The sequence below is a fragment of the Aedes albopictus genome, chromosome 2, assembly GCF_035046485.1.
Source record: "Aedes albopictus strain Foshan chromosome 2, AalbF5, whole genome shotgun sequence".
NCBI lineage: Eukaryota > Metazoa > Arthropoda > Insecta > Diptera > Culicidae > Aedes > Aedes albopictus.
In genome coordinates this window covers 277,054,480-277,168,653 of record NC_085137.1, presented here as the reverse complement: position 1 = coordinate 277,168,653, position 114,174 = coordinate 277,054,480, and the positions used below count along the sequence as shown (strand labels likewise).

General features: G+C 42.4%; 1 protein-coding gene and 1 long non-coding RNA gene across 2 annotated transcripts; one reads left to right on the top strand and one right to left on the bottom strand.

The window, feature by feature from the left end:
* Window positions 1-43,160: 43,160 nt before the first annotated feature.
* LOC109398137 (copia protein) lies at window positions 43,161-93,395 on the top strand. Its single transcript, XR_009996905.1, has 10 exons — window positions 43,161-43,725; window positions 44,881-50,743; window positions 56,689-57,023; window positions 65,033-65,367; window positions 67,445-67,557; window positions 89,027-89,491; window positions 89,548-89,619; window positions 89,674-89,759; window positions 89,817-89,915; window positions 89,973-93,395. It is a non-coding gene; the product is annotated as a copia protein (long non-coding RNA).
* Window positions 80,787-82,343, bottom strand: LOC134286580 (uncharacterized). Its single transcript, XM_062848214.1, has one exon. It carries the CDS (start codon window positions 82,341-82,343, stop codon window positions 80,787-80,789), a length of 1,557 nt encoding a protein of 518 aa, XP_062704198.1.
* Window positions 93,396-114,174: the final 20,779 nt, after the last annotated feature.

Below are 114,174 nucleotides of genomic sequence, written 5' to 3'. Positions count from 1 at the left end.
TTTCAATTTTAGGATTTTTAAATCTAGGATTTTCAATTTTTTTTCAGCGTGCAAGACCGCTTTTTGCAAATCTAGGTAGTTCTTTTTAAATTTTCAAATTTCAAATTTTTGCTGAAACGTAGCAATGGAGTTGGCAACACTACAGTCGCAGTACTATGCGATGAACGCCGCCCATCTGGCCGATGACGAACTTGACCATGAACTGCAGATCCGTGACGTGAACATGATCGGTGAAACGCGTAGCAAACAGGAGCAAACCTTGCGTAGTCTGTTGAAGGCTGAAAAAGAGAGAAAAACGGTTAGTTTCAAACCGTACTGGATAAATTTGGTAGACGAACTGAAATGGTGCGATGAAAAGCTTGTAGAAGTGAGAAAAACGTTTGAAGAGAGAAAATCGCGAAAGGCACCGGATCAGATTCATAAAACTAAGCTTCTTCACATTTTCTTTAGAATGGAACGGTTGAAGGCACATGCAAAAGAAGAAGAAGACTTGAACAGCATTGCGATTATAGCAGGAGTTTGTTCCGCGTTATTGAAAACGTTTTTCTCAATCACCTCGCCGCTTGCAGAAGTGAGAGAAGCGGAGGTCGCGATAATTAATGAAAGTTTACGACAGATGCGTGAGGAAGCACAAGAGAATAGAGAACATTTAGTTAGAGACGTAGCCGATCATGACGAGATCGAAAACGCAGGAGTTGGTATAGGAGAAACAGACGCGGTTGAGGATAGGAGAGAATCTACTGCTTCCGATAACGGTGAGCATAGGGTTCGTGAGCAGCATGCAAAAGACGATGATCATGATGAGGAAAACGGTAGAGAGAATGTAGTGGAAAAGCTTTCTGATGAGAATGGACGTTTGAAGGTAACCGTGAATCTGTTGCTTCGACGGATACAGTTACTCGAAACTGCGAATGCGACAAAACAGAAAGAAATCGAGCAAATCAAACAGAGTACTCCGGTAGACGATAGATCGCGACAGAATGTAGATGAGCAAGAGCAGGGTCACGGACAGGAAAACTTTTATGAATGGATGAAAGCTAGATGCGGTTCGTTAGAAAGTTTAGTGAATTTGAACAAAGTCGTTCCATCGTCAAATAAAGAAAAAACGAGTGTTAGGCAGGAAATTGAGATCGACAGACCGAAAGGTAGTCGGTTACCGATACACAAATGGTCAGTGAGATACGACGGAACAGACAATGGTAGGAAGCTAAACGAATTTTTAAAAGAAGTAGAGTTTAATGCGAGATAGGAGGGATTTACAGAGGCAGAATTGTTCGTGTCTGCACACCACCTCTTTACGCGGAAAGCAAGATCGTGGTTTATGGAAGTCAATGGGAACAATGAATTAGGAACGTGGCAAAATCTAGTCAGGGAGCTTAAAAATGAGTTTTTACCTGCGGACATTGACTACCAGTATGAACGGTTGGCTAATTCGCGAAGGCAAGGTCCAAGAGAGAAATTTCAAGATTTCTACTTGGACATGGTGGGAATTTTCCGGAGTATGTCCAGGCAATGGGATGATGCCAGAAAATTCGACGTGTTGTTCCGTAACACCAGGGCGGATTGCAGAACGGCGATGTTAGCTTCCAATGTAACGTTCATTCCTAAAATGAGAGAATTTGGTAAACGATTTGATTCGATCAACTGGCAGATGTATGCTAAGAGGGAGAACAGATTTAGTAGACCGAATTCTCAAGTCGAGGAAATTAGTCAGCAAAAACAGAATTGGAGAGGTAGCGAATCGAATATTAGAGGTCAATCTAGAGGTCAATCAGAGGGAGTTACCAGGGGCGGAATTTTAACCCGAACTATAACCCCGCGAATAAGCAAAGTCCTCCAGTTAAGTCTGGATACCAGGGGGGCAATTCTGAACAGAGATTTCCCCAAAAACCCAAACCGCGACCCGAGAACAGCCAAAAACAAAATCGTTTGCAGGACGAACCAAAACCTTCTTCGTCTGGTACAAGCGCGCTACAGAGGATTGTGAAAGCCTACATTCCAATCAAACGTGGTGTGAGTTTTAATTGCCATGAAGAAGGACACAATTCAAAGGACTGTGCGCAGGAAAAACATGTCTTTTGTGAAAACTGTGGTTTTCCCGGCTTTCACACAAATAATTGCCCTTTCTGCCAATCAAAAAACGCCAAAAAGACTGCTCAGTGAGGCAGAGCAGTCCGATCGGTTCCTTAAGTCCTCAGCCTGAATCTTCGGGAAATCCAGAAACCGTTCTTCAACAGTTAGGGTATTCGAAAGTGGTCAATCGGTCCAATAAGCGGGACGAAATCGCAACCTTGCTCGTCAAGCTTAGTGGAGACGCACGGCCGTTTACGAAGATTGAACTGATGGGAATTGGGTTGATTGGACTTCTCGATCTTAAAAATTTAGATGCTTCCAAAGGTGCTGGACCCGACGGTCTTCCTCCAGTATTTTTGAAGAATCTAGCTATAAAGCTCACCACGCCACTATTTTGGCTATTTAAAAAATCTCTCGAAACAGGTATCTTCCCCAAATCATGGAAAAGCTCTTTTTTGGTACCTATTTTCAAATCTGGCAAAAAATCTGACATACGTAATTACCGTGGAATTGCCATTATCTCGTGCATTCCTAAATTATTCGAAGCAATAATCAATAAAAATATATTTGCTCAAATTAAGAATAGAATAACGCACATGCAACATGGATTCTATAAAGGGCGCTCAACCGCTACAAATTTATTGGAATTCATTAACTTTTCATTGACTGCAATGGATAATGGCAATCACGTAGAAGCTCTTTACACTGACTTTAGCAAGGCATTCGACCGCATTGATATTCCAATGCTACTCTTCAAATTGCAAAAAATGGGTATAGAACCCCGACTTCTTAAATGGCTTGAATCGTACCTTACAAACCGCCAACAAATAATAAAAGTCAAAGGAAAAACATCACATCCCATTCAAGTCACTTCAGGAGTGCCTCAAGGTTCCCATCTGGGCCCTCTTTTATTTATTCTTTACATTAACGACATTTCCTTCATCCTGAAGAAAACAAAAGTGTTTATTTATGCCGACGATATGAAACTATATATGGAAATAAGGAATCAAGAAGACATCAACATATTTCAGAATGAAATTCGCATATTCCACACATGGTGTTCGAAAAACCTACTACAATTAAACATAAAAAAGTGTAATTTAATATCATTCAGCAGAAAACGAAACACACCAAACATATCAATTTCCTTAGGAGATCAGTATGTGGAAAAAATTTAGTAGAGTTAGGGATTTAGGAGTAATCTTAGATTCTAAACTTAATTTCAATGACCACTACAATACCATTATACATAGGGCAAATAACATGCTTGGCTTCATAAAACGCTTTAGCTTTAATTTTGATGACCCCTACACAATAAAAACATTATATGTTGCCTATGTTAGGTCAATTCTGGAATATTGTAACATTGTCTGGTCCCCATTTCAAAGTAAGCATATCGATCGAATAGAATCAGTACAAAAGCAATTTCTATTATATGCTCTTCGAAAATTAGGTTGGACCACATTTCCTCTTCCATCTTATGAAGCGCGCTGTAGGCTTATCAATATTCAAACACTGAAACAGCGTCGTGAAACTGCAATGGTTTTATTTGTTAACGACATCGTTTCGCAGCGAATTGATTCAACTGAAATCTTATCAAAATTAAACTTTTACATACCCTCACGGCAATTGCGAAATCGACACTTGTTTAAAACTACCCATAGTCGCACAAACTATGCCAAAAATGAACCTTTGAATCAAATCATGAACATTTATAATCAACACTGTGAAACTATTGACTTAACTATGTCGCGGCATAATTTAAAGAAATATTTTAACACTATAAGAAATAACATCAGTAGTAGTACTTAAAATATTTAAAAAGCACAAATTATACACACATCCACCAGCATACACTATTTATATATTTTCTTATATGTATTATATTAACAACATGTACTAAAGCTTTAAGAAATGAAACAAAACTGTATGTATATGTACTAGTCTACGTTGTTTGACGAATCTGAATAAATAAATAAATAGATAGTGGTGCTGCACGGACGGTTTTAGGAATCGGAGCGAGGAGAATTATCAAACAACTGAACTTGAATGTCACACCAGCATCAGTTACCTTGACAACTGCTGCTGGAGAAGATTTAGAAGTCCTTGGATGTGCGGACATTCCGATCACATTCAACGGAACAACTTAAATTTTACCCGTGCTCATCGCTCCGAAACTTAACCGGCGATGTGTACTAGGGTATGATTTTTGGCTAAAATTTGGAATTACGCCAGCCATACGTAGTCAACCGATTGAGCTTTTAGACGATGGTGTTAGTGAGGACTTAGAAAAAGAAGAAGAGTTAACGGATGAACAGAAAGAGAGATTGGAGAGAGTAAAACAGCTATTTTTAGTCGCAGAGCCAGGAAAGCTAGGAATGACGGATTTGATTGTCCATAAAATTGAGATGAAGGAAGAGTTTAGAGACGCTGACCCGGTGAGGAGAAATCCTTATCCGTGGAGTCCGGAAATTCAGCGTAAGATTCATGGAGCAGTCGACAACATGATCCAGGAGGGAGTAATTGAACAGTCTGATTCAGACTGGGCTTTGCCGGTAGTCCCAGTAGCAAAACGAGATAGTCAGGAAGTTAGGCTTTGCTTAGACGCCAGGAAACTTAATGAAAGGACAAAAAGGGATGCCTATCCGTTGCCGCACCAAAACCGTATTTTGAGTCATTTGGGACAGGTGAAATACCTGACAACCATTGACTTATCTCAGGCGTTTCTCCAGATTCCATTAAGCCCTGAATCGCGAAAATATACAGCCTTTTCCATACCCTGTTCCAATTCACGCGCCTTCCGTTTGGGTTGGTGAACAGTCCTGCTACATTGAGCAAGTTAATGGACCGCGTACTCAGCCATGGAGCTTTAGAACCGGCAATATTCGTTTATTTAGACGATATTGTTATCGCTAGCCAAACTTTTGAAGAGCATCTTCAAAAGCTTGAAGACCTCGCAAAGCGTTTGAAGGAAGCAAACCTTTGCATAAACTTGACCAAATCCAAGTTCTGCTGTCAAGAATTGCCGTATCTTGGATATATTCTATCACAAGATGGATTGCGGCCTAATCCAGATCGCGTCAAAGCGATCTTAGGATATCAGGTTCCGAAATCGGTGAGACAGTTAAGGCGATTCCCCGGTATGATTAATTACTACCGCAGGTTTATCGCAAATTATAGTGAGATTACAGCACCTCTCACTGACTTATTGAAAAATAAGCCAAAGAGGGTGCAACGGAACTCGGCAGCAGACACGGCATTTGAGGTCATTAACCTTCCAGGACGCGCGCCATCAAGCAGCTGAAACTGCACCGCGCTCCCGCTGTATACAACAAGCGAGGTTTTTTGGTAGTGTTGTACTTTTTACAACAGCGCGCGAGCTGAAGGGTTAAAGAAAAGCTAATTTCAGCCCCTGTGATAGCTAATCCAAACTTTTTGCTTCCTTTCACGGTCCAAACGGACGCAAGCGACAACGCGATTGCAGGTGTTTTAACGCAGGTTCAAAACGGAGAGGAGAAAGTTATTGCCTACCATTCTGAAAAACTCAAAGGTGCAGAGCTACACTACCACGCTGCTGAGAAAGAAGGACTTGCCGCTCTTCGCTGCATCGAAAAATTTAGAGGATATATCGAGGGTACTAAGTTCACTTTGGTGACCGATTCCTCGGCCCTAACTTTTATAATGCGAGCGAAATGGCGGTCCTCATCTCGTCTCAGTCGCTGGAGTATAGAACTGCAACAGTTTGATATGGACATTCGGCATCGGAAGGGTAAGGAGAATGTTGTACCCGATGCGCTCTCCCGATCCATCGAGACTCTCGATGAAGAGCCCGAGGACGGTTGGTACAAAAAGCTTTTCAAAGCCGTTGAGGACGACCCTGAAAAGTACGTTGATTTCAAAATCGACAACGGAATTCTTTACAAGTTCGTCGCAGCTAAATCTGATTTATTAGATTACCAGTTTGAGTGGAAACAGTGCGTTCCCACTACAAACCGCAACCGCATACTAAAGCAGGAACACGACGATAGTCTGCACATTGGTTTCTCCAAATATGTGGAAAAAGTAAAGCAACGCTTCTACTGGCCTCGCATGAGCGCCGATATAAAGAAGTACATTGGACAATGCGAATCCTGTAAAGAGAACAAACACTCTACTGTATCAACCGCGCCTGAAATGGGTAAACAGAGAGTCGCAACCCGGCCGTTCCAAATTATTTGCATGGATTACATCCAATCTCTGCCCAGAAGCAAGCAGGGAAACACTCACTTATTAGTGGTCATGGACCTGTTCTCTAAGTATTGCCTGCTTGCTCCTGTGAAAAAGATTTCGGCGGTCTCCCTCTGTAAAATTTTGGAAGAGCAGTGGTTAAGACGGCTCTCCGTACCACAAATCGTCATCTCCGACAATGCTACAACCTTTTTATCGAGATAATTTCAAAATCTGCTCGATAAATATGAGGTTTAGCATTGGGCAAACGCGAGGCATAGAAGCCAAGCAAATCCGACTGAACGTCTCAACCGAACCATCAATTCAATGATTCGCTCCTATGTGAAGGAGAACCAAAAGCTGTGGGAATTAAAAATTTTGGAGATTGAATTCGTATTGAACAATACGATTCATTCGACTACCAAATTTAGTCCTCATTGTGTAATCTACGGTCACGAGATCATACGTAAAGGTCCGGAGCATAAGCAAGACCGCAAAGATGAGATGAGTGACGAACAGCGGGTGGAGAGATTGAGAGGAGTTCACCAGAAAACCGGAGAATTGGTGAGAGAGCATCTCCAAAAAGCTCATGAGGATACGAAGAAGCGGTATGACCTTCGTCATAAGCAATACTCACCAACGTTTGATGTAGGTCAACGCGTATACAAACGGAGTTTCCGTCAGTCGTCAGCCGGAGACCAGTTTAACGCCAAACTGGGTCCGCAGTACACGCCCTGTACCATCCTTAGGAAAGTTGGAACTAGCTCGTACGAGGTGTCCGACCAACAGGAAAAATCGCTCGGCATATTTTCAGCCGCTGATTTAAAGGAATGATGCATCTAAAAACAAAATTGATATTAAAGCTAGCATTTTTTTTTACTATGAGTCGGTGTTAGAGAGTGAATTAGGAAATAGTCAAATTAAAAGTAATGTTTGAATACTTAACGTCTCCTGTCTAATCGTGCCGATGAATGAATTGTCCCGGGAAATTATTGCGTGGGTGTCACGTAGATGTGCGTCCAAACTCATCGTAGATTTTGTAAATAGAAATGGCCGTATAGTCAATAAGTTGCATGTTTACCTAAAAGTTTAGAAGTAGTTTTGTATTTTTTTTAAATTTGTTTCTTTTAATTTGTTTTGTATGATGAATCGTGGTTGAAAAAGCATAAATATGTCGTGTGTCAAGCAAATCTTGTAAGCAAGGTTGCAAACAAGTTTTAACGTTGTGGTAGTCAAGTCGAAAGCAGTCCATCGAAAGTTATAGGGAGTAGATAGAATGTCGAGTGTATTTGCCAAGTTCAAGGTTAAAGGTCGTCATAGTCACAATTTTAATCAATTATCCAGATAATTCAGGTCAATATCAATCACTACACGTAGAATCCACATTATTTTTCACTATGCATAGCAGTCATATCTGCTGTATCCATACTTACGCCCTGAGAGCAAGGACTAATCAGTCCAAGCATATTAAATGAGCTTTTAGAAAGGAATTCCCAGATGGAAAAATACGAAAACACGAAACTATTAAAAAGATCGAATGGCCATTAAATAATCCGCGGATTTAAAACACGATAATTAAAATTTTCGTAGAGCTCACTTTCCAGAAATTCCTTTTAAAAACCGCATTTGTTAAAAACCCACATGTGATCACCAATTCTGCAGCATCACTATTGACAGACAGTTGACAGTTTTATCCGATCTTAACCGAATCCACACATACTGATGAAATGCTGATAACGTTATCGTAAATGAAGTACTAGAATATAACTCCGACAAATTGCGAGAAATATTTCATGCACAATTTGCATGACTTGGTTATTGTACATATGCTCCAAATTTTATTTTATTTCAAATTTTAAATTACTTTTATTTTAATTTGTTTTGCATGTTTTAGACCGTTTGCAATGCTGTTTTATTTTGTATGGCGAGTTTTAAAATTTTTAAAACTCGCCATACAAAATAAATCAGCATTGCGAACGGCCTTAGTCAAATATAATAAAAAAATAATCTTGAATTATTTTAAATGTCTTTTTAAACAATCGGTGAAATAAAATGCTAATTGTTTCGAGGTTACCAGGTAAAAGTCCTGAGTATTTGATCGCTGGAGACCGGAGTCAGAAGACGGTGATGGTCAGTACTGACAAAATGTCACTAAATAGTGAGGAGTTGATAAAGATCGACGATGAAAACCTATGACCCCGATACTCGATTACAATGATAGTCAATTTCACATACTTTTTACTGTTTGTTGGGTCTTTCTCAATCTAGTACGTGACAGGTGAAAGGTTTCGTGAACTACCGTCAGTGAATGTGATTTTGTCCAGTTGTGTATATTGAAATGTGAAGTGCAGGTTCAGAGGTACGTGCAATCAGTGTATTCCAATGTGAATTGTAGACAAAAAAAATATTTACTTTGTAAATATTTTTTACCCGAGCTGGGGGAGAGTGTAAGTGTTTGGTTTGTTAATTGGTTGTGTCGAAGTGATTTTGTGTTTAATTATGCGAAAAAGGATATAGGACAGGTAGATTTTGCTCTAGTGCAGGTTTTTCCCTAGCAGACCCATGGGTGGTCCAGGGTGCCCGGCCTTTAAGAAAGCCGCAGTGAACAACAAATCACAGTGCAGGTAACGCAGATGAACCTGAACCACTGTGATGCGGCTCAGCAACTGCTTTGTCAGGCGGTTTCTGAGTGGGAGACGGATATCGCCATCATTTCGGACCCATACCGAGTACCCGCCGGCAACGGCAACTGGGCCTCGGATGGGACCAGGAAAATGGCGGCGATATGGACGACGGGTAAATACCCCGTGCAGGAGTTGGTGTCTACTACATATGAGGGCTTCGTGGTCGCCAAAGTAAACGAAATCTTCTTCTGTAGCTGTTATGCGCCTCCGCGGTGGCCGATCGAGCGGTTCACGCAAATGCTGGACCGCTTAACGACCGTCTAACAGGGCGAAGGACGGTGGTAATAGCGGGTGACTTTAATGCCTGGGCTGTGGAATGGGGAAGCCGTTTCACGAACCAGCGGGGTCAGATCCTGCTAGAAACACTGGCCATCTTAGATGTCGACTTGGCTAACGTCGGTACCAAGAGTACCTATAGTCGAAATGGAGCGGAGTCAATTATTGACGTGACCTTTTGTAGTCCTGGCCTAACAAGTAGTCCGAACTGGAGAGTAGATGATGGCTACACTCACAGCGACCACCTGGCGGTTCGCTACAGTATCGACTACAACAACAGCAGACAGCGGATAGAAGAAGAGGCGGCTAGGCCAAGGCCAAGCCCTCGTAGGTGGAAGACATCATACTTCGACGAAGAGGTATTTAGGGAAGCGCTCCGCCGTGAGCGAAACTTACTCGGTTTAGACGGCGACGAGCTGGTAGCGGTGCTCTCACGTGCGTCTGATGCGACCATGCCTAGGCGAGTCCACCCTAGAAATGGGAGGCCACCGGCTTACTGGTGGACCGACGCGATTGCGGACCTGCGCCGCGCTTGCCTACGGGCTAGGCGGCGGATGCAGCGAGCACGATCAGAGGAAGAGCGAAACGAACGGCGGGTGGTGTTCGCCGCTGCAAAAGCCGCGCTCAAGACCGAGATAAGAGCAAGCAAAAAGGCCTGCTTTGAGGGTCTCTGTCAGAGTGCCAATACGAACCCGTGGGGTGATGCCTACAGGATCGTTATGGCCAAGACGAGAGGTGTGATGGCTCCTACAGAGCAATCTCCGGAGATGTTGGAGGGTATCAGGTATCAGAAGGCCGGCTCCAGAGGCACGTTATCCTCCATTTGGGACATTTGTGCCATCGCCAAAATAACAGCCTATTTCATCATCTACCTGAGGGAAAAGGAAGGAAAAAGGATTTGGATGGGGATAGGGACAGGTAGGGAAATAGGAAAAATACCCTGGAAGAGGGTACTAACGCACAAGCGTACCACAATGGGTTAAAACAGCGCCCTGAAAAGGGCACTGTAATAACGCATAAAGCGAAAGAGAGCCTATAGCTCTTTACCACAGCGGGTTAAGAACAACATAATATCCTGAAGATTCAGGTTTCTGAAGTCAGTTTCACTTAATAAGTGTTTACCGAATACTCGGAAACGCAGTTGCGCGAAAACTGGACAGTTACATATCAAATGATACGAAGTTCCATAATCGGATTCACAGCTATCACAGGCAAATGAATCAGCTTGCTGAATATTCGCCATGTGATAGCTGAGTCGGCAGTGGCCAGTCAATGCTTTGACCAACATGCTGCAATTCTGCTTAGACAGATTAGTTAGATACTTCGCCACCCGTAGAGATGGCTCAGCACTATACAATTTGGTTTGACGACATGACTCCAAACTATTCCAATATTGTCTGTGTTGAATGACAGCCCAGGTATGAATCTGAAGCTTAATCCAACACTTCGATATCGGAATAGCTGGCTCAGGGCCAATGAAGTCATGTGATGCTCCAGAGCGAGCTAACTCATCAGCCAATTCATTTCCAGCGATGGAAGAATGACCAGGTACCCATAGAAGGTGAACAGCGTTTGCTGAATTCAGCTCCTCGATTTGAGTTCGACAAGCGATAACTATCTTCGACCTGGAGTTGGCCGAAGCAAGTGCTTTAATAGCAGCCTGGCTATCTGAACAGAACTATATTACTTTGCCCATTACGTGCTGCTGAAGTGCTGATTGCACTCCGCACATCCCGGTCAACCATATCTTTAAAAATCTTTACATTTCTTTATTACGATCTTTAAAGACGTTCATATATAAAATCGATAGCGATCGTCATCGTTTCTTAAAGAAATTTAAATAAGAGCAAAGTCACATCGTTAACGATAGATAAATATTTTTGAAGATAAATCGATATTGAAAATAGCGGGTTCTGTTTTATCGATCTGTCAAAATCATCAAAAAACTAAAAATAACAACTACCTCACCACCCACCCTTCCTGATCATATATGTATTGTGATTTTTTTGTAATCATTTCCTAAATTGGGAATTGAACTTATATTCATAGGAACTTGAAGGTATTATGTTGATGCTTACTTACTGAGTCACACACTATTTCTAAGATTATGGCTGGCCAAAGGCATATATTCCTTCATCGCAACATAGAACCAATTACCAATTAGTAATTTACGATAATTCCCAAAGATGCAACAGCGCTAAGGTTTATCAAGCATTTAGGAACTGAATCTTAGTTGGGAAATCTCAATTTTTCAAATCAAATAAGATCCACATAATTTCATAAAGATTCCCGCCCGGTCAACCTTTAGCGCAGGAGTAAGTTTTCCTGGAGCACGGGAATCATCGGAGGGGTAATCATCCAACCAACACGACGGTGCGGCGCAGTGGCTTCCTACTGCGAATGAAATTTCATATGTACCTACCGACAGCATAAACTCCTGTCCTGGATTGCTGTCCCGGGGAGCAATCCGGTGAAATCCGGCCTTATCCGGACCTAAGAAACATTTTTCCGCTGGGAGAAACCGTCTTTTCACTTTGGTTTCTTTTTTTTCTAACTCGGGCAAAACCAAAACATTCATCCTGTCATCCAAAGTATCAGAATACCCAGAATACCTTTGCTCAGCTTCATCAAACGGTACCGAGCAGAACGATAAAGGAGCATCGTGATTGATATTTGTGTTTCGATACCAATATGCAAAGTTACGTTGATATCGGAAAATGAATATTTTCCGATAAATATTCATAAAGGAAACCGAAGTTCCAGCGACAACATGGAATTCAACGAAATAAATTTACATTTCGGTAAAGGTTTTTATCTTATGACCGATAAAGGATATTTTTCAAGTTTCGTTATCGATCGATGAAGATGTTTGAATTTTTGTAACGAACTAACTAGTAAAGAATAGTCGACATTAATCTTTACATTTTGGTAAAGAACTTTAACGAAGTTTGTGAAATGGTTGACCGGGATAAGAGCAAAGATTTCGGCCTGAAAAACGGTGCAGTGTCTACCAAGTGAGTAAGACTGATACAGCCTTAGCTCACGAGAATAAACACCAGCACCTGCTCGACCTTCGAGAAGGGAGCCATCAGTGTAACATACGATGCCGTCTGAAATACTTCTTTCCAGATAACCAGATGTCCACTCTTCCCGGGAAGGGAATTTCGTGGAAAATGTCCTATATGGAAAATTACAAGCAATTGTAAGATCACTTGGAGCAAGGACAATTTTGTCCCAATTCACTAAAAGTGGAAACAACGAGGTGTGTGTTGATGTGCGGTTCACAGGAGTTTCCTCTAGTAGACCGAGTACCCGTAACCGGTAAGTGCAAGAAAGGGCTTCTTGTTTGAGATGAATGTGTAATGGGGCAACGTCAAAGAGAACTTCGAGCGCTGCCGTAGGAGTTGAAGAGAACGCTCCAGACATCGCCATTAAGCACATCCTTTGGAGATGACCTAATTTTGATTGGACCGTTCTCACTTCACCCTTTTGCCACCACACAAGACACCCATAAGCCAATATTGGCCGAACCACAGTTGTGTAAATCCATTTGATATACAGTGGCGTTTCGGTTTTATCACTAGTCGTTTTAATCACTACTCGCCCAAATTCACGCTTTTCTGTTCGATTATATCACGATTTTCATTTCGTTTTTATCACACTTGTTTTAAAACATTCCAAAATCAATATAAAATCAATACAACATTGTCCAGTCCACCAAAACAGTGAAAACATATAAGCTACGACTTATATATTTTGCAGCGAAACGATTTTGGATAAAAAATTTACATTTATTTCTCATTTCGCTAAATTCACGGTTTCGTTTATATCACGGTAAAATTTTTTTTGACCGTGATAAAACCGAAAAACCACTGTACTTGGGTTTTAGACCCCAAGTTGTACCAAAAGTACGCCGGCATTGCCCGAAGGCCATACAAGCTTTTTTGATTCTGAACTCAATGTGAGGTGTCCAGGAAAGCTTGGAATCAAGAATGACTCCAACGTACTTAACCTGTTCAGTCACATCGATTTCAGAATCAAAGAGACGCAAAGGTCGAACGCCATTACGGTTTCGCCTTTCCGTGAAAAGAACAATAGATGTTTTACTCGGATTAACCGAAAGGCCATATTGGCGACACCAACCCTCAACTACCTGAAGGGCGTTTTGCATCAGGTCGAAAAGGGTGCTGATGCACATACCAACTAACAATGTTAGGTAGTCGTCGGCAAAACCATAAGTAGGAAAACCGCTATTATTGAGTTGCCTCAATAGCGTATCTGCTACGAGATTCCACAAAAGCAGTGATAAGACTCCCTCTTGGGGGCATCCACAAACACTCAATTTCCTAACCCCTGCTAGACGCAATGTCGAGAAGAGATATCGGTTTTTGAGCATTTGGTGAATCCAATTGGAAATCATTGGAGATATACCATGACTCCGTGCGGCTTCCAATATGGCATCGAAAGGCACGTTGTCAAAGGCACCCTCGATATCTAAGAAAACACCCAAACAAGTTTGTTTTTGAGCGAATGCTTTCTCGATATCGTAAACAACCTTGTGTAAAAGAGTCACAGTGGACTTACCAGATTAGTAGGCATGTTGGTTCACATGAAGAGGCACGTTGGCCAGATGAACATCACGGATGTGATGATCCACAATGCGTTCTAAGCATTTCAGAAGAAAAGAGGTCAAACTGATAGGTCTGAAACTCTTTGCTTCTTCATACGACGCACGACCCACTTTCGGAATAAACTTTACAGTAATATCCCTCCAGGATTTGGGAATATACCCTGTAGCAAAACTGCAAACAAGTAGTTTTTTCAAAACATGTTTGAAATAATCAAATCCCTTCTGAAGCAAAATAGGATAAATCCCATCTGCCCCAGGAGATTTGAAAGGAGCCCACTCAATCGATTCTATAGTTACAATACTCCGAGCCGAAGCTAAAGAATCATAACTACAAGAAAAGACATCAGGATCATCCGAAGATGTAATATCCACACATCCAGGGAAGTGTGTGCTGAATAAGCATTCCAGAACTTCCTCATCAGAAGAAGTCAGATCGCCATTTGGCAAACGAAGTTCGTTCACCCGGAAATCCTTAGATTTCGCAAGGATTTTGTTTAACCGACTGACTTCACTCAAGCTGGAAACATTTGTACAAAGGTTTTTCCAGCCGGATCGTTCAGCAGACCGGAGAGCTTTCCTGTAGGCATTGCGAGCCGACCTGAAAGCCTCCGAACCAGCCGAACGTCGTCTGTTCCAACTCTTTCTACATTGTTTCCTGAGTTTCGCCAGATCAGAGTTCCACCAAGGGGTTCCTCTTGTGATCTTCACAGACCGTAGAGGGCATGCTTCTTCAAAAGCTTCCATGATGAAGGTCGTTGTAGTATCAACGGCATCATCTAAATCACTTGGAGTGTCAATGGATGGCGAATATCCATGAAATTTGGCTGCAACCAAATCAGTATAGAGATCCCAGTTTGTTGACCGAGGATTCCTGAAACGCAATGTTTGCGAAGTAACATTTAAATGTTCAAAAAAGATGTAGCGTTGGTCAGATAAAGATTCTTCATCTGACACATGCCAATTGGTCAGCTCGTGACTAATTCTGCTAGAGCAAAGCGTTATATCTAACACTTCCTCTCTAGCAGATACCATGAAGGTTGGGCGGTTGCCTATGTTAAGTAATGCAAGATCTGTACTACTTAAGTACTCCATCAAACTGGAGCCTCTCAAGTTAATGTCTGAGCTGCCCCAGATGATATGGTGAGCATTAGCATCACTGCCAATAATTAGCGGAAGGCCTTTTGAAGTGCAGTATGCGATGACTTGTTTGAAAGCATCCGTAGGGGATGGTTCATCATGCGGTAAATACACAGAACAATAGACGTATTTCCTGTTGAGGTTTCCAACAGATACATCAATTGTGATAGCACATACATCTCTGGTGGTTAGTTCAGAGATGAGTGTAGCAGCTATTGCGTTGTTGACAAGCACACAGGCTCGAGGCATGACACGCGAGTTTGCCATTTCATGTTTACTGAAAGTGGCAAACACCGGGTTCACAAGGTTTCCTAGATAGAAATTTCCCTTACGAAAGTAAGGTTCTTGTACCAAGGCCACTTGGGCTGTACCATTTTGCATAAGTCTGCAAAGATTGATTGTTGATGTTCTTTTATGCTGAAGATTGATCTGAGCTATCTTAACCGTAGCCACTACCCAAACTAGGTAAGATTAAACTCTTCGCAACAACAGCACAACAAAGAACAGCAGCAATAAAACCAAATCGGTATCGATTGGAAAACGCCAAAGGCGAGGATACACAGAATACACTGTGTAAATCGCATAATGCGAAACCATATAGGTGAAAATTTAAACTAATTAACAACATCTTCATAATCCCGCCCTTATTTAGCCTCAAGTGAGACTAAAGAAGGGCAGCTGATTGTCTCGGAGAAACACAAGGTCCACTGCACCATTGCTCCGGTTAGCGCAGTAAGGGCTACATACTGTGGAGGGCGCCCTGGTACTCCACAGGCTCCGTTAGCGGTTAGGTTTTTATTAGACCCCCCTAGCCATTCATTCCTAGGCACGGTAAGCATAAAGCCGCATCACACCATGAATTAGGGGTCACCTGTTGGTGGATTCTTACCACCGGAACAGGCGGTCCGTAGTGTTATTCTTAGCCAATTGAGACAATCGCTACCGACACTACTCAGCTATCTAGGCTGATCGAGAAAAGAAGTTAATATTGATGATCAACTTCATACGGACCCGAACAGCCGCAAAAGGGGGATCATTGGAGGACTTTTTCCGCGTCATGATCCTAGTCCTTGGCTTCTTTCGTAGGACAGCCGGGGACTGGGGCTGGCGATGAGGAAAGGGTCACCGATGTGGAACTTGCGGGGATAGCTAAGTCCCTTAGCGTAGGTAAGGCCCCAGGTCCGGACGGAGTTCCGAACCTGGCCTTAAAAGTAGCTATTGCAGAAGCTCCCGAGATGTTCAGGTCTGCTATGCAGAAATGCCTGGACGAGGGAGTTTTCCCAGAAGCTTGGAAGAGGCAGAGCCTGGTACTATTGCCAAAGGCGGGGAAACCACCCGGAGACCCGTCGGCATATAGACCAATATGCTTGATTGACACGGCGGGGAAGGTGCTCGAAAAGATCATCCTCAATAGAATGTTGCGGTTCACCGAGGGCGCAAATGGTCTCTCGAGCAACCAGTATGGCTTCCGGAAGGGGTGGTCCACCGTAGACGCTATCTTTTCGGTTACAAAAACCGCCGAGAAAGCACTCGAGCCTAAGAGGAGGGGAATTCGCTTCTGCGGGGTAGTGACTCTGGATGTAAGGAATGCATTTAATAGCGCCAGTTGGGCTGCTATTGCCGATGCGCTCCTGCGTCTGGGGATACCGGAGTACTTGTACAAGATTCTCGGAAGCTACTTCCAGAATCGCGTACTAGTTTACGACACAGAGGTGGGTCGGAAGTGCTTTCACATAACCTCAGGAGTCCCGCAAGGTTCCATCCTGGGTCCGGTGTTATGGAATGCCATGTACGACGAGGTGTTGAGGTTAGAGTACCCAGTGGGAGTGGTGATTGTTGGATTTGCCGACGATATTACGCTCGAAGTCTACGGTGAAACGATCGAGGAGGTGAAGTTGACTACCGACCACTCGATCAAGGTTGTGGAGGCGTGGATGCGGTCCAGAAAACTGGAGCTGGCTCACCACAAGACAGAGGTGACGGTTGTTAACAACATGCAGTCGGCGCAGCAGACGGAGATCAGTGTAGGAGAGTGCACTATCCTGTCGAAGCGCTCTGTCAAGCACTTGGGCGTGATGATCGACGACAAGCTTACCTTCGGTAGCCACGTCGATTATGCCTGTAAAAGAGCCTCCACAGCTATTGCGGCACTGTCCCGGATGATGTCCAATAGCTCAGCGGTGTACGCCAGTAAGCGCAAGCTTCTGGCTAGTGTTGCTACGTCCATACTTAGGTATGGCGGCCCGGCGTGGGGTACCGCGCTAAGTACTGAATGCTACCGACGGAAGCTGGAAAGTACTTACAGGCTTATGTGTCTGAGGGTTGCAAGCGCGTACCGTACCGTGTCACACGACGCTCTCTGTGTCATTACTGGTATGGTGCCCATCAGCATTCTTATCAGTGAGGACATGGAGTGCTCCGAAATGCGCGGCACAAGAGGCATGCGCAAGACTGTCAGGATGGCCTCTATGGTCAAATGGCAGCGCGCGTGGGACAGTTCCACCAAAGGAAGGTGGACCCATAGGTTGATACCGAGGGTAGATAGTTGGATTAATAGGCGCCATGGGGAAGTTACATTCCACCTGACACAGGTCCTTACAGATCATGGTTGCTTCCGACAGTATCTACACCGTTTCGGGCGTGCGGATTCTCCCGAATGCCCAGTGTGCAATGGTTTAGAGGAAACGGCGGAACACGTTTTGTTCGTGTGTCCGCGTTTTCGCACAATGCGTGACCGCATGCTTGCCACATGCGGGGAGGACACAACTCCGGACAACTTGGTCCAGAGAATGTGTAGGGATGAGATTAGCTGGAATGCCGTTTCAACGGCTATCACCCATATCGTCTGGGAGCTACAGAGGAGATGGCGCGTGGACTCGGAGAATGGCTAGTCCAGATGCAGTACAAGAGGTGGTCCAGGGGTTCGAAGTCGGCTTCGTAGGTCATACCGGTGCCCTGCGGTCGAGATCGACCCTTACAGCGATTAAGTGGCCGCGGAGAGGAAGTCCCGGTAGCGGTGCTGTCGTGGCGTCGGTCTACTGGGTTGGATCTGAGCCCGCGGTTGGATAGGGGTCCCCGGCAAGGGTCGGGGTAGGTGAGATCCTGCTGTCTGCAACCTACGAGTGCATCTGATAGGGCCTGAAGGGTAGTGATACCCTTCTTTACGGGCAGGTCAGATCGGGTTGCACGTGGGCATCAGTTCTTGATGTCCGCTCAGCAGTAGAGCGCGGGCGGGGTTGACCCTGCCCGCCTTCCGAGGACAAAGGGAGTGGCGAGGACCACTCGGGAAACTGGCTAAGCGCCAGCATGCTATCGTGATGGACTCTCCAGAGCGAGTCATCGATGTTCGTTGCTGCTAGGCTACGGCAGCTAACCTTGAGGGTGCGATATGCACTAGCCCCTCTCTGCAGCAATACCTTCTTGGTGGTTCCGGAGAGACGTAGGGTTTGGCGACCATAGGAATGTGTTTTAGTGGGTCGAGGAGAGAGTAGTCCTGGCTTCTACCGGCATTGTAGAAGACGGCCTCAACCCCACACTACCCTAACCTTCCTGTTAGGGTGTCTGATGAGCAGATTTATCCCCCTATGGTTTAGAAGGGAAAAAAAAGACCCACCTGACATAGAAGTAGGGCGTTAGTAGGCGAAACCACCCTGACTACCACCACCTATCTCCTGGCTACCACCGAAGGAGCTTCAGAAACCCACCACCAGATGTCTTGAAGGGTATCATTCAGGCGGCCATAAGGAGAGCGAATTTGGGGTCATTGCAAGAACCCCGAATGGAAGGGCAATGACCGATGCCTCAGGTCAAGAACCCCGAAGGCAGAGACTAGAGTTCCACTCGTTCACTTGCTCGAATACTGTTGGAGAGATTAGAAGTGACCAAAGTTCGAAAACCAATAAAGTTTTGAAGTTGAAAAGTCAAGTGTTAGTGGAAGAGTATAGGAAGAGGACAAAAGGAAGCGGAAGTGGACATCAGGTAATGCCGTGAACCACCTTTGCCCTAGAACTGTGGTTTGAAATATATACTGTTTCGCACTAGCGTGCGCAGGGTTCTTGCTTGGGGGGCACTATAATAATGGTGCAATATATGTATGATCATGGTGCAAAATAGAATGATGGTGTTACACGCAATATGAATTCCCAAGTAGGGGTTTCAACATGTTGTGGTGCCAACATCACCAAGTACTTGGGATTCTAGAGAAGGCTTCGGATGGTAATGATTTCAAGGCAATACGACACTTAAATATGAAGTCACTATCTCGACTCTTATAATAGTTATTTATGCAACAAGTTGCAAAATGATGATTTTTTCAGCACGTGTCGTACATTTATCCAACGAGGCTTGCCGAGTTGGATAAATACGACGAGTGCTGAAAAAATCGAGTTTTGCAACGAGTTGCATACAAAGTTTTTTGTAATTGCAAAAAAATACCCATCCAGTATAATCTTACATGTATCAAGACGAACCACGTGGCAGCATTCATGCGCGTCAGCGTGGTGCTTTTGTTTGATCAGGTAGGCTATGATAGGGTAGGTGTCAGAAATTTGCAAACTCCCGTCGTCGTCGTACCGCAACCGCACCATGGGCAAGAGCAAAAGTAGCTTCAGCTGCTGCTTCTACGCCTGATCTGCAGCTCTGCAGTCTTAATTTGAATCTGGATACTCCTGATTCAGATTCGAGCTCATTAGAAGATGTAGAAGTAGCAGCTGTGTCTACGGTAGCCTCGAAAGTTATCGAAAAGTGGGTTCTGGCAAAGGTGCCGAAAAGTGCTACTTTTCAGCACTCTTAAGAGTGCCGAAAAGTAGTACTTTTCGGCACTTTTGTTTTAGTGAAGAAAAGTAGGCCGTTTCAACGTTACAACCGCGAGTGAAAAGTAGGGGAAAACACAACGCAATTACAAAAAATTTTATAAACGTATCAAATACAATGGAGAATATCTAGAAAATTATCAATTATAGAAAAAAAAAATATTGTCGTTGTGAAAGAATTTTGATCCTAGACAATTAATGATGCTATGAGAATGTCAGAACTCCTAGACAGAACATTTTGATCGGAATCCTTATTGCAATCTACAGAGATTGCTCCAGGATTTCTCCAAAGATTCGTGCATGAGTTCCAAAAGGAATTCCCTCAAAAAATCTTCCAATAATTCCTTCAGAAATCCCTCCAGGAAGTCTCATATATTTCTCCAGAAATTCCTCAAATAATTCCTCCAGGAATTCTTCCAAAATTACCTCCAGGAATTCCGCCTGAATTTTCTTCTAGGAAAAATCCACTAGAAATGTCTGCCCCCAATATTTCCTCCAGAGTTGCCCCACGGAATCCCCCAGAAAATCCTAAAGGAATTTCTGAAGAATATCTTCCTGGAATTCCTTGAGAAATTCCTCCAGGAGTTCCTTCAGAAAACTATCCAGGAAATTTTTAACGAATTTCTTCAGGAATTCCTTCAGGGATTCATCCATGAATCATTTCAAAAAATCCTTCTTAAATTCCTCACAATTTCCTCCAAAAATTTCTCGAAAAATAACGCCAAAAATTCCTACAGGAATTCCTAAAAAAATCCTCCAAGAATTCCTCATGGAATTCCTCCAGGGATTTTTCCAGAAAATCCTCTAGGAATTTCAGCCAGAATTTCTCCAGAGAACCCTAAAAGAATGTCTCCCGGAACTCTTCCAAAAATTTCGCGAGGAATCTCTACAGGAAATCCTTCACAGATTCCTCCAGTAGTTTCTCCAGGATTTTTTCCAGGATTTTTTTTTCAGGAATTCTTTCAGGGATTCAATAATGAATTTCTTCTGAAATTCCTCCAGATATTCCTTTAGAAATTCCTCGAGGGATTCCTTCAGACATTTCTTTAGAAATTCCCCCAATATACAACCAGTGATTTCTTTCAGGAATCCCTCCACGGATTCCGGCAGAAAATCCTAAAAGAATTTCTTCCAAAACTCTTCCAGGAATACCTCCAAGCAATCCTATAGGAATTTCTTTAAGATTTTTTCCAAAAATTTCTTAAGGAATTTCTCCAGGGATTCATTACTGAATTTCTTCAAAAATTCCTTAGAAACTTCTTCCAGAAATTCCTCCAGGAATTCATTCAGAAATTCCTCGAGGAGTCCTTTCAGACATTTCTCCAGGAAGCCTCATATATTTCTCCAGAAATTCTTCAAATAAATCCCCCAGGAATTCCTCCAGTAAATACTCCTAAAATTTCTCCAGAGATCCCTTCTGACATTTTTCTTGGAAAACTCCTGAATGTCTGTCTAAGAATTCTCCCAATATTTCCTCCACGGATGCCTCCATAACATGCTAAAGGAATTTCTCACGGAATTCTACCAGGTATTCCTCAAGAAATTTCTCCAAGGATTTTTCCATGGATTCCTTTAGAGAATTCTCAAACAATTTCATCAGAAATTCCTTCATGGATTTCTTCAGAAATTCCACAAAAAATCCTCCAGAAATTCCACCAGGAATTCTTGTAGAAATTTGTCGAGGCAGAACTCCTGAAATTCCTCCAGCAGTTCCTCCAGGCATTCCTCCAGAAAATCCTCTAGGAATTTCTGCCTAACTTCCCCAAGGGTTTCTCCCGGAACCCTTCCAAGAATTCCTCGAGGAATTCCGCAAGGAAGTTGTCCAAGAAATCCTCCACGGATTCCTTCAGGAATTTCTTCAGGATTTTTTCCAGCGATTTATCCAAGAATTCCTGCAGGAATTCATTCATAAACTTCTTCAGAAATTCCTCAAGAAATTCCACCAGGTATTCGTTAAGAATTTGCCCGAGTAGTTCCTTCAGACACTCCTCCAGAAATTCCTCCGAGATTTCTCCCCGAAATTCATGTATGGACTCCACCAGAAAATCCTAAAGTAATTTCACCCGAAACCGAATTCCAGGAGTTCCTCGAATGATTCCGCGAGAAATTCCACCAGGGAATCCTCCACGGAATCCCCTAGGAATTTCTCCAGGATTTTTTTTTCGTGAAATTTCTTCAGGAATTCCTCCAGGGATGCAATAATTAATATCTTCAGAAATTCCTCCAGATATTCCTTCAGAAATTCCTCGAGAAGTTCCTTCAGGCATTCCTCCATTAATTTTCCAGGAAGCATCATATATTTCACCAGAAATTCCTCAAATAATTCCTCTGGTAAATACTCCAATAATTCCTCCAGAGATTCCTCCTGAAATTTCCTTTTAGGAATGACTGTCAGAATTCCTACAATATTTCAGAGCGCCAGAAATTCTACCAGGAACTCCTCCAGGGATTCCTCTAAATAACCCTCTGGGAATTTTCACCAGAACTACAGGGATTTCTCCTTGCATTCCTCAAAGAATTCCTCAAGAACTTTTTCTAGGAGTTTCTCAAGGAGTTCCTGCAGGGATTCGTTACTGAATTTCTTCAGAAATTCTTAACAAAAATCCTGCAGAAATTCCTCCAGAAATTTCTCGAGGAATTCCTTCAGAAATTTCTCCATGGAGCCTCATATATTTCTCCAGAATTTCCCCAAATAATTCCTCCAATACATACTCCAGAAATTTCTTCAGAATTACCTCCAGGAATTCCTCAAGAATTACCCCCAGGAATTCCTCCAGAGATTCCTCATGAAATTTCTTCTAGAAAAAAATCCTTTAGGAATGCCTGCCAGAATTTCTTCAATATTTCCTCCCGGGATTCTTCAAGGAATTGCTCTACAAATTCCTCCAGAAAATCCTAAAGGAATTTCTCCCGGAACTCTTCCAGGAATTCCTCCTGGAATTTCTCGAGAAATTCTTCTATGGATTCCTCCAGGACATTCTACAGGAAATTCTCAAGGACTTCTTCAGGGATTCATTCCTTCAACGATTTATTCATGATTTTTTTCAAAAAATCATCCAGAAATACCTCCAGGAATTCCTCCAGAAAATCATAAAGGAATGTTTCCCGGAACCCTTCCAAGAATTCCTTCAGGGATACCTCCATGGATTCTTCCAGGAATTTCTCCAGGATTTGTTTCAGGAATTCCTTCAGAAATTCCTCCCTCCATGGATTCCACCAGAAATTTCTCAAGGCATTCCAGGCATCCAGGGATTTTTCCAGGAAATCCTTCACGGAATCCTCCACATAATCCTAAATCAATTTCTCCTAGAACTCTTCTAGGAATTCCTCCAGGGAAACTTCCATGGAATCCTCATGAAATACCTCCAGGGATTGCTGCCGGAATTCCTACAGAAAGTTCTCTAAAAATTTCTGCCAGAATTCCTCCAATATTGTCTCCAGGGATTCTTCCAGAAATTCCTCGACTAATTCCTCCAGAAAATCCTAAAATATTTTTTTCCGGATCTTTTCCGGGGATTTCTCTAGAAATTCCTTCAGAGATTTCTTTATGGATCCCTCCGAAATTTCTTCGGGAATTCATCCATGAGTTTCTTCAGAAATTTCTCAAAAAAATCCTTTAATAATTCCTCGAGGACATTCCTCCAGAAAGCTTTAAATATTTGTCCAGAAATTCCTTAAAGCAGTCATCCAGGAATTTCTCTAGTTATTCCTCTAAGAATTCATAAATGAATTCCTCCAAAAAATCTGGAGGAATTTATCCAGAAATACCTCCCGGAATGCAAACATGGATTCTCCCAGAAATTTCTCCAGAGATTCCTGAAGAAAATCATCCAGGAATTTCTCCAGGAATGTTTCGCAAAAAATACCTAAAAGAATTCTTTCGGGAATTCCTCCAGAAATTCATCCATTCATTCCTTCAAAAATTTCTTCAGTAATTCCATCTTGAATTTCTACAGGGATTCCTCCAGGAATTTCTGCAAGGATACCTTAAGGAATTTCTGCTCGGATTTCTCCAGAAAATCCTGAAGAAATTTGTCCCGGAACTTTTCCTGGAATTCCTCGAGAAATTTTCCCAGGGATTTCTACAGAATTTTTTTCAGGATTTTTTTTTCTGGAATTTTTTCAGGAATCTCCTGGAACAACTATAAAAATTTCTCTAGTTTTTGCTCCAGAAAATTCTCTAAAAACTCTTCATGGATACCCCCAAGAATTCCTCAAGGTATTCCTCCAAGAGTCCATCTACGGATTTCTCCAAAAAAAAAACTTCTCCCGAAACTGTTCCAGAAATTTTTCAAAGAATTCCTCCAGGAAATCCTCCGGATTTTTTTCCTGGAATTACTTCATTTTTTCAGGAATTTCTCCAGAAAAATCTTCAAGGATTCTTCCAGAATTTTTTCTAGGAATTCTCCAGGGATTCATCCTTGAATTCCTTCACAGATTCCTTCAGGAATTCCTCCAAGGATTACAGCAGGGATTTTTCCCGGATCTTTTCTGGGAATTTCTCTAGGAATTCCTTTAGGGATTTCTCCATGGATTCCTCCAGGAATTTCGTCGGGAATTCATCCAGGAGTCCATCCATGAGTTTCTTCAGAAATTATTCAAAAAAATCCTTCACAAATTCCTCGAGGAGTTCCTCTAGACATTCCTCCGGGAAGCCTTAAATATTTGTCCAGGAATTTCTTAAAGAATTTATCCAGGAATTTCTCTAGTTATTCCACCAAAAAAATCTTCAGGAATTTATCCAGAAATACCTCCCGGAATTCAAACATGGATTCCTCCAGGAATTTCCCCAGAGATTTCTCAAGAAAATCATCCAGGAATATCTCCAGGAATGTTTCGCAAAAAAATCCTCGAAAAATTCTTTCGGAAACTCCTTCAGGAACTCCTCCATTATTCCTGCAAAAATTCCTTCGCTAATTCCATCTTGAATACCTTCGGAAATTTCTACAGAGATTCCTCCAGGAATTTCTTCAAGGACTCCTACATGAATTCCTGCTCGGATTTCTCCAGAAAATCCTGAAGAAATTTCTCCCGGAACTCTTCCAGGAATTCCTCGAGAAATTTCTCCAGAGTTTTCTACAGACATTTTTTCAGGATTTTTTTCTGGAATTTTTCAAGGAATCTCTCCAGAAATTTCTCCTGGGACAACTATAAAAATTTCTCTATTAATTGCTCCAGGAAATCATCTTAAAAATTCTTCATGGATTCCTCCAAGAATTCCTCTAGGTATTCCTACAAGAATTTATCCACGGTTTTCTCCAGAAAAAAAACTTCTCCTGGAACTGTTCCAGGAATTCTTCGAAAAATTTCATCAGGTATTCCCCCATAGATTTCGCCAGGAATTTCTCCAGGAATTCCTCCAGAGATTCATCAATGATTTTTTTAGATGTTCCTCAAAAATCCCTCTAGGAATCCTTTTGCTCGAGGAGTTCCTTTAATCATTACTTCAGGAATCCGCAAATATTTTTCCAGAAATTTTTCAAAGCATTCCTTCATGAAATCCTCCAGAAATTCTTCCAGGAATTCCTACATTTTTTAGGAATTTCTCCAGAAAAACCTCTAGGGATTCTTCCAGAAGTTTCTCTAATAATTCTCCGGGGATTCATCCTTGAATTGCTTTACGGATTCCTTCAGGAATTCCTCCTAGGATTACAGCAGGGATTTCTCTAGGAATTTTTCCGGAGCTTTCTCTAGGATTTTCTCTATGAATGTCTCTAGGGATTCCTCCAAGTATTCCTCCTGAAAATCCTCTAGAAATTCTTCCAATGATTCTTGAAAGCATGCCTCCAGAAATCCCTCCAAGATTTTTTTCGCGGATTTTTCCAAAAATTCCTTCAGGAATGACTCCACTGATTCCTCCAGAAATTGCTCCACAAATTCCTCCAGAGATTTTTCCAGTTATTTCTGCAAGGATTCGTCATTGAATTCCTCGATTCTTCCACAAATTCATGCAGAAATTTTTCCAAAAAATCCTTCAGGAATTCCTCCAGCAATTCATCCTGGAATTCCTCCATGAATTTTTTCATGGATTCCTTCTGTTACCCCTCCAGTGTTTCATCCTGTTATTGCTTCACGGATTCCTTCAGGAATTCCTTCAGGGATTACATCAGGGATTTCTCCAGGAATTTCTCATAGCTTCCTCCAGGAATTCTTCTAGAAACTCCTCCAAATGTCCTCCAGAAATTTCCTCAGGGATTCCTGCAGAAATTACTCCGGACATTCTTCCAGAAGTTCCTCCAGGAATTCTTACAAGGAAACCTCCAGGCATTCTCCCAAGGATTCCTCCAGGAATGCCTTAAGAGAATCCTCCAGAAATTCTTCCAGGAATTTCTCCAGGGTTTCTTCCAGGAATGCCTCCAGAGTTTACTCCAGGGGTTCGTTAATGAACCCCTGCTGGAACTCTTCCAGAAATTTGTCCAGGAGTTTTTCGAAATATTTCTCCACAAATTATTCCATGAATTCTTTCACGAATTCCTCTACGGATTCCCCCAGGAAATTCTTCAAGGATTCCTTTAGAAATGCCACCAGGGAATTCCTACAATAATTTTTCCAGCAATTCCTTTAGTAGTTCCTCCTGCAAATTCCACAGGAATTTCTCTAGACTCCTCTTTCAGTTTTTGAGAGCTACGTTCAAGAATTCTTTCAAGCACTTCTTTAGTAATGCCTTCAGGGATTCCTCTAGAAAGTCCTTCAAGGATTCCTCCTGAAATTTCTCCAGGGATTTCTCCTGGAATGCCTTCACGGATTACTACAGATATACGCCACGATTACGCATTGAAAGCTTTAGTAATGCATAAAATTTAACGATGGTGCATTATTTCGCAATTAGACACATATTTGATTCAAAGATGGTGCGTGAGATGGTGCCTGGATGATTCTGTGAACATCATGGTGGTGCATGGAGTGAATGATGTTTGTATGGTGCATTAGCTATGATTCTGTTATACTCGTCATGTTTCATATTAAGGTGCACATGCAATTCATGCAATTGTGCAGAAAACTCAATGTGGCACAGAAATCAACATGTTCCAGGTACGTGGAATACTATTTTGTATGCGAAATGCCAAAACGGTGCATAAAATTCAAATGTAAACCACATCATAATGGTGCATAAGATACCTAGATGGTATAATGAATGCCAAAATGGTGCATGAAAAGCTTTGAAGAAGGCGTATGATGCTAGTGTGCTGCATTAGTTGCCGCCGTTATTCAAAGATTATGAACATGTTGCATGGTTAGGTGCACGAATTGCAAAAATGGTGCATAGAATACAAAATAATAGTATTTTATGTGATGCTCACAACATAATGGTGCATCAGATGCCTAGATGATATAATAAACGCTGAAATGGTGCTTGGAAAGCTTTGATGGTGCATGAAATTTAACGATGGTGCATATCAGTATGATGCATTTGATTTCTAGTTGATTAAAAGATAGTGCATGAGATCAGCATAATGGGTGGATAATTGTAGCATTAGTTGTCACCGTTATTCAGCGACACTCGACATTGTGTATGCCTAGGTGTACGAATTGCAAAAATGGTGCTTGGAATTCAATGTGGTGCCGAAGTCACCATGGTTCACGTACATGGATTACAGTTTTGGAATACGAAATGCAGAAATGGTGCATGTTATTCAAATATGGTGCTGACATCACTGATTAGTTAAAAGATGGTGCGTGAGATTAGCCTAAAAATGATTCTGAGAACATCATGGGTGTGCATGAGATACTAAGAAATTGTATGTATCAGTGGTGCATTTGTTGCCACCATGATTCAGTGATTCTCAACATTGGGTGATTAGATCCAAAATGCAAGAATTGCAAAAATGATGCATGGAATTTAATGTGATGCGGAAGTCAACATGGATCAGGTACATGGAATACAATTTGGTGTACGATATGGCAAAATGGAGCTTATGAAATTCAAATGTGAATTAAATGCTTAGATGACGCGTGAGATGGTGCTTAGATATTTATGTGATCATCATGGTGGTGCATGGAATGCAAAGGAGCTACATGATGTTTGTGTGGTGCATTACTTTTACCATGATTCAGTTATACTCAACAAATTCCATATGGTGCACGAATTGCAAAAATGGTGCAGGAAACTCAATACGGCACAGAAATCAACATAGACCAGGAACAAGGAATGCTATTTTGTATGCGAAATGTCAAAATGGTGCATTAAATTCATTTGTGAACCACATCACACTGGTGCATAAGATGCCTGGATGATATAGTGAATGACAAAATGGTGGTTGGAAAGCTTTGAAGAAGGTGCATGATAGCATGATGCATTAGTTGTCACCGTTTTTCAAAGCTTATCAATATGGTTAGGTGCACGAATTGCAAAAATGGTGCATGGCATACAAAAAAAATGTATTTTATGTGATGCTCACGGCATTACGGTGCTTTAGATGCCGAGATGATATGATAAACGCTGAAATGGTGCTTGAAGAGCTGTGATGGTGCATGCGATCATCATAATACGTGGATACCTAGATCATTTTGTGGACATCATGATGGTGTATTGAAAGCTTTGAAGATGGTGCATGATGTTAGTGTGCTGTATCAGTCGTCACTGTTATTCAGTGATACTCGTTATTTTGTATAGCTAGGTGCACGAATTGCAAAAATGGTGCTTAGTCGTCACTGTTATTCAGTGATACTCGTTATTTTGTATAGCTAGGTGCACGAATTGCAAAAATGGTGCTTAGAATTCATTGTGGTGCCGAAGTCACCATGGTTCACGTACATGGAATACAGTTTTGGAATACGAAATGCCAAAATGGTGCATGTTATTCAAATATGGTGCTGACATCACTGAGAACATCATGGTTGTGCATGAGATACTAAGAAATTGTATGTGTCAATGGTGCACCATGGCTCAGTGATTCTCAACAATGCGTGGTAAGATCCAAGGTGCAAGAATTGCAAAAATGGTGCATATAATTTTTTATAGAAGGGGGGGGCAAGTGCCCCCCCTTGCCCCCCCCCCTGTGCACGCTAGTGCTGTTTCGTTTACATCAGGACCCCGTCGTTTTTTTATATAGAAATCACCAGATTTCTATTATAAGCCCTACGTCGTCCTAGTGCCCCATTTCGAGCAAATTCCGGCATCGTTGTTGGCCGACGACCGATCCGCTAATATCGGTAGCCTAGGACGCGTAGGAAGGTCCGAGAAAGCTGCAGCCCAGAACCCCTAGAGCCGTGCGGAAAACGAAAGTGGCCAGACGTGGCCGAAACCGTGAAGTACAAAAGGAGGACATCGGCGGCCATTACCAGGCCGCGAGCATCAAGAAGTCAGGTGGTTGGAGGAGAACAGAGGGGCCCCGAAGAGGAAAAGATAAGGTCAGATTAGTGAGTAAGAAAGTGGGAGAAAGTGAAAGATAAGGAGAAGCCAGGAACATTGTTAAAGTAGGAAATAAAGTGGGAGTTGTAAAAGTGAAGTGCTTGTGGTTCTCCTGGGTCTAGTGCGAAATTTCCCTGTCCCGCGGTAAATTAAGGGTAGGCGTGCCGACCCTGAGGCAGTTGAGTCGGGGAGTCTCTAAGACGCTCCCGATTGGCTGACCCGATACTTACACATTGGTGGGATTCCATTCCCCCAAGAAAACTTGAATGATGCCAAATCAAAATAGCCTTGTATTTTTTGTAGAAAAACGAAAAGGATGTTGCTGAAGAGTTTCCGAAAATTGCAAGGAGGAGCTTCGGTAATTTGAATGCTTACGTCGGGAGAGGACGGGAGCTGAGTGTCGAGAGGGTTCCTGAATAAAAAATACAGTAGAAAAACCGAACGTTGTATTGTAACAGTACTATTTAGAACCATATTTTTACAATAGACACCACTGTAAAAATAAAAATACAAAAACAATAAGATGTAATGTAGAACACCGTACAGTGAATTGTAAATAAGATTTTTACAATATACTATACGGGTTGTTAAGTATCGTAACAATATAAAACAATATTTTTCTCCATATATATTTTTTTACAAAACCATACATTTTATTGTAAATGAATTGTTCTAAATACTGATACGTGGGTTTTAATATACCGTACATTGTATGGTACACGTATGGTTTCAAACATTAAAATGTACTGTAAATATATTGTTTTTAATTGTAATTTGACTATTGATTATAAATTTAATCATGGTTTTGGAATGGTTCTTTTTTGTCATGTTGTATTGTTTTACATTACATAAACCATATAATGTTATATTATCTTGTCATTTTCCTCCTGATAATGGTATCTTAGGCTTACTAGCATTATAAGAATGCGCTTTGGGAATTCTCCAGAGCGTTTTGGATAACCCTTCATATATAGCATCGCCCACGTCTAAGTCTGAGTAGTCTCTGATTGCATTAACAGTTGAAGCTTAGGCTCCCATGCCCCACTAGCCAGATAACCGGGTTTTTCAAACTAAGCATTATTTGTGGCAACACTTTGAGCGGCATGATGGAACTATGCCGAGCGCGCTAAGTGTTATTAGACCACTAATGTAGTTGCATGAAGTGGGTGACGAGGTACATAAATATCATTACAGCGTGCTTAACTGTTATTGCAATATTGATTCTGAGGCTCCAGTTTGACTAAAGTTTGCAATACATAACAACTCATGATGAAACTGTCAAGGTCGATTCATGTATAAGTTAGGTTAAAAAGCGAACCCGCAGACGAATCTATATTAGAAGTTCTTTCAGTGTTCAGTCCAGTCCATATGTTAAAGATGGCTCTACGTCAAAGATAAAGTTAGTCAATCGTATTCCTCTCATCGCACTCTACATACCTAGCCCCCTATATCTCTTGGATTTGCAGTTCTTAACACATCTGGTTTACTACTTATTTAAACATTTTATTGAATTTAAATTGATGTTTCAACTTATTTACTTTTTTTCTTTCCTTTCCTTTGCATCAAAAAAGTCACAAACATCAACAAAACAAAGCACGGAAAAAATCTAAAACTGAATAAATAATTGAAAATGCACGGAAAATAATGTTTCGTGAAAGTGAATGGTTCAAACGTAAGAAAAACAGTATAATATATTGATACATAAAAATCGATTGTAGCTACAATGTGCAAAGCTTTTGGCGAACCATTTCATTACAATATACATTATTGTAGCTGGTACACTGTATGGTGCAGGAATGGTTTTTCCCAAACACCCTATGGTTAGTTTTTATCCGGGTTGGTCCGTTAATGGAAAGCATCCGTCCGATGTTCGAGAATACTGTAGGGTTTGTACTGGCATGCATTCTCTATGTTTACATTAGTCCTGTTCAACGACGTAGGTTGAACTTGCTCGAAGTTGCTGCATCCCGCTCTTACCTGTTTGATGACAAATGGGTAAGAGCAAGATGCAGCAACTTCGAGCAAGTTCAACCTGCGTCGTTGAACAGGACTATTGAGTGTGTAGATAGTGCGAATTGAGCAGTTACGAATGAGCGTGTAGAGTGACAGTTGCGATGAAGTGGAGCGTCGGCGGACGACAGGCAGCGAACCTGTGGGAAGTCTGGTGAATCCGAACGACCGGAGAAAGCTTCTGGACTGGAGAGCTGGAGTTTGCCGTTGCGAGAGTTGCTTCCGGAAGTGGACCCTACAATTGGCGACGAGAATGGGATGGAAAGCCTCGTATACGGTGAATATTTTTTGGCACCTTGAACGTGTTTGTTTTGAGATGGATTGCTGGGAGGTTGGTTGGTGTTGTGATGATGGGAGAAACGGTGCAACAATTCGGCAGGTGAAGTGAAAAGAGGAAGTGTAATTATTTGCACGGAATTGATGACACATTGTTTTGAAAATGCAGGTGTTGATGAATAATTTTTAGACAGCTCATTGAGAAAGCGTGCTTGGATGATGTTTCAGTGGAGAAGTGCGAATGCGCGTGGTACAATCGGTATTTACCTGAACATTTTTTTTTTCAACCGTGGCGGGTGGCCGGTTGAAGAAAATTTTAACCGTGGCGGGTGCCGGTTAAAAGAACACATGAGAGTGGCGGGTGCCGGTCGAAGCAAATATAACTGTTGCGGGTGCCAGTTAAAAAAGGACAAAAAGACCGTGGCGGGTGCCGGTCGAAGGAACTTCAACCGTTACGGGTGCCGGTTGAAAGGACAATTGAGACCGTGGCGGGTGCCGGTCGAAAGGAATTTAACCGTTGTGAGTGCCGGTTATAATCGAGGCCGTGGCGGGTTGCCGGTCGAAGGAAACATTTGATCGTTACGGGTTGCCGATCAAACAGAATTATTAACCTTGAAAGTTCCTGCAAGCAAGATGCTTGGGAGCAAGGTAGTGATTCCATGGCTTGGGGCGCCTGGAAAAGGATCCGTGAATTCCAACAATCAGGTGACGTCGAGGTGCTGTGTTGTCATGACTTAAGGGTGCGTTGAATACACAATCGTAGTTGGTAGTGGTTTTGGCAGTTCCTGTAACCACAACATGGTAACATTTCCATCGCTGGGGGGCGCATAAAAATAAAGTAATTTGCTTTAGAAGCTTCTTCCTTCAGGTAGGGCGCTTGAGAATTGAGAAGTGCTTCCATTGCATCTTGGAGAAAACCAGGGTATACATATTAGTGGATCCATAGATTGGGAACAGGGTGTAACGAATGCTCCAGGTACGTGACCACAGCAGCTTATGCGCCACTCACCGAAGGTGAGACTGCTGAGGCTGTTAATGGCCCGGCAGAGGCTCTTTTCTAGGGCAGGTTGAATTTATCCCTCAAACACGCAACTACACCTAGCAAACCACAAAGCAGACTCAAAGAATACTAATCCAATTCAAAAAAATCTATATAAGTGCCAAAAGGCCAATTCAAAATTATCAACAGAAGGCTCAATGACACATTTTCATTAAGTATTTCCTGTAAATCAAATCGTATATCCGTCAACCTTCACTGTGGTGTCGGCCTATTGGTTTTCAAGTTCTGTTTATTGAAATTCAAATTCATTACAGAGGCCTATTTATCTGAAGGTGACGTCACCAATTGGTTTTTGAACTCTTACTCCTAATCTTGTATCTTAATTGCTAATAAAAAAGAAAACTATACAAATATACAAAAAGATCTGACCTGGTACAGGTTCCCAACCTGCTCGTTGACCGGTGATCGTGTCCTGCTCCGTCGGAATTTCGGAATCCTTGAAAAACTCCCACGCAGATTACTCCTACTCGCGTGGTCTAGGCTTCATGCGCATGCGAATTGTCGAACCGCACATACGCTTCACTTGCAGGTGGCGTATTGACGTTGAGCTACCGACGACCACACGCAAACGGCGATACTGGAAATAATTGCCCACTCCGTCGGCGATGTTTGCGGATTCAGCCACTCGTCGCACGGAGCTTTCGGAATTCGTGCGTTATGCGTCGTGCGATGAATTGACAACCGCCGAGCGACGAAACGGAGGAGCTTCTATGTTGCGGGTCGTGTTGCGTAGCTTGGCGATGCAAGGAAGCTTTATGGCACGGTGTGCAAGGAGGCACTAGGGTGGGTCGACCAGATGGGAGAAATTCAACACGTGCTGATCGAATTCCGTCGAGTTGAAAATTCACCCCACACAAACACCCGCGATGACCAGCGGGATTCACCTGGTCAAGCGATTCAATGAAATACTAAATTTGTCACAAATTATCGCATAAAGTATCTTCTTACCTTCTAATCACAGGGATGCCTATTCTCACCTGTCAAGGTGATTTTTTCTTAAAACCCAAATTTTTCTTCTAGGGTCTAATTTCTGGAAAAACTATTAATTTTCTGTTATAATCGCGGCACTTTAAAATAACAAAGTTTATCACCTGCACTATTTGCAACAAATTAAACGGTATTATAATTGGAATAATTGTTTGTTCAACTTAATAGGTCACTTTTTTAATATAACTTTTTGGTTCTAATTTGAAACACCGAGCTATAAAACTTGACGAATCGCACGAGAATAATAGCCCCCTAACAGGAAAATCGCTTTTATCAACTATACAAAATTTCGTATCTATTTTGATACGAACGCAATTTAAGGCCACCCCATCTCATTCTGCCTTCCGCTAAGCAGATAAAGCGATCTAATTTTGGCCAATTCTTTGATGATGGAGAAAGATCGCAGCAAAGCGGATTGAAAATACTACCAGCGGATTACATTTAAAAAGGCACTTGATCTGCATTGCGATCTAATAAATGAGATCCGTGGAGGTGCTCGCGAGTATTTTCGGAGACATTTGAAATTAAACTTTATCGAAAAAGCATCAGATGTCCCAACTCATTCTGCGAGATGGCGTGTCGGTCACTGAAAGGGTCTTATGTACCAGCTTTTTATACACTGTTAATTTTAAATAATTAACGGTGATAGATTTTGGAGCTTATTATTGGTCGTCACAAGGGTGATGATTGGCTGGATGATGGAGAGGCGCTGCCTTGCATGTTGTGTTTGAAGGCAGTGTAGTGTTTCCATGGTTTGAGGATGCCTATAGGGAGATTGATCTGACTTGGAGATTCCAAGTTGCGCTTGAGACTTTGAGAGCACTAGAAGTAAATAGTATTATCGCCTGATAGTTGTTGTAAGAGACGTGCGGGCGTGAATCATTGTATTCCATGGTTTGAAAGTACTTGTAATGGATAATACATGTGTATAATGGATCACTAAAATAACTAAAATGGCCGCTATGAAGCGAACAGAAAGCGCCACTGTAGCCTTGTGTGTTTCATGTAACTCCACTGCTGTCACAATGTTAATGTCTATACGCTGGCGCCTTTGTTTACATGCGGTGAACACTAGAAAAGTTTGCTTAATTGATCCATTCATTCAGGCTTGGAAGAGGAGAACAGGGCTTTCGTAGTTCGATGGATTTGATGCAACAGTTGTCACAATTACACCAAGCGAACGTGTGATGTTTGATGGTTTGTGCAAGGAGTGGAAGGGAAAGCGAGACATGTTTTGTTTACTGACCCGGATGCTGAATTCAAGAATGGATTGTTGATTATACCAAGGGTTGCTGAAACTTGGTTGTTGAGGATTGGCGATACTCTGTACGCGGATGGTTGGGATTGGAATGAGAAAATTTGGCTAGACTCTGTGCGTCATTAAATTGCGCACTTGAGAAGTTGGTTGAAAAATAAATTATCTTGTGTTGAAAGGAGTTGACGTCTATGATTAATAAATCTTACACCGTACACCAAAGGGGTCAGCGATGTGTTGTGCCATGAAAACTGAAATTTTTGAGAGGTAAAGAAATCCTTAAGGTATGTTTTTGTTTGGATTTGTTAAGTGTGGGAACTCACATCGACCCGGAAACCTCTGCACCTATGGAAAGAGTCAGCTGGTTGAAGAGTTAAAACATTTGGAGTGTTAAAAAAGGCATTGCCCCATGTATTTAAGTATTTTGTCTTACTTAAAAAAAGTTTCTCTCATATACATTATTTATATTCATTTATTCACTTGCTTGACGCATTGGTGTAGTGCGGCTTATATAATTATATCGAACTTTGACGAATAGAGTGGTTTCTCTAAATTATTTCCTTGACCTGGAAAAGTGAACATTATGTGAAACTATTGACAAAGCTATTGTTGTTCATTGATAAAAGGTTGGAATAAGAATTGGAAAAGTTTTGAAAAGCCAAGAGGAAGTTATTCGAAAATAGTTGAGCCACGTCACATCTCTTTGATGTTGGGGAGCATGTGGGCCGGCATCCAAAGATGCAAGGAGGTTGATGGTAGCTGCTTAACACAGAGTCTTGTTTTGTGGATTGTTCTGATAATTTGTGTGACGGGGTTTGATAATTAAGAAGGGGAAGGTTATGGATAGCTGTTTCTGGTTTCGCGGATGTGTTTTCGTGTATGACAGGTGTTGGATCTCCAGTTAGTCCAATGCAGTGGTCTAATGGATAGGGCTTGCAATTTCCAACCCAGAGAAGCTGAGTTGGATTCCCGTCTCGATCGTAAGGTATTCGAGACTTCCTGGATGTGATATATCAATGAGCATTCCACAATGTGCAAATTCGTCCAATAGCATGTGGGGAAGGTCTTTGATGTTAGATTGCTTATGGAATGTTGCGACTGGGCTGGCCAAAGTCCAGCGGAGGCGTTGTGGTTTTTTTGTTTTCAAGTATTGAGTTGCATAGCGTAAATGATGGATGCTGAGTGATAATAAGGCTGGTATTGCATTTCAGAGCATGGGTTAAATTTGCTGAATTCAAGGGAGTCTATAGTTTTAGTGTTATATAAAGAGGGATTGTTTAGATGTCAGGTTCCTATCATTTTTTTAAAGAAAGATGGGGGTGTAGGGTTTGTACTGGCATGCATTCTCTATGTTTACATTGAGTGTGTAGATAGTACGAATTGAGCAGTTACGAATTAGAGTGACTGGAAGGGAGAGTGGCGTCATGTTCCTATTTTGACAGGTCTCCTGCTCGTTTGGAACAGGAATTTGTATGGATTTGACAGATGAGCGTTGTTCCAATTTTGACATTGACGCCACTCTAAGTTGAAGCCACTCTATTACGAATGAGCGTGTAGAGTGTCAGTTGCGATGAAGTGGAGCGTCGGCGGACGACAGACAGCGAACCTGTGGTCGGTGAATCCGAACGACCGGAGAAAGCTTCTGGACTGGAGAGCTGGAGTTTGCCGTTGCGAGAGTTGCTTCCGGAAGTGGACCCTACAAATACCCACTCTGCAAACCATATCGTATACAGTTGGTACACCCTGCCGATGGATGCGCTTCCCGTGAGTCGATCGAGAGGAATGACATTTAGGACAAGATGAGCGATATTTCAATCTATATTAGCAATGATAAGATTGTGCAAGGGTTGGGTTCGGTGGAGCTGGATCAGTACGGAAGAAACCAACAACAGCAATAAGGTAAGGATATGATTAGAAAGGAAGGCGGGTGGCAGCATGCGCCTAGCTGCCTCCCCGTTTTAATGTCGTGAATTGTGCGCAGGCTGACTTATTTTGGGCACTTGCTGCTTAACTCAGTCAATTTCAATGCAATTGACTTCAACTTATGTAGTTCTTTCTGCTGAACTGTTTCCAAATACACAATTGGGAGTTCCTTCAGGGATTCCTCCACGAGTTCTTGCAGCGATTCCTCCAGGAGCTCCTTCGAGGTTTTCACCAGAGCTCCTGTAGGGATTTTCTAAGGTGTTCAGAGATTCATCCTGGTAATATGTACTCCAAGGTTTATTTCAGAGATTTTTAAAGGGTGACTCCATGGATTCCTCCACGAATTCCTTCATGATTTCAGAAGCTTTTTCAGAGATTTTTTCAGAAGATTCTGGAGGATTCCAGGAAGATTTAGAGATTCCTTCATGAGTTTCTAGCAGAGATTTCTCCAAGAGCTTCTTCAAGAATTCCTTCAATACTTCTTTCAGGGATTTATCCAAGAGTTCTTTCAGGAATTACTCCAGGAATTCCTTCAGGGATTGCCCCATAGTTCCTTTAGAGATTGCTTTAGCATTCCTTCAGGAGTTCTTTCAAGGATACCTGTTGGACTTCCTTCCTGGATACATTTAGAAGTTCCACAGTGTTGGGAATACTCACTTGCAAGAGCTATACTCACTTGCTTCTATATCCGTTCAGATACATGCTACCAAAAACGGTGTACGAAGCACATTTACATTCAAGTGTTATCTAAAATTTTGCCATATAAAGTAAGAGTCCCACACGCATACCAAAATCGGGAGTGAGTCGTGAGCACAAGGTGAGTAAAATTATTATAATATATACTCACCTCGTGCTCACAGCTCCCTGACAACTTCAGTGTGCGCGTGAGACCTCTACTTTATTCGGCAAACTTTTAGATAAAACTACAATTTAAAAGTTCTTCAAACACCGTTTTTGATAGCATGCTTCTAAACTGAGATATTAGCAAGTGAGTATAATTGTTTGCATCACGGAGACAAATGTCGTTCGTTTGAAACAAAAATATTCATGTTTATTCGATAAACTGATAAAATATTTAAAACTAAAATATTAATTTTTAAAACAAGCTCATTTACATATTGATTTCTACAATACCCATTGAAGAGCCCCCCGTTTCGCCGTCGAGAACAAAGCAAAGCAAAGCAAAGCAAAGATAACCGTACACATCGTAGTTGCTACTCCGTGATTGACCAGAACAATCGAAGTTGCACAGAGAGAGAATGAATGTGAAAGCTTGGGACTAGCTAACCATTCTCAATGTGTACAATTCGAGAGTTCAGCTATTTAAAGTCAATAACGGCGCTGGCCACGTCCTTACGGTCATCAGGAAAGGGAAGGAATGTTAGTTCGACAACCGTTGCCACTAGAAACCGTGGAATCCACAGCATCCCCACAGTTGTCACGGGAAGGAATGGTGGTTAGTAGGGTAGGGTAAGGTGTGGATCTAGGAGCCACCTCTGTTAGGTGATATGATCCACTAGTTATATGGAAATACACGTCGCGGTCTTCATCACGATTATGATTTATTTGATCACGATGACCACCCGGTCAACCATTTCACAAACTTCGTTAAAGTTCTTTACCAAAATGTAAAGATTAATGTCGACTATTCTTTACTAGTTAGTTCGTTACAAAAATTCAAACATCTTCATCGATCGATAACGAAACTTGAAAAATATCCTTTATCGGTCATAAGATAAAAACCTTTACCGAAACGTAAATTTATTTCGTTGAATTCCATGTTGTCGCTGGAACTTCGGTTTCCTTTATGAATATTTATCGGAAAATATTCATTTTCCGATATCAACGTAACTTTGCATATTGGTATCGAAACACAAATATCAATCACGATGCTCCTTTATCGTTCTGCTCGGTACCGTTTGATGAAGCTGAGCAAAGGTATTCTGGGTATTCTGATACTTTGGATGACAGGATGAATGTTTTGGTTTTGCCCGAGTTAGAAAAAAAAGAAACCAAAGTGAAAAGACGGTTTCTCCCAGCGGAAAAATGTTTCTTAGGTCCGGATAAGGCCGGATTTCACCGGATTGCTCCCCGGGACAGCAATCCAGGACAGGAGTTTATGCTGTCGGTAGGTACATATGAAATTTCATTCGCAGTAGGAAGCCACTGCGCCGCACCGTCGTGTTGGTTGGATGATTACCCCTCCGATGATTCCCGTGCTCCAGGAAAACTTACTCCTGCGCTAAAGGTTGACCGGGCGGGAATCTTTATGAAATTATGTGGATCTTATTTGATTTGAAAAATTGAGATTTCCCAACAAAGATTCAGTTCCTAAATGCTTGATAAACCTTAGCGCTGTTGCATCTTTGGGAATTATCGTAAATTACTAATTGGTAATTGGTTCTATGTTGCGATGAAGGAATATATGCCTTTGGCCAGCCATAATCTTAGAAATAGTGTGTGACTCAGTAAGTAAGCATCAACATAATACCTTCAAGTTCCTATGAATATAAGTTCAATTCCCAATTTAGGAAATGATTACAAAAAAATCACAATACATATATGATCAGGAAGGGTGGGTGGTGAGGTAGTTGTTATTTTTAGTTTTTTGATGATTTTGACAGATCGATAAAACAGAACCCGCTATTTTCAATATCGATTTATCTTCAAAAATATTTATCTATCGTTAACGATGTGACTTTGCTCTTATTTAAATTTCTTTAAGAAACGATGACGATCGCTATCGATTTTATATATGAACGTCTTTAAAGATCGTAATAAAGAAATGTAAAGATTTTTAAAGATATGGTTGACCGGGCACTGATCCCGGATTTCGTGCTCGCGTTTCCATCGCCCTACCGTGGAAACCGACTGATCTACGATTATTGTAGCGCGATTCTGAACCCGGATTTTTCACTCGCACTTCCATCGCCCTACCGAGAAAACCGACTGACCAACGAATATTGTAGCGCGATTCTGATCCCGGATTTTTCACTCGCACCCCCATCACTCTTACCTGAAAATTGTCTGCCATTCGAAAATTCTCAAGCTAATCTGATTCCGCATTCCACACTCGCGCTTGCATGGCTCTACCGAGAAAACCGACTGACCAACGAATATTGTAGCGCGATTCTGAACCCGGATTTTGCACTCGCACTTCCATCGCCCTACCGTGGAAACCGACTGACCAACGAATATTGTAGCGCGATTCTGATCCCGGATTTTTCACTCGCATTTCCGCGATAGGGCGGCAACACTGTAACTGTCAAAAGCTGTTATTGAATAAATCATTCCAAAGTGCGTTTTTCTACGAACAACAAGTGTTTTCTCTTTATTCCTCCCTTCGGTCTTTCGGTCGTAAAGTCTTTCGTGTCTGCGCGTTCGCTTTTAGGTTATGGTCCCGGACATGGATGAAAAGGCGAAAATCACACCGTTTGACGGCTCCGGTTTCCATAATTGGCGTTTCCGGATAGAAACGGTCCTGGACACCTTCGATTTGTTGGATTGCCTCGAGCGTGAGGTGAACGAAATTGAAGAGTTTCGGGAAGAAGATGGTGATACGGCAGCGGTGAAGGCAGAGAAGAAGAAGAAAGTGTTGGAGAGAAAAGCGCAGGAGAAAAAGTGCAAGTCACTCATTGTGCAGGCGGTGGCTGACAGTCAATTGGAACTGATCAAAGACTGTAAATCGCCGAAAGTGATTTGGACTACGCTGCGGAACATCTTCGAAAAGCGTGGTGTTGCGGGGCAGCTCTACATTCGTAAGCAGCTGCTCACGCTCAAGTACACAGAAAGTGCCGGTTCGACGATGTCGGAACATCTGATGCGTTTTGATCGACTGATCCGAGAGCTCAAAGGGAGTGGTGCCAACGTGGAGGATTCTGACGCAATTTGTCACCTTTTGCTGACGTTGCCGTCGTCTTTCGACTCTGTCGTCACGGCAATTGAAACACTCCCGGGGGGCGTGGAAATGGACTTCGTTAAAAAGCGTCTAATGGATGTGGACATGAAGCGTCGAAATTTCAACGGCGCTGCTCAAGAAGGGGGTAGTGATGGTGTGGCTATGGCGAGCAAACATAAGAAGAAGATGAAGTGTTATCAGTGTGGAAAAGTGGGCCACAAGAAGGCCGAATGCCGTTCGCCGATGAAGGTTGTTTGTTTGTTTGTTTTATTAACGACCCTTTAACCAATTTTGGTCATTCGGGTCGGAATACGAATTCAATACATACAGATAGTCTACACAATTACAATTTACACACTATTTACTATTCGATTCGATTCTCGTCTACGCCTTCCTTTTTCGATGCCTCTTTGTACCCAGGCAAGCCATGCATCCATATCATTGCGGTCGGGCTCGGGCTCGGACTCATCATCTTTCCATTCGGTACTCATTTCAGAATCTGCTGTGCGCTCTCCCTGCGATTGTTTTACTTTACGAAAAAATTTAACGTTCCCGTCCTGCTTCTTTCTCGGCGGCGACTCCGTTGTTGGTTCGATTATTTGCTCACACGAGGGCTGCTGTGCGGATTGTTGCTGCTCTTTTTGTTTCCTCCTCTTCTTTCCACCGCCGGTAGTTGCGACTTTGTCGATCGATGGCTTATTCCTCTCTTTCTCGTCCACTGCACTGGAGTAGCTTGAACAGCTGTTCGGCTCGTTCAATTTGGTCACTTGATTGAGGATCGGGCTATCATTGCCCGCGGTTTCGTTGGATGTCGACTGGTTGTTGGGTTTTACTTGGATTGACTTTTTGTATTGCACACATGTACTACCGGGATGTAGTGGTTGGGTGCAATGTTTACATGATGCTGGTTGGTTACGGTAAGTAACCAGAGTTTCCTGACCTTGTATCGTAACAAACGATCGGATGTGGTTACGTAGTGTCATCGTTACTACGCGTACCCCAGAAGACACATGTTGATAAGGGAACGAAGGACCCCAACTCAATTCCTTCACATTGTGCACGTCGCCGAAATGACGTAGGAATACAGCTATATCTTCATCGCTCACACTCTCGGAGAGGTCGTGAACTTTGACCTCGGTGCAACCACTGTCAATCGCCAACCGTATCCGATGCTTGCTGCCTTGCACTTCAAGCTCGTGTTGCTCGTCGTGTTCTTTCACAATTTTTTCTGCGATTGCTTGGTCTGCACATTTGACATGCACGCATTTCGATGCATGATTGATCTGCAGACGTTTCACCTGATTAGGCTGTAAGCCAAGTGTCAAATTAACAAATCCGTGGATTTGTTCATAACTTGGCCGGCGCGTAAAGTTTGTTAGATCGATTTTATTATGCCTCTCAAGAAAAATCAGAATATGGCGATTACCTGCCTCTGGCTTCTGATATTAGCGCGACAGTCACTAATCATAACAGCGTCACCAGATTTAGAAGTATATAATTCCACTATATGGGGTTTGACAGCAAGAACACTCATTCCACTGAGCTACTCTTGCCGTTCGTCACTAATACATTCAAAAACATCTGTCACTTCGCGAAACCCACGTGCTTTTGTTTTTGGCGGGAACACTTTTTCTTTTGTTTTGCCTTGCGACTGTCATGCGGCGGTATGCATTGCGAGCGTACGACCGCCGCAGGACTCTAATAAAAGATAAGCGCGACAATAAATGTGTTCTCTCGTGAATTGAGAGCCATCACACCACACTAACAGAAAAGCTTCTCGCAATTGAAAATACGTCCAATCGATACGGAGACTGATCGCAAGGGAAAAGTGATTGAGAAGAAACAGAAGAGCGACGTGGGCAGTACACAGAAGGCAAACGTTGGTGTGCGTGAAGAAAAACCAGAAGTGGCTTTCGTAGCAACCGATATGGAGGATTTCGTGAAGATCGGATGGTTTCTCGATTCGGGCGCGACAGACCATATGGTCAACGACTCTAGCTTCTTCGTGTCGATGCGGCGGTTACCGAAACCGATCGAGATTCTGGTTGCGAATGGACAGAAACTAGTAGTGGACTACAGTGGCCATGTAATGATGTACGTGCGTGTGAACGGGAAAACCACGAAGGTCGAAGCCAAAGACGTTTTATACCTGCCTGGTTTGAGCTGCAACCTGTTTTCCGTCAAACGAATTGCACGGTTGGGATTTAAAGTGAGTTTCGACAAAGAAAAAGCGGAAATCTCGAAGGACGGTGTGATTTGGGCGGTAGGGTGGCTCAAGGACAAACTTTACGAGCTGGATGTGTACTGCAAAGAAAGTGAAATGGGGAGTGCGCTAGTTTCCGGAAAAGTGTCGCAGAATGTGTTGCAGTGGCATCAGCGTTATGGACACGTTGGTAACGACAACCTGAAGCAGCTTACCCGGCACAGAATGGTGGACGGATTCAACATTGCAGACTTCGACGACGAAACCGTTGTGTGAGGCGTGTCTATCAGGTAAGATTGTTATATTACCATTTGAACCCTGCGAGGAAAGGCGATCGTCGCGCCCTCTGGAGCTTGTTCATAGCGACGTTTGCGGTCCAATGACCCCGCAGACTTGGGATGGGAACAGGTTTTACGTCTCCTTCATCGACGATTACTCTCATTTTACAATAATCTACCTGATGTCGTCGAAAGATCAAGTGCTGCAATGTTTCCGTGAATACGAAGCTCTTGTAACCGCTCACTTCGGATCGAGAATCTCTCGGCTCCGGACCGATAACGGAGGAGAGTATGTTGGGGGTGAAATGCGGCGATTCTGTCGGAGCAAAGGTATAGCAATGGAAACGACCATCCCCTATACGCCGCAACAGAATGGCGTGTCCGAAAGGATGCGCGCCAGGGCCATTCTAGCGGAGAGCGGTTTCGAAAAGGAGATGTGGGGCGAGGCTGTGTACACGGCCACATATGTTACCAACCGTTGTCCAACTGCTGCTGTTGATGTACACAAGACACCATACGAGCTGTGGACTGGCCGCAAGCCGGATGTCAGCAAGCTGCGAATTTTCGGCTGCGCGGCGTACACCCACATTCCGAAGGAGCTGAGAACCAAACTGGACCCCAAAGGAAGGAAGCTGTATATGGTGGGATACACAGTAAACGGCTATCGTTTGTGGGATGCAGAGAAGCGCAAGGTTATTGTGGCGAGAGATATACCCAAGTAACCACAAGCATTATAACATTGCACGAATTAGACTGAATATCAACCTTTGCAATGCGAAATGCAGTAATTCCACACTTGTCATGCAATAATCCTTTAGATTAGCATTATCAATGTGATGATGCATTGCATTTTTCTTTACATTCGGGTTTATTAAAAGGTGCTATAAGATAGTTCAATAATTCAACACTGCAAAAACTGAATAAATGCAATGTACAAACTAGCAAAGTTTGCTCTAACAATACAATTATAAAAGCTTGACTCTAATGGTAAACAAATGAAATCAAGAAGATTGAACAACTTTACGGTCAACTCTAGCGGTCTTCAACATTTCTGGTTCGACTCCCGACCAACTTAATCCCCGTTTGAGCCACCGATCGACGACAGCAAAACCTATTTAGAGATGAACTTTTCTCTTTTTTGTAGGCTGCTATCTCATGCCAATAACGATGGAAATAGCAAATCGCATATGAGCAGTGTGCGAAGGGTGTTTTAGTCGAGGTTTTAATGTTCTTATGTTGATTAAATATCTTCTAAAATGCATTATGTATTTATCAGTAATTTATCGGAATGTGATAGTTTACTGTATTCTATTACATATGACATATTCGTTTTACCCTCCTACAATGATTGAGACAGAAGAACAGTTTCCTTTTAGTTAATGAAATATCTGTTGTTATCACTGCAGCAGAAACGGTCCAAGGCGCCAGCGCGTATGGAACTCATCTAGCGGTCTTCAACACTTCTGGTTCGACTCCCGATCTGACGACAAAAAAATAATGGTTAAAACATTCATGTGTGGGGGCATCAGTACCGTCGATAACAAAACGGTGCTAAAAATAGATTTTTGTTTTGGTTTTTCGTGTTGCACGTATCAAGCATGTGCAATGCAAATGTACAGCACATGCATTTATATTACTTTAGTTATGGCTGTCAGCGTGCTGCAATATGTGGCACTAATTTGATTTTAGTGGGGCCCTTTTCGACTTTAATATTGCTTCAATGAGGTGTATAAAGTAATGCAGCATTATATTCATAATTTTAATTATCAATATATGGCAAAATTGATGCACTTATATACGGCTTCGTGGTTACTTGGGTAGTGTTCGATGAGTGTTCGCTGTTCGGCGGCAAGCAAGAAGTTCAGGAAGCACCAACGAAGGAGGTTGAGCTGTCTTTCAAGAAGCGTGCTGTTGCAGAACCGGAGCCGGAAGAGGTGTCTTCAGAAGATGATGTTCCAGAAAACGAAGTGCAAGAAGCAGTAGTACGGAGAAGTGGACGAGCGAGGAAAGATCCAGTATGGTTCGACTGCTATGAGATGTCGTGCGGATTGGCGTTGAGTGCAGAAAATTTCGTTGAGGATTTGCCTAACACCGTCGCTGGACTCAAGAAACGAGACGACTGGGAACGTTGGAAGCAGGCGATTACGGAAGAGATCGAGTCACTGGAGAAGAACAAGACCTGGATCCTCACTTCGTTGCCGACTGGACGGACCGTGATTGACAGCAAATGGGTGTTTAAAATCAAGCGCAACGAAGTCGGTGCCGTCGATCGTTACAAAGCGCGGCTTGTTGCCAGGGGGTTCACCCAGCGTAGAGGCTTCGACTACGAGGACACGTACTCTCCGGTAGCAAAGCTAACTACTTTGCGTGCCGTATTAGCTGTTGCGAACTTCGGAGACATGCACTTGCATCAGCTCGATGTCAAGACCGCATTTTTAAATGGAACGTTGAAACAGGATATCTACATGCGGCTTCCAGACGAGTTCGGTGCAGGGGACTTGGTGGCCAAACTGCAGAAGTCTTTGTATGGCCTTAAACAGGCCTCACGTGAGTGGAACAAGCGATTCCAAGACTTCATCGTGAACCTCGGCTTCAGGCAAAGTCAGCCGGATAGCTGTCTCTACATCGCTTGGAAAGACGGAGAAGCAGTGTTCCTGATTATTTACGTCGACGATATCATAATAGCCAGTCGTTCCATTTCCGTCGTTGATGCTTTGAAGAAGAAGTTGAGCCTGGAGTTCGAAATGACCGACCTAAACGATGTCAAAATGTTTCTCGGCCTGGCGATTGAGCGTGATAGAGAGAAGGGCGTGCTCCAGATCAACCAGAAGCAGTATTTGCTAAGTCTTTTGAATCGTTTTGGTATGGGAGAATGCAAAGCTGCGCCTACACCAATGGAAGCTGGACTGAAGCTGGAAAAGGCCACAGTCCGTCGAAGTTTACTACGCAACCGTATAGGGAACTCGTCGGTTGCCTTATGTACGTGACAGTGACATCCCGCCCCGACATAAGCGCAGCAGTGAACTATTTCAGCGGCTTTCAAAGCTGTGCCACCGACGTACATTGGAGCCACCTCAAGCGAGTCTTGCGTTACATACGCGGGACTGTGGATCTGAAGCTAGTGTTCAAACGGGATGACGTGGACGGAGTTATGACCGGATATGCTGATTCCGACTGGGCGGGGAACGTCACCGATAGAAAATCCGTCTCCGGTTACATTTTCAAGGTCTACTCGGCGACAGTGTCTTGGACAACGCGAAGGAAGACATCGGTAGCGCTGTCTTCAGCTGAAGCTGAGTACATGGCGCTCAGCGTAGCCGTGACGGAGGTTCTGTGGCTACGACGGTTGCTGGTGGACTTGGGCGTGAAAATCGATGAACCTACAGTGATCTTCGAAGACAACCAAGCGTGTATTAGAGTGGCTGAAGATGATAAGAAGATGAAGAGGTTAAAACATGTTGATGTGAGATACCATTTTGTTAGGGACGAGATTCAAAAAGGAGTGATTCGCTTAGTGTATGTTCCAACAGACAGTCAGATCGCTGATGTGATGACAAAAGGACTCAATAAGACTCAGTTTGTTAAGCTACGGGAATTGCTCGGGCTATCCGTTTGACGGGGGGTGTTAGAATACAACCGCACACCCTCGCATATGCCCATCGATCAATACTACACAAGAGAGACATACCATGAACTATTTCCGCGATAGGGCGGCAACACTGTAACTGTCAAAAGCTGTTATTGAATAAATCATTCCAAAGTGCGTTTTTCTACGAACAACAAGTGTTTTCTCTTTATTCCTCCCTTCGGTCTTTCGGTCGTAAAGTCTTTTGTGTCTGCGCGTTCGCTTTTAGAGAAAACCGACTGACCAACGAATATTGTAGCGCGATTCTGAACCCGGATTTTTCACTCGCACTTCCATCGCCCTACCGAGAAAACCGACTGACCAACGAATATTGTAGCGCGATACTGATCCCGGATTTTTCACTCGCACTTCCATCGCCCTATCGAGAAAACCGACTGACCAACGAATATTGTAGCGCGATTCTGATCCCGGATTTTTCACTCGCACTTCCATCGCCCTATCGAGAAAACCGACTGACCAACGAATATTGTAGCGCGATTCTGAACCCGGATTTTTCACTCGCACTTCCATCGCCCTACCGAGAAAACCGACTCCCCCCCGTTTCGCCGTCGAGAACATAAACAAAACTCTCAAGTTCCAGCTGCATCACCAAACAAGATTTCCTCTTGCAAAAAAGGCAAGTTTCACCAAAAGTTTCCACGAAATCTCATTGATTTCGGGAGCGTATGTTATCTACATGATGTTGGCATTGAAAGTGCCACGCGGGAAGTGGATTTTCCTAGAGAAGAAAACAAATATTTCCGTAGGGCCGACCTGCCACAAAAAAAAACAAAAATTTTTATATTTGTTTCTAACATAACCTGTCAGAAGATACATGTTTGTTTCAAAAATGGATTGAATTTGCTTCAAATGTGACGTTCAATTTGCTCCAAACAGTTTTATTTTTGTTGCCAGAACAAATTGACAATTTATTTGAGTTTACCTGAAATATTTTTGATTTTACCATGCTTTTTTCTGCGTGATGTGAGTATTCCCAACACTGCCTTCAGGGATTCCTTCAACAGTTCTTCCAGGAATTTCTCCTGGAGTTCCAACAGGAATTCCTCAAGGAGTAGGGACACCGGGGCAAGTTGACACGGTTGAGGTAAGATGAAACGCGAAGATTTGAAACAGATTTCAATACGATTTGGAAATTTTCCCTTAACCAAAACATTGCTTCATTCGAAAACTTTCAAATGATTTGTCATAATTCGATAACATCACGTTAGCCTGCAGTTTCATCTTATCCCACCCGTTCCAACTTCAGGGTGTCTACTACCTGGAAAAACCTGGAAAACCGGGAATCCTCAGGGAATTTTATTTAACATGGAAAAACCTGGAATACTCAGGGAATATCGTGATGACTCAGGGAAATTTTGGACCAATGAAAAAAAAAAATGAAAATGAAAAAAATTGGGTCGGTTTTTCCAGAAATTCTGTCAGCGTTTCTTTCTGGAATTTCTTTGGAAATACCTCTTGAAATTTTTCCCAGAATTTTTTTTACTAGATTTCTTCCGTATTTTTTCACGCCATTTGTCTTGGTATTCCGTTTTGAATTCCTTCCGGATTCCTAACAGCATTTTTCCTAGATTCGAACATTTCTTTCCGGGATTCGTCCTTGAGAATCTTCCGCAGTTCCGATTGATTTTTTTTTCTGGAATTTTTACGGGGATCATGGTGAATTTCTCTAGAAAGTTTCCTAATATTGCTCCCGTGGGTTCTAACAGGATTCATCCCGAGATCTCCACAACAGTTTCTCTAAGGATATACCGCAGATATTGTTGCGGAATTTCTGTTAGAGTTTCTCTCGGAATTCCTCTTGAAGGTGTTATTCCTAAGATTTCTACTAAAGGTCCTCCAACGTTTTAATGAGTTTTGCACTTATTTTCTGCGGGAACTCTTTCCGGGATTTCTTCCGAAGTCTCCTGTGATTTCGTCAAGATATTTCCGAAAGCATTCTTCTCCTTGGATTTCCACAGAAGTTTCAGCTGGTATATATCCCAAATGTTGTCGCGGGATTTCTTTTGAGATTTCTCGGAGCTTCTCAGAGAAAGATTCCTCCCGGTGTTGATTCTGGGATATCTCAGAGATTTTCTAAATTTATCCTGGACTTTCTCCTTAGATGTTTTAGAGAGTCTTCTGGGATTTCTGCAGGAGATACTGCTGGTGTTTCTTATAAAGTTCGTTCCGTGATTTTTTTCGGATATTTTCCAAAACTTTTCCTTGTAGTTGAATATCTAATTTCTTGCAGTGATCCACCTGAGATTATTTTCTTACAGAATTTCATATTTCCAGAGCTCTTCCCGGAACCTCTACCAGAAATTATCCCGAGATTATGGATGCTCCTCTTTGGATTTTTTTTTTAAAAATTACTCTCGGAGTTCTTACTGGATTTTTTCCAAGAGTTTTTTCTCGGAATATCTGCTGGGATAACTTACGAGATTTCTTGTAGAAAATTCTTCCTTGAGAAGTATCTGAAAGAATCTCGGTCAAATTTTGCGAAAATCTTTGCAAAGACGTATCGAGAGGAACTAAGGAAGAAATCCTGAGAGAAAATGGTATGTCTCGGCAAAAAGTTCTGGGACCAATTCCAGGAGGAAATATTAAGGAAATTTAAGGAGGAGCTCTGAAAACCTCTAAAATTAATCCCGAGAGAAACTAGGTGCGAAATCCCGCAAGGAAATCCACGAGGAATATCTGGAAACTGCCTTGGTAAAAAAATCCCTAGAAGAACTTTTGCAAAAATCCCTAGAGAAACTCTTGGAAAACTGTCCCGAAACTACTAAGAGAAATTCCTGGCAGAACTTAGGAAAACATTTGGAAAGATCTACAGGAGGAATCCAGCGAGAAACTCTGAAAAAAGTCCCGGGGTACGTACTCTAAGTAAATAGTTAGCAGAATATCAGAAATGCGTAAAAACCTCTGGATGTACTTGGGAAAACTGGAGAAAGCCAGAAAAGAATATTTTTGATAATTTCAAGAGAAAACTGCGAGAAACTGGAAACGAATTTAAATCAGGAACTCTGGACGGATTTAAATTTCAACGCGGACGGGTAGAATTTCGAAATCTCATTACTACACCACCAGCACAGTTCAAACATCCAAGTTCAAATTCAAAACTGTGTATGGAATTTAACTGTCGCATACTGCCTATGACCGCATATCAGTCCCATATTTGCTGGATTTCCTATTCATATGGGACAGTTATGCGATCATAGGGAGTAGAGTCTGTGGAATTACTGATTGAACTCCTGAATGTTTTTTTCCTGATTTTTTAGAGTATTTGGATGTCATTGTAGGTGGAAATGTCAGAGCATTTTTTTGCAATTAACCCAAAAGAACCTTGGGAAAAGATTAAAAATAATCCTCAACAGATTTTTCCATTATTTTCGAAAGATTTTTGTTGAACAGTTCTTTAAAAAAATGCAACGATTTAGTGGAATCTCCTGAACAATAAATCTTGCACATTTTTCCTTAAATTTTTATTTTAAGTTTTGAGGATATTATTGTATAATTTTTTAGAAGTATAGAAATTTTATAAAAATTATGCTAATTTTTGATTTATTAATATTTGAAATTTCTCTCTGGAAAAACCTGGAAAACTCAGGGAATTTTATTTTGTCTTATGAGTAGACACCCTGAACTTGCCACTGTCTGCTTTACCTTAAGGAACTGTAGATTCCTGTAGAAGTTTTTTCAGGAGCTCTCTCAGAGATTATTTCAGAAGTTCATTGTGGTTGTTGAAGTGGTGGTGTTCGTTGGGTAGTGGACGCCAAACGATGGCTCATATTTAATTTAGAATTGTTTATGTTCTATCGTAATTTTTGGCGCTCATAGTGACTTGCTCATGAGATGAGTATAAAGTGCATGTGAGGAATGTGTAGTTAAGTGCTTAAATCTCGTGTGTGCGGAAATATAGCAAATTGTATTTCTGATAGTTTCAGGCAATTACCGTTTTAGATTGTTGTCTGGTATTGGCACATACAAATGTACGGGCATTTTGTGTCACCGTGTGTATGTGTACCCAACTCATTCCGATAGTATTTACCAACTGTAACGGTGAGTACTACACTGAAAAAACGGACATAGTAATTATGACCGTATCGAGGGTCAAATTAAAACACTTTTACCACTTGATTTTGGTAGACCATAATTCCTGCTTGAAACTACCATGGACGGGTCATATTTACCATGCCGCCTTATATTTACATTTTATGGTGGTTTTAAACCAGATTTTATAGTTTATTTTACTATGTGTGAAATAAACAGCATGGTACGTTTGACTTTCATCATATGGTTAAAATTACTATGTGCGTGGTTCGACGGCAGTGCAGCTTTTTTTGTTTACGTTTTAAAAACTTGAAAAAAAACTAGAATTTATTTGATATCTTGTAGGTTTTATTAACTTCCTGGACGATATATTGAAGCTGTGTCGTGGGATATAATCCATTAGCGCACTTGGAAGGATCCGGGACCGGTGTACTTTCCCGCTTCGGAACTTTATTCTGGCAGCAAAATGATTTTACTTCGGTTTGCGAAGCGGCGTACCGGAACAATCATGGGCAAAGTATTCGATATCCAGAAACTTTGTGAATGAGTTGGCTTTCTCTTCAGATGAAATCTTGAATGTCGCTGCTCCTCTAACGGAAGTTTCAACAGTCTATCCTCCCGGAATGATGAAATTAAGCCGAAAGTGAGCAAAATCGCGCTGCCAACTTCCATTACTGGTCATCTGCTATCCAAAAGCATCTGGAACTGTTGTAAAACCGGGTTTACTACTTCCTAATACCTCATATTTCTTCTCCACGACCTCCCCGATGTCCGACATCGTATCTCGAACCTCTGCCATGCTTCCACCATCGTCCATTGGCGCCGTTCTTTCTGGTCTTGTACAAGGTCTTGTACACCAGCAGGATTAGGCGGATCCTCGAACAAGCACTGGCTCGGATTCACGTACACCGGATGTTACTGCCGTTCCCCCTTGGTTCCTCCAGAATAATTTACTTTGGCTAAGAGAGTTGCAGCCGAATTGATCACCAGGACTGTGTGTTGTTGTAGATTCTAATCAATATACTTTGCTATTTTAAAGTTATTAGAAAATAAAGTAAAACTTACTAATTCCACAACAAATTATTTTTGAAACCGTGTGTGTAAAACTTTAACAAATTCTTGGGGGATTCGACAGGATTTTGCTTGTTTAACTATATCTATAGTGAAAAATAGTACGGAATACCATGAATGGTGTAGTGAAAGTAACCATGATCGATGGTGATGATTACTATTCGTTTAGTTGCTGAAGCATGGTAATTTTAAGAAATACATGGTAGTCATGATCGAAAACGTGTTCTTCATTACTATTTTAAGGCATGGTAAGATTAAGCATGTGCTGATGGTTGTTTATACTATAGAATTTTTCTCAGTGTACCAGAGACAATAGCCAAAACAATCCAAACTTGTGTCTTCATTCCATTCTGAAGTTCGTAAGTAGCGGATTGCTGCGGTAATCAGTCTCTTTTTAATGTATTTTCTATCCGTATGCGTACATATATCACCTATGGATAATTGTACATTTTAAGTCATGTGGTGTTACCTATTTGGAATGCCTAATTTACTGCCGCTCTACTCATAGTTGTCGCATGTTAAAATGGATTCCCATATAACATGGGACAATTAAGCATAGAACGGCAGTTTATTAGTTCGAAGCTGTTTGAAGTACAATGCGTATGCCTGTGGTAGTTGGCAGTTGGCTGATACACTGCGAAGTTACCGCAAATGTGTATGCGTTGTTGCATCGGTCTATAGCCGCAATGCAGTTTTCAGTTTTTACTGATTTATTACCTCTGACTACTTATTTTGAAGAGTGCAAAACTGTATAGTGTATACGAATGCAACCTACGGAACACGAGTGTTTGCGTTCAATGTGCATGTACTGTTTTGATTTGTGTTTTTTTTTCTACTTTTAACACATATGTTACCTCGTCGCTGACAGTGACAGAGTAACAAGCGGTAGTCACTCATGAGAGTCAAGATTATTGCATGTGTTGTCATTCATATCATCATTGCCGATGATTAGTAGAGTGTATTGCAGATCGTAATTTTTGCATAGTATGCAGAATTATTCTGATGTATGGAAACATGTATCAAGAATTATCACCGTACCCATTGCAAGATGTTCGTGATGTGCAATGATTCTGCTAATCTTGGTTTGTCTTTTCCCTGAGTATATTTTTGGCGATAGGCAAGCAAGCATTTTAGGGATATCAAGAGCTTACCTTTTTGCTCATTTCAGGTGCTTGTTGCTTAGCAGCAAGAGCTTTTTATTTTTTGGCTAAGCTTAAAAATTATTTTGGGTGGCATTCGGGGTCTTCTGCTAAAGCATAAACTGGACGTGCTGTAAGAGAATCCCATCATGTTTTCCCAGAATAATAAGTGTTTAGACAGTATCGTCATGATATTAGCATTTTGTAAATATATAATTAAAAGATACATAGTTAGGCTGCTAATTAGTGTTTACATTTTGCTAGTATTATGAGCTGGTAAAATGTTCGTCAGTATTAACTTATATCATATGTTAACTGACCATAATCCTCTGTACCCAGGAAAAAATGTTAAAGGCAAAGCTTTGTAGTTAAACGTTTTATTCTGGGTTAGTTTCGAGTTGGTTAGAACGTTTAATTTTCGTTAAAACAGAAATGCTTGGACATTTCATTTGAATGAGAATTATTATCAAACAATTTTATGAAGTTTGCATATGTTCCACAGAATTTAACAATTTTGGAAAAAAATCATGGGATAAATCTGGATAAAACAGCCACTGTTTTTCCAGTATGTAATACTAATCAATCCCATGCGAACACAACAATGTTGTTGGTAATAGACCATTTTCAGTATCCTTTCGGGGGTGCAGGAATGAGGTTATTTGAATGTTCTGTAAGATCAAAATGATATTGTAAAAAATCGTTTGATTATACATAACTTCTTACTTATTTATGCAAGCATCTCTACGGGGGTGTTTGTATACAGTTTATCATCCTCTTTCCCTTCCCCATCCCTTTCTCCATGTCCTTTATTTTCCTTCATATCCTTCTTCCCTCGGGTAAGTGATGATTGGCAATGAAGTGCGAGGCACAAATCCCCCATATGGAGGGGAACGTGCCGCCTGAGCCGTATATCTGATACCTGAAGATGAAACGCGAAGATTTGAAACAGATTTCAATACGATTTGGAAATTTTCCCTTAACCAAAATATTGCTTCATTCGAAAACTTTCAAATGATTTGTCATAATTCGATAACATCACGTTAGCCTGCAGTTTCATCTTATCCCACCCGTTCCAACTTGCCACTGTCTGCTTTACCTTAAGGAACTGTAGATTCCTGTAGAAGTTTTTTCAGGAGCTCTCTCAGAGATTATTTCAGAAGTTCCTTAGAGTATTCTTTCAGGAGCTCCTCTAGGGATTTCTCCAAGAGTTCCTTCAGGGATTGCCCCATACTTCCTTCAGAGACTGCTTCAGCATTTTTCTAGAAGTTTCTGCAGGAGTTCTTCCAGGGATACCTGTTGAAACTCCTTCAAGAATACCTTTAGAAGTTCCTTCAGGGATACCTCCAGAGTTCCTTCAGAGATTTCTAATGGTTTTTCATCCAGGATATACTCTAAGGATTCCAGGGTTTCTCAAAGAATTTCGAATTTCTTAATGGATTCCTCCAGTAGTTCCTTTAAGGTTTTCTCAAAGAGTTCCTTCCAGAACTTCCTTCAATATGTCTTCAGGAGTTGGTCCAACTCTTCAGTTATCTTCAGAATTTCTTCGGGATTTCTTTCAATAATCTTTCTCGCACTTCCTTCAAAGATACCTTTAGGAGTTCCTTCAGAGATTCATCCAGAAGTTACTTCAGAATCCCTCCAGGAGTTCTTCAGGGATTTTTTCAGGAGTTCCTTCAAGAATTCTTTCGGCATTCCCTCAACAAGGTGTCTACTCCCTGGAAAAACCTGGAATACTCAGGGAATATCTTGAGTGCTCAAGGAAATTTTACTCTGACAAAAAATAAAACATTCGGTCGTGGATAACTGACACTGAGGAAGATTACAAGTGGCAGTCGAAATAGGCAATCTGTCAAAGGATAAGCAACATAGGGCGGAATTAAAAGGTACGAAATTGATTACACTCATTCGAATTCGGTCGTATCAATAAAAAGAAGTAAACTTACTATACTTGTAGATCTCTGAAATCCTCTGAAAGATTATTCGCAAAGCAACTTAAATCAAGAAGAAATCTGGATATTCGGGAAACCAAGAAGGGCTCCTAGATCTAGCAAATATTTCCGACAAAGCGACGATTCCGGAAGTTAAAATCTATGTAGAAATTCCGCTGCAAATATTTTTTCAGATATTCCGTCAGGGTTTCTTATAGAACTTTTTTAGAAATACCTTATGGAATGCCTCCCAAAATTTCTCACAAAACTCCGAATATTTCACGCCATTTTTCTTGGTACCGTCGTGCGGGGATTCTTTATACACTTTTTCATGGTTTTTCAACTTTATGACATTATAACTCCCAGACTAGTGAATGAATTTCCGCAATTTTTATACACAATAATTGTGAGTATGTATGTAGGATGTATGCAAAATTTGAGCTAAATCCATCAATAAACAAAAAAGTTGTTCATACACCAATCGGACACATCTCATATAGAACCGGATGGGGGCTACTTTGGACATTTTTATCTATAACAAAACTGCATTTCAAATTCCAGGGTTATTTGGAAAACTACATTGTACCAATACTGTAGTATACTGTATCATACATAATTTCAATAAAAATATGCGTTTTATGATGGTTCTGTGCTACCTTTGGTATTATGAGCAGCGTGATATTGCTATATAGATAGCCTGAAAAAGGGGACCATCAATCCTTTATTTGGGCGAAACGGTCAATTATAACGTATAACGATACAAATATTCGATTGTATATGCTACGTTGATACATTTTGAATGAATTGATCAACCATTTGAAATTTATGAACCGCAGAAGCAATGCCTACAGACTAAATGTTCTGATACGTTATGTATATTATATTGATTTATTCGATGTTTTTTCGCGTCCTGACAAGCAATAAACGGTCTGTTTGAAAAATAATTTCAACCAAATGAAGGGAAAACTATTGCTTTATAATAGTTCCTAAGACATCAAACAGATTTGAACCATATTTTGAATTCAAAAAATCCATATTCGAAAGTGTCCAAAGTAGCCCCGCATTTCAAAAGTAGCCCCGCACGACGGTATTCCTTTTTGATTTTTTTCCCGGACAGGTAAACTTCCGAATTCCTTACAGATTTTTTTTTCAAGGATTCAAGAATTCAAGAATTACGACCTATCCCTCCTGGAGTTTTTCACGGGGGTGCCTGGTATTGCTCCCAGAGATCCTCGATTCAAGGTAGGATTTCTATCAGAATTTATCCCGAATTCTCTATAAGAATTTATATCAGGATAAATCGTAGAGGTTGTTACCTCTGTGATAGGTCCCAATCCCAATTTTGCATTTTTCTTTTTGTTTTCTTCTTCGTTTTCTTGTTTGTTTTCATTTGTAAATAATTATGCTTAAGTACTAGAATAAATAAACCAAACCTGTAAATATGTAAATAAATTCCCATAATCTTTTCCAACGATACCATTCACACTAAAATTAAATGTATATAATAAATAAGCTGAATTAGATAAAAATATAAATGAATTAAATTTGAATTTGAATTTTCCATACCCTATTATCCCCCTGGTATCTCAACGTTAAACCATTTCCTATCCTATATGTACATATTCATCATGGCGCGCGGTACCAACTTTGCGGAGACAAACCCTCCCGGGAAATGTTCTCCTATGCTTGGGAATTGCGGAGTCATGGAATGCCTTATAAGCCTAAGCAGGCTCAAGCTAGGTCTCTTTTCGGTAACGAAATTCCGACAGTTGAATTCGTCCGTTATTTTAACAAGAAATTAAAACCTATTTCTCAGGAACGAAATCCTACGTGAGTGAAGTAGTAAGTGCCGGCGATAATCTTGTGCGGCGAAATAGTTACCGGGAGTGAAGTAGTGACCCAGAAAGTTGATGCCCAAACCAACATTGGCATTCAACGGACGATTTCTGCGTCAACTTTGTGAATTCGAAGCCCCGCAGACCAACTCGGCTCAGTCAGGACGCCAGAGGAAGTTTTTTTCGGCGGGTATCCAGTGCTCCAACGCGATAGTCGACAACGGCGTCGGCAAGCAAATCGGTTCGGCCACCACCAACTGGTCGAACGGCGAGAGGCCCGAAGGACGAGACCCCTTTCAGCGAAGAGTACCGACAGGTGATGTTGAACTGTGCATTCCTTTTTTCCCATTGAATTCCCTTCCCCAAAATTAATAAATTAAAATTGTAAATATTCATCTTCTTAGTATTAAAGCTTAATTATTTCGCGCGCAATTCCCTTTCCTCCCTCTTTCGTGCATGAAATTGAATTCGCGGCGCAAGATTGGGAAGTGAGTCCGCCCAACGATTCTCCCGGACAGACCCTGAGAGGGCTAAGTGTAAATAGTTATTTAAATTTTTTTATTGTAATTGTAATTGTAATTATTGTAATAATTGTAATTTGAATTAGTTTTTTGCTCTTTTTCTTAGTGTTAGTGTTTTTCTTTACCTTTTTCTTAAATATACTGAATTAAATAGTAATTTAGTAACAAATGGCGCCCAACGTGAATTAGTGTCTGAAAAAAGTTTCTGCTTGAATTCCCAATTAGAACTTTTTTCAATTGTGCTCCGGGAGAAATCAAAATCGAAAATTATCAATTTTGCTCCAATTCTTTCCAGTATTAGTTTATTAAATTGTGCAATCCAAATTACAAAACCTCGTGTGAAAGCTCTAACAAAACCTTCTTAAATACCTTTGTTCTTTCTATAGAAATCATTAAACAATTGACAGCCATTCATAAACCCATTGTTGCATTTCCTGAATAGAATTATTTCCAATTGAATTAAGTGTGAATTGAAAGTGAATAGAATTAAATTACTTCTTTTGTGAATTTAGCTTGGAATTTAGTGAATTTTATTTCTATATTTTGTGAATCAGTTTAAAACCAGATAGCCATGGAGCGTATAAATTTCACGCAGGCTACGGAAATGATGCTAGGGTGGTACCATGATATCAGAGTAGACCATTTAGAAAATGAAGAGCTTTTGTGTGAAGTGTCAATGCGTGCTATCGTGATTAGAGATGATCCGACTTTGTCGCGCAGGCGGAGAAGCTTGCGTGAGCATCTTAAAGCCGAAAAGGAGCAGAAAATGATTATAGAAGCAGTATTAGGCGAGAACAAAATGGAGGAAATTAGCTTATGTGAGAAAATGTTTTTGGAAATTAGTGAAACGGTGAAACAAAATGACCGCACTGTGAGGGCTAAATGCAAAACTAGACTTTTGCATTACGCTCACAGAGCTTACCAGCTTTTGAAATGCAAAGATATTACCGTACAAGAAACTGAATTTTTGAAATGTCTATTTGTGGACATTGTTGTAGTTTTAGCTAAAGAGTTTTATACTGAGAAATTAAACACTGCAAATTTTCAGCACGAAATTGACAATGAACAGGCGTTAATTAATTTGTTCGCGGCTAACCAAGAGGTCCTAGGTCCTTCAGGAGTTCCTAGCAATAACGTGAGAGTAGACAGTGGTCCATGCAACCAACCACAAAATTCTTCTCAAGAGCTTGCACAGCAACAGTGCCGATTATCTAATCTGTGCGCAGAAGATAAGGCCTATGTTGAATCTCTGCATGCTCGCATAAAAGAGTTGGAAAGTGCGCAGGTTCTAACAACCACCCTACCCACATCATCTGCTCAAGCTTCAGTTTTCGATTCTAGCCGGCCGATGGTGTATCCAACACGAACAATAGATTCAAACGCGCCAATAAATTCTGATCGGCAGCAAAATCCACATTCGGTTAGTTTTGCTGATCAACCTCAAACAATGCAATCCAACTCCTATAAAAATGTGCCTTATTTCCGTTCCACCCCGCAGTCATTACTACAAATGCCTACAGTGGCTTCAAACACGTTTACCCCGAACCCGCAAATCTTCTCTCAATCGTGGTTCAATTACAATGCACCAACCGCTTCGCAGCCAACGACTACCCCACATTCGAATCGGCAACCTACACAATCACAGCTACCTCAAATGCCCATACCATACTCACCATATCCAACGTTCTATCCAGTGCAGCAGCCTAATCCATCCCGGCATACTTTACCTGTTTCTCAATGGAAGATTAACAAATATGATGGAACAGATCAAGGACTGAAACTAAACGAATTCTTAGAAATCGTCCAAACCTTCTCTTTGGCAGAGCATGTTTCTGACGTTGAATTGTTCGAATCGGCCGTGCACCTTTTTACTGGACCAGCATTAAAATGGTATATGACCATGCGTTCCACCGGTCGATTTTTGAATTGGGAGCACCTGGTGCTGGAACTAAAGAGAACCTTCATGCATCCAGATTTGGACGCACTGATAAAAATGAAAATTTATCAGCGACGCCAGCAAAGAAACGAGTCGTTTCACGAATTTTATTATGAAATGGAACGACTTTTCCGGACAATGTGTGTTCAGATACCAGAACACGAAAAGGTTCAAATATTGCTCCAAAATATTCGAATCGATTATCGCAAGCAATTAACATTTCTTCCGATAACTGATCTACCCACATTGATTGCGGTTGGTCAGAAAATTGATTCGCTTAATTTCTCCGCCTACAACAAAGTGTTTGGGATCGAGAAATCAGTAAATACCGTCAGTCAAACAAAACCCAAGAAAGCTTTAGTAGATAACCTACCCCATCAATCGACAGCGTCACCACCAGTCCAGCCACATCCCCAAAAGTCGTCGCGTCCCCCTCACTCACCAAATCCACCCAAAAATGCATCACATGCGCCCGTTAGAAATCAGCCTCAACAAAGAGCGCGATCAACCCTCGAAAATCTGATTGATACATATCAACCTCCTCCCGATAACACGTGCTACAATTGTGGTATTTACGACCATTCATTAAGAGAGTGCAGTATGCCAAGAGCAGTGCTGTGCGAAAACTGTGGCTTCCGCGGTTACCCCTTTAACAATTGCCCATATTGTACAAAAAACGCCATGTCAGCGAGCGAAAAGCGCGGCTCGCTGAACCGGTAAATGCGTATCCGACTCAATCGACTACCTTTTTCATTAAAGCCACCGAAGATATTTACCCTAAAGAGCCTATCACTTGTTTAATTACCTACCCGTTCCCTAACGATAATCGCCCCTATACTACTGTGACAGTGTACGATCGAAAGATTCGGGCGCTTCTAGACAGTGGTAGTAACCTTACGCTGATTAATGATAACGTGTATTCGTCTCTAAATCCGTGTAAACTCAATCCTCTCTCGAATCCTATAAATTTGCGCACTGCTGGTGGTGAACCGTTGGAGATTCGTGGTCAGATTTATTTACCATTTACTTTTAACGGCATAACCAAAATAATTCCAACCCTGGTTGTGCCAAATTTAGCCATTCGTTGCGTTTGCGGCATGGATTTCTGGTCCAAATTTAACATTCAACCGACTGTCGGGGAATGTGCCCTCGTAGACGACATCGACCAAGAAGAACCCCCTCAGCCACCGACGGCTTCCATCTTAACCATTGAGGAACAACGGGAAATTCAGGCAGTAAAATCCCTTTTCTTGCCAGCCCGCCAGGGTCAGTTGTCCTTGACCCCACTTACCGAACATCGCATTGAGATTAAGGAGGAATGGCGAAATAAACCTCCAGTCCGACAATTTCCATACGTGATGTCACCGAAAACTCAGGGTTTGGTAGCCACTGAACTGCAACGCCTGCTAGATACTGGGATCATTGAACGCAGCAATTCATCGTGGTCATTGAATTGCGTTCCAGTAATCAAACCACATAAAGTTCGCCTCTGCTTAGATGCGCGCAAAATTAACGAGCGCACTGTGCGAGATGCCTATCCTTTGCCGCACCCCTGTCGCATACTCGGCCAGCTCCCGAAAGCCAATTATCTCTCAACGATAGATCTTTCGGAAGCCTTTCTCCAAATACCACTTCATCCGGCTTCGAGGAAGTATACAGCGTTCAGCGTGCAAGGCAAAGGATTGTTCCAATACACCCGTATGCCCTTTGGTCTAGTAAATAGTCCCGCCACCTTGGCCAGGCTAATGGACCGTGTACTGGGTCACGGTGTGTTGGAACCGTATGTTTTCGTCTACCTCGACGATATTGTCGTGGTGACGGAAACATTCGAGCACCACGAGCAGCTTCTGCGAGAAATTGCGCGTCGACTAAGAGATGCTAACTTATCCATAAATCTGGAAAAGTCCCAGTTTGGCGTTCCAGAAATACCGTTCCTAGGATATCTCCTCAGTACACAAGGCTTACGGGCCAACCCAGAGAAATCTCGACCAATAATTGAGTATGAAAGGCCCAATACTATAACAAAACTAAGGAGATTCCTAGGAATGGTAAATTATTACCGCAGATTTATTTCTGACTTTAGCGAGATCACAGCGGCGCTAACCGATCTCCTAAAAACTAAATCTAAAGTTATTAAATGGACCGATGAGGCGGAAAGACCTTTCTGCGCTATTAAAGAGCGACTCGTCAGTGCCCCAATCTTAGGTAGTCCTGACTTTACGCGGGAATTTACCATCCAAACCGATGCTAGCGACGTCGCTGTAGCTGGTGTCTTGACCCAACAGCAGGAGGATGGTGAGAGAGTAATCTCTTACTATGCCCATAAGCTAACCACGCCTCAACGGAACTATCACGCCGCCGAAAAAGAGGCACTAGCAGCGTTGTTAGCTATTGACCATTTCCGTGGATATATTGAGGGCTATCATTTCAAGCTCATCACTGACTCGTCAGCATTGACCCACATCCTCAACACCAAGTGGAAGGTTGGCTCAAGATGCAGTCGATGGAGCTTGGATCTACAGCAGTTCGATATGTCCGTGGTGCACAGAAAGGGCAAAGAGAATGTAGTTCCGGATGCCCTGTCCAGAAGTGTAGCTGTAGTCCAAGATTCATCTTCGGCATCTTGGTACACCTCCTTGGTCGAAAAGGTTACGAGTCATCCCGATGATTATGCTGATTTCCGCTTAGAAGACGGCAAGTTGATGAAGTTCGTTACTGCAAAGAACGAACCGTACGACAGCCGTTTTGAATGGAAGATTGTTCCATCGCCTGACGAGATTCCTACCATTGTGAAGGACAGTCACGATGAGACCTTCCACCAAGGCTACGAGAAAACTTTGGCTCGTATCCAAAAACGTTATTATTGGCCGAAAATGGGCCCAAACATACGGTCATACATTCAGGCTTGCACTATGTGCAAAGAAATTAAAGCACCATTCGTAGCAGTCACTCCAGAAATGGGCAACATGCGCCAAGCATCTCGTCCGTGGCAAATAATTTCGATTGATTTCGTCGGCCCCCTCCCACGCAGTCGAAAGGGCAATCAACACCTTTTGGTGATCACCGACTACTTTTCAAAGTGGGTGATGATACAGCCCGTACGAAAATTGGATAGTTCTGCCGTGTGTGAGATTCTAAAGGATCAATGGTTCTATCGAAACTCCGTGCCTGAAATTATCATCACGGATAACGGTAGCACTTTTGTTTCCAAAATCTTTAAAGAGCTGCTTGACCGCTTTAAAATTACACATTGGCTTAACTCGCGCTATCACTCGCAGGCCAATCCTGTTGAGCGAGTTAATCGCACCATAAACACTGCTATCAGGACTTACGTACGGGAAGATCAGCGTATGTGGGATACAAAAATCCCCGAAATAGAAATGATCCTCAATACCACCAAGCATACATCCACCGGATTAACGCCGTACTTCATAACTCACGGCACTGAGTTGTCAGAAGTGGGGAATGACCATCGTCTATTCCGCCACGATCAAACATTATCTGACAATGAACTTGAAGAACGACGGAAACAAACGTTCTCGCAAATATACGACCTGGTCAAAGCCAATCTAGAAAAGGCACATAAATCGTCTACACAACACTACAATCTTCGGAGTCGCCGATTCTCAAAATCATTTTCCGTCGGGCAGTTGGTTTACAGGAAAAACATGAAACCGTCGAGTGCCGCCGACAACTACAATTCAAAATACGGCCAGCAGTATCTTCCGTGCAAAGTTAAGGCTAAAATTGGTTCTTCGTCATATGACCTCGAAGATCTCACAGGGAAACCACTCGGAGTATGGCCGGCAATTCATTTAAAACCCGGATAAATTAATGATACGCCTGTATCATTGTCAATCTTTATTTCCATCATTGATCATCTGTGAGGTACCTAAAAATAAACAAAAACAAACAACACTTACACCTGCGCATTGCTTTAATTGTAATCGATGCGTATGACCTTGAACTTCACCACCAAATCGTCTCAAAACCGTGAAAACAGTGAAAATCATCATGATTCACGGTGATCCTCCTCCTCGTTCGTGCAAATAGTAAACATTATTTGACATTTCACACCCACACAAGAGCTTTTTTCATTGAGTCGACATTCGCAGGGTTGAGCAAAAGGCTTTGCAGACCCCATCGTCGATATCGAAAAGCCGCTCAAGTTGCATGCAATATTTTCTCGCTTGCGAGAAAGGAGTAAGCAAGCAGCTGTGAGATCGGTTCATTAAAAATAAGTTTCGCAAAACGGTCACCGGTTCTCTGGAAATCAGAGACACCTAGAGTGACCGTCGAAACAACCATAATATTAGGGCGCCCTAGAATTATATGTTTTAGAATACGAAAAGTTGAATGAATGAAGAATGAATATGAAAGTATGAAGGAAATGAATGACTGGAAATGTACGAAATGAATGAAAAACAGACTGAAAGAAAATGAATGAATGAAAAAAGAATGATAAATGGAATGTTTGAAGTTGAATTTGTGTTTAATTTACAGAGTCTAGTCCAAGGTGTATCTTGTGACGTCACTACTTCCAAAGAGAAGAAATAGTTCATCTGTTCTCTATAATATAGAAAGTAAACTAGTATAGCTGATTTAGTCAACAAATGTTGACTGGAAAATAATTGATTTTGGCCTTGTATTCAGTGGGTTTTGTGAGTGGAAATAATAATGCGAGCTTTTCTGACGAAACCTGGTTAAGTAAACAAAAATTTTCTTCTTTGCGATTTATGGATTACAAATTTATATAATCTAACTACGTATCGGGATTAACAAAGCGACTCCATAGATAACCAAATCTGGATAAGCAGATCCCACACTTTAACGAAAAGTATTGGAGTCTCCAGGACCTTTTGTATAATCGCTCGGAGCGATGGCTATATTTTTTGCTGTAGCAGGCTTACTCTTCTAAGTTCAAGTGATTTGGGGGAACAGCACTTGCCGTTTAGGAACAATCATTGCAATCAATCTGAATTTAACAGAGCAGAGAACTAGATTAAAAATAACCGGCCTTCAATCCACATGAGTGCTTAATCAAAAGTTTCAGGGTTTTGTATTTTTGATGAAGACAAACTCGGCCACAACATGAACTCATATTGGACGCTAGGGAGAGTCTTCGCTTTGAAACAGAAATCCAAAATCGGGTTCATTTAAAAGCAGGCTTATTCTAACAAATTTACGTGATTTGGAGGAAAAGCACTTGCCGCCCAGGAACAATCATTGCTTTAAATCAATTTAAATTTAAAAGAAAAGAGAACTTTTGGCTGAATCTTTGTTTGGAGATCTGATTTTCAAACTTGGATAATCTCATTAAAAAAAAACTTGTAGTTTTTTTTTACACCCGATCCGGGATAATTGTTACCTCTGTGATAGGTCCCAATCCCAATTTTGCATTTTTCTTTTTGTTTTCTTCTTCGTTTTCTTGTTTGTTTTCATTTGTAAATAATTATGCTTAAGTACTAGAATAAATAAACCAAACCTGTAAATATGTAAATAAATTCCCATAATCTTTTCCAACGATACCATTCACACTAAAATTAAATGTATATAATAAATAAGCTGAATTAGATAAAAATATAAATGAATTAAATTTGAATTTGAATTTTCCATACCCTATTATCCCCCTGGTATCTCAACGTTAAACCATTTCCTATCCTATATGTACATATTCATCATGGCGCGCGGTACCAACTTTGCGGAGACAAACCCTCCCGGGAAATGTTCTCCTATGCTTGGGAATTGCGGAGTCATGGAATGCCTTATAAGCCTAAGCAGGCTCAAGCTAGGTCTCTTTTCGGTAACGAAATTCCGACAGTTTAATTCGTCCGTTATTTTAACAAGAAATTAAAACCTATTTCTCAGGAACGAAATCCTACGTGAGTGAAGTAGTAAGTGCCGGCGATAATCTTGTGCGGCGAAATAGTTACCGGGAGTGAAGTAGTGACCCAGAAAGTTGATGCCCAAACCAACATTGGCATTCAACGGACGATTTCTGCGTCAACTTTGTGAATTCGAAGCCCCGCAGACCAACTCGGCTCAGTCAGGACGCCAGAGGAAGTTTTTTTCGGCGGGTATCCAGTGCTCCAACCCGATAGTCGACAACGGCGTCGGCAAGCAAATCGGTTCGGCCACCACCAACTGGTCGAACGGCGAGAGGCCCGAAGGACGAGACCCCTTTCAGCGAAGAGTACCGACAGGTGATGTTGAACTGTGCATTCCTTTTTTCCCATTGAATTCCCTTCCCCAAAATTAATAAATTAAAATTGTAAATATTCATCTTCTTAGTATTAAAGCTTAATTATTTCGCGCGCAATTCCCTTTCCTCCCTCTTTCGTGCATGAAATTGAATTCGCGGCGCAGGATTGGGAAGTGAGTCCGCCCAACGATTCTCCCGGACAGACCCTGAGAGGGCTAAGTGTAAATAGTTATTTAAATTTTTTTATTGTAATTGTAATTGTAATTATTGTAATAATTGTAATTTGAATTAGTTTTTTGCTCTTTTTCTTAGTGTTAGTGTTTTTCTTTACCTTTTTCTTAAATATACTGAATTAAATAGTAATTTAGTAACAAACAAGGTTTTTGCAAAAATTCTTTCGGGATTCCTCTTTGAGATTTTACGCGATTCCCTCTGGTGTTTCTCTTGGGATTTCCACAGGACATCTTCTCAGAATTTCTATCAGAGAGGCTATAGAAGTTATTCCTGGGATTTCTACTGGAGCTCCTCCGAGGAATTTTTATGGAGTTTTTCCCGAATTTTCTGCATTAGTTCCTCCAGAAACTTCTTCCAAAGTTTTATCTGTAATACCTGCAAGAAATTTCTGTGATCTTTCTTCTAGAGTTCCTTCCTCGTTTTCAACGGGAGTTTCAACCGGTATAATTTTTAAAGGCTTTCACGGGGTTTGATTAGAAATTTTACCTGAGATTTATCTCGGAGTTTCTCTTGGAACTTCTCTCCAAAGATTCCTGGGATGCCTCTTAGAGTTTTTCTGAATTTACCCTGGACTTTCTCCTAAGATTTTTTCCAGAGTGACAGCAGAAAATATGATATTTCTTATTGTTTACTTCCCGTGAATTTTATCAGAGCCATACTGTTCCTCGTAGTTGTGCTGGATTTCTCGCAGTGATCCACCTGAGATTTTTTTTACAGATTTTCTGTGCATTATTGTCGCGCTTATCTTTTATTAGAGTCCTGCGGCGGTCGTACGCTCGCAATGCATACCGCCGCATGACAGTCGCAAGGCAAAACAAAAGAAAAAGTGTTCCCGCCAACAACAAAAGCACGTGGGTTTCGCGAAGTGACAGATGTTTTTGAATGTATTAGTGACGAACGGCAAGAGTAGCTCAGTGGAATGAGTGTTCTTGCTGTCAAACCCCATATAGTGGAATTATATACTTCTAAATCTGGTGACGCTGTTATGATTAGTGACTGTCGCGCTAATATCAGAAGCCAGAGGCAGGTAATCGCCATATTCTGATTTTTCTTGAGAGGCATAATATTCTCAGAACTCTTCCTAAAATCTTTACAAGGAAATTATCCTGAGATTCTGAATATTCCTTTAGGCTAACAGGTACTTCCAGAAGGGTCAAAGAATAATCCTGAAAGAAAAACATGAGGACATCCAAAAAGGAATTGAAAACCTCATGGAATGCTGGATGCAGCTACAAGCGAAATTTCGCGGGGAAATCCAAGAGAAATATCGGAAACCTATCGGTAAAAATGCCAAGATAAGCTGTTGGAAAGCTATTCCGGAAAACGAGGGGGATATCTTTAGTAGTTTCATCAGAGATTCCTCCGTGAGTTCTTTTAGGGATTCCTTTTCAAATCCTTCAGGAATTCTTCCGAGAGTTCCTTCAGAACTCCTTTAGAAGTTTCTTCAGGATTACTGCTAGGGATATCTTCTGATGTTCCTTCAGGGATTCATCCAGTAGTGTTCTCTCAGAAATTCAAAAATAACTCCAGGAGTTCGTATTGGGATAACTTCAAGTATTCATTCCAAAGTTCATTCAGTGATTCCTTCAGGAGTTCATTCAGAGATTCCTCCAGGAGTTCCTTCAGGCATTCCTACAGGGATTACTTCAGGAGTTCTTTCAGGGATGACTACCGGACTTCCTTCAACAATGCCTTTAGCAGTTTCTTCAGGGATTCCTCCAAGGGTGCCTTCAAAGATTTCCTATGGTATTCCTCTAAGGATTCCTCCAGTGGGTCAATACTTCAATAATCAATGCGGAATGTGATCGCGTTTAATATTTATTCTTTTTTTCTATTTCTTTCAGTTTATTCTGACCATCATGGCTGTTCAATATCTATCAATCCGGCTACCAAACCACCTACATGGTGAACACCATTCTAGACATCTCCGTTGTAGTCACCGTCAGCATTAGAGAATGTAGTGATTTTTGTTTAACTATTGTAGTTTGTATATGTTTATAAGTATTAAAAACCACGACAAGGGGGGAGGGAGGTTGGTTGTTTTGCTGGGCTCTATAAAATATCCGATAGCCCAAGAGTAGATTCACTATTTTGTTTTTCCAAAGCTACCCGAATAAAAATTTGCATTAGCCTGACATTTAATTTTGATGTGTACATCAACATCAAGTTTTAATGTACTTCTGTCGTTGAACATTAGAATACATTACGATTTAGATGTGTTTATGCAAGGTAACATAATGTATACATCAGGAAATCAAATGTTTTATGATGTCAAGAATATTATCCAGAACATCAAAACCTGACGTTTTCAGATGTTTTTTGATGTACAAAAACGTAAGATTCAAACGTTTTTCTGATGTATGTTGATGTATAAAACAATAGATTCAGACGTTCCCTGATGTATATTGATGTATGAAAACGTTACATTCCAACGTTTTTTCTGATGATTTGCAATGTACAAAACGTCAAATCTAGACGTTTTTATGTTTTTTTTGACGCACAGAAACATGCGATTCGCATGTATTTTTGATGTTCTCAGATGTTTTGAATGTTTTCTGATGTTGAACGTTAGAATTAGATTGCGATTTAGATGTGTTTATGCAAGGTAACATTATGTATACATCAGGAAACCAATCGTTTTTTGATGTCAAGAATATTACCCTGAACATCAGAACCTGATGTTTTCATATGTTTTTGGATGTGAAAAAACATTAGATTTAAATGTTTTCTGATGTATGCTGATGTATGTAAACGTTAGATTCGAACGTTATTCTAATGTTTTTCGATGTAAAAAACGTAACATCTAGTCGTTTTCAAATGTTTGTTCATGTACAGAAACATTATATTCTGACGTTTTTCTAATGTCCTCACATGTTACCTTTAATTTTGAGGTGTTGTCTTTACCGTTTGCTAAAGGGGCACATTAGGCCCAAAGAGGGTCACCACCATGTGGTCTGGTAACCCTCTTCAAAAAATGCATATCAGAATTTTTGATATGCGCAATACACGAGCCGACACCTCCCTTTAGATAATTGGAGAACCAAGTTCGTTATCGATTGATATCTTCGTGATTTAACGTTAGAATCTGATGTCACCCCGTTTATTTCGATGTTTTTACGTACTTCAATTTGCTTAAGCATGACGTTGGCGTATAATGTAAGATTAGAAGATAACGTTTTTGAATGCATTTTGATGTTTATGCACATAACGACATGACATGACATGACGTTTGCTGTTAATGTAACATTAGAAGTAAACGTTTTTGGGTGTTTCCTAATTTTTATGAATACGTCGTTCAACATCAGTACGAAATTAGGGTTAGAATTTAACATTAGAACCCAACGTTTTCAGATGCATCTGCATTTGTAAACGTCTAGAGGTAACGTTTTTTACATCGTAAAACATTAGAATATCGTTTGCATCTAATGTTTACATACATCAACATACATCAGAAAACGTTTAAGTCTTATGTTTTTGCACATTAAAAAACTTCTGTAAACATTTAAATCTAATGTTTTTGCACATCAAGAAATGTCTGAAAACATCAGGTTGTGATGTTCTGGGTATTGTTCATGACATCAAAAACATTTGATTTTCTGATGTATGCTACCTTGCATAAACACATCTAAATCGCAATGTAATCCTGATGTAGGAGACATCAGGGAACGTCTAAATCTAATGTCCTTGATTTTTAAAGAGTAAAGCGTTCAACATCAGTACGCCATTAGCTCATAATGTAACATTAGAATCTAACGTTTTTTGATGTATCTTGATGTTTATGAGAACAGTTTATAAGTCACTTTTACGTTTGATCAGAAGTTATCAAAATTGGTTCACCAAGTTCGCCCAGGCTGCGAGGTGACGCATTACATGCCTAACTTTATTAAATTATTTGTGGGGATTTTAGTTCTTTGTCCGTTTGGCTAAATTTTTGTGTTGAAGATCCTTTAGACAGTATGGATCCCTTATACCTCAGCGATGAGGAACTCAATTATGAGTTGGATTTGCGCCGATGCAACCAACCAGCTTATGCAACCCGCAGAATCAAAGGAGTGCAGTTGAGAGCACTCATTCAAAAAGAGTTTGCCGAAAACGTGAAATATACGTCATCTGAGCATGCCATGCCGCCAGATGTTAACATTCATCGTTGTGAACAGCAAGTTAGACTGCTGATTCCAATGATTGAGACGGCACTCAAGAAACGTAACACGGATTTTCTAATCCAATCCCGATCTCGAATGTTACATTATCGAAATCGTCTGTCAAACGTGAAACCTCCGTTAGACCTGATCGATATGCACGCGTCGGTGTCAATGCAAGTGAAGTTCCTGATAGAAGACATCAGTGATCGATTTGTTGATCCGGTAATTAGTGATAGTAGTGCGCAAGTGTTACAACCAGCAGATGGAGCGGGATCACTGGAATACCAGCTTGAAGCGGTTCAAACTTTGGACCCCTTCGAATTATCTCCCCTCACTAAACTCCGTTCCAACTTTCTAGTATCTCTATTAATCGCTTCGTAATCACGCGGCGAAGTAAAAATCCCGACCGGTCACTTACCCGAATAAGTGTAGACTGTCTCATCGTATCCTCTCCTCATCCATCTTCGATAAGTATAGTAGGGTGGTCCGTTACAACTCCCCCTTCCAGCGAAAACTAGGAATGGCACATTCTGCAGTTCCGCGATTTCGTATTCTTTGCCACTCCTAGTCTATTCCTCATACGTTTCTTACTGGGATGACCCCGTAGGGCCGAAGTACGGTTTCATTGAGCTCACATGAAACCGTCCCCTCTCCTTTCCATGTAGTGGGTGGGATAATACGTAGACATCATCCTGACAAATCTTGGCTACCTTGTATGGTCCCTCGTAAATCATGAAGAACTTTTTAATCTCCCCTTCTGATTCAGAGGACACCGGGTTGGCCCGAAGAAGTACCAATTCCCCAACATTGAACACCTTCGTACGGGTTGGTGCCTTGCTATTTCGTGCATCGGCCTTTTTCTTCATAGTTGCTCTTACTGCTTCCAAATTTACGTTCTCGGCTTCTTCGGGTGGATATTTGATTTGGCTTCGAAGAATATTAAAAAAAAAAAAAATTGCCTTGACAATATGTACGACATAATCGGGAAATCTCACGCATCACCCGTTCAACCGGGTTTGCCTGTGGATGGCGCACACAGGTATGGATTAACCTAATCCCTTGTAGCTTACAGTTTTCGGTCCAAACTTTTGATGTAAACTGCGTACCTTGATCGCAGAGCAGTGCTTCAGGTTTTCCGTGGTCTTTGATGTATTTTTCAATGCGGCGCCAGAGTACATGCGATGTAGGTTTCCTTAAACTGCATAGGGTTACAAACTTGGTGAATACGTCCAGTATTACGAAGATATACTTGACACCAGCGGAACCCGTAGGTAGCGGCCCATATAAATCCAAAGAAAGAATTTGGTTCTTTTCTCTAGGAAGAATGCTTCTACATTTTCCTACTACCGCCTACCCTCGTTGGTTTGACCGCATCTAATCTGAACACTTTTTAATTTGACCCCCGCTAATCTGCATATCGTTCAAACTAAAAATGGTTCAGATGTCATTCTGCCCATGGAACGGGGTGAAACGGAACGCGGTATCAAAACAAAACAGCAAAAAGGGTTACCATCAGTGTGTTTTTAGATGCCCACAGGGTTACTAGAAGTTCAAATTAAAAATTAACCCCGTTGGTTTGCATGAGGTGTCGTTCAAACCAACGGGGGTAGACGGTAGTTTGAAGTTTTGGTTCTTGGCTAACTGACAAACCAAGCAGTGTTTGATGAACGTCTTAATATCTCTTCGCATTCCTCTCCAATAAACGGCTCGTTTAACCGAGTTAGTGGTTTTGTAGACACCAAAATGTCCCTTTTCCTCATGGTAAACCTTCAGCAATGTTTGAACTAGTGGATTTGGTAACCAGAGACGCCAATCTTTGTCTCGGGTTGTGCGGATGAATAATATGCTGTCCTCCACTTTGTACTCCGTCTTGCCTTTCGTCAATACGTCCGTGTGAGCCATTGTTTGTTTGATGCTCGAAATTTGTGGATCCTGATTTTGAAGCATTCCTAGGTTCTTCATGGAAATGCGTAGCTCTAGTTCGATTGGTGACAGCCGGGCATTTATGCGAGCTACCTGGAATGTAGACTCATTCTCCTTTGCTCCGTGTTGGCTCGTTCCTTCAGGATAGCGTGACAGCACGTCGGCGATGGTATTTGTTGCACCCTTAACATGTTCGATCTCGAAATCGTATTGTTGCAGAAACAGTATCCATCGAGTCAGCCGCCCGTTGAGCAGTTTACATTGTTTCAAAAAAATAAGCGCCTTGTGATCGGTGATTATTTTGATTGGTCGCCCTAATAAGTACTGTCGCCATTTATCTAATGCCCATATAATGGCCAAAGCTTCTAATTCGGTTACTGTGTAGTTCACTTCGGCAGGTTTGAGGACCCGGCTGGCATATGATACTACTCGATTATTCCCTGAACAGTCCTTTTGAAACAAGACCGCTCCAACTCCTCTGACAGAACTATCAGTTTGTACGTGGAACTGCCGAGTAAAATCTGGGTGGTGCAACATGGTATGTTCTAGGAACGAGTCTTTCAACTCCTGGAAAGCTCGAACTTGGTTTGCACCCCAACTCCAAGTTCTGTTACTCTGAAGCAGGTCGTAAAGAGGTCTGGCTTTCACAGCAAAACTGGGAACAAATCGAGCGACGTAGCTGGCCAGACCCATGAAGCTGCGTAGATCTTGTACGGAAATTGGAACCGGAAAATTTCTGATCGCAGCAGTTTTAGAAGGGTCGATGGAAATACCATCTCTACCTATGAGGTGCCCCAAAAAGTCCACTTGTTCTTGGAAAAACGTCGATTTAGAAATGCTCACCTTGAGACCCGCCTCCCTCATTCGTGAAAAAAGGTTTCTGAGATGATCGATATGCTCCGCGAAAGTGTTGGAATGGACCAACAAATCATCTATGTACTTCTCGACAAACTCGAGTATTTCGGGACCTAAGATGAGGTCCATGGCTCTAGAAAAACTGGCAACCGCTGTGTTCAGTCCAAACGGTAAGACGTTAAACACGTATGTTCTAGAGTTGTGCATGAATCCAGTATATTTACGATGTTCTTGTTTAATTGGAATTTGCCAGTATGATGCTGTCAAATCAATTGTAGAAAAGTATCTGGATCCATTAAACTTCTGCAAAATCTCCTGGATATTGGCCGGTTTTTCATGATCTTTTACCAACACCTTGTTAAGCCTACGGGCATCTAAGCACACTCTAACATCACCGTTTCTCTTAATTGTGGTGACTAGCGGGTTCACGTAGGGAGTGGGGCTTCTAGAGATTACACCCCATTCCTCCATTAATCGTAATTTTTCATCAACCTTGCTGATTCGCGAATAGGGTATGGGGTACTGTTTCTGATTAAAAGGCGCTTCATTTGTCACCAAAATTTCGTGGTAGTACTCGGTGGTGAAACCAGGTTGTTGGTCAGAGAAAATATCCTCGAACTCCTTCTGTAATTCTCTCCAGGTCTGCTCCTCATATTCCGTAAGAAGTAGGGGATTGGGCCGATGGTCATTTCCTTCCGGTTTTTTTTTATCTTCCTCGGTCTCGAAGTTTACCATGCTTTCGCATAGCAGGACATTCTCAATACAGCGCGACGTTTTCCCCTCCACACTAAAGTCCACCCACATCTCGGTGTCCTCGTGCAACAAACGTATCTTCTTTTCATCTTGATGAATCCAAACAGCATACTGGTCTTGAAAATCTTCTCCGAGGATCATGGAGTTGATAAGCTCTCTAACGACGACGAAAGGGACGTCAAATGATCGTTGCCCAATACGTATCTCCAGTAGCACCTGCAGATTGACATTTTTGCTCTTCTTTCCAAATGCTCCACGTAAGGAAATAGCTTTCATCGGCAACTCTGGCATAGAAATCTTGGCTTTTTTCAACCGGTCGTAGAGATCCGAAGAAATGCAAGAGAGCTCACATCCACTGTCAACAAGGGCGTCGACTTGTAGACCTGCCAGCTCTACAGTAATGTACGAGGATCGCTTAATTTTTTCAGTATTTTCCAGCATTGACTCCTCTTCGAGTTCTAGGAGCTGTTCGCGACCCACAAACACTGTCAACACTGCTGGGTCTATTCCTTCGCACGATTCATCTTCTTCCACAACGGCCATCCTAACGTTATTTGTACCCGTAATTCCTCCTACATTCCCATTAGGTGTTCCTCTCGAATTTCTTACAGGTATTCCTTCTCTACTCCGCCAACTTGGTGAATTCATACCGTCTCTAGCATTTCCATTGTTGTATCGTAAAGATCCGTTGATAAATCGATCCTCTGCTTGCAAGATATTATAACCAGAGCCAATGTCCATACATGATCCTAGCAAATGTTGAACATTTCTTGGAAAGTGACGTGATAAAAATTGGATCAGTTCTCTTTCCGTAGGCGGTGGGGTTAAATACCGGGCTTTAGCAACGATTCCCAAAAAATATTCAGCCATACGCGATCCATTTCTTGGTACATAATTTCCCCGAGCGATTTCTTCGGATACTTGACGCTGTGCTGTTTGACCCCAAAAGTTCTCCTTGAAGTGATGCACGAACGCAGCATAATCTTGGAACAGGTACTCAAATCCACGTGCCCACACCTTAGCTTCTCCTGTTAAACAGGACAATGCTACTGGAAGTTTCTCAAATTCTGCTAACCCTTGATGGTAACAAAAGCGATCAAGTTCGGTGAGAAACTCAATCGGATGACGCTCGTCGTTTTCGCCCCGAAACGTTGGTCTCGGGAACAATCCATTTCGGGAAGTTTGTCCATCATTAATCGTTGAAGGCGCCATTCCGACCGTCACGGTATGATGTAGCGGTCCTATTCCATGAGGGCGAGGTATTTGTTGGAAGCCACTCGGTGGGGGGCCTGTAACTACAGTTGGTGTATTACCACCTGGCCATCCCGAACTCATTCCTAGCCCACCGAATGAAATACCTGGCGCAGGCCCTGCAAATCTACCAGATGATGCCCCGATCGGATTATAAACGGTGTATGTTGGATCCCCGAAAGCAGTACTGTAAGCCTGAGGCGCCCTTGGTGGTAGTACAGTACCAGTCAAATTTGGTGCAGGGAATCTCATGACGTTTTCTGCATCCGTCGGATTATTGACAAACAAAGGTCCCTGCTGGAGTACTGTTGGGTTAGTTCTCCCTTGCGGGTGCGTTACGAATGATGGAGGTCCTTCGTTTCGTGGTCCTAAGAATGCTTGATTCCTAGGTTCAGGTCTTGTTTCCAAAACATTTCTTTCCAGAGCATCTATGCGTCGGTGCAACGTTTTAATCATGTCCACCAACACATTTTGACTCTCTATGTTTCTTTCCAACAACTCCGCAGTGTTGTTTTCTGAAACTCCGGATGCACCTTGATGATGGATCACCGGTGTTTCACTACGTTCAGGATTTACAGGATCGTTTGTGTCCCCTTGCAGCTGGACACTGTTGTCGTCAGGTAGTCTGGGTACGTTATCTATCCGCTGCTGCTGGATGTCGCCCAATTGAGCATTTTCCTCATGATCCCCCACGTTAGAGCGCGGAGTTGATGCAAATTGTACCCTATGAATTCGCGGCATAGTAGGTTGACTTGGTGGGAAATTCAACCATGAATAATCATTGTTTACACCTTCCATCGTTTATCTGTATTACTCTACACTACCGATACAGTTCAAATTGACACTATCCCAATGCGTATTCTTGATTCCAATCAATCACTACCACATTCGTTTTCCTCTCCGACACATACTATCTCGAACCACCACGATAAGGCACTCACATCCATTAAGTGACTCGGCTCATGCCGAGTAGGTGGTCACTTCTCACTCTTCAAAATCTCCCTTCTCATCCACGTCCATATTATCACTTCCTCATATCTATGACCACTCATCAGCACTCATTCCCACTGATCCACGTTTCCACTTCAAGCACATGGCAATCCTCTCCCCGCGAACAATAGAATGATAGCGTCACCGTTATTTTTCTCGATGAAATTATACTATTCCGAGATGGCTTTAATCCCGGTTGAGCCCCCAGATGAAGCGGTTCAAACTTTGGACCCCTTCGAATTATCTCCCCTCACTAAACTCCGTTCCAACTTTCTAGTATCTCTATGATTCGCTTCGTAATCACGCGGCGAAGTAAAAATCCCGACCGGTCACTTACCCGAATAAGTGTAGACTGTCTCATCGTATCCTCTCCTCATCCATCTTCGATAAGTATAGTAGGGTGGTCCGTTACAAGCTACACCACAACACTCTTCTTTCACCGGAGGAAGAACAGAACCAGAGTAGAACGGCAGCAGCGATCACACAAACTGGCGCTATAAGGAGGCAAAACAACGAAGGACTTCACAACGGCTTTATCCGAGCGACAAGCTCACCGATTCGGTCGGGCAAAGGAAGAGGACGCGGAGTTGCGATAAACCGACCGTTTGAGAGACGAGCTACTGATACAACTGCTTCAGCGTGAACAGCACGCACAGGACAGGCAAGAGACAGGAAGAGGCCTCAAAGCGGTTCATAACTGGTCATTTAAGTTCAAAGGCGAAAAGGACACCACATCGTTAAACACATTACTAGACAGAGTGGAAACCTTTGCACGATCAGAGGGTCTTTCCGACAATACCCTGCTAAAGTCGATCAAACATCTGTTACTAGATGACGCTTTGGATTGGTATGGCCGAGCGGTGTCGCAGAACCTGTAAGTGACGTGGGCGGCTTTCAAAAACGAAATACGTGAAGAGTATCTACCCAGCAGCTACGAACAGATCCTAAAATTAGAAGCCATCTTCCGGTTTCAAGCACCGGACGAATCCTTCGCGAAGTACTATCGTGTCATATCAGCATTGTTTCGTTTCGTTCAGCCTCCCATGAGCGAGCAGGAAAAATTCTTTATGTAAAGAAAAATATGAACGCCGACTACGCAACAATTGTCACCGCAGCGAGGCCAGCATCTTTACAGGACATGGTCGAGGTTTGCAGTAGCTACGATGAGACCCGCATGTTGCTGAACCGACAGAAACGTCTTCCTTTCCCACAGAACAGCTTGTTGGAGCCCAACTTGGCAACGCCGGTGAACCGTCCAACACCTTTGAATCGTGGAAACCCCCGATTCGGACGAGTACATGCACTGAACTCGGAGGAGGACTTCAGCCAACTGGAATCCTGCAGCTGTCAACCACAGGCGACCGCGAGTAAACAACCCACCGCTAGCGACAACCGCAAGAAATTGCAAGAATCGGAGTCCACAGGCGAGAAGGAAGATTGGCAGCAACGGATCCTGGAGTTAACGGAACAAGTGAATGCGTTGAAGCTACGGCAATATGACATGGACGAGCGGCCGCATCGAAATCAACGGATTCAAGACCAAGAACAGCCGGAACGTGCGCCAAAGGAGAGGGAGATTGATCTGCTGGAATTGCGATGGAGACGGGCATAGGTTTATGGATTGCCCAAAGCCGCAAGCAGTCATGTTCTGTTACCGATGTGGACACAAAGGGTATTCTCTGCGCAACTGTCCCACATGTCGAGCAGGCTTGGGAAACGCAGTTACGGGGAACCAGTAATCGAGAGAAGGAGATCCTCGCAAACCTTCTACAATCCCTCAGAAATCCCGAATCCAGCCATGATCAATACCATTATTATAAATCCCGAAGATGACGAACGTCCGCATGCAGAAATATCGGTTCTGGGCAAGAACCTACGAGGACTATTGGATAGTGGAGCAAGCTGTTCCCTGCTTGGTGGCAACGCGATCAAGATAATCGAAGAGTTGAATCTGAGGAAAGGAGATGCCAGGGGCCAGATCAAAACAGTGGATAGAACAGCGCACAGCATAAGAAGCTTCGTTTATCTCCCGATATCATTCAACAACCGGGTTCAGACAATCGCAGTACTTTTGGCTCCATCCTTACAGAATGTGTTGTGCTTGGCATGAACTTCTGGAACACCTTTATTGTCAAACCAGTATGCTGCGCGATGAACGAAGTTAACACAGAGACCAGGGATCATCCGGAGACCGATAAGACTGCAGCGGAAGAACCAACGAAGGAGTTAACACCAGAGCAGAAAAGAGCGTTGGATCGTGTCATCGCAACTTTCTCTACTGCAAAGGAAGGCGTATTAGGTCGCACCACTCTCTACGAACACCGGATAGAAGTCGGCGAGGCTAAACCCAAGAAACAACGGCATTACCCGATGTCTAAATACGTGCTAGACGAAGTCAATAAGGAAATCGATCGAATGCTGGCGCTGGACGTCATAGAGGAGGCTATGTTCTCTCCGTGGAACAACCCACTGGTGGCGGTGAAAAAGAAGAACGGCAATTACAGGGTTTGCCTAGACGCACGACACTTAAACTCTATTATGACGAATGAAGGATACCCGATACCGCAGATCTCCGACATCATCAACAACCTTGGGGGATGCGCATATATCTCGTCGATAGATTTGAAAGACGCCTTCTGGCAACTACCACTGGAGGGAGCGTTCAAACCGTTGACTGCGTTCACGGTACCTTCCAGAGGGCACTTTCAGTTTAAAGTAGTGCCGTTTGGGCTTTGCACGGCCAGTCAAGCACTCTATCGGCTGATGACCCATCTGTTTGTCGACCTTGAACCACGAGTCTTCCACTATCTAGATGACATCATCATCTGTTTGCGCACGTTCGAAGAGCACTTGGAAATGCTGGCATCTGTTTGTCGACCTTGAACCACGAGTCTTCCACTATCTAGATGACATCATCATCTGTTCGCGCACGTTCGAAGAGCACTTGGAAATGCTGGCAGAGGTAGCGGCTCGGCTGCGACGTGCGAATCTCACCATATCACCAGAAAAATCAAAATTCTGCAGGGAGGAGATAAAATATCTAGGCTACGTGTTGAATGAGAATGGGTGGAAAGTTGACGACGAAAAGATAGCCTGCATAGTCAAGTATCCAACACCTACGAACAGAAAAGAAGTCCAACGATTCCTCGGCCTATGTAATTGGTACAGGAGGTTCATAGCAGAGTTCTCACGGTTCGCAGCACCGCTAACCGAGTTAACGAAGACAAAGACAAAGTTTCGATGGACGGCGAAGGCAGAGGAAGCAGTACTCAACCTCAAAGCAGCTCTAGTTTCGGCTCCGGTGTTGATCATGCTGGACTACAACAAACCTTTCTCGGTAGCTTGCGACGCCAGCGACATTGCCATTGGGGCGGTCTTAACGCAGGAAGTGGATGGAGAAGAACACCCTGTAAGTTACTTCTCTCAGAAATTATCGTCCTCAGAGCGAAAATACTCCGTAACCGAGCGAGAGTGTCTAGCTGTGATCCGTGCCGTTGAAAAATTCAGAGGCTACATAGAAGGAGTGAAGTTCGTCGTCTACTGTGATCATGCGGCACTATCATACTTGCTGTCCTTAAAGAACCCAACCGCACTCATGAGCAGGTGGATCCTCAGATTGAATGCATTTGACCTGGACATCAAATACCGTAAAGGAAGTTTGAATGTAGTACCAGATGCGATCTCGAGGATTGTGGCGACCACCAGCTTTACAACGGAAGAAATAGAGGATTCGTGGTACGAAGCGTTGCAGCACAAATTAAGAACACAAGCAGAAGACTTCCCTGACTTCAGGTTAGTTGAAAACCACATCTATAAGAACACATAAAACGCTGGACAGGGTTCAATCGCAGTTCTACTGGCCAAAGATGAGAGAAAACATTGGACAGTACGTTAGAAGCTGCGGCGTATGCAAAGATCCAAATACCACCATGATGCCGGGCATGGGAAGCCTAAAACCTGCTAGAATACCGTGGGAACTATTATGTTTCCAGTTCAAAACCGAATTAGCGACATTTTTTCTTTGACTTCCGCTGCTTTTGCCTTGCGTTAAACACAATGTCGGAAGTGGGGCGCTGTATAGAGCACCAGGTGTACAATACAGCGCCCCACTTCCGACATTATGTTTAACGCAAGGCAAAAGCAGCGGAAGTCACAGAAAAAATGTCGCTGATTCGGTTTTGAACTGGAAACATAATAGTGTCGGTAGAGTTTGTCGGTCCTCTGACACGCTCAAAGCGCGGCAACACGGTTCTACTAGTCGTGGAAGATTGGATAACAAAGTACGTGATTGCTCATCCTATGCGCAGCGCAGACTCTGGAAAGATGGTGGAATTCCTCGAGCAGCAAGTCTATCTAAAATTTCCATGTCCCAGAATCATTCTATCGGATAACGGGAGACAATTTGAATCGATCGCTTTCAAGTTACTGCTCTCGCGGCATAAGATCACGCATATGAAGACAGCGTTCTATTCGCCAATGGTAACCATCGCGGAGCTTGTTAACCGGGTGCTGATCACTTGCGTACGAGCTCTTCTGGACGATAACCATGCTGGATGGGATGATAATCTGGCGGCGATAACGGCGGCGATCAACAGCGCTAAGCATCAATTGACAAGAGTCAGTCCGCATTTCGCTAACTTCGGGAGAGATCTACTGCTACACACAGATTTATACGCTCAAGAAGACCTGAACACACCGGAAGATCCAAAGGTAGCACAGGACATGCGGTTATCGACAGTGAAGAGGATCCAAGAGTTCGTGCTGCAGCGAATAAGGAGGAACCATGAGAAGACCAAGCAACGATACAATCTGCGGACAAGGCAGGTAGACTTCAAGAAAGGAGACATCGTTTGGAGACGCACGTTTACCCAATCTTCCAAGGCAGATCACGTCAACAAGAAGCTGGATCCGAAGTTCGTGCCAGCAATGGTGAAACAGATCCTGGGAACGAACATCTACATGCTGGAGGACGTTGCTGATGGCAAGGCAGGCCGTTATCACGCAAAGGACATCGAGGCAGATTAAGCAAACTTGGTAAAGCTATGTCCACAGGCAAAGCCTGTCAACGATGAGCCCTATGCTCCGAAAATCCGTGCCTAGCGGGAAAACGGCTGTCAGGTCAGGTGTGATGAGCAAAAACTTCTATATGACTACCTCTCCACCTCGACAGTTTCATCAGTTATGTAAGCATCCTTGTTGCAGACTACGACCTTCATCACGAAGAAAAGAACACACGCATTGCGGTTACAACAGTCAGAAAACATCATTGCGGTCATCGCACGCTTCCGTCGCGCCAGGAAATAGACCGCTCGCCTTTCGCGAAACGGGAGAAATCGCACCTTGCAGTTCTGGAAACGGGATGCAGGGAGCTGGCCAATGTTCCAGATAGTGTCTTGGGTAGGAGGAACGGAGACCCGGGGTCGACGACCAACAAGCGGTTCGGCGCGGAGTTGATGTTTACGGCCACTATTGCCAAACATGAGGCGGCGTCGCCAACATCCCCCTCCCCGTAAGGATGAGTGTTGACTTCAGCTTTACAAGTATCTGCGACGTCTAGCACTGCCAGTTTACTAACCGGCCTTCTAAAAACTCCCTTCGATGTCTGCACAACAGCTTGACGAACTCTGCCATCACGACCTTTCACCACATCTAAGATTCGTCCTCGAACCCATCCGTTGCGTCTCGTATCTTCGATTATGACCACTAAGTCTCCTGACTCAACGGCCTTGACATCTTCAAACCATTTTGTACGCCGTGTTAGCGTAGGAAGATACTCCCGAATCCAGCGTTTCCAAAAATGGTCCAAGTTTGCCTGCAGGGTTTCCCAAGTCTTGCGGAGTACTTGGTTGGGACAGCCTATTTCTCGCGAGGGCTGTTTCACGCCACTAGAACTCCCCAACAAAAAATGGTTGGGCGTGAGCGCCTCCTGTTCCGAAGCATCTAGCGGCAAATAGGTTAGGGGACGGGAATTGACGATTGATTCAGCTTCTGCTAGGTATGTTAATAGTGCTTCATCGTCAAGTTTCCTGTCCTGCGGAACACTGGTTAACGCCGTCTTGATTGAGCGTACAAGACGCTCCCATGAGCCCCCCATGTGGGGAGCCGAGGGGGGTATGAAATACCACTTCGTTTGCGTATTAGTAAACGTTGCTGCTGCCTCTTCATCAATGCACTTCATCTGCTCTTTCAGGATTCCATCTGCACCGACGAAATTGCGTCCGTTGTCGGAGTATATCTCCAACGGTGCTCCTCGGCGACCGAACCTGCGAATGCAGGCTATGCAGGACTGAGTCGACAGGTCATAGGCGACCTCAACGTGCACTGCACGAATTGTCAAACATGTGATGAGGCAAACCCACCGTTTTGCATTGGATCGACCTACCTTTACGAGAAGAGGGCCAAAGTAGTCAATCCCGACATAACTGAAAGGTCGCACCCCTGGCGACAGTCGAGCTTCTGGCAATGGACTCATTATGGGAACGGTCGGTCGTGCTTTATGGACTTTGCACCACTGGCAGCTCTTTGATACGGTCCTCACAACTCCTCGAATTCGTGGAACGTAGTATTTTTGCCGGAGCTCATTGACAATCGTCTCCGTGTTACCATGTAGGTACTTCCTGTGGTAGTTGTCGATGATCAAATAGGTGACATGATGCTTCTGCGGAAGTATAACCGGGTACTTGAGGTCGTATTCATCCACGCGTGCTACTCCAGTGCGGCTGTCAATGCGCATGACCCCGAACTCGTCTAGCATGGGGGTGAGCTTGTAGAGGGGGCTTGTCTTATCCAGTGAACGGCGCTGGTTTTCCGGAAGCTTTTGGTTCTTCATTAATAATAATAGAAACTTCGTCCGGATAGACGGTCCACTGCACCATCCTCCAGATTAGAACTTCCGCTGCCTTCAGTTCATCGTGAGTTGGTCCTTTCTCCACGATAGAGCTCGTCTTTCGGGCCTTGTGTACGGTGAAAAGATGAAAAACGTAAGCCACTGCACGAAGTAGTCTATTCCAGTTAGAAAACCGTTCGAAATCAACGAGAGGCGACAGTATTTCGTGATACATGTGACATGGACGAAGTTCATCGTTTGTTAAGCTAATCGGCGTTTTCGGTTTCGGCCAATGCTGCTCCGGCAAGCCCAAAAACTCCGGTCCTTGTATCCAACGGCTTTCTTTAACAGGGCCCCTTGCCCCACTTTGTGGCCTCGTCAGCGATGTTGAGTCTGCTTGGGATCCATCTCCATTCGCTTTCCGATGACAACGAGAGTACTTCTCCAACACGACAAGCTACAAACTGCGAGTATCTGCGATGATCAGAACGAAGCCAGGCCAAAACGGTTTTGGAATCTGACCAGGAGAAGCGCTGGTGCATAGGAACCGTGTGATTCTCTTCTACGAATGTCAGCAAACGTGCACCCAAAACGGATGCCATCAGTTCCAAACGTGGAATGGAAGCATATTTTATCGGCGCAACCTTAGTTTTTGCAGTTACGATTGAGCATTGCGGATGTCCTTCCGCATCGACGATCCTGAAGTACACTACAGCAGAATACGCCGCCTCGCTAGCGTCGACGAAAAGATGTGCTTGCAGTGTGCCATACCGCTCTGAGCTGGCAGCTTTGAAGTAGCACCGAGGTATCTGTATCTTCGCAACTTGATCAAACAGTTCGATCCATTTCCGCCACCGCTGTTCAATATCGTCCCCTACGCGTTCGTCCCAGTTTATTCCGCTTCGCCATACGTCCTGCATAATGATTTTGCCATGCACAAGGAAAGACGCAAGAAGCCCAAGCGGATCGAAAAAGGCTCATTACGGTTTTCAGTATTTGCCGTTTCGTGGGAACAGCTTTTGAGCGGAAGAGTTCCTCTATTTCCGCCCTGAACTTCGTTGAGAAACACAGCGTGTCGGTTTCTGTCACCCAGAGCATGCCGAGCACCTTTTCGGATTCACCGGAACCCGCTGCTGTCAAGTTTTTCGTGGTAGCCTTCGGTGTTTCGCCTAGATGTTGCAGGACTGCCATACTGTTGCTCGACCAATTTCGAATCTCGAATCCGCCATTTGAATGTACATGACGAACTTGTTCAGCGACGATTTTCGCTTCCGGCTCGTCCTCGAAACTGTCGAGGTAATCGTCGACATAATGACGTTTTATGATCGCCTCTGCCGCCTTGGGAAACTGGGTTTCATGGTCCTTCGCGTTCCGGTTTTTTACAAATTGTGCTGATGAAGGGGAGCTCGCTGATCCGAAAGTTAGGACATCCATCACGAATATTTTTGGTGATTCTTCAGCGGAGTCACACCAAAGGAAACGCTGGGCATTTCGGTCATCTGAGATGACACGGATTTGGTGAAACATTTCCTTAATGTCACCGCAGATGGCCACCGGATACTGGCGGTATCGGAATAGAACGGCAGGTAATGGAACCAGAAGGTCGGGCCCCGGGAGCAGGAATGTGTTCAGCGAAACTCCGTCGACTTTTGCTGCTGCGTCCCAAATTATCCGTACCTTGGATGGTTTTTTGGGGTTTACAACTGCGCCCAACGGAAGATACCATATACGTCTGGGATCGGCTTCGTTCAGTTCCGCTTCCGTGGCAGGATGAGCATAACCCTTGTCTTGATATTCCTGCAATTGCCTGTGCAAATTTTCTTTGAGGCCTGGGTCACGTGACATACGTCTCTCCAAGCACTTCAACCGTTGTAGGGCCATTGGAAAACTATCGGGAAGCTCGATATGGTTAAATTTCCACAGCAGGCCCGTAGCGAAGCTGTTTCCGTCCCTACTAGTGGTTTCTTCGAGGATACGCCGTGCTCTCCGGACGTCGTCCGATTCTAGCGGTTTTGTCGTACGTAGTCCCGTGTCTTCTGCGTCGAAGTACTCGCGAATCAGGTTATCCAGTCTCTTCGTGTCACATTCGCAAATGTGGTAACTGAGGTGCTTCGCCTCATAATCCTCTGACAGGCTTCCGTATACACACCAGCCTACCCGAGTTTTTGTAGCTATAGAGCCTCCAGTTCCCTGTACGATCTTTTGCGAACTGCTAGAGATAGATTTCGCAGGCCAATCAAGAGTCGAGGAATCGCCTTTTTATAGCTGCGGACCGGTAATCCTGCTAGGTGCTGGTACTTTCCTTGGAGTTCCTCAAAGCAGAGCGTTTGCGTAGGCAGATTCAGGCACTCAACGGTTCTGGCATTATTCAAGCTATATCCTTCCTGGCAGCCCAACTCGGAGATGTCAAGTGAGACGATTTGCGAGCTGTCTTCGGAGCGTGTAATATCGGCAGTCCATTTTAAGCACAGAGGGACTACGGGGCCTTGTAGATCTAACTGCTTTGCTAGACCATTTTCCACCAAAGTGGCTGACGAACCCTCGTCCAGGAAGGCGAAGGTATCGATGGATTTCGATGGTCCTCGTACAGTTACCGGAATGATGCGAAAAAGTACGGATTGCCCACAGTGATGGTATGCGTGATTTTCCGTTGCTTCAGTGGACGAAGAGTTTCCAGTTCTCGCCGGCGTCGAAGCGTGTAGCATGGGATGGTGACGATACTGGCATCCATCGACCTCGCATTTAGCTGAACTCCTACACGGTTTCCGCCCATGTTGGCCTAGGCAACAGCGACAAAGTTTCAAGGCAGAGATAGTTTTCCACCGACTGTCGACGCTACATTCCTGGAACGATTCGCAATCCTTGACGCGGTGATTGCCCTTTTCACAGACCGGACAGGCTCTTAAACCTTCATTTTTGCGTTGAGCCCATTGCGCCACATCGGCAGTTTCCACATGCGAGTGCATATATCCCTTTTCCTTGGATTTTAGCTTGTCGGGTCTGTAGCTCTGATCACCGGTGTACAAAACTACCTTGCTCACAGATTCCACCACGGCTGACATAAACGTGCTGAAGGTTTGCAAGTTCGCATCTGGGAACTGGATCAAATGCTGAGCCCATTGCATCTTCACACTGGAGGGCAGTTTCTCCACCAGCTCTTGTAGTAGAACCGGATTGGAGAGATGATTACGCTGGTCTGCGGCGATAAGGTGACTGACTAGGTTCCTGACAGCTATGCCGAAATCAATTAGGGTTTCCAAGCGTTCTGATTTTGGTGCAGGGGCATCCCGAGCGGTTCTTATCAGCTTACTTATTATAACTTCGGGCCGTCCATACAGCGTTTGAAGCGTGCGGATTACCTCCGGAACAGAGTCCGGATTCAGCAAGTTGTACCGTACCGATTTCAATGCATTGCCTTTTAGGCAACGCTGGAGCCGTGCCAGGTTTTCTACCCTACTGAACCCACAAGCCGATGTACTGTTGCGGAAATTACTGATAAATAACGGCCATTCTTCCGGGTCGCCGTAGAATTCAGGTAGATCTCTGGGCATCACCTGTCTGGCCGCAAGCTGTTCTGGTGACGGTCGACGTACTTCCAGAAATAACGGATCCTCCGCCGGTATTTGAGTACCCGATCGCTGTTGTTGCGGAATACTGGCTTGACCAATATCTGTCGATCGTACGAAATTGATTCGAGATGACTCACGTATACCGGGACCTTCTGATTGGAATGGATTTGTCCAACTGCACTCGCGAGTGTCACAAACAGGAGCTGGGTTCCCGGTTACTCTAGCTGGAACTGCAGTGAACTGATGATCCGGAATCTCCACTGGTAGTGGCCTAGTTGGAATTGACGAGGTAGTCCTAGGAATTGCGCCTTTCGATACGTCTCGAAGAGGCCACAGCGATTCGGCCACCGGTGGTGGTGGACGTTGCTGTAGCTGTAGCTTACATTTTCGAAGCTCTTCTTGGAGATCTTGCAGAGCCTGGTGGTCAATTTTTGATGCTTCCTGGTACTTCTGCAACTGTGATTTCAGAAGCAGCAAGTCGGTTGGAACTGCCTTTAACAGTTTTTCTTCGTGTCCTTTTTGGTTACGCCTAACAACAACTGCGCGCTTCGGTGGATGTTTGTTTACATCATGGTCATTCACCTCACCCAGTTTGCCATTGATGACGTCATCGGTTTGATCGAGAGAAATTATGGTCGGCAGAGAACGATTGGGATCGGCGTTTGTTATTGTTGTGCCTACAGCACCTTCTTCCTCGTTCGGCGAGTGGTTGGTGGGGTTCGTTGAAGGGTCATTGGCGATAGAGGGGATCTTCGGGTCGGTGAGCGATCTGCTCTCTTGGAGCGACGCTGCTACCTGTCCTACCCAATCGTGTACATGTTTCTCTCGTTCTCGGGATTCAATTTGCTCTATACGGCTGCGTACGCTGCGAGTCTCAGCTTCCTCGTCTAGCGCACACTGCTCCATGAGATCGTACTTAGCCTTCATGAACTCCTTCTCTATTGCGAGCTCTTTTTTCCGCAACTCTTTCTCCTCTGCCAGTCGCTGTAGGCTAATATCCAGCAGGGCTCTTCGGTTTGAGGACGTCGTTCGAATCGATACCGATCGAGGTGGTGGTGGTGGAGATAAACATGTGACGCATATCCAATTGGTTCGGTTGGCTACAGATGCATCGACCTTAGCGCATGAAAAATGCCACCAAGCAGTGCATTTGTCACACTGTACGATGTCGTCGGCGGTTTCGGGTCGATCACATCCAGCGCACTTGTAGCCTTCAGCCTCAGAAGTTGAATTCGACATTTTCTGTGCCGAATTTCTTAAAGATTTTTGTTCGGGAATGATAAGACGGCCGATTCTTTTTAGCGATAACGCTTTAAGCTGAAATATGTATTTCGTTAATAATAATTCTTTTTTAAGACGCAGTTGTGACTTACAAATTCGGATCACCCTAATTTTAACCTTCCTCGAACAAACAGCATAAATTCTTGGCTTGTAACGCTATAACAGATTTAGAGGCAATTAATTTGGGTTTATATAATAATGAAAGAGGAGTTCATACTTGTTTCGTCAATCGCAATTACCGAAGAATGCGTTGATTAATGGTAATGACACGCACTGGAACCTGGGATCACTATGGGGACATAGTTAAATCATCAGTGTTAAAAATTCAATGGATCTAAAAGTGCGCTAACCTATAATCACGGGGGTGCTACGGTGATCTGATTTTGTTGCCGCTTAGAATGCGCAACCAGTGCTCACTAATACCAACATTCACTCAATACAGCAGCGGGAGAAAATAAAGAAAAACGCACTTTGGCGAACAAAGTTTGCGAAAAGAGGTGTTGTGTGTCTTTTCACAAGCAATTCCCACTCTCTCTAGGACCTTTACCTAAACATCGACACTCTGAAATTGAATAGCATCAATTAATGCCGCTTTTTCATGATCAACACTTTTATGAGATCTAATGTGATGTGAGCGTTTTGCACCGATATCCATCGTAAAAAGGTAAACTTTCCAATTTCACGACTGTGTTGGTGAATATTTTGGCTGGAGCATAAATTTATGCTCCACGTAAGGAGGCACAATCCGACCTGTCAAACTCCATAGTGAAAAAATAGGTTGCCGACCCCTTGCCTATAATGCTAACTGCTCTTAGATTCTTCATACGAGCATCTTAGCCCAGTCACTACAGCTGCCACTAAACCGCATATAATCAAGGCACTCACTTTTCGCACTTAATTATTAGATATTAGTGTCTAAATTATGTGTGAACTATTTTCAAAAGCGATATAAAAAATAGCAAAAAATGTGGATTCAGTCGCATCTATCAGCATCTACAATCTATTGTTGCTCTGATGTATTATACTGCTCGTTGGTTCGGCTTCGGGCAGCTGCCTGCTCCTGACAGGGTTGCCAAACATGAGGCGGCGTCGCCAACAAGGAGTCTGAAGTCCTATGTAAATTACAACCAATCAGAGATCGATGCACCGATCTCGAGAGAGAGAGAGAGAGAATAGGCATAGAAAGAGACCACACATTTGGCTCTGCCACACCGCAGGCAGCTTGAGAACGAGCATTGCCTGGAAACAGTCATTAAGTAATATTCTGTAAAATGACACTTTCCAACTGAAAGTGCTTATGCATTGAAACGGCCATCGAATCGACGGGCTGTTGCTTATGCAATGCAACGGCCATCGACTCGACGGGTTGCTAACTGATAGGGTCTAGAATTCGACCCAGCATGGAACAACGTGCGAGTTCTGTTGAACTCAGGCATGGTTCGATGACATGTGTGAAGCACATGCCACGATTTCTTTAGTTATAGTTGCAACTAGAGGTAATCTGTTTGAAGGTTTCGCTGTGGGACAGCTAGCACAGAAATGACGGACAAGAACTTCTCTAGAGACCATTTGTCAACACTTCGTTGGCGTCTGATCAATTTGTCTGACAGGACTCACTGTCGTTTGCAGAACAATATGAGTTTTGGATTTAGTATTTCCGCTCTGGCAAGTGGTAAGACTTGCGTTATTTAGTTTGGATTTTGTATCGTTTAGTATGTCTGCGAAAACTAAACAACCAGATCAGTTCAGTCTCTAGAAAAATTCTTAACGGAAGTGAAAGTTTAGAATTTTTCATGAATCACCGTAACCGATTCATGAAAAATTCAATCCCCACAGTGAAGTTGTGTTACGTATTAGTTGTTCTCTGACTACGAAAGATATAATTATGTGTATTTGTGGTCAAAATTGATTTAATGTGCAAGCGAAATAAAACCAAAATAGCGCGCAGCTCTGCTCCTTGCTTGCCAAGAACAACCGATCAAAAATTTTCATCGCTCCGCTGTCAACACAAAAGGGACAGAACATTTTCACTTCCGCTGATACGACTGCGAACAGCAGCAGAAGCAGACAGCCGGTGCCGCGAAAGGCAGAGAAATTGCGTGTGGTGCCGTAAAATTGATCCAGTTGTAGTGCGAGTGGAAATAGTCCGGAACGCAAATCGGGACCACCGGGTTCGGCAAAGAATCCTACGACGCAACCATCGGCAGCTGATTTCTGCGTGTACGGGCAACGAAAAGCCACCAGTGCTGTTTGTGGCTTCCAGCGTTTAGTGAATTGGGGCAAACTTCGATCATTAAACCCGTAAGTGCAGAAACGGATCACGGTGAAACCGTACTGAAACAAATAGTTTATTACAGGCACAAACGCAACCCGAACGCACGGACTGAAAATACGCCTCGTAACCGTAGAGCAACGGCTCTTCACCCACTGTAAGTTCCACGTTGCTCGACATAACCTAGATCTAATTCGTTCGGTCCTCACAGGCTTCAATCTCTCGCCGGCATCCACGGCGTGTCGCAACAAGTTGTACAAACATCTGGTGCATTCGGGAAAGAACCGTTTGGAAAACGTAAGCCCAACTTTCTCTCACGGGAAGAGTGAAAACTAACCTTATCCAACTTGACAGGAACAAGCGCACATCTGGTAGCAGAAACAATCTCGACCGGAGCCAAGGTCAACCGCCGATCGGACCACCGGATCACGCAGCTACAAAAGGCCCCGCAGGGTGAGTTTGTTACCAACCAAAGTACCGAAACATGCCTTAACATATGTCGTTCAACAGGGCCTTTTTGTTGGAACTACCAAGGAACTACTGGAGCTACGAATTCCTCGAATCCACGGAGAGCGACCAGCCCAAGGCGGGCACGTATCTGAAGCGGTGGCCCCGGTTGTTGGAGGGCAAACCTTCGCTGGCTCCCCGGAGACGTTCCTGGGCAGTGAACGCGACAACCCCCGTTCGCCAGAGCGAATGCACGCAGAGCGGTGACGGAGGATCAGTGTCTGCCTGAGCCAATGGCGGTTCGTGCTGTGGAACACGGCGGCGATCAAACGACGGCTTTCGCTCGGGCCTTCACGCATTGATGTCTCGAGAATTCAGAGCAGCACGGTCGGAGACGCGATTAAAGGGAAGTCATGAGCGGTGAGCAAATGCACAAAATACTCTAAGGCACCAATGAAGAAAAGCATAGTTGCTAAAAGGTATAGCTCCGCATGAGTCAAAAGCAGGATATTAGGGAACCCAATAGGGAAAGAACAACTAGTATAAGACAAAACGACCACAATACACACTATGTTTTCTAATTGAGTTTGGCTCTTTGTTTATTTGGTTTGAGGAAACCCAATAACATGCCTAACTTTTGTATCACATTGTCTCTTATAAAGCTTTGAAACAGTTTATGAGCCACTTTTACGTTTAATCAGAAGTTATCAAAATTGGTTCACCAAGTTCTCCCAGGCTGCGAGGTGACGCATTACATGCCTAACTTTTGTATCACATTGTCTCTTATAAAACTTAAACAGTTTATAAGTCACTTTTACGTTTAATCAGAAATTATAAAAATTGGTTCACCAAGTTCTCCCAGGCTGCGAGGTGACGCATTACATGCCTAACTTTTGTATCACATTGTCTCTTATAAAACTCTGAAACAGTTTATGAGCCACTTTTACGTTTAATCAGAAGTTATTAAAATTGGTTCACCAAGTTCTCCCAGGCTGCGAGGTGACGCATTACATGCCGCATTGTCTCTTATAAAACTTTGAAACAGTTTATGCGCCACTTTTACGTTTAATCAAAAATTATCAAAATTGGTTCACCAAGTTCGCCCAGGCTGCGAGGTGACGTATTACATGCCTAACTTTTGTATCACATTGTCTCTTATAAAACTTAAACAGTTTATAAGTCACTTTTACGTTTAATCAGAAATTATAAAAATTGGTTCACCAAGTTCTCCCAGGCTGCGAGGTGACGCATTACATGCCTAACTTTTGTATCACATTTTCTCTTATAAAACTCTGAAACAGTTTATGAGCCACTTTTACGTTTAATCAGAAGTTATTAAAATTGGTTCACCAAGTTCTCCCAGGCTGCGAGGTGACGCATTACATGCCACATTGTTTCTTATAAAACTTTGAAACAGTTTATGAGTCACTTTAACGATTAATCATAAGTTATCAAAATTGGATCACCAAGTTCTCCCAGGCAGCGAGGTGACGCATTACATGCCGCATTGTCTCTTATAAAACTTTGAAACAGTTTATGAGTCACTTTTACGATTAATCATAAGTTATCAAAATTGGTTCACCAAGTTCGCCCAGGCTGCGAGGTGACGCATTACATGCCTAACTTTTGTATCACATTGTCTCTTACAAAACTTTGAAACAGTTTATGAGCCACTTTTACGTTTAATCAGAAATTATCAAAATTGGTTCACCAAGTTCTCCCAGGCTGCGAGGTGACGCATTACATGCCACATTGTCTCTTATAAAACTTTGAAACAGTTTATGAGTCACTTTTACGATTAATCATAAGGTATCAAAATTGGTTCACCAAGTTCGCCCAGGCTGCGAGGTGACGCATTACATGTCTAACTTTTGTATCACATTGTCTCTTATAAAATTTTGAAACAGTTTATGAGCCACTTTTACGTTTAATCAGAAATTATCAAAATTGGTTCACCAAGTTCGCCCAGGCTGCGAGGTGACGCATTACATGCCGCATTGTCTCTTATAAAACTTTGAAACAGTTTATAAGTCACTTTTACGTTTGATCAGAAGTTATCAAAATTGGTTCACCAAGTTCGCCCAGGCTGCGAGGTGACGCATTACATGCCGCATTGTCTCTTATAAAACTTTGAGACAGTTTATGAGCCACTTTTACGTTTAATCAGAAGTTATCAAAATTGGTTCACCAAGTTCTCCCAGGCTGCGAGGTGACGCATTACATGCCACATTGTCTCTAATAAAACTTTGAAACAGTTTATGAGTCACTTTTACGATTAATCATAAGTTATCAAAATTGGTTCACCAAGTTCTCCCAGACTGCGAGGTGACGCATCATTTTCCTTAAGAATCAAATTTTTCTATAATAATAAATTAGACAATTTGACAAGCATTTGACCTGATTTCACTATAAAATCTCTTTGGGCCTTGGTAAATTGTTTTGTACTATAGATCGTTTTCATAAAAAGTCTGCGTTGACATCTCGTTAATTCGAAGTGCAGAAATGGTGCAACGAAAGTTGGATGATTGCTGTATAAACGGATATGGATTGAGACTCGGATTGAGATAAGTTGGCGCTTTGATTGAGATAAGTTGGCGCTTTGTTTGGATTTCTGAGGAATATCTTCCTGGAATTCCTTGAGAAATTCCTCCAGGAGTTCCTTCAGAAAATTATCCAGGAGATTCACAACGAAATTCTTCAGGAATTCCTTCAGGGATTCATCCATGAATCATTTCAAAAAATCCTTCTTAAATTCCTCAAAAAATTCCTCCAAAAATTTCTCGAAACAGGAATTCCTCAAAAAAAAAAAATCCTCCAAGAATTCCTCATGAAATTCCTCCAGCGATTTCTCCAGAAAATCCTCTAGGAATTTCAGCAAGAATTTCTCCAGAGAATCCTAAAAGAATGTCTCCCGGAACTCTTCCAAAAATTTCGCGAGGAATCCCTACAGGAAATCCTCCACAGATTCCTCCAGTAGTTTCTCCAGGATTTTTTCCAGGATTTTTTCAGGAATTTATTTATTTATTTATTTATTGACGTCAATCAGAAGTAGACCGCTTGAAACCTAAGCTTATTATATATTGTTTTTACTTAAACTAATTTATATTACGATTTAACATAAATTGTTTTTTTCAGTTCTGTTTTTGTCATTGTAAAGTCTATGGTTTGGCAATGTTTATTGTATATAGACATAATTCGGTTTAAAGGGCCAAATTTTGCGTAATCATTATGATGATGGTTGGTGGAAAAAATGCTACGTTTCCGTAGTGGTCTAGAAGAAGCATAAAAGTTTAATTTTGATAAAAGTTCCATCGAGTCGATACGCTGCGAAACCATATCATTAACAAACGATAACATTGCAAATTCTCGGCGTTGCTTAAGTGTTTGAATATTAATGAGCATACATCGTGCTTCATAGGATGGGAGAGGCAACCTTGTCCAGCCTAGTTTGCGGAGTGCAAAAAGTAAAAACTGTTTTTGAATTGATTCTATGCGTGTTTCATGTGTTACTGAAAACGGTGACCAAACTATACTACAGTATTCTAAAATTGAACGCACATAGGCGATATATAACGTTTTTATAGTATATGGATCATACAAATTATAACTAAACCGTTTAATAAAACCCAACATGTTGTTTGCTCTATTGATAATTGTATTATAGTGGTCTATGAATGTTAGTTTGGAATCTAAAAACACTCCCAAATCTCTTATTCTTGTACATCTTTCCACAGATTGATTTCCTAGAAAAATTGTCCTATTGGATGTACTACGTTTTCTGCTTAACTCTATAGAGTTGCATTTTTTTTTACATTTAGTTGTAGTAGACTCTTCATGCACCAATCATAAAAAATATTAATTTCATTTTGGAAAATATTCACATCTTCATCGTTTAATATTTGAATATTTCTAAGTAGAGTTTCATGTCATCGGCATATATGAGGACTTTTACATGTTTAAGGATAAAGCAAATGTCGTTAACGTACAAAATGAACAGTAAAGGGCCTAAATGAGATCCTTGAGGAACTCCTGATGTAACTTGAATTGGTTTTGATTTTGCCCCTTTGAATTTAACAATTTGTTGTCTGCTAGTTAGATATGACTCTACCCATTTCAGAAGACTTCGTTCGAATCCATTTTTTTCTAATTTGAACAGTAACATTGGTATATCAATGCGGTCAAATGCTTTACTGAAGTCTGTGTAGAGGGCTTCTACGCGATTACCGTTATCCATTGCAGTTAAAGAATAATTTACGAATTCGAGTAAGTTTGTACATGTTGAGCGTCCTTTGAAAAACCCATGTTGATTATTAGTTATTCTGTTCTTCACCATATGAAACAAAGTTTTATTAACTATTGCTTCGAAAACTTTGGGAATGCAAGAGATAATAGCTATTCCACGATAATTACGTATGTCAGATTTCTTACCGCTTTTAAAAATAGGTACTAAGAAAGAGCTTTTCCATGTTTTCGGAAATACACCAGATTGCAGCGACATATTGAAAAGCCAAAATAACGGGATGGTTAGATACGCTGATAGAGATTTTAAAAAGACAGGTGGAATCCCGTCAGGACCTGCACTTTTAGAAACATCTAGACTTTTAAGTGTATCCATAATGTCATGTACTTTAATTTGGGTCATTTGTATGTCTTTTGAAAATTCCGGAAGAAATGAAAAATATTCACGGTCCCGGTCCTCCTCCGAAAAAGTGGTGTAAACATCTTGAAAAAAAGTAGCAAAGAGATTGCAAATTATTTCGGAGTTGTCGCCAGATTTTTCATCAAGATGCATTTCCGATGGAAAGGGTTCGTTCAAATATTACGTAACGCTAAGGGGGGAGGGAGGGGGTCTACCGCTGTGTTACGCTTCATACAAAATTCCAAAATTTCCCATGCAAAACTTTTTACGTGGGGGAGGGAGGGGGTCAAAAATTGACAAATTTTGCGTTACGTAATATTTGAATGAACCCAAAGTTGTCTGATTTCAATTTTGTTTTTACATAATTAAAAAAGTTTTTTGGGCATGACTTTATTTCTCGTTCAGTTTTTGCATTGTAATCCTCAGATGCGATATCGATGGCGAGGTTTGATTGATCACAAATATTCAAATAGTTAGTCAAATATTCATTACCCAAGTAACCACAAGCATTATAACATTGCACGAATTAGACTGAATATCAACCTTTGCAATGCGAAATGCAGTAATTCCACACTTGTCATGCAATAATCCTTTAGATTAGCATTATCAATGTGATGATGCATTGCATTTTTCTTTACATTCGGGTTTATTAAAAGGTGCTATAAGATAGTTCAATAATTCAACACTGCAAAAACTGAATAAATGCAATGTACAAACTAGCAAAGTTTGCTCTAACAATACAATTATAAAAGCTTGACTCTAATGGTAAACAAATGAAATCAAGAAGATTGAACAACTTTACGGTCAACTCTAGCGGTCTTCAACATTTCTGGTTCGACTCCCGACCAACTTAATCCCCGTTTGAGCCACCGATCGACGACAGCAAAACCTATTTAGAGATGAACTTTTCTCTTTTTTGTAGGCTGCTATCTCATGCCAATAACGATGGAAATAGCAAATCGCATATGAGCAGTGTGCGAAGGGTGTTTTAGTCGAGGTTTTAATGTTCTTATGTTGATTAAATATCTTCTAAAATGCATTATGTATTTATCAGTAATTTATCGGAATGTGATAGTTTACTGTATTCTATTACATATGACATATTCGTTTTACCCTCCTACAATGATTGAGACAGAAGAACAGTTTCCTTTTAGTTAATGAAATATCTGTTGTTATCACTGCAGCAGAAACGGTCCAAGGCGCCAGCGCGTATGGAACTCATCTAGCGGTCTTCAACACTTCTGGTTCGACTCCCGATCTGACGACAAAAAAATAATGGTTAAAACATTCATGTGTGGGGGCATCAGTACCGTCGATAACAAAACGGTGCTAAAAATAGATTTTTGTTTTGGTTTTTCGTGTTGCACGTATCAAGCATGTGCAATGCAAATGTACAGCACATGCATTTATATTACTTTAGTTATGGCTGTCAGCGTGCTGCAATATGTGGCACTAATTTGATTTTAGTGGGGCCCTTTTCGACTTTAATATTGCTTCAATGAGGTGTATAAAGTAATGCAGCATTATATTCATAATTTTAATTATCAATATATGGCAAAATTGATGCACTTATATACGGCTTCGTGGTTACTTGGGAACTTTTATGTTTTTTGTACGCTTTATGGGCTTTTTGCTTACGATTCTTTAGATTTTTAATTTCATTGGTAAACCAGATGGGATGTTTTGAGCTACGGTGCCGTCATCTTTTTATTAAAGGTATTTCATCGTGTATTATTTCAAAAAGTATTTTGTAAAAAGTGTCAACGGCAGTTTCAACATTTTCTTCATTCCTCAAAATATGCTGCCAGTCTACTTGACTCATTTTTCTACTTATATTTTCGTAATTAGCTGATTGATAATCATGAACCTGTTCAAAATCACAATTTTCGGGTCTGTTGTGTTCATGGATGAATAAAGAATATTCAATTGCGGTATGATGAGATTCATTTTTCCATAAAGGTGTGAGTGATTCTACTACGCAAAAGTCTTCATCAGTGTTCGTCATTAAAAGATCCAAATAACAATTATTCTGGTTTTTCACATGGTTAATATAATTTAGACCCAAGCTTGCTTCGTTTTCACCAACAATTGGAAGCAGGATACTCTCATTGTCAATATCTGGGAAGAAATCAATATCAATATTGGGAAGAATCCCAATATCAATATCAATATCCTCAATTCTTTCAGGGATTCAATAATGAATTTCTTCTGAAATTCCTCCAGATATTCCTTTAGAAATTCCTCAAGAAGTTCCTTCAGACATTTCTTTAGAAATTCCTCCAATATGCAACCAGTGATTTCTTTCAGGAATCCCTCCACGGATTCCTGCAGAAAATCCTAAAGGAATTTCTTCTAAAACTCTGCCAGGAATACCTCCAAGCAATCCTCTAGGAATTTCTTTTGGATTTTTTCCAAAAATTTCTTAAGGAATTTCTCCAGGGATTCATTACTGAATTTCTTCAGAAATTCCTCAGAAACTTCTTCCAGAAATTCCTCCAGGAATTCCTTCAGAAATTCCTCGAGGAGTTCTTTCAGACATTTCTCCAGGAAGCCATATATATTTCTCCAGAAATTCTTCAAATAAATCCCCCAGGAATTCCTCCAGTAAATACTCCTAAAATTCCTCCTGACATTTTTCTAGGAAAACTCCTGAATGTTCGTCTGTCAGAATTCCCTCACGGATGCCTCCATAACATGCTAGAGGAATTTCTCACGGAATTCTTCCAGGTACTCCTCAAGAAATTTCTTCAAGGATTTTTCCATGGATTCCTTCAGGGAATTCTCAAACAATTTCATCAGAAATTCCTTCATGGATTTCTTCAGAAATTCCACAAAAAATCCTCCAGAAATTCCACCAGGAATTCTTTCAGAAATTTGTCAAGGAAGAACTCCTGAAATTCCTCCAGCAGTTCCTCCAGGCATTCCTCCAGAAAATCCTCTGGGAATTTCTGCCTGAGTTCCCCAAGAATGTGTCCCGGAACTCTTCCAAGAATTCCTCGAGAAATTCCGCAAGGAAGTTGTCCAGGAAATCCTCCACGGATTCCTTCAGGAATTTCTTCAGGATTTTTTCCAGGAATTTATCCAAGAATTTCTGCAGGAACTCATTCATAAATTTCTTCAGAAATTCCTCAAAATATTCCACCAGGTATTCGTTCAGAATTTGCCCGAGTATTTCCTTCAGACATTCCTCCAGAAATTCCTCTGAGATGCCTCCAGAGATTTCTCCCCGAAATTCATCCATGGACTCCACCAGAAAATCCTAAAGTAATTTCACCCGAAACTCTTCCAGAAATTCCAAGAGTTCCTCGAATGATTCCGCGAGAAATTCCACCAGGGAATCCTCCACGGAATCCCCTAGGAATTTCTCCAGGATTTTTTTTCCTGAAATTTCTTCAAGAATTCCTCCAGGGATGCAATAATTAATATCTTCAGAAATTCCTCCAGATATTCCTTCAGAAATTCCTCAAGAAGTTCCTTCAGGCATTTTTCCATTAATTTTCCAGGAAGCCTCATATATTTCACCAGAAATTCCTCAAATAATTCCTCTGGTAAATACTCCAAAAATTCCTCCAGAGATTCCTGCTGAAGTTTTCTTCTAGGAATGACTGTCAGAATTCCTACAATATTTCATCTAGGGATTCCTCCAAGAATTGATCCGCGCATTCCTCCAGATAATCCTAAATGAAACGAAACTCTTCCAGGAATTCCTCCTAGAATTCCTCGAAAAATTCCCCCATGGATTCCTCCAGGAAATTCTCAAGGCATTTCTTCATGAATTCCTCCGAGGATTCATTCATGAATTTCTTCAGAAATTCCGCAAAAATTCCTCCGCGAAAATTCTTTCAGAAATTTATTAAGGAAGAGCGCCAGAAATTCTACCAGGAACTCCTCCAGGGATTCCTCTGAAAAATCCTCTGGGAATTTTCACCAGAACTACAGGGATTTCTCCTTGCATTCCTCAAAAAATTCCTCAAGAACTTTTTCTATGAGTTTCTCAAGGAGTTCCTGCAGGGATTCGTTAAAAAAATTTTTCAGAAATTCTTAAAAAAAATCCTGCAGAAATTCCTTCAGAAATTTCTCAAGGAGTTCCTTCAGAAATTTCTTCCAGAAAATCCTAAAGGAATTTCTCCCGGAACTCTTCCAGGAATTCCTCCTGGAACTTCTCGAGCAATTCTTCCATGGATTCCTCCAGGACATTCTACTGGAAATTCTCAAGGACTTCTTCAGGGATTCATTCTTTCAACGATTTATTCATGAATTTCTTCAAAAATTCATCCAGAAATACCTCCAAGAATTCCTCCAGAAAATCCTCTAGGTATGTCTGTCAGAATTCCTCCAGAGAATCTAAAAGGAATGTTTCCCGGAACACTTCCAAGAATTCCTTCAGGGATACCTCCATGGATTCCTCCAGGAATTTCTCCAGGATTTTTTCCAGGAATTCCTTCAGAAATTCCTCCCTCCATGGATTCCACTAGAAATTTCTCAAGGCATTCATCCAGGGATTTTTCCAGGAAATCCTTCACGGAATCCTCCACATAATCCTAAATCAATTTCTCCTAGAACTCTTCTAGGAATTCCTCCAGGGATACTTCCATGGAATCCTCATGAAATACCTCCAGGGATTGCTGCCGGAATTCCAACAGAATGTTCTCTAAGAATTTCTGCCAGAATTACTCAAATATTGTCTCCAGGGATTCTTCCAGAAATTCCTCGACTAATTCCTCCAGAAAATCCTAAAATATTTTTTTCCGGATCTCTTCCGGGAATTTCTCTAGGAATTACTCCAGAGATTTCTTCATGGATCCCTCCGAAATTTCTTCGGGAATTCATAGAAATTTCTCAAAAAAAATCCTTTATTAATTCCTCGAGGACATTCCTCCAGGAAGCTTTAAATTTTAGTCCAGAAATTCCTTAAAGAAGTCATCCAGGAATTTCTCTAGTTATTTCTCTAAGAATTCATAAATGAATTCCTCCAAAAAAATCTGGAGGAATTTATCCAGAAATACCTCCCGGAATGCAAACATAGATTCTCTCAGAAATTTCTCCAGAGATTCCTGAAGAAAATCATCCAGGAATTTATGTTTCGCAAAAAATACCTCAAAGAATTCCTCCATTCATTCCTTCAAAAAATTCTTCAGTAATTCCATCTTGAATTTCTACAGGGATTCCTCTAGGAATTTCTGCAAGGATACTTTAAGGAATTCCTGCTCGGATTTCTCCAGAAAATCCTGAAGAAATTTGTCCCGGAACTTTTCCTGGAATTCCTCGTGAAATTTTTCCAGGGATTTCCGCAGAATTTTTTTCAGGATTTTTTTCTGAAATTTTTCTAGGAATCTCCTGGAACAACTATAAAAATTTCTCTAGTATTTGCTCCAGAAAATTCTCTAAAAAAATCTTTATGGATACCCCCAAGAATTCCTCTAGGTATTCCTCCAAGAGTCCATCCACGGATTTCTCCAGAAAAAACCTTCTCCCGAAACTGTTCCAGAAATTTTATAAAGAATTCCTTCAGGAAATCCTCCAGATTTTTTTCCAGGAATTACTTCATTTTTTCAGAAATTTCTCCAGAAAATTTTTTAAGGATTCTTCCAGAATTTTTTCTAGGAATTCTCCAGGGATTCATCCTTGAATTCCTTCACAGATTCCTTCAGGAATCCCTCCTAGGGTTACAGCAGGGGTTTTTCCCGGATCTTTTCTGGGAATTTCTCTAGGAATTCCTGTAGGGATTTCTCCATGAATTCCTCCAGGAATATCGTCGGGAATTCATCCAGGAGTCCATCCATGAGTTTCTTCAGAAATTACTCAAAAAAAAATCCTTCACAAATTCCCCGAGGAGTTCCTCTAGACATTCCTCCAGGAAGCCTTAGATAGCCTTAAAAATTTCTTAAGGAATTTTTCCAGGAATTTCTCTAGTTATTCCACCGAAAAGAAAATCTTCAGGAATTTATCCAGAAATACCTCCTGGAATTCAAACATGGATTCCTCCAGGAATTTCCCCAGAGATTCCTCAAGAAAATCATCCAGGAATTTCTCCAGGAATGTTTCGCACCAGTTTTTGGAATTTACACATATAATCGACGCCTTCAAAGTGCGATGGAAGCGCTCCACCATGCCATTGGTGCTTCCAGCTGCATAAATGGTGCTCCAATTCCACAGAGTTTTTGGAGACCATTCCGGAAGAACTGAAAGAGAAGCGAACGGCATTAGAATTCAGCGGAGCAAACGATGTGATTAAAACGTTGGGTTTATTATGGAATCCCTCAACGAATGAGCTGTGTTTCCGGATGAATCCTGTTCAAGACCAGGCTGTGATCACGAAGCGTCATATCCTTTCCGAGGTTTCGAAAACCTTTGACCCGCTGGGACTATTTGCGCCATCGGTCGTGCTGTGCGAATTATTGATACGAGATCTGTGGAAGCTGGAGGTTGGTTGGGACGAAGAAGTGCCACCGGATCAGATGAACTCCTGGATGCGGTACATAGCCAGCTTGAAACAGGCTGAAGGAATAAAGATTAATCGATGTGTGCTGTCACCCAATCGGAATTGGTCTTGAACTTCATGCCTTTTTGGATACATCATTCTCGGCGTACGAAACATGTGTATACATACGGTCTGTTCTTCCCGACGCCACTGCGGAGCTTCACCTTCTGACAAGCAAATCCAGAGTTGCCCCCAACCAAGCTATTCCACGACTGGAGCTATGCGGATTTGTTCTAATGGCTCGATTGGTTGGCGTTGTTATGGCGGCAATTAAACAACGATTCAACAAGGTGGTGTTATGGACGGATTCTACTTAATATCGTGATATGCTGGTTGAATAAGCCACCTCATCAGCTCAACACCTTTGTGTCAAATCGTGTTACGGAGATCAATAGAACCTGTAAGTGTTGTATAATTCGTGTCGTAAGTACTACCGAGAAGTTTGTGTGATTTTGTGTGAACCGTGAATGTGTATATACATGGCAGGTAGTATTCGTTATGAATGTAGGTTTTTCCCAGCTAAACTCCCGACAGCCATAGGGTTAGCTAGGATCAGGCTTCACCACCCTACGAGATGATCGCCATCATCCACCCACCGAAGTACCAAAACCCACCGCCAGATGGACGGTTACCATCCTTGGGCGGCCATGAGGGGTGGCGTAACGGGGCCATTAAGAAATAGAAAATGGGATTAGGGGCGATGACCGAGGTACGAGGTCATGAACCTCGAAGTGGTCGATGACTCCATGTTTCAGGCTCACTTATCTGAAGTCCGTTGATCAGGATAGTTCAAAATTTGAGAACGTTTGGAATTGAAAAGTTTGTGATATTAGAAGCGATAGCTTAAAAAGTGAAAAGTTACAGAAGGAGTGTGAAGAGGTGGAAAGGAGGCGAAGAGGACATCAGGTAACAGAAATATCCTTCGATCTAGGCCTGAATAGTAATACATTCCCCCATCCCAGAACCCCGCCGTTTTTTTGGTTTAAAACCCCGTGCAGCGCCCTACGAAGCCCGTGAGTCCGTGAGCCATTCCGGCAAAAGCCGAAGACCGATCCGTTACAATATCGGTAGGACGCGGACGAGTAGTGAAAGCACAGAGTCCGAATAAGCCACCCCCTGGAACCGTGGATAGCGAGCCGAGGATCCACGCCCGTACGCGAGTCGCCGTTGGAGACGAAGAAGGAGAGGTGGTGGAGCAGAAGGAGCAGGGGCCTCGCAACAGAAAAGGTCAGATAGTTTGTAAGAAAGTGGGAGCGAGAGTGTCAGGAATAAGCCAAGAAAGTTGTAGTACAATAAACTGTTGTAACGTGTAAATGTGCTGTGGTTTTCCTCCATTTTATGTGAGAACTACCTGCCCGCGAGTAACGTGTAGTGAATGTGCCGACCCTGAGGCCATTGAGTCGGGGAGTCTCTGTAGTACTCCCGACTGACTACCCAATACTTACACTTTGGCGCCCAACATAAAACTGATTCACTATCAGTTTCTTGTAGGCTGCAGCTGCTTAAAATCACTTGATTAAGTGTAAAATCACGTTTGTACTAGCTGACTAGGACTGAAGTCTCTGGGAAAACATCCAGGCCTTCGCGGAAGAAAGTTATTGGAACGTATTTGGAGGTGAATTCCTGGCATAGATCATAAAATTTTTCATTGTATTCGGAGGGGTTTTGATAGTCCAAAAAGGAGTAAAAAGCGATTGATTGGAAAACGAACCAGTAGTTCATTGATTTAAAAAGCGGAGCAGACTATTTATCCGTGTGTGGTGCAATTTCGGATTGTGTGAGTGAAACACCAAAGAGAAACGTGGTTTAAATTTTAAATTGTTAGGTTTTTCAATTACTTAGGATTTTAAAATTTTCTTTTTTCAGCGTGAAAAACCGCTTACAGTGTGTTTAGGTAGAACTTTTTAAATTTTTCAATTTTTTTTAGCGTGCAAAACCGCTCAAGCGTACATAGTTTCATTCAAATTTTCAATTTTTTGCTGCTTCATTCGTACGACGACGTTGGATGAGGGATTTGTCTCAGTTGCAGGCACAGTACTTTGCGTTGAATGCCGCTCATCTGGCCGATGATGAGTTGGACCACGAATTGTTGATTCGGGATGTCGACATGAGAGACGAATCGCGTAGCAAGCAGGAGAGAGCTTTGCGGACGTTGTTGAAAGCTGAAAAAAAGAATAGAGAGAAGATTATTTACAAATACGACGATATTGACTTAAACGACGAGTTGAAATGGTGTGATGGAAAGCTACAGGCAATAAAATGTATATTAGAGGGGAGAAAGGTGCAAAAAGCACCCGATCAAAAATTCAAATCGTAGCTCATCCACATTTTGTTTAGAACTAAACGGTTGAAGTCGTACTTTGAAGCGCAAGAAGATTTGAACAGTGTAGCAATGATAGCAGGAGAGTGTATCAGATTGCTAGCTAAATTTTACTCTATTACATCACCTCTCACAGAAGTGAGAGAGGCGGAACTGAAAATTTTAAACGAAAGCTTAAGACAGATGCGTGAGCAAATAGGTGGACAAGATTTAGGTAATCCGTTAGCCCAGATCGCGACCGGTGAGACGAATAAATATGAGAATAATGAGCCGAATAGAGAGCAGGAGAATGAGAATGGTAATATAGAACCAGAAGGCGCGGTAGGAGGTGTTAGTAGTAGCGAGAAGGAAAAAGTGACGGAACTTGCAGAAGAAAATGCGAAATTGAAGGAGTTTGTGAATCAGCTGATTCAGCGGATTTACGCTTTGGAAACTTCGTCGGTTCCAAAGCCGCGCGTGGTAGAACCAAAGATCAGTACACCGGTAGAACGTAGATCGATTCAAAGTGAGGATGATGCGTGTGGGAGAGTTCATAATGAGCAGGATTTTTATGAATGGGTTAAATCAAAATACGGTTCCATAGCGAGCGTAGCTGAGAGAAGTAAACTTCCACAGTCATCCCATCAAGAGATCCACAGAGTTAGAGAGATAGACGTAGATAGACCGAAAACCAGTCGATTACCAGTACATAAATGGTCGGTTAGGTACGATGGGATGGATAACGGGAGAAGGTTAAACGAATTTCTCAAAGAGGTAGAATTCAACGCGAGATCGGAAGGTTTTTCAGAAGCAGAGCTGTTCGTGTCGGCGCATCACCTTTTTACGCGTAAGGCTAGGTCGTGGTTCATTGAGGTTAACGGGAATAATGAATTGCAAACGTGGGGGAATCTCGTGAGAGAACTGAAAAGTGAGTTCCTACCTGTTGATATCGATTTCCAATATGAACGTCTAGCCAACGCACGGCGACAGGGTCCGAGGGAGAAATTCCAGGACTACTATCTTGACATGGTACGGATTTTTCGTAGTATGTCCAGGCAATGGGATGATGATAGGAAGTTTAACGTGCTTTTCCGCAACACGAGAGCAGACTGTAGAACTGCGATGCTTGCAGCAAACGTGAATTCCATTCCTAGAATGAGAGAGTTCGGTAAAAAATTTGATTCTATCAATTGGCAGTTTTACGTGAAAAAGGAGAGTAGATTTGAGAAACCCAAGCATAATATAGAGGAAATCAGTCAGCAGTCACAGTTTCGAGGTCGTAATGAGTCGGTTAATAGGTTCCAGTCTGGTTTCAAGCCAGGGGGATACCAAGGTCGAAATTACAATCCCAATTACAAAAAACCTCCCAACCAATATGAACCCACAACACACAGGAAAGAGGAAACGAGTAACCAACAAAAATTTCAATCAAAACCAAGAACTAGCCAGGGAAATAGTCAGTCGCAAAACAAGAGGCAAGATGATCCGAAACCTTCTTCAAGTGGTACTAGTGCTCTTAAGAGAATTGTAAAAGCATACACCCCTATCAAGCGTGGTTTATGTTTGAATTGCCATGATGAGGAACATAATTTCCGGGACTGTCCTGAAGAAAAACGTGATTTCTGCGAGAAATGCGGTTTTCCAGGCTTTCTCACAAACCTTTGCCCATTCTGCCAATCAAAAAACTTGAAAAAGACTGCTCAGTGAGGCAAAACAGTCTAATAGTCTCCGAAAGTCCTCAGGCTGAACTGTCAGAAGAACCTACAGTCATTCTTCACCAATTGGGATATTCAAGGGTGGAAGGTGAGCCCAAAAAGCACGAAGAGATTGCTACGTTGCTCGTCAAGCTTAGCGGGGACACCAGACCATTCACGAAAATCGAATTGATGGGGATTGAACTGATCGGTCTTCTAGACAGTGGTGCCGCACGGACGGTTCTAGGCATCGGAGCTACCAAAATCATAAAACAGCTTAATTTGAAACTTGAACCCACTTTTGTCACTTTGCAGACAGCGACCGGAGATGATTTGGAAGTGTTAGGTTGTGCGAACATTCCGGTAACTTTCAATGGCACAACGAAAATCTTACCAGTCATAATCGCTCCGAGACTGAAACGCAGATGTGTGTTAGGGTACGATTTCTGGGTAAAGTTTGGCATACAACCAACGATCCAGAATGACTCTATCGAAGTGCTTGATGATGGTATTAGTGATGAGTTAGGGAAAGAAGAAGAGCTTACCGCAGATCAGAAAGAGCAGATTGAATGTGTCAAGAGAGAGTTTTTAGTGGCCCAACCAGGAGAGTTCAACAAGACAGGTCTAATAGAGCATTCTATAGAAATCAAGGAGGAGTTCAGGGGAGCGGACCCAATAAGGAAGAATCCTTATCCGTGGAGCCCTGAAATCCAAAGAAAAATCCACATTGCATTAGACAATATGCTCCGAGATGGAATAGTCGAGGAATCTAATTCGGACTGGGCACTCCCAGTAGTTCCAATCAAAAAGAGAGATAGCGAAGAGATTAGACTGTGCTTAGACGCGAGAAAACTAAATGAGAGAACGAAGAGAGACGATTATCCGTTGCCACATCAGAATAGGATTCTAAGCCACTTAGGGACAGTAAAGTATATTACCACCATCAATTTGTCGCAAGCATTTTTGCAAATTCCTTTAAGCCCGGACTCAAGAAAATTGACAGCTTTTTCGATTCCAGGTAGAGGGCTATTCCAATTTACACGGCTTCCGTTTGGGTTGGTCAATAGTCCTGCTACACTGAGCAAACTAATGGATAGAGTATTGAGTCACGGTGCCCTAGAACCGGCAATATTTGTCTATCTTGAGGATATTGTTATAGTTAGCCAAACCTTTGAAGAACATGTGGAAAAGTTACGAGACCTTGCGAAGCGTTTGCGGGAAGCAAACTTGTGCATTAATATCAAAAAATCTAAATTTTTCTGCCAGGAATTGCCGTATCTTGGGTACATCCTGTCCCAAGATGGGTTACGGCCTAATCCGGATCGCGTACAAGCGATTCTTTGATATATGGTTCCTAAATCGGTTAGACAACTTCGTCGATTCCTCGGTATGATTAATTATTACCGTAGGTTCATCGCAAACTACAGTGAAACCACTGCACCTCTCACTGACTTGTTGAAAAACAAGCCAAAGAGGGTGCACTGGAACACGGCAGCTGATAATGCATTCAACGTCATCAAGGAGAAGCTTCCCAAGTAACCACGAAGCCGTATATAAGTGCATCAATTTTGCCATATATTGATAATTAAAATTATGAATATAATGCTGCATTACTTTATACACCTCATTGAAGCAATATTAAAGTCGAAAAGGGCCCCACTAAAATCAAATTAGTGCCACATATTGCAGCACGCTGACAGCCATAACTAAAGTAATATAAATGCATGTGCTGTACATTTGCATTGCACATGCTTGATACGTGCAACACGAAAAACCAAAACAAAAATCTATTTTTAGCACCGTTTTGTTATCGACGGTACTGATGCCCCCACACATGAATGTTTTAACCATTATTTTTTTGTCGTCAGATCGGGAGTCGAACCAGAAGTGTTGAAGACCGCTAGATGAGTTCCATACGCGCTGGCGCCTTGGACCGTTTCTGCTGCAGTGATAACAACAGATATTTCATTAACTAAAAGGAAACTGTTCTTCTGTCTCAATCATTGTAGGAGGGTAAAACGAATATGTCATATGTAATAGAATACAGTAAACTATCACATTCCGATAAATTACTGATAAATACATAATGCATTTTAGAAGATATTTAATCAACATAAGAACATTAAAACCTCGACTAAAACACCCTTCGCACACTGCTCATATGCGATTTGCTATTTCCATCGTTATTGGCATGAGATAGCAGCCTACAAAAAAGAGAAAAGTTCATCTCTAAATAGGTTTTGCTGTCGTCGATCGGTGGCTCAAACGGGGATTAAGTTGGTCGGGAGTCGAACCAGAAATGTTGAAGACCGCTAGAGTTGACCGTAAAGTTGTTCAATCTTCTTGATTTCATTTGTTTACCATTAGAGTCAAGCTTTTATAATTGTATTGTTAGAGCAAACTTTGCTAGTTTGTACATTGCATTTATTCAGTTTTTGCAGTGTTGAATTATTGAACTATCTTATAGCACCTTTTAATAAACCCGAATGTAAAGAAAAATGCAATGCATCATCACATTGATAATGCTAATCTAAAGGATTATTGCATGACAAGTGTGGAATTACTGCATTTCGCATTGCAAAGGTTGATATTCAGTCTAATTCGTGCAATGTTATAATGCTTGTGGTTACTTGGGTTATTTCCGCTCCTGTGATGGCGAATCCCAACTTTACGCTTCCCTTCACGGTCCAGACGGACGCAAGCGACAACGCTATCGCAGGCGTACTTACACAGGTTCACAATGGGCTAGAAAAGGTAATAGCTTTCCACTCCGAGAAACTTAAAGGAGCAGAGTTGAACTACCATGCGGCAGAAAAGGAAGGACTTGCTGCACTTCGCTGCATAGAAAAGTTCCGTGGCTATTTAGAAGGGACAAAGTTCACCCTGGTCACGGACTCCTCCGCTCTGACCTTCATTATGAGAGCGAAATGGCGATCGTCCTCTCGGTTGAGTCGTTGGAGTCTCGAACTCCAGCAATATGACATGGAGATTCGCCACCGAAAGGGTAAAGAGTACATCGTTCCAGATGCGCTCTCCCGATCGATGGAATCTCTCGACGAGGAACCCGAAGATAGTTGGTATAAAAACCTTCTTTCTGTGGTTGAAAACGATCCTGATACCTACCCCGATTTTAAAATCGTAGACGGATTGCTCTACAAGTTTGTAGCAGCACGATCCGACCTTCTCGATTACCGCTTCGAATGGAAACAGTGCGTACCTGCTTCCATACGTACCCGAATCCTGGAGCAAGAGCATGACAATAATCTCCACATTGGTTTTGCCAAATGTGTCGAGCAAATTAAGAAGCGATATTACTGGCCACGCATGAGCGGTGACATTAAAAAGTACATCGCCAAATGCGAGCCGTGCAAAGAAAATAAGCACTCAACTGTGTCGACAGCTCCAGAAATGGGCAAGCAGAGAATCTCTACTCGACCCTTCCAAATAATTTGTATGGATTACCCCAGAAGCAAGCAGGGCAACGCTCACTTATTGGTGGTCATGGACCTGTTTTCTAAGTATTGCCTGCTTGCTCCTGTGAAGAAGATTGCTAGTACCTCCCTATGCAAATTATTAGAAGAGCAGTGGTTTAGAAGATTCTCCACGCCACAGATCGTCATAACAGACAATGCAACTACGTTCATGTCTAAAGACTTTCAGCATCTACTTGAAAAGTATGAAGTTCAGCACTGGGCTAACGCTCGACATAGAAGTCAAGCTAACCCAGCTGAGCGACTGAACCGAACTATCAACTCTATGATACGATCCTACGTTAAACTGGACCAAAAGCTATGGGATACGAAAATTTCGGAAATGGAATTTGTGCTTAACAACACAATCCATTCCACAACGAAATTCAGTCCACATTGCGTGATTTTCGGTCACGAGATAGTAAGTAAAGGTTCGGATCATAAATTAGAAGAGGATAGCGATCAAACAGAAGAGCAAAGAGTAGAAAAGTAGAGGAGTAGGCAAGAGAATCAGTGAATTGGTAGTAGAACACTTGCGAAAGGCTCACGAAGAGACGAAAAAGCGGTACGATCTCCGACATAAACGGTACTCACCGTCGTTTGACGTAGGTCAAAGAGTATTTAAACGTAGTTTCCGACAGTCATCGGCAGGCGATCAGTTCAACGCCAAACTAGGACCGCAGTACACACCCTGTGTCATCCTGCGAAAACTCGGCACCAGTTCGTACGAGGTGTCGGATTTGCAGGGTAAATCGTTAGGGATTTTTTCAGCAGCGGATCTAAAAGTATAGGTACCATTAATAGATATATTCATTACACCATTCAACAAGTCCGATAAGTCATCCAGAAGTGAATAGGGAAAAGATTTTGATAAAAACGTTGTTTCAAGTACTTAACCTGTCCATTTCGTCAAAATCGGTCGCACAACGGTATAGTAGCCCCGGGGTAAAAGAAGTAAATCGGTGAATAGAGTCATCTGCAAATGCATTTGGTCTCGTCTTGTAAATATTTCCATGGTCAAGTAGCGACGTCGCATCGTAGTTGTTGTTTATTCGTAGTAGAATCGTAGTAGTAGTCATTGTTAAAAGCCGCATGTTTGCCTGAAATGTTTCAAAAAGTGATTTTATTGCACGTTTTAATTAGATTTTATTAGTATTTGTCGTTTTAATTTGTTTAGAAAGCGTATGGAAAGTGAATGGAATAATGCATGAAATGCATCTCACGAGATGGACCTAGTTTCGATCTTGAGTGCAAAGTTGCACACAAGTTGCATCAGAGCCAGTAGTGATATAGAGTCGAATGTGTATGTGTCTGTGTAAAGTAATACGTGTAGAAAAGATAGCAAAAGCCATTCAAGTCCATTGTCCAATAGATCAATCACTTTGTCACTAAATTTGTCGTTTTTTAAAGTCACTATACCACAATAGATCCACATAACCATCACTAGCTGAAGCATACCCGCCATACTTACGCGTTCAATAATAGAGATAAGATGAACTTCTATTAAGGAATTTAATATGAATTACTTACCGAAAAATAAAAACCTAATGATTGTGCAATATGCTCAATACTAGTCCGAGCAATTGAAACCAAGATTAAGATTTTTCCTAGCCGGCAAATCATTAAAACTCCTTATTAAAACCTCATCGGCACTTACCACATTTTTTCCGCATCTTTTCGGCATGATTAGATGTTGTTTATTCAGATCCAATCCACGCACACACATGAAGAACGATAACGTTGCCTGATGCAACGTACTAGAATGCAACTCCGACAAGCCGGTGAAATATTTCACTAGAGCTTCACATGATTTGATGATTATACAAAAACGCTCCAAGTTCAAAATTAGTTCATTATTTTATTTTATTGCATGTTTTATTGAAGATGATGAAAAGTAGTATTGTAATTTGTTTTAATGTGTTTTCCAATCAACCGGCGAATCAATGGCTTATTTTTTCAGAGGTTACCGGGGTAAAATCTCACGGTATTTGATCGCAGGAGACCGGAGTTATAACTTAGGGGTTCGCATGCAACTTACCTTAACCTCAGGGGCTGCCTACTCTGCCGTTCGAGAGGGAATCTTAGGGTGGGCCCGCGCCGTCGCTCCGCTTACAGCGTCGTCACAACCGATGGTGGAGATGGGGGGGGGGGGGGGGGGGCGTCGAGGCCGATTTGTAGAGCACGAGGGTCGTCTTGGCACACGCGGTGGAGAGCTTCTCAGGCGTCCGCTCTTCTACACACTCACTGACGGTCAGCACTCGGATACTCGCGACGGAGGGCGTTGATAGATCTCGGTCGAGGTCTTTACACACGCGTGGGATATCCCGTAATTTCGGATTTGGTTCTAAAATTCACTTTTGCACTAGGGTGGCCCGTTATAGTCTGGATCCGACACTAATTGGCACGTAATGTGGGGTGCTTCTGACCGGAATTATGCGATTAACCTTTCCGACACTTGTCTGACCGCGCACTTCTAGAACCGGGCACCTTAATTCGCCACCGCACTTTTACACGCGTTGTGTGCCTAACAGTAGTATCACTACTCCACTTGCTCGAATCAAGACCGTCTCGTTTGCTGGTTCGAAACTGAATCCCCCAGCCTCGGAGCTATTTCTCCACGAACCCCATCGTTGGGGTTTTCTCTCGCCTCTCTCGCAGTTAAGGAATTTCCTGCCCACCACGCATGCCAACTGCATTCATCGTGGTAGCGGGTATAGCTTTTGGTTGCATTGGTAGCGGACGGCGTGTCAATGGGCGGTATAAATTCAAAAAAACATTTAATTACAAAGCAAAATTCCTAACTCCTAACAGCAAACAAATAACAATATATTTATTTTTTAATTTTATTTTAATGGGACATTGACATATGTTACATTTCCCCCAAGGCACAATAAAAAAATAATCAATTATTATTTTTTTTTAATCAAACTACAAATAACAAAGCAGCATGCTTCCAAGAAAAAAACAAACGCTAATATGAATCAATAATCAACTAAATAACTAACAAATTCAACAACAAAATGCATTGCAAAATCAACTTAATTCTGTTCAAATGGTCTATTCAAGATTTAGTGAATGCTCGAGTCGGGTGCGCGCAATTTGGGGGACCCCCGTGATCTAGCAACGCCATCACGGTGAATCCTAGGTAGGGTTTATCGAACTCCTCGAACATTCGTATCACTCTGCATTCTGCGAGAGTGGTGCTGGTCAACTATTTATCTTCGTCCCATCTAAATCGATAAGCTGCTGCAACCTCTAGTTACTTGGCTTGGTGGAAGATCCTTCGAAAGTGGATCCAATCGCTCTACTCTTCTAGCTGTCCCGTTCACAACAAAACCCTAAGACCATTCGTGAGCCCCCTGGATTTGATCGCTCAGAAATTCCCTATTTTGACCATCTTTCCGCTTGAAAGACACATTAGGTTTCTCGCGATCGGTATTGGTAATGGAGTTTAATAATAGTTATTTATGTGACGAGTTGCAAAAAGTTGATTTTTTCAGCACGAGTCGTACATTTATCCAACGAGGCTCGCCGAGTTGGATAAATACGAAGAGTGCTGAAAAAATCGAGTTTTGCAACGAGTTCCATACAAAATTTTATGCAATGATATTTTCATAATGCAACTCATTTGAGTTGCATAATATTCATAATGCAACTCAAATGAGTTGCATTATAAACATTATACAACTATTTTTCATTATGCAACTAATTTCAGTTGCATAATGAACCAGTTCGGAAAAAATAGTCATTATGATACCAAAATGAGATACATAAAATGCAAATTATGATACTGAATTGCATAAAACTTATTTTTGTATCGGCCGGCCGTTAAAATAATCCACGCCTGGGGTTTCCCGGCGTTGGCGTAAATCTCCTATGCTAATCCTTGATTAACCCTACTCCCACCGAGAGGTACAATGGACGTCACATAGAAGGTTGGAACCACTCACAGCATGCAAAACCTCTCAGTGCACTTGAGAGAGTAGCAGTTGTTAAGTGGGTCGGAGAGGGAGCTCACTCACTCTCTGGCTCTAGAATTGAAATTTGAAATTAACAGGAAACAGTATAGAAAAGAAAGAACGATGGTTAGCGTAACGGGAAGGTAATTTAAGGTTTGATATGTTCGGCTGGCCAAGTCCCTAGATTTTTTCCCTCAAGATCTTCCAGTTCATAAGAACTAGATCCGTGTTTCGCAATCACTTTGCAGGGTAAATACATGGGCGCCAGTTTGGCGTTATAATATTCTCCTGCGTTGGATTGTTTGAAATTACGTCTGTACACTTGCTGACCCACTTTAAATTCTTCCGGACGTACGCGTTTACGCAAGTTGTAGCGCTGAGCACCGGTTGCGTAAGCTTTCTTCAGGTTTCTTTGAACCAGTTCGTAGATTTCTCCACAAATCTGACGTTGGTTATCTCGCTGGTCGTCGGGTGAGTATTCCTCTTTTCGGCGCATTCTCAGGTGGTCTTCTCCCCTTCGGGCAATTTCGTGCTTCCTCGTCACGAAAAACGGGGTTAATCCAGTGGAGGAGTGCACCGTGTTATTAAACACATGCTCGATGTCAGCGATTTTGGAATCCCAGCTTCGCTGGTCCTTCTGGCAATCAGTTCGCACGGCCGCATTGATCGATCGGTTTAGCCTTTCTACCGGATTTCCTTGGCTATGGTGGCGAGATGTGGTCCAGTGTCGAATTCCATGCTGTTCCAACAAAGCTTTAAATTCTTTCGAAAGGAAAGTTGACGCGTTGTCTGTCAACACGATTTCGGGTATGGAATTTCTCAAAAACCACCCTTCCCGCAGGATCTTACAGAGATTCCCGGCTTCGATCCTTCGCACGGGATGAAGCTGGCACCATTTGCTGAATAAATCCTGGATCACCAAGAGATGGATGTTCCCCGATTTGCTCTTGGGTAACGGACCAATGTAGTCCATGGCGATGATCTGCCAGGGATGGTCCGCCAACTTCTGCTTGCCCATGATCGGTACCGTTGGGACCGTGGCTGGTTTAGACTCTTTGCAGATGGCGCATCTTTGAATCAATTTTCGGACCTCTGATGCCATGTGAGGCCAGTAATAACGGAGCTGCAGTCGGCTCAGCGTCTTCTCTACTCCCAGGTGAAAACAGCTCTCGTGTTCCTGTTCAATAATACGTTGCCGATTTCCAGGCGGCGGGATCATCTTCCACTCGAACTTCACATCGTAAGGTTCCTCATCGACCGGAACATACTTCCAAAGCTGCCCGTCCTAATAACGGAAATCTGAGTAATTCTCCGGTTCTTCCTCGACCTTGACGATCAGGTCCTCGTACGACGTTCCTCCTGCCTGGGATGCTCGAACAGCGCAGATGCTCCGGGACAGTGCATCCGGGACGATATTGTCAACACCTCTGCGGTGGACTATGGTCATATCCAAATGTTGCAGCTCTAGACTCCACCGACTTAGCCGCGACGAAGGCCGCCACTTGTTATTGCGGATGTACTGCAGTGCTGACGCGTCTGTTATTAGGGTAAAGTGGCTACCTTCAATGTAGCCCCTGAATTTCTCTACCGAAACGAGCACCGCGAGGGCCTCCTTTTCGGTAGCCGAATAGTTTTGTTGGGCCGCGTTCAGTTTCTGGGAAACAAAGCTTATAACTTTTTCCGACCCGCCCTGAATTTGAGTGAGTACACCTGCTACAGCGCG

Excerpts from the sequence above, each read along its gene's own strand:
- LOC134286580 (XM_062848214.1), bottom strand. The coding sequence starts at position 82,343 with ATGAAGAACCAAAAGCTTCCGGAAAACCAGCGCCGTTCACTGGATAAG.